This window comes from Zootoca vivipara, chromosome 12, assembly GCF_963506605.1.
Source record: "Zootoca vivipara chromosome 12, rZooViv1.1, whole genome shotgun sequence".
Taxonomy (NCBI): domain Eukaryota; kingdom Metazoa; phylum Chordata; class Lepidosauria; order Squamata; family Lacertidae; genus Zootoca; species Zootoca vivipara.
The window spans coordinates 8772703-8888783 of record NC_083287.1 but is presented as its reverse complement, the minus strand read 5'-3'; the positions used below and the strand labels follow the sequence as shown (position 1 = coordinate 8888783).

Here is a 116081-nt window from a genome sequence, read left to right as displayed (position 1 = left end):
CCGAAGTTCTTATATCTGCAGCAGAGCAGAGCCCTGCCTCATTACGGTTAATATTCTGTAAAACTGAATGGTTAATGTGTACCAATCTGTTGGCAAAACTGGATGGGGGAAGGGCACTCTAAAGCCAGCTCACCTGCCCTCTGTGCAGATCAAATGGTCCCACGTGGAAGCTGCTTAACAGGGCTGGACCTGAAAGGAGGCAGATAGGCTTATTGCCAAGCACTGCAGAGGAATCTACTGTGGCCGCGTGACCTCACACAGAAACAGAAACTTGCAAGTTTCCACACTTTGAATAAGGCAGCTGCTAAAAGAAACGAAACCTAGCTTTATTTACGTTGATAGGTCTAATCCTTAAACGAAACGGAGGTATCTTAAGTATTCGTAATAGTTTCTCCTCCCACTGAAAGCATGGGGTGGGGGAGGTCAACCCTTCAAGCTCTTGTTTACATTTGTGCTTTACATAATTTATTGTAATGCCTGGACTATTTGCCTTTATAGAATCATAGAATGGTGAGTTGGAAGGGCCCCCAAGGGTCATCTAGTACAACCCCCCTGCAGTGTCACAATCCTACCCACAGCCTTCATTTATACATTGTTCCTTCCTTCCTTCCTTCCTTCCTTCCTTCCTTCCTTCCTTCCTTCCTTCCTTCCTTCCTTCCTTCCTTCCTTCTTCTCCTTTCTTTCTTTCTTTCTTTCTTTCTTTCTTTCTTTCTTTCTTTCTTTCTTTCTTTCTTTCTTTCTTTCTTTCTTTCTTTCCTGATGATATACATATCCTCCCACCCAAGCTACCTATTTCACACAAAATGAAAAAAAGGTTAGGTTTAAAGGTCTTATTCAGACCTCAGGCTTCTCTGGGTTCCCCCACCAAACAAAACAAAGAGTAGTGCCTTTTTGGTGGTGGCACCTTCTCCTTGTAAATAATACCCTCCTCACAGAAGCAAGCCTGACACTTGCCTGTCACTGTAACATCCATACAGAGAGGGTTTATTAAGGAGTGGTTTTACCACCCCCTCTCATAAAGAAGTATGAACCACCTCCCTGGCCCAGCCTGCTGTCCCCTCCCTACTGGTTTTTAATCAGTCAAGAGGGGCAAGGGTCTAGAGTGCAAGTGGTCACCCTGACCGATCTGAGCACCTTGTCCACATCCTCGAGCCTTACCAACTGAAACTCGCCCAACACAGCAGGACTAGACTGTGCTCTGGGCACCCCATGAGATTCATCCGCTATCTCAGGGGATTCAAGATCTTGGTGGATACAAGCGATTTTATCCTCAAAATGCTTCGCAGACAAGTCACAGCGAGCTACCACTGATTCCAGCACCTCCTTTGGGCCAGATTGTAAAAGGCCCCGCACTCCCCAGAAGAGCTCTGCTGGATGGCATGAAGATGCAATGGAGGCAGGAAAGATCCAATTGAATGCAACCAAACACTGGTGAGGGGTCATTATTGAGCCTAGCTAGCCAGCGACGGAGCTTCATGCTCCGCCACCGGGGGCGGAGAGCAGGCGCGCTGCCCCAAGTGACGTGGTGTACGTTCTGGGGGCGGGGCACGCGTTTGGGGGGCGGGGCAGGCAGCGGTGATGGTGCCCCTAGTATCCCACTTGTGGGATTCCCATAAGCATCTGATCCAACGGGGCTCTTCTGTAAGCTCCATTGAACTCTGTGGAATGTACGTAATTCTACTCTATTACATGTATTTGAAATTTTATTGATTTCCATTAGCTCAGAGCATTCTCAGCCTCCTGTTACACCAGTGGACAGGATTGAGAGCAGTCCATGTTAGACCTAAGAGCTCCAGGTTATCATAGGGTCAGATTGAGGACAACCTCTTCCATCTCCTTTCCTACAAAAACCGTAGGTGTGCTCGCAGCCTTCCTCTGAGATGTGTTTCTGTTCCAGCTTCTCGCGTGGCTCTCTATACCCGCATTTCTTCCTCTTTCTCTGCAGCTTCCAAAGCAGGGGGGAGGGAACCCCTCCTTACTTCTGTACTTTCAGCTCTACCCTTCTGAAGTACAACTGAGCTTCATTCCAAACAGCTGGTGCAGTTGGCAGCCAAGCAACTCCTCTAGCCTCACCCAAAAAAACAAAAACAAAGGCAACTTAAAGCTGGTCAACTGTGGGGGAAATAAACCAGTCAAACGTGTCTGGGGGTTTCATTTTCATTTGAGGAAAACTGAAACATTGATATGCTTCAAAACTGAAAGCTGAGCAGCTACTACACGTCTTACAATATGTGTTGTGGTTGCAATTTCACAAGAAAACGGGTAATTTGTTTTTCTGACCATTTACACGTCTTTTTAGAGTGGGGAAGTTTTCACTGGTTTGCCAAGTGATTGCACAACAGTTCTGATTCACATTTACAGCAAAAAGAACAGGAACACTAAACAGGGAAACAATCCTATTTTTACTGTCTCTAGGGCAGGCACCCCCAAACTTCGGCCCTCCAGATGTTTTGGACTACAATTCCCATCATCCCTGACCACTGGTCCTCTTAGCTAGGGATCATGGGAGTTGTAGGCCAAAACATCTGGAGGGCCGCAGTTTGGGGATGCCTGCTGTAGGGCCATCCTAACTTTGGAACCTAACTGTCCACAAAGATCCATGGTCACCTTCAGAAGTTTATCTCTTTTATACAACATACAAACCAAATTCCTTCAAACTTAGCCTTCCTCACACTGTTACTCAGTTTTTCAAGGAACTTCATATTCCGAACCGAAGTTGTAGTCACAGTCCTGCTCTGACTTCCTGTTTCTCACAACTGCTAATCTTGCTGCCGCAGAAGGAAAATTGGCAAGTCTTCCTTTTATGGTATGGTATTGAAATAACAGGGGCCCAGGTTGCGCTGTGGGTTAAGCCACTGAGCCTAGGGCTTGCTGATCAGAAGGTCGGCGGTTCGAATCCCTGTGACGGGGTGAGCTCCCGTTGCTCGGTCCCAGCTCCTGCCAACCTAGCAGTTCGAATGCGCGTCAAAATGCAAGTAGATAAATAGGTACTGCTACAGCAGGAAGGCAAACGGCATTTCCGTGTGCTGCTCTGGTTCACCAGAAGCCGCTTTGTCATGCTGGCCACATGACCTGCACACTGTACGCCGGCTCCCTTGGCCAATAATGCGAGATGAGTGCCACAACCCCAGAGTCAGTCACGACTGGACCTAATGGTCAGGGGTCCCTTTACCTTTACCCTTATTGAAATAAAGGAAATTTATTATAGAAAGGAGCTTTATGTAAAAAAAAAAAAGCTCCTTAGGGCTGTCCTAAACTATGGTTACCAGATCTTTTCAATGAATCCAGGGACACTTTTTTTTGAAGCTGAGTAGCAACAAGGAGTCAGTACAGTCATACCTTGGTTTAAGTACGCCTCGGTTTGAGTATTTTCAGTTAAAGTACTCCGCGGACCTGTCTGGAACGGATTACTCCACTTTCCATTACTTTCAATGGAAAAGTTCGCTTCAGGTTAAGTACGCTTCAGTTTAAGTACTCCACGGACCGTCTGGATCCTCGATCCCCTTCCCCCTTTTGTTTTGACAGATCAGGGGAGGCTCGGGAGTCACGGGCGGGCGGCTGTTGCCCAGGAGGGGCCAGCCTGGTAGTGCAGTTGGCTCTGGCTGGCTTCAGGAGATGCTCGCTGCCTTGGCGCATGAAAAATTGCAGGCGCCATGGAAGTGAGCAGCTCCTGAAGCCAGCCAGATCCAACTGCGCTAACAGGCTGGCTCCAGGCTGCTGAGGCTGCCGCTGCCATGTTTCCCGGGGACAGATTTGCAAATATGGGGACATTCCGGGGATGGAATTTGTCCGGGGACAGATTTGCATCCCCGGGGACTGTCCCCGGGAACTGGGGACGTCTGGTAACCCTACCCTAAACTTCTCTCCAGGACTTTTCCATACATGTGATTGGTGTCTAGCAATTTAAGCTTGTTGAAGGGCATGAGCAGAGGAGTGGAACAGTTCTGGAGATGAGTCCCTGGAGCAGATGACAAATCAAGTGTGTGCTCAGCCACCCAGGAGGTGAGACGAACACACACACACACAAACACACAAAGTATAACATAACAATATGCAAAAACTGTAGGAGAATCACAAGACACACCCACAGAGTCCTGGAAAATGCTAACAGTGTCTACTCAAAGATTGTTTCAGTGGTGATGCCCACCAACAGTCCACACTGATGGAGCCAATGAGGGGGGGCATGCATCACAAACAATGCAGGTGCCTACTTAGCACAGTACCTGAGCATCCCTACAGGCAGGAGTTCAGATGCCCTTTTGCTGCTCAAAACTTCTTCAAGCACAACACACACACAAGAGGAATTTGTTATTGGAATATCTCTCCTATTTTGTTTTGTTTATTTAATTATCAAAAGTTCACATACTTTCCCATCAACAATACCTTTAATTCCCATCACCCCCTCCATGATGTTATATGTTTATCCTTTAATGCTGCATATTTTAACTTAAAACACTTCCTATATACATCAGCCTCAATGTCTTTCTACTGTGCTCATATTTCAACTCCTACTCTTGTTTTTGTGCAATTATAATAGTTCTTTAGATATTCTACAAAGGGTTTCCAAGCCTCAAAGGATGTTTCATTGTTTTGATCTCTAATATTTGCTGTTAGTTTGCCAGATTGGCATAATCCATCATTTTAATAAGTCGTTCTTCCTTCATTAGAACGTCATCCTCTGAATTAATCTCTCCTGTTGCCCCTGACCTTTGGTCCTGCTCGCTGAGGATCATGTGAGGTTGTCCTCCAACATCATCCGGAAGGCTTGCTCATGCTCTCAACAAACAAAAGCTATGAATAGAAACAAAGCCAAAAGCAAACTGAAAAATGTCTGAAGATACCCTTTAGTGCAAAATTTCCTGCTTTTCTTGGCTTGCAGAAAGCGCAGTGGGGGGCATTTCACTGCTCAAACTCCTGTGTCCCACATGCCTTGGGCAGGGGTGGGGAGCCTGTTGCAGGAATTTACGTATAGGTGGGGGTGAGGGGTTTGCCCCTCCAGCAGATACCATGCACATGCACCCCACTACCAAAATCAGCACAATCACTTTTGTGACGCCTGTGATTTGTCCCCACAAAACACTTCATCACAGTTTCTTCCTATCTGTTCAAAGGGCCTCTGCTGCACAATACCAAATGTAACAATTCACTGATAAATGCACCTATGTACTGGCTCACAGGGAAAACTTCAGAAATTCATATAGACATGTGAGCTCAGCTACTCAGCAGCCCCTCTGCCTAAGTGACAATCCCTGGCATCCTGATACCTGAGTGCCATTCCAGAAATAACAAACCCAGGTGAAGACGAAAGGGTGTGGCTAACTTGGCTGGGCAACAGGAAAATGTAAATATCTCTTTTGTTTCACTTGATGGGTGTGTGGTGGAGGGCAAGTGGAGGAATGCTCAGATTACTGCCACCAGACCTCCCCTTTCATGATGTAACCATGATGTATTTGTGATGTAGTTTTTTTTGGGGGGTGTATCATGGGGATTAGCAGCTAATAAAAGTTTGGGTTCTCTTTTGTACGTGGCTTCCATCTTGTTTCACCTTGTGGCAGGTGGGAGTCCTGTCGCGACAGTCTTCAATAAAGACCAAGCCTACTGGCTGCTGTTTTGCTCTGGTATTACTGGCTGGTGACCTTGTTTTTTGTCCAAGGGAGCCCTCAGATTTCTCCGTTAACAGCCCTCAGACCAGGAGACCAGTTGTGGTCTCTCAGTCCGCTCTATTTGGCCCTCAGGTCTCTCTCCAGATGTCAGCGTCTGGTTGGATGCAGAGGAATAGTGGGAGGAACCAGCTGGGGAACCCCCAAGGGAAGAAGGCTCAGAGCCTGGCGATTGGTGGTGGGTCCACAATGAGTGGTCAGAGAGAAAAGAGGGAGAAGTATGGGGAGAGGAGGTGTCAGAAGCTGAAGAGATAACAGGGCTTAGTGAGCAGGGAGACTCTGTGGCAGATATAAGTCCAGAATCAGGGGCAGAAGATGAAGGTGGCAAGTCAGAGGACAGAGGTCAAGAGGCAGAGAGACACTACCAGCTACAGTGAAATGTTAGCTGAGGTTCAGAGTATGGCTGGTGGGGAAGCCACATATCAACCCTTTAAGGCATGCCTCCCTAGAAATGCAAAGGTTTGTCTCAGTCCTGCAGTGTTTGTTTAACTAACAAAGCTGAGCTCCTTCATGACAAACAAGCAAAACCGTACTTGAGATAAAGGCAAGCTGTAGCTGATAACAGAGCACCCTAAATGAGCTTACGCAAACTTCCTTATCACTTTCAGCAGGGATATACAGGTATATTATGAGGCATACAAAGGTAAGCCACCCTTCACCAAGCACAGTTCTGCAAATCGCAAACTTTACTGGAATTTATTAAAAACGATTACCAAGCACAAAGTGTCTTTTCCCAGGACAAATGCATGTACAGATGTTATGGTACATCTCGTATGCAGTCAGCCATGTGGCATCAAAACAGACTTGGAAAAATATGTTACATTACAGGTTATCCAGAGAGTACACTTCAATCTAAAGCAGGGGTAGTCAACATTTTTATACCTACTGCCCACTAATGCATCTTTCTTGATGGTAAAACTTTCTTACTGCTCACCAGTGCTTGATGGAAGGATTCAGCTTGTGCCATAGAACCCCTACCACCCACCTAGAATCCTGAAACACCCACTAGTGGGTGATAGGGACCAAGTTGACAACCCCTGATCTAAAGCATTAAGATAATTCCTACATAGCCTGCTGCTGCAGCTGAGATGGAAGCAAATATTATTGCACTGTGTTTAGCTGGAAGAAGAGGAGGAAGGGAGCTTCTTCTTCTTTGGCGATCACTCGTAGTCGAGTAAGATTGTCTTCCATAAACACGGTTTTTACAATGGGTCCGTAAGTGACTGTGGAGGCCAATTCTGGATCCACACGTCCTTCCACAGTGGGGACATTGGTTTCCAGGTGGGAGTTGATCACGGTGTGGATTTGCCAAGCATGCCTTCCTCTTAGCACGTTTATCCCTTGTGTCCTGAGATCAAGTTTTTTCAAAGCCCATGACACCTTTGGTAAAGGCTGTTCTCCAACTGGAGCGCTCGCAGGCCAGTGTTTCCCAGTTGTCAGTGTTTATACTACATTTTTAAAGATTTGCCTTGAGACAGTCTTTAAACCTCTTTTGTTGACCACCAGCATTACGCTTTCCATGTTTAAGTTCGGAATAGAGTAGTTGCTTTGGAAGACGATCATCAGGCATCTGTACAACATGACCAGACCAACAAAGTTGATGTTGAAGAATCATTGCTTCAACCCTGGTGATATTTGGGAGGGAGCAAGCTGGGGGTGGCGCCAGACTACATTTCCCAGCGTGCCTTCTGCTGTGCAATCTACTGGGAATTGTAGTATTTTCCGTCACTCCCTACCTTGCCCATAGACATATTAGAAGATAGGCATATTTTAGAAGATACATAGCTTCCAACCTACGGGAATTATTTTTAAAAGCTGTTCTTATTTTTATCTCAATAAAATTGAGTCCCTGTTAGGGAGAAAGCTGGGATAATAATAGCAGCAGCAGCAGCAGCAGCAGCAGCAGCAGCAGCAGCAGCAGCAGCAGCAACAACAACAACATAAAGCTTTACTCATCAGACCAGTGTGCCAATACTGTAGTGAGTGACGTGCCTGTATGCAATTGAGCTTCGGGTTTGAGCTGAAAGGAAGCAATTTGAGTAAATTGACTGAGGGGTGTTTTATACAGGGGGAAGCAGGGCGGCTGCTGTTTTGTTCGAAAGAAGTGCATCTTAGGTTACTCCCCACCAAGGTATGGGGGAAGGGCCCCCACGTTTAATGTTTTGTTATGCTTTTATATATGTTGGAAGTTGCCCAGAGTGGCTGGGGTAACCCAGTCAGATGGGCGGGGTATAGATAGTATATTATAATTATAATCATGGTGAAATAGGACGTCCCTATTTTCATCGGAGAACGGTTGGGAGGCTACGCTTCCTGCAAAAAAAAAAAGGGCGACAAAAGCACGCAGGAAATATATTGTTTCGTTTTGTTCTTAGTATTATTATTTCATTTTATATCGCACCTAAAACAGAGAGAACAAATCATAGCAAAAAAACAACAGCAGAAAACTACAAAACTGGCAGCCAGAATAACAAGCAGCTGCAAGTGGGTTAAATAACGACGTTCCAAGCAAAGACTTATTAGCGTCAACGGAGATCGCCAAAGCGAGTCCCGTGCATAGCTGCCAAGTTTTCCCTTTTCTCGCGAGGAAGCCTATTCAGCATAAGGGAAAATCCCTTTAAAAAAGGGATAACTTGGCAGCTATGGTCCCGTGGTTGCGCAGTGCGTGGGCCACTCTTCATTTTTGTTTCTCCTTTCGTTAAAAAAACAAACAAAACTCTATATCCTTTCCCTTTCGACGGAAACGCTTCTCTACAGGCGGAAGCAACTTTTCACCCCGGCAACCGGCCAACCTCGATTGACATGCTCGCGGACCAATCGGCTGCGCGCTGGAACCTTCGCGCGAGGCCGTTGAGGCGCGAGTTTGGCGGTTGAGGCGTCCGTTGCTCTGAGGGAGCGCTCGCCTCCGCACGGCTTTCCCCGGAGCTTCTTGGCAAGGGCGGCCCCTTCCTTTCTTCCGTCGGGCCAGCCCTGTCTCACAACCCCGGGGTAGCCGCCCGTCGTAGCCCCTTCGCCGTCGTTTCCCCAGTGGCCCCCGAGTCCCGCCGCCCCCGCCGCCCGCTTCCTCATGGCCTTGATGGCGGGTGTGATCCGCCGGCTGGACGAGGCTGTGGTGAACCGCATCGCGGCTGGAGAAGTCATCCAGAGACCCGCCAACGCCATCAAGGAGATGGTGGAGAACTGGTTGGTTGGTTAGTTTTCATATTTCTACGCCGCCTTTATCTTCCAAGGTGGTGCACATGGTTCCCCCCCCCCTTGTTTCATCCTCACAACAACCCTGTGAGGTAGGTCAGGCTTAAGAAATGGCGACGGGCCCAACGTCACCTAGGGCGCTTGATGGCTGAGCGGGGGATTCGAACCCTGCTCTCCCGCGTCTCAGTTCAACGCTCTTAACCATGACGCCAGACAGGCAACGGTATAAAAGCAGACAGGCAACGGTATAAAAGCCCCAGGATACATGTGTGTATCCATCTGCTTCGTGGCAGGACGAACCTCCTGCACCGAGTCAGATCTCAGGTGTCCAGGGCGGAGCTGCTAGTTGGATTCCTGCGCCTTTGATTATAGGGGTTTGCCCGATTCTGAATCGTGGCAAGAAAGTAGTTAGAGTGGGTTTATCCTTATTACAATGATATCCTATTTGGGAGTGACGCGAGTCTAGACCAAAAAAGGTGTTTATAATCTTGTAAACTGCTTAGGGGTGTTTACAATCAAGTATTTAAATCTTGCTACCGGTAGATAAATAAAGGTATCCTCTGCTGTTCAGCACATATTGTTGACTTAACACTGCCCCCTATCATTCTTAACTTTAAGACATGTATGGGGAACCTGCCATCCCTGACCATTGGTCATGCTGGCTTGGGCTGATGGGAGTCATAGACCAACATTGGGAGGACCACAAGTTCTCCAACTCTGCTTTATGGTATCCCTAAAAGCACAGGCAAGACGTGCTAGTGCAGTCTTAGGGATATTTACTCTGTAGTTCAATGGGGCTTTCATTCAAGTAAGTGTGTTTAGGGTTGTAGCCTTGTAACAGCAAACATTTGCACACACTGAGCGACAACTTCCATTATGCTTATTTAAGATAAGTTTGTATTTCTCATGAAATGTTTAGTGTATTAATGGTAGGAGATTGAGAATGGGAGCCTAGAACTACTAGACTTTGTGCGTCCTAAAATTGTAGAGGAAGAAAGCCCCTAAAGTCATCATAATGAGCTCTAGAGCCTGATTGCTGAGAAATTTTACTTCTATGGGGTAAAATAAAATTCTGTACAGTTGACTGCTTTACAGAAAGCTAAGTAGGCATAAAAAGCAGGCACATAATGTGTTGCTGTCAAGGGAGTAGCTAAAACCACCCCTCAGGCTTATTCAGTAAGAAATGCAATCAAGGATTCCAGCAGGACAATACCCTTTATTAAATTTACTGCAGTAAAGGACAGTTTCATAAGTGATGGGTGCTGTACCGATTGCAGATTTCACACAGACTTTTATACAGCTTACACATGCTAAGTACATAACTAGTTCCACATTGCCCATTCCATGTCAGCCCTGCCATGACATCTTCATGTTCTATCAAGACCTCCTTACAAGTCATCACTAGTACAACAGACTGACCTTAGATCAGAACAGATCAGAACAGCAACAGCAAACAATAAACAGATTACACACAAAGATTAATGTTTAAACTAAAACATACAGCTTCTTTATCCTTGGTTCTAGTCTGCATAGTTGTAATATTGGTGAAAGTCTCTGTCTCTCTCTCTCTCTCTCTCTCGCCATACACACACACACACACATGGTTGCTATATACAGTGGTACCTCGACTTACGAGTGCCTCGACTTCCGAAGTCCGCTGACCCGGAAGTATTTTTGTCGCGCATGTGTTCTGTGCTGAGCATGCGCAAAATGGACGCTTCGACTTCTGAAGGTTTCGACTTCTGAAGAGCGCCACGGAACGGATTGCCTTCGGAAGTCGAGGTACCACTGTATATATATGGTTGCCATATTTCAAACAGTAAAATCCGGACAGGAAACTGGCAAAGTTGTTGAGCTTTTTTGGCATTATTGAATATGACTAAAGCAACAAGAATGCATATTTATACATTGAATCATCTAAAACATTAACATCTTTATTGCTAGGCCCATTTCTTATTCTTATTAGCTGATTTGCTACTACTTGCACTACACAGAGCCTGGTCCACAGTGGATAGATAGATAGATAGATAGATAGATAGATAGATAGATACTTTATTGTCATTGTACTTTAAATAGTACAATGAAATTTAATGCCCTCCCTTAAAAACAAAACAAAAACAAAAATTCAACAACCCTTTCCCCAACACTGCATTAGCTATGCAAGAGCAAATATTCTCAGACATTGCCCAAAGCAAGGTCAGTCAATACTTTCATTACTTCCATTTCCTGTGTTTACTATTCTAGAGACTTTATGGTAACTTGGGGAGCAATAGAGAGGGGTACAAGCCATTTCCCCCTTCACATTGCTTTCCTACAGAGATAAGTGTTTGTGTTGGACTGATTTGGAATAGAAATAGAATTGAAATAGGCTGTGTTGTCTCTGTCACTGAGATTTATTTCTTGTATCTATAGTTTGGATGCCAAAGCTACCAGCATCCAGGTAACAGTGAAGGATGGTGGCTTAAAACTAATTCAAATCCAAGATAATGGTTGTGGAATTAGGGTAAGTAAATCTATTGGTCTTTCTAGAATGTAAACCTCATTTAAAACAATACAAACAATATTTGAGATAATTCTGGCTCATATCTGTCTTCCTTCTGCAGAGAGAAGACTTGGATATTGTGTGTGAGAGATTCACCACAAGTAAACTACAGACTTTTGAGGACCTAGCTAGTATTTCTACATATGGGTTTAGAGGCGAGGTATGTTGTTGACTTAAGTTTAAGAATGTTTATCATAGTGCATAAATTTTTTTGCCATTTCCCCCCTTTGCTCTTCTATTCCATCCAGGTTTATCAGTTCTGTAGAACACAGCTTGTCACCATTCAATAATTATATCTTTCAGTAACTTAAGGTGCACTGAAAGTTGGTTCAAATGTAATCAATGTGACTGTAATGCAGAACCATCCAGAAGGTGGCTGCAAGGGTTCAGTTGAGAACTGCCATTTGGACTGTATTGCACCAAACCTCTATCATAGGGATGGAAAGCCTGGTTTTAGGTAGGCAGTAAAGACAATTGTATTTAAATTGATTTGGGATTTTTTTGGGGGATCGTGATGTTATGCTGTCCTCTGCAGCCCTAAATTGTTGTTTATATTGTTATAGCAACCTTGTACCAGGCATTGCTCAGGAATTCTAAGAAACAAAAAAATCAGTTTTAAAATCAGTCCAGTTGGAAAAGGTTCAGTCTGTCATTTTGAGTCAAAATGATGTCTGATTGTGTCCAAATACAAGGATCTGTTCCTTGATCTCAGGAATCATCGTGCAAAATCTCATTACATCTTATGAGGTATGCAAATGCATAGCAAGCAAACAACTTTCAAAAATATATAGTAGATGAATTGGCTTTACGTTATGGGTTTTATCCTGTTTTCATTGTGTTGATTTTTTTGTATGTTACTTTGTTAAAGTAGGCTGAATAAATAAAACATTTTATTTGTACAGAATTTGTATCCAGCTATGCAGATCATTATAGTGAGGATTACAAATGCAGATAATTAGTTGGGATGTAATTAGTATGTTGTTACTGTGATTACTGAATGCTTATTTTGTACCAGTAAATAACTATGTACATTTGCATGTTACTGTTTGTTACTCAGTTTCTAAAACTTATTTTTTTCTCTTTCAGGCTCTGGCAAGTATAAGTCACGTTGCCCATGTGACTATAACAACTAAGACAGCTGATGGAAAGTGTGCCTACAGGTTGGTATATTCAAATATTTGTTTACTGTATTTATTCAGTCTTCAAATATAAACTTTTAGAAGATAAACAATGTCTCTAAAAACATTAAAAGCTATTCTTGGGAGAGTCTGCTTTGAGGACAAGGCACAAAGTGAAGAACCCTATACTCACTGAAGTGTTTTGTAGAACAGAGGCAGGCACAAGACTTCTTATTGTTTAAGAATAGAAACAACAAACCCCAAGAGAGAAATCAGCATTGTGCAATACATCACTTAGCCACAGGAGGTCACTCATTGCACCATTGATGCAAACAAAACCCTTTTTTAATGAGCGTCAAGTATGAGCAGAATTTTTCTGTTGCTGTTTGTAGAAATCATTTTAAAGATTTGTTATACACTGCGTTCTATATCCAGTGTAGATTATATGCAATTACAGGTTATAGCCATTCTATTCCCTCTCAATAGAATGTACAAATGTAGCAAAATCCCTAGAAAAGTTAAAGGTACTCTTTAGGTAACAGGAATCTGTCTTGTCTTATATTGAGACAAGATGGATGAAGCGATAACATGTTGTGCAATCTGATCCTATGTGTGTTAATTCCCACACTAGTCAACAGTACTTATTCTCAAGTAAGCTCTAAACACAGAGACTGTGTGTGTAAATTCATCTCATTTAGAAAGGAAGTCTAATGACATTTTTTGGGGTGGCTCAAGACAAGAGCATAAATAATAAAACAAAATTTGAATACAGTATCATGACTCAGAGCTACAGAACAATGGTAGAGGATCTGCTTTACTTGTAGAAGGTCCCAGGTTCAAATCCTAGCATCTCTAGGTAGGGCTGGAAAGACTTCCTGTCTAAAACATTGGAGAGCCACCACCGCTCAGTGTAGACAATACTGAAATAGACATACCAGTGACAGATTCTGTCTTCACTTAACTTTTAATGCCATAGAAATTGATGAAAACATTGCAAGTGGTGGTGATAGTTTAATGTCTCTTTCTAAAGCACTGCTGTCTTGAAAGAATCCTATGTGGACCAATCTAATAACTAATTGAAATAGTTGACCATTTGTTTTGCTTTGCTTTTAGGGCAAACTATTCTGATGGAAAATTGAAGGCTGCCCCCAAACCTTGTGCTGGAAACCAGGGAACTCAAATCACAGTGGGTTACTTGCTTTTTGAAATTTTTGCAACACTGCAGCAGATACATTCTTAGCTAATCCTAAACCCTGAAGCAGGAGATCTGTGTATTCCTTTGTGGAACTTTGTGGCACTAACATTATCTTGCTCAGTTGGTTAGAGTGTAGTGCTGATAATGCCAAGGTTGCAGGTTCAATCCCCACAAGGGACAGCTGCATACTCCTGCATTGCAGGGCGTTGGACTAGATGATCCTCAGGATCCCGACATTACAATTCTATGATTCTTGGAATAGCCTTATTCATAATACATGCATATTTGAGTACATAAAAAACTGGAATGTAACTATCTTAGTTACACATTCCTCTTGCATAAAACACTAATTACAGTGGTGCCTCGCTAGACGAATTTAATTCGTTCCACGGGTCTTTTCTTATAATGAAAAATTCGTCTAGCGAATCCCATGGGAATGCATTGAAATTTTTTTGAATTTTTTTTTGCCCATAGGAACACATTAATTGAATTTCAATGCATTCCTATGGGAAACCGCGATTTGCTAGACGGATTTTTCATAAAACGAATTCGTCTAGCGAGGCAACCTCCGCTCGAAAAATCCTTTCGTTAAGCGGAAATTTCGTTAAGCAGGGCATTCGTTAAGCGAGGCACCACTGTATTTACTGCTTTTAAAGCAGAACAGTTGCTTTGTAGCATCTTTCTAGATACATAATGCAACCATATGCACTTATAATAATAGTGATACTGAGGGTTCACTAATGGCATAAGTTTGAAGTGCATTTAATACAGGCAACTTCAATTTGTGCATGTTTGTGGTCCATGCAAATTTGTGCACGTTTGATGCTTTATTTGGGCTTCAACAATCACCTTTTAACTTTACTGAAATATATTGCAGGAACTCTTCTTCACAAGTGGTGTTTAGAAATGTATTTGTATTTCCAGAGAATGGTACTTTTTAATCAAGGGGGCAGGCAAGAGAGAAAGTCGTGTTTTAATTAATTAATTGATTAAAATTCTGCTTTTCCTCCAAGGAGTTTAAGGTGGTTTGTGTAGTTCTCCCTCTCCCCATTTTAGCCCCATAACCTGTGAGGTGGATTAGGCTGGGAGGCACTAAGTTGCTCAGAGTCACTTAGAAAGCTTCATGGCAGAGTAGGGACTTGGGCTCTGATCTCACTGGTCCTAGTCCAGCACTCTTAACAAATACCTTATGACTCCCATAATTTTGTAGCATTATAATTAAAATGGATTTGAATTTATCGTGCTTGTAAGTTGCATGGGAGAGCAAGATTGACCAGAGCATTTGAATTAAAAATAGGGCTTTCCTGTTTGTTAATATTCAGGTGTTCTCCTTCATGATAATGTCCTGCAGCAATAAAAGAATCCTACATTTAGAACTGGGCAGCTGCAGGGAACAGACTAAGGAGCAGGGAATGCAGCTTGTGGGGGCTCCTTCTCCCATCTGTCACGCAGTGAACACTGTGAGCTGACAATGGAAAACATATGTGAAGTGGTGCAGGCAAACCATGTGCACACCCCATGTACTTGGATGCAATTTTCTTTCCTTCTGCCAGCACAAAAGGGCATTGCAGAGTGATCCATGTTTCTGTTTTGAGTTTGCTTTAAACTGCCTGTTTGATTCTCTCTGCAGGTTGAGGATCTATTTTACAATGTAACCACTAGGAGAAAAGCTTTAAACAAGCCTAGTGAAGAATATGCAAAAATTATGGAAGTTGTTAGCAGGTAAATCCATTTTTAAAAGGAGCAGAAGCTCCACCTGCAAACCTTGTTTTATGTTAGATTTGGCATTTTTCTCCTTCTAGCCAGTAATGACATCTTTGATAAATGAGGAACTCAGAATAGCAAGAGGGATGCCTTTTTACTGATGTCAGTATACTGACACAAATACAACTTGACAATCTTTTATACTTGAGAAGAATCTACTGAAGCCAGTTTTACATTCACTTAACATTTGTGGCTGCTAACATTCATATGACAGTTGCAAAAGGCCTCCAGATTTGTTTGTGTGCAAATGTCTGAAAGAGACCGAAAGAAAGTGCAAATTCCATTGTACTTAGCAGCATGATGAGGTTCTTCTGCTCCCAGGGTTGTAAATCCAACAAAAGAAGAAAGCCAAGAGGGCCTTTGCCAAGATGGAAATGTGTGGCTTGGTCTTTTTGTTATGAGTCACATAGCTGACAGCAAATGATTTAGTATTCCCAAGTCAGATCTTGGTTAATTTTAGATGTTACCAGAGCTTTGTGGCTGCCTCCCAACTCCTCCTCTCTCTCTCCCAGTAACGTGATAAAATCAAATGTGTGCTGTGACATAATCACTCAGAGTTTCTTCACGTCATGTTCTGCTGGTTCTGGAGGCATGGAAATTGTGATGTCATGGTAGCCTATTTGTTTTACCACACTTTCACCAGGGGAGGGAAGAGGAGGTGGTTACATAGACAATATGGAAGCCACATGACTGCCGCTGACTAACTAAAAACGCATGTTCAGGTGTGAGAAAGCATAGTGAGTGAATGTGAGTAAAAGCCCTGTCCCCGAGAGGGGTATATAGCAGACAGGGTGATGTTTCATGTGCACTCCTGCCTCTTGTCCATGGATCCAATATTTGTGTGTTTAGGCAGATGCTTGAACAACCCTTATGAAATCAAATGCTGGTTTCTCTTGACTTGAAATGCTAAGAAGTTCAGTTAGTTTCCATACACTTCACTATCAGTTCATAAAGTATGCTAAAAAATCTTTGTCATTCACAGGACAGGGTCTTGTCAGTAGCCATAGTTATAAAACTCTGTTCAGCTATATTCAACAGGATATTAAAGCACCTTTCAACAGGACTTTCAACAGGACTTAAAGACCTCTGTTTTCACTGTTCTTAATGGCTAAAGGCTGTGACTGGCCTTGTGCATGCATTTGCTGATATTAGTTCATGCTGGCTTTAATGTTGTTTTGTACTGTTTTGAAATGTTGTTTTAATTTGGCTTTCAAGTTCAATTGTGGTTTGTTTGGGAATATTGTAGACTGAATTCAGAAACTTTGCTGGAAAAACAGTTATATTTTTTTAAAATACATAAATATAGACTTGTGTATTTTCTCTTCCCAGGTATGCTATTCACAACTCTGGCATCAGTTTTTCAGTTAAAAAGGTGAGTAAACTTTTGCTTCTTCAGTATTGCTAAATAGTGGTTATGGTAATATTATAGTGTCCAAACCATATTCCTTTATATATACATTTTTCTTAAAAAAATATGTAGCATGGTCAGTTAAAGAAATGAAGCTCAATATAGTTTTAAACATAAAGGGTGGTATTAAATGCTAGCCTTACTCAGAGTAGGCCCGTTGATGTTAATGGATATGACTAACTTAGGTTCATTAATTTCTATGTGTCTGCTCTGTGTAGGACTTTTTTTGAATGCAACCCAAAATCTAGAAATTCAGGTACAGGCGCAATGACCAATTAATGCACATCCAAAAGGCATGTGTGCTCAGCACCAGACCCGGAAGTGACCAAAAACTTCACAAAACAAGTCATTAAAACGGCAGAATGGGGGTGTAGCGGGACATAACATGGCAGGTTGTGCTTATAATGCACTCCACCAACACACACAGGGGCCAGGAATGGAACTCCCATGCGAAATGGTCATTAACTGTATTCTGTGGTGATCACAAATTTACCGAGGGCTCTTTTTTAAAAAAACTATGAAATTTCTTATTTCAAACATACCGTATCTGTTAGAATTCTCAAGGCTACACAATTTTGCACACTTACCTGGGATTAAGCTCCGCTGAATACAGTGAGTGATTCTGGTAAATTAATTGGCAATCAATATACAGTGGTACCTTGGGTTTACAAACTAAACGCGTTCCGGAAGTCCGTTCTTAAACCAAAGCGTTCTTAAACCAAGGTGTGCTTTCCCATAGCAGCGGGGGACTCAATTTACAAATGGAACACACTCAACAAGAAGTGGAAGATGTTCTGCTTCCAAGGCAAAGTTCACAAACCAAAACACCTTCCGGGTTTGCAGCGTTCTTAATCCAAGTTGTTCATAAATTAAGCTGTTCTTAAACCAAATTACCACTGTATAAACCAGCAAAACAAAAATAGTAAAACATCCTAACTTTGGAATGCTTAGTTTAAGTAGCAATGGAGATGAGATCAGACCCTTTTCAAAAGTTGAGTTTTTTTGACAAAGTATAACAAATGGCAATTTTATAACTGTGAAGGCTGTCTTGGAGACAAGAGGTAATAGAGGGAGGAGTGATGCTGCAGCTAGCCCCAGCTTCCTGGAAGAAAAGTGGGTGGGTGGGGAGAATTGGAGTAAAAATGGAAAAGCTGACAAGATGGATAGTTATACCTTTCTTTCCTTTTATGAGCTATCCAAACATGGTGGGGTGCAGGAATCCTTGGGGGAAATCCAAAATGAAGGCATGAAAAAAATTCTTTCCTCCGCTGTGGCAGATTTTACAAATCAGGCTACATGGGAGTACAGAAAAAGGGCATTCAAAGCTGGAGTTTTAGACAAAATCAGGCAACATTTATCTAAGCAAGGACACACTCAGAAGACTGGGGGGGGGACTTGTTGAGCTCAGTGGTTCAGAGGTAGTTATAATCTTGGATTACAAGACAAAAAGAATGCATGGTCCTGGGTGGCACAAAAGAAAGTCAGTTGTCTTGTTCCTGCTTAGTAAAAAAGTCTAGTTTTTAGGTAGTGTTGAAAGTACTACTTTTGAAGGACACGCTAAATCGTAGGCTCCCCAGAGGCTTCTTTCTCTCACTGAGGCTTCTTTCATTAGGTTGGACCGAAGGGGTGCCTGTGTCAATGCTTTTCCTTGTCCATTGGCTGGGAATGTAAAGTGCGCTATCTCCTGGTTTGTTAGATCCTTAATATTCCCCCCCCCCAAAAAAAACTCCACACCTTACCAGTTCTCCTTCCTAGACAGAATGGCCTTTTGAACCCAGGTTCTCATGAGGAGATGCACAACAAGATGGCAAAATATTGTTCACTGGCAGTACAATTCAACTGTTTTGATAAATCCAATTTGTTTTGATAAATATAAATTTCCATTCAACATGCCTTTTAGGTTGCCTAAATATCTTCATATAATACATCAGAAACATTAGTAAATGCAAATCTAAATATTCTCTTTTTAGCAAGGTGATACAGTAGCAGATGTTAGAACACTGTCGAATGCTACAACCGTTGACAATATCCGCTCCGTCTTTGGAAATGCTGTTAGCAGGTACACTGATCTCAAAATTCAATTTAACTTAAGAATAAATCTCAAACACTTAATAATAGTAGCAGACAACCCCCCCTCCCCCGATTATGACAACAATTGTCTTGACATTAAATGCTGTGGGATACATTTGAGAGTACATTTTAACAGGCCCAGGAAAATTTCATATGGGAACAGTTCTAGTGTACATCGATTTTTCAGTATACTTCCTAAAGAAGATTGAGGAAAGCATAATCAAGAAAATCTAGAATTTGACACAGGGCAGCAGGAGGAGAGGGAAATGAAGACATAGTAAATGGTGAAGAATATGTTGTTATTTCAGATTGGCCTACCTACTTAGAATTGTAGAATCTTAGAACTGTAGAGTTGGAAGTGACACCGAGGGGCAACTAGTCCAACCCTCTGCAATGCTGGAATCAGCTAGATCATACATGACAAATTGCCATTCATCCTCAGTTTAAAAACCTCCAAGGAAGGAGAGTCCACTACCTATAATGGGAAGTCTGTTCCACTGTTGAACAGCTCTTACTATCGCAAAGTTCTTCCTGATATATAGTCGGAATCTGCTTTCTTGTTACTTAAATCTATTGGGTCAGGTCCTAGCCTCCGGAGCAGGAGAGAAAAAGTTTGCTCCATGTTACAGGTAGGTAGCCGTGTTGGTCTGAGTCGGAACAAAATAAAAAAAAATTCCTTCAGTAGCACCTTAAAGACCAACTAAGTTTTTATTTAGGTATGAGCTTTCGGGTGCATGCACGAAATCTCTGACAAAGTGTGCATGCACACGAAAGCTCATAGCTAAATAAAAACTTAGTTGGTCTTTAAGGTGCTACTGAAGGAATTTTTTTATTTTGTTTGCTCCAAGTGACAGCCCTTTAGATATTTGAAGCTGGCTATCATATCTCCTCTCAGTCACTACTTTACCAGGCTTAACATACCCAACCGTTCCTCATAAGGCTTGTTTTCCAGACCCCCAATTCCTTCATCCAAGTCATTAATAAACATATTGAACAACAACAGGCCTAGGACAGAACCCTGCAGCACCCCATTTGTCACTTTTTTCCAGAATGATGAGGAACAGTTAGGGAGCATTCTTTGGGTTCAGCCAGTCAACCAGCTGCAAAATCACCTGACTGCTATCTGGTCCAGTACACATTTTATCAACTCTCTGCAAGAATATTATGGGGGACTTTTGTCAAAAGCCTTATTGAATTCAAGGTACACTACGTTTACAGCATTCCCCTGATCCATCAAGCTTGTAACTCTATCCAAAGAGAGAGATGCGTCTGGCATGAGTTGTTTTTGGAGAAACCCATGCTTGTTCTTAGTAATCACAGCATCTCTAACAGTCTAGTCTACTTAACAGTATATGTAACAGCCTAGTATTGAGGCCAGGGGGCTGTGTCAAGGACTTCACAGAAAAGACAGCCTTTTAAAGGCTTTTGAACCAAGTTGGAGAAATAGTGATTTGAATAATTAAATATCTCTTAAACCACTGCTTAAACTGGCCTCTCAATGCATTTTCAGTTGTATTTGTAGAAAGAGCCTCTCTCCTGTCATTACAGTGGTACCTCTGGTTGAGAACTTAATTCGTTCCAGGTCCGTTCTTAACCTGAAACTGTTCTTAACCTGAGGTACCACTTTAGCTAATGGGGCCTCCCGCTGCTGCTGTGCTGCCGCAGCACAATTTCTGTTCTCATCCTGAAGCAAAGTTCTTAACCTTGAGGTACTATTTCTGGGTTAGCGGAGTCTGTAACCTGAAGCGTCTGTAACCTGAGGTACCACTGTACTCAGACAACATAGAGCAAATCAGCAGAACTGTTTGCTGCCTGTTGTTTAGGATTCCTGCCAACACTGGCATAAAGGTCAGTGTGAGACTTTCTAAATTTAGAAATGACAGATATAGCAATAGGGCTGAACAGTCAATACTTCCACCATGCTGGCAAAAGCAGTACTGAACAGAAGGCATTGCTTTTCTAATGAAAACTATACAGAATAGCTTTTTCATTGCTGAGTTCTGTTTACACAGCTGTGAATCACCCTCCCTTTTCTGTACAAAACATCTTGATCTGACCTTTGGTTTCTTAAATAATGTTGGTGAAGGCACCTGCAGTAAAAGTTAATGTTAAATCATTTCTAGGCTATGTTGGATAAAGTTGTCTTAGAAGGGAGAGGAAAATCACTCAATATATTAGTGAAGCTGCACTTGAACTATTGTTCCTTCTTTGTCAACATTGTGTTTAGATTACAGGTAGGTAGCCGTGTTGGTCTGGATCGAAGTAAAATAAAAAAATTCCTTCAGTAGCACCTTAAAGACCAACTAAGTTTTTATTTTGGTATGAGCTTTCGTGTGCATGCACACTTCTTCAGATTGTGTTTAGATGTTTAATTACAAGAATAGGGGTTCAGATAATAATCTATAACACCATTCCTCAACCTACTGCTTTCCAAATGTTTGTAGGACTGCCACTCCCAAGTGCTGGCTGGCGCTGATGGGAATTAAAGTCCATCTTCTGGGGGGTACCGGATTGGCAAAGGCTAATCTACAGCATGATTTGTTTAACTGGTTTGTTAACCATGGTTAAAATAAATCACAGTTCCCTGGCTTTGTATTTAACAGTCCAGTGGATATTAAGGTATATGCATTTGCAAAGTAAGGGGGAAGAGCAGAGAGCTTGCTAAGTCTTATGCTTGGTTTAGACCATCATCTGAACCAGGCCATAGAATGTGTACCTATGAAAAGGTAGTGGTGAATCTGGCCACTCTCCATAAATGGCATTACATTGCAGTAAAAGGAGAAAAGTAATTCTGATGAAGTAATTCTGAGGTGGTACAAATGTCCACCATTTAAAGAGGCAATATATATTGGTATCAATTTATTTTTGTACAATGAAATCTTACTCATTCCTGTGTTTGGGCCATTGTAACAACACAGTCTCTAATTAAGAGTAATTTGACAAACTATATGATGAATTTACTTAAATACAGATAATTATCTGTGTGGCATTCTGAAATTTGAATTTGGAAGAGATCAGGCCTTTGTACCCATAGCTGGGAGCAAGTTCCAGTGAACAAAGGGGGGCTGGCTTTTGAGTCAACATGTATAGGATTGCCCTATGAAAGACATAAAATAGCTTTAATAAGTATGTTCCATTGCTCCTTAATTTTTGGTCAGATTAGAGTTACTGAATAAATACATGGATATGAAGTTCATGAAGATTTGATTATGTCCTAGAGAAATGGTTTCTAAGAATACAGAAGGGGGAATTAATTACTTTTTAATTTTATCCAGAGAGTTGATTGAAGTGGGCTGTGAAGATGCAACATTGGCTTTTAAAATGAAGGGTTACGTAACCAATGCAAACTATTCAGTAAAGAAATGCATCTTCTTGCTTTTCATAAACCGTAAGTATCAAAAGTACACATTTCTCTGTGTTCTAGGGTATTGCAGGGGGTTGGATTAGATGATTCTTGGGGTTCCTTACAGTTCTATGATTCTATGAAATTTTCTGTAGTCTTAACAGTAACACTTTCTCTATTAAACAATGGTGGTGAGCCGTGCTTAACGTTGCTGACAGTGAAGTGCTGTCTAGAGAAAGAAGGGGTTGCTTTTGTCTCCTGGCTTTATTTCTTGATTTTATTATGTGTTTTAAAGGGTCAGGGATTACGCCCTAAACTCCCAAATTTTGCTGTTTTACTGCATTGTGCATATTAGTCACATTTGCTCTGCTTTGATAGTAAGGGTCATTTCAGACAGAGGAGCTTGTAAGGGTCAACCAAGCAGAATCGGCATGCCAGGCATTTCCAAGCCACATGGAAGCTGTGCTTTTGCAGCAAGAACTGCTGCTGCTGCTGTCCCAGTGCATCAGGTTCAGCTCAGATGGAAACAGTGAGACTAACCATTTGATGCTGCCAAACTCCTGTACTAAACAATACTGTTTCTTGAGGTGGTGGTAATTCTGTTTCCCCTCTGGTGCCCAGCAGCTGGGGCAAACTGCCATCTGGAAACCCACTCACTTACTTTGTCAGAATTTACGTGTTTTTCTGTATTTGTAAGAAACTGGGACTGGCATAGCTGAGAAACAGTTTCAGACAGGATGTTATAGTGGGGTAGGAAACTCAGGTGGGGGGGAATCACATCTGGGAACGAATGCTCTCTTTTGCTTTCAGATAGTTCATTAAAAAGCCTAGGCTCCAAGGAAGCTTAGTTTGGTCAGAATCAAGTATATACTTCAGAGTTACCGTAATGCTAAATACATAACTTCTGGTAAATGAGCCACCATAGTTGCTAGAGGGCCATGAAAATACGTGTCATGGTCTTTTTAGACTCATCTACCCAAGAGGTGCATTGGTTGTCAGATGTGAAATATATTGGCCTTATTTACAGTTCTCCTACCATATTTGAGTCTGAGTTCACACATAACTGCAAACTGACTTGCCAAAACCAGAATTACATTCAGACAGTGCCACTGTGTAAGGAAGAAACAATGAATTAAGTTGAGTATAGGACTACTGTACTCAAGGTCTTTGTAAGAAATATAAGCCCCTGTTTGACTTGCTTAACTTTCTACTTGATACAAAAAAGTAGACCTAAAATATTGCACCTCTCAGTGCTCCAGCTTTGTCTTCCAATGTAGGTATCCTGCTTGATTAGGGCAGGGCGGTTAATCTATTCTTTACACTTTCACTAGATAATCCTTTGCAGTACAGACATTAGCTGTTAATCCAGAGAAAGTGAAGTGCATTTAAGTGTCATTGAAATAATCGGTTCCAAGGCAATGTGTTTATTTATAAAGTAAACATATGTATGGGAAGGTTATTTTCCTCTGGTGGTCATGAACATGCAAAATTGCAGATACATTCTGAGGACTGTTGATGATAAAGTCACATTTGCTTTTTAAATTGTTACTATATATTTCCAGTTGGTTTAAGTACGCTTCGGTTTGAGTACTTTTAGTTTAAGTACTCCACGGACCCATCTGGAACGAATTAATCCACTTTCCATTACTTTCAATGGGAAAGTTTGCTTCAGGTTAAGTACGCTTCAGGTTAAGTACAGACTTCCGGAACCAATTGTGTACTTAAACCGAGGTACCAATGTATAAATAAAAAAGTGAAGGTCTAGACTGATCAGAGACGGGTGTAAAAGTTGTATTATACAGAAAGTAATGTATACTGTTTACCTGTCTCCCCTGATTTTTATGTTTTTCCTCCCTAGATCGACTGGTTGAGTCAAATGCTTTGCGAAAAGCAATAGAAACTGTATATGCGGCTTATTTACCTAAAAATACACATCCATTTTTATACATAAGGTAAAATGTTTTTTTCTATGTAGGGTCATGTGACCAGGAAAAAAAATAAAAATGCATCTAGGCTGCAATCATATGCACACAAGGAGTAAGCCCCACTAAACACAGTGAGCCTCACTTTTGAGTAAAAATAGTTAAAAAATTCCTTCCAGTAGCACTAAGTAGCACCAACTAAGTTTCTCATTGGTCTCTAAGGTGCTACTGGAAGGAATTTTTTTTTTTGTTTCAACTACGTCAGACCAACACAGCTACCTACCTGTAACGAGTAAAAATGGGTAAGATTTTGTTTAACCTCAGTTAAATAAAATTAGCGTTGCTAAGCAGTGATTGCTATTATTTGTTTTTATTTTTTAAAAAACCCAAGTACAAATCTAGAGTTAAGGTGCAGGCATCCGCAAACTTCAGCCCTCCAGATGTTTTGGACTACAATTCCCATCATCCCTGACCACTGGTCCTCTTAGCTAGGGATCATGGGAGTTGTAGGCCAAAACATCTGGAGGGCCGCAGTTTGGGGATGCCTGGTTAAGAGCAATGAAAACAGTGGAAACAGTTTATCATTACCCAAACATGCATGTACATCAAAAATATTCCTAATGTCATTGCACTATGAGTACTAAGTCATATTTTAGTTTTTTTAATTTCCAGGTGATACAAAAGGTAAATAATCATCAGCTCAATAATAAATAAGAGGCTTGAAATGTTATTATGAGTTTTTAAAACTCAGAAGCAGTACAAACAAGGATCCAATCTCTGAGAAACACAGAGCACCCTAAACTTTGTGGCTGTGGCACTCACTCTAACAAATCTGCTGAATTGCCGTTCTTTTGATTAATTTAGCATGGTGTTCTCAAAATGTCTTGCAGCCTAGAAATAAACCCTCAGAACGTAGATGTGAATGTGCATCCCACAAAGCATGAAGTTCATTTCCTTCATGAAGACAGCATCTTGGAGAGTGTACAGCAACACATAGAGAGCAAATTGTTGGGCTCTAACTCATCAAGGGTATATTTTACACAGGTGAGTGAATCTCTGAGCATGCCACCAAAAAGGAAAAAGCTAACCAGTCTGCTTTGTTGGTGGTTGCGAGAGTGAGTGCTCTGCATTCAGGATTTGGATTTCTTTTGTCCAATGAAATGTTTTGGAAAAGCTGGACTTAACAATACAAAATGTCATTTTTAGGTGTGTTCTTTAATATAGATTAGTGGTTTATACAAAAAAGGGTCCAAGGACAGACCAGTGCTTCACACAAAGAGATAGAGTGGCCTAGAAATCAGTTGAACCGACAGAGGTTTCATGCCAAGCAAATATGGAATATACTGATGGTGGGACATTTGAAAACCACTGATAAAGGGCATTAACATGATTCTATCTGACAGAAAGGGGATAATGGACAGAATCAATGTTAAGTAGCCAGTTGTGATTCACTTTATATGTGCAAATGGGATAAAGATTTCTCTATTCATTTGATCTTCAACTAGAAGGCAGTACTTGTAGAATAATACAATTGTAGATTTGGAAGGGACCCCAAAGGTCATCTAGGCCAATCCCCTCCAATGCTTTTGTTAGAGCCTTGTAAAGAGCAGGCTGTTACGTTTGGCATAATCTGTAATGGCTACTCCACACAGGTAGATTATGTTATAGTTGCAGCTATGTGATGCCCGTGAATTGTGCTTATCTGGCTCTCCAACTAGCTTAGAAGGAGACTTGTACAGTTCCAGTGATACTGAATTGCTTCTCTTTCATCTCTACAAGACATTGCTGCCAGGTGCTACTGCCTCTTCCGCCGATGTTGTTAAATCAGCAAGTTCTTCAACTAATCAAGGGGGAGGCAAGGTCTGTGCCCATCAGATGGTCCGTACTGATTCCCGGGAACAGAAACTGGATGCTTTTCTTCAGCCAGCAAATAAACCCAAGCCTTCTGAACTTTCTGCAGTGACACCCCAGGATAACAACAACAAGCAAAGTTGCAAGGGAACTGGACTACAAGATGCTGAGATGGAAGATTGCAGTGACTTGAATTCAAGAGATCAAGCTGTGGAAATTGCAGAAGGGTCAACAGAAAGCCAGCCAGCACCTCCTGAAGCTCTACCTGCTAGGTATGAGTGATCTCTGTGGAATAGCATTTCTAAGTTAACTACCGTTGATGAGAACTTGGCACCGTCTTCTCCCTCCTCTTTGCTAGGTGATGCTCCTGAATCCGAGCACTTTTCTGTCTTTGATGTTCTTTTTGAAAAAAAGGCTTGCCCCTAGACTGAAATACGAAATGTTTTCTTTTTATTTCTCTTTAACACATTTATCACCTCTTTTTGGAAATAATAGCACTAAATAAAAACCACACAAACTATCCTCTGTAAAACACTTGGAAATGTTAAAACCAATAGCAGAGTGAAACAATAAATACATCTAGTTAATAAAAAGGACCAGCATAATAGGTCACCTTGGCATCCCAGATTAAGACTGGGTCTAGAAGCACTCACTAGCATCTGTTTCTGCCTGTGGCCAAATTTTTCTGGCATAGTTTGGCTCCATAAGACTAGGGCAGATTTTCTGGTAAACGTAGCCTTTGAGTGTGAAATATATTTTTGAATCTGCTTAACCAAATAGCTGTTTAATTACTCCAGAGTTAATCACAGCACTCTGCTTTGACTTGTATAAACGTCAAATACAACAAAATGCATTTCCTTTTCATATTCCAGAAAGAGGCAGCGAACAAAATGTGATGTGGAAATGGAAGAACAGCAAAAACAGGAAATGACTGCTGCTTGCGTTCCAAGAAGGAGAATTGTGAACCTAACTAGCATAGCAACCCTTCAAGAGGAAATTAGTAATCGGGCACATGCAAGTATGCATGTTCTGCTATTGCCGTTGTGTTTCATGTGCAGATTTAGACCCACTAAGAATAATGTAACTTGCATTACAGGATTTATAAAAACTATCTCCTATGACAGGAATGCTCTTTATTTTTATTTTTTTTACTATACTATGAAGTATTAAATTGCACTCAAGGCTAATACTCTGCTAAAAAATCAGCCTGGAAAATCAAAGCTTTATATACTTCAGCTAGAGATGTAGGGATTGGGGGGGGGATTCTGAACAGCACAGAAAGGGTCAGAGTTCATGGAGACTAGGTTGCTGCAATTTGTTGATACTGTTTTGGAAATTGTCACTCATGAAGTAGGCATTGATTGAGAACACTGTTGCCAGCTGCTCATGACCCATTACGTAAGCAGTTCAGAAGAATGGAGCAGAATTCTGCTCTCAGGTCTTGTAAATATTTATTTTGAAGGAAACAAAATAGCTTGCAAATTCTTTATGTGGGTGGCTTCCTTTCAGCTGCTGCTTGTATTGTTCAGGGCAAAATTCTTCTGTAATAGAAGCAGCTAAAGTTTAACTGGCGTTAAATTAATTAATAGTTGTATTATGAAGTGGAAGTACTATGGATCCAGTACTCTTTCCTTCATTTTAGTACCTGGACACAGGTAGTTAACACCAATAGGCTACCTATAGTCTGGCAGCTAGGTCTGGAAAAATATGGACTGGCACCCAGTGTTCTAATTTGCCAGCTCAGCTGGTTGGAGGCCACTGAGTTTTAAAGAAAGCTTAAATGGATTAATACATTGGTTAAAATGAAGTTTTTGGATTTAAACAATCTTATAAGCTGCTTGAAAGTCAGTTCCTGGTTTGTGGAATGGGCTTCTTGAGATTTTTGGCAGGGTAGCAAGTTCAATACTCTCAGTAACTGTGTTAACTATTTGGAGTACTTTGGACTATATTGGCTTGAATTCCAAAAGAGGTCTGATATAACTGCTTTGTAAATTGCCAAAATATTTATTGGAGGAGACTACTAACTTCTAACACTTGAAAATTAGTGCACACGGGAGCATGTAAGTTTGCAGGAGGAAGCATATTTCAAGGAATTTCACAGAAGGAAAGTACATGCAACTTTACAAACAGCATGGGCAGTGATTAAACCTCTTTCCAAAATGCATTTTTTCTGAGTAAAAAGGATTAGACTGCAATTGGGTTACGTATAATACTTTACATATTTTAGTAAATTGAATAGTTGAGTTCTTAAAGGGAAAGATATTCTTCTGTTGTACTAAACACAAGTGATTTGGGTTATTTCAGATCTTCAAGAGATGCTACATGATCATTCCTTTGTTGGATGTGTTAACCCTCAGTGGGCATTGGTGCAGTATCAGACAAAACTGTATCTGCTCAGTACCACAAAACTCAGGTAACAGAACAAACTTAAATATATTGTTTTAGTCAAAACAAATAGTATTCAGTAGCTTGAGATAGGAAGAAAATAATAATCAGTGAGTCCATTATTCCAAATGGAGTGGTGTGGGCTGTGCTGTAGTTTTTAACATTTTAGTACTTTTGAGTCACTGCCCAAAAATAACAGGAACACATGGACAGCTGCAGCCGTGGAGGAACAGTGAGTGAAATCATAGGTAATTAGGACCCTGAAGATAATTGTCTGGATTCTAGTCATCAGAGGAAAAAGAGTTGATGAACCTTTCAGAAAGGCTGGAGAGAGAGAAACTATATATATAGGAAGTAGAAAACAGAGAGGGTAATATGATTGGAATCTGTTCCTAGAAAACCAAAGAGTGGTTGATGTCAAAGGCAGCTGTGGGTGCAGCTGGGTTATGTTGGCCTCACCCTGTTCTGTAGTTTGAGGTCATTGCATCTGCTGACCTAAGAGATGGTAAGATAACTTTATAATGTATATTGTGAACTGCTTTGAGTTTTATAAATGGAAATGGGTATGGCAGTTTTTAAAGTGATAAACTTTCTAACTTTATTTGTAACATAATTGTGTTTGCCTTTTATGATTACTTATATATATCTTGCTTTCTTATACCATCTCCCCTTTATTAATACTTTTAATGTTCTTACGTTTCACAAGGATTGTAGTCAGTGATGTGTTCTTGCCCTTTAATTAATATTGGAATACATAGGAAGCTGCTTTCTACAGAAGCATTAGTACATCTAGTTCGGTATTGCCTGCATTGAGTGGCAGCAGCTCACCAGACTTGTCAGTCTTTCCCAGCTCCTGCCTGGAGATGCCAGGAATTTAACCTGAGATCTTCTGTATGAAAAGCAGCTGCTCTGCCACTGAGCTACAGCCTTTCCCCCTGCATCTGTTCCACTACTGGGAAGCTTATCTGTTTTATTACAACAATACTGGATATTTTATCTTAACTGCTGTGCTCTAGAAAAATACATACTTCCCACTTGTAGCTAAAACCCAAAGATTTTAGTTGCCATTGGAATTCCATATTAAGGCTTCCTATTCATTGACAGTATTACAGAGTGGACCATGAGCAAATAGCAAACTCTTTGTTTTTCCTTTCTCAAAGTCAAGAAATGTTCTATCAGATCCTTATCTATGACTTCGGAAACTTTGGAGTTTTAAGATTGTCAGTAAGTATACACTTAAGTTATCTTATATATAACTTACTAAGATATTGGGTAGAGCAATCCTACCCAATATCTGGTGGTGGTGCAGGGAGGTTTGTGGTGCAGCCACTTCTGCATCCAGAGCCCTAATATAGTCCTTATTTCATACCAAAACATTTTAGCTGTCAGTGATTTCAAAGATTATCATGGGGCAACAAAATTATTTTGATTAGCCAATGGAAAAAATCCTAACTAAATTGAATGGCTTGGGCTGTTGACACGTTTGCCCCTGAGCGCCCTCTCCCACTTGGTACAGCCTGCTTGGCTCTGTGATACACTTCAGAGCTTAGGGCGAGGAAGCAAGTTGGGAGATGGTTTGAAGGCAAGTGAAAGAAAACTCCAAAGGAATGCAACTGAACACTGGTGAGGGCTCATCATTGAGCCTACTTAGTGGCAGTGAAGGCAGCAATACTTTGCTGCTTTCATTGCATCCTTAATATGCTGTCCAGCAGAGCCTTTCCAGGTAGTGTGGGGTCTTTTACAGTCTGATCCGAAGGAGGTGACAGAACCTAAAATAGCTTGCTGTGACTTTGTTTACAAAGCATTTTGAGGATAAAATCACTTTCATCCGCGAGGACCTTGACTTCATTGTTACAGCAGATGAATCTCAAAAGGTGTCCAGGGCACCGTCTAGTCCTGTTGCATTGAATGAGTATCAGTTAGTAAGGCTTGAGGACGTGGACAAGGTGCTTGGATTGTTCACTTGCGCTCTGGACTCTTGCCTGCTCTTAGCTGATAAAAGCTAGCAAGGAAGGGACAGCTGGCTGGGCCAGGGAGCTGATCAATGCTTCCATTCAAGAGGGGGTGGGTTCCTGCCTGATTGAAGGAGGCACTGGTTAAACCACTCCCTGTATTTGGAAAATTAATTACTGGCCAGTTGCCAGTCTCCTCTACTTGGGCAAGGTTCTTGAGCACATGGTCACGGACCAGATCCAAGTGCTTTGTCTGAGTTAGGGGTTGTTGGCTCCACTTTGCTGTGGTTCCAGTCCTACTTGGGTAGACGTGTCCAGAGGGTGGTGCTTTGAGGAGCCCTGTGGAGCCTTCACTGTAAGGTTCCCCACGGTTTGATTTTATCCCCTTTGCTATTTACAGTAACAATGAAACTTCTTTACATCTGCAGGCAGTGGATGTGCTGGACTGTTGTCTTGCCTCAGTAATGGACTAGATGAGAGCCAACAAACTGAAGCTCAATCCAAACAAACTAAAACACTGTTAGTAGGTGGTTCCCTAGACCGGATGGATGGGAGGTGGCATCCTCGATAGGGTTACAGTCCTTTTAAAGAAGCAGATACTTCTCCATCCCCCAAGCTGTATGTAATTGTGGAAAAGTCAGTTGGGTGCATGAATGACAGGTAATGATTTGTGCTATTTTATTTTATTTTGGCAAATGTAGGAACCAGCTCCACTCTATGATTTAGCTATGCTAGCCTTGGAGAATGATGAAAGTGGTTGGACAGAAGATGATGGTCCAAAGGAAGGCCTTGCTGAATACATTGTTGACTTTCTAACGAAGAAGAGTGCCATGCTGAAAGACTATTTCTCTCTTGAAATTGATGAAGTAACTGCCTTTTTTTAATCCTAGGGTGGTTTAGTCGTTAGCTGCTATACTGTGCATTTTACAATATCCATTGAGTACAGAGCAAGAATGAATTATCAGATGATCTTAAGAAGATAGGAACAAGTACTGTAATGCACCTACAAGCAACAGCTTCACTCATTTCATGCAAACCAAAAAGTATTCCGTTAAATATTGCTTCCTATTATGTCTGAACCAGGAAACTATGCCTTAATGCTAGGATAATAGTGGTTGAATCTTAACTACTGTTTCCCAGTATGGAGGTAACACAGAGCTATTGTTCTGTAAATTCTTCCACATGTCTTCACTTGCAGTATATTGGCTGGACATGCGAAAATAAGACTTGATCGTATCTGATTATTCATATGAGTAATGATCACCTGAATGCTGTCAATAGAGAAACTATATAAATAGCAGTTTTGGGCCACTGGGGAGGAGTGGGGATACAAAAGCTACAGGAAAGCAATAAATTTATTATTACCAAACAGAAAGGCAGAAAGTAGTAGTATGTCACACCAGCTGAGTCAAAATCTTTTTTTTATGTATGAATTTTGTTTCACCTTGTTAAAGGATACAGATAAATAAAACGGGATACTATGCTAGTTCCAAAGAACAGAAAATACAAAAAATGTCACAAGCAGACAGCAGGTAGATTTTGCCAGGTTCCTTGGCTTAGGAACCAAATATTTATGTGTACATAGGAGAATGACCATTAAAATAATGGAGAAACGTTCTGTTTACAGATGGGAAATCTTACAGGACTACCACTTCTGATAGATAATTACGTCCCTCCACTGGAAGGGCTGCCTATGTTTGTCCTTCGTTTGGCCACAGAGGTATGTCAATATTCAGCACATATAATTATTTCATTTTGACTAATGCAGTTGGGTCAGTCTTAGGTACTTGCTTAGTAACATTCCTTTTTCTCACAGAAACTCATTTTTTGTTCAGTCTAAAATGAAACTCAAGTGCTTATACAAGCTGCAAAAAAAAGTTAACAGTTCAGCATTAAATAGATTTTCTGTCCTGATCAGTTGAGCCAATACTAGTCGCCTACAAGAGTGCTGCGGAAAACCTCCCCCGATGTGACTGGTCTTTGCCTGCCCTGTAACATTTATAATTTGATGTATAACTTTTGACCACCATATTGTGAGTCTACCCATCCATCTGCAACAGATGCCAGGAAGGTGGTACAAGACCACCACCACAAATCCTTTAAAATATTATGTGCCATGTGAGAATCAGATACCATGGTGTTCCTTTATTTGTGGTGGCTTGTCAGCTTAGGTCAGTGTTCTCTATTAAAAACCCCTCACAAGAATGCTGTACTTTATAAAGGTACTAGAAATTTACAATAAGAAAACAGATAAAGATTGGGATTGAGTTATATAAATGCTGCATATAGTGTATGCTCCCTCTTCAATGTAAATATCTTAATCTTTGCAAATCTTAAGACTACAGTTTGGATATTTGAGCACTTAACTTTCCCCCGGAAAGGAGAGCAACTCAATATTTTAGCACACATAAGACACTACTTGGTTGCTGCCAGAATACCATTTTTGTCCCTTAACAAACTACTGTTAAAACTGAAAGCTGTTAAAAAGATAGGATGAAATCCAATTACAGAAGCAAAACAGGTTTCTGAGTGTGTAAATGAACACCCCCCTCCAACTCCACATTGGGTTTTCCTATGTAGAAATAGCTGCAACTGGATATGTATCTGCTGTAGGCTTACTTTATTTATTGAAGTTACATTTTCTTTTCCAGGTAAACTGGGATGAAGAAAAGGAATGTTTTGATACTTTGAGTAAAGAATGTGCCATGTTCTACTCCATTAGAAAACAGTATATAATGGAAGAATCTGATCTTACTACTCAACAGGTACAGTCTTCATTTGTTATTTTTCACTGTAGCAAAACTAAATTTTGAAATCTTACATTTAGGGATGGGAATGGAAAGAGTGAGTTGAAGGCAAGAGGAGTTGAAGAGAGAACTACCTTCCTCATGAAACCAAAGCTACTTAGGCCAACTGAGTGGCACAAGTACAGCCTTTGTGGCAGCCACCTTTACCCCTCAATGGGGGAATTTTTAGAAAATGTGGGTAACGGATAGATGCTGAATCTCTCACTGCCAATCCTGGGGAGAGCACTATGAGCTCTGAGGGCACCTTGTATGGAGATATATAAATGCTGCTACCAAACCCTGTTAACTTTTAGGTTAATAAAAGTTGGATCAGGTTAATAAAAGTAGCATCTCTAATAGGTAAAGATCCTTACATGGCAGAGCTTTGCCCTAAGTCTAAGGCCGAGGGAGCTGGCGTTTGTCCGCAGACAGCATTGACTAAACTGCTTCTGGCGCAACGGGACACCGTGATGAGTGCCAGAGCACATGGAAATTTACCTTCCCACTGCAGTGGTACCTATTATCTACTCGGGCTGCTATGCTTTCAAACTGCTAGGTTAGCAGAAGCTGGGACAGAGCAACGGGAGCTCAATCCGTCACGCCAACCTTCTGATTGGCAAGCCCAAGAGGCTCAGTGGTTTAGACCACAGCACCACCTTCTCCCTTTTAGAAAGGACAGCAAGCACTGTGAATGCCACAGATTTCAGTCTATATTCATCCTTAGTTATAAGCCAAGTGCTACCTGAGGGGGTGGAGATCCTTCACTGACACAGTCATTGCTGTCAGCAGAATGTTCAAACAAGGGTTCCAAACAGAAAAGTATGGATGTCATCAGAAAGAGTGACGCTCAGAAGTGGAACAGCTGTTGCCAGAATGGTGGCACATAAGAATGAATAATCCTTTCAGAAGAATTAAGCCTCATGTTAACAATGCATGACTCTGACCATTACTTCTTTTGGTAGAAATTTCGCAAGCTGAATGAGCAGGAGATAGGGAAACAAATAAATACATAGAACTCTAAAAGGAGGTAATGCATTAGCCACAGAATTATTGAACACAACATTAGTAATTACTAAACCTAAGTCAAACTGCTTTATTTAAACTTCTTTGCAGGCTGAAGACTCTGGAGCTGGTATGAGATCATGGAAATGGACAGTAGAACATGTGCTTTATAAAGTTCTTCGGACATACCTTTTGCCTCCTAAAAACTTCACAGAAGATGGCAGCGTTTTGCAACTTGCTAATTTACCAGACTTGTACAAAGTGTTTGAAAGATGCTGAACGCAGATATATGTAGATCAGTACCTATTACACAGCTTTCCCTGCAGTGGTGCTAAGCAGCAAGCTGTTATCACTGAGAATTGAAGAAGTGACTGAATTGCAGACCAGGAAGTGTTCAGCTTTACAAGATGTCAAAATACGCAACTTTTGTACAGGATGACTAGCAAATACCAAAGTTTCCACCTGTGGCTGAAAAGTGGACAAGGTAGCCAGGTCAGAGATCTGTAGACAAAGGTACGGAGCCCTCTTCACTTTATCTTATGAACTAATAATGAATTAGGTAGGTCCATTTGGGGATGGATTGGATAAATATAAAAATCTGACAACAGTATCCTTAAATGCTAGTCATCCAGGACTATAAGAGGTTACCATATTCAAATTGAGGAACTAGCATCTTTGCTTCTGAATGCAAGAAACAAGGTGAGGCAGCAGTAAATGCTCAAAGCACCTATCTATATAGGGGCTAGATAACAGCAGTCTAATGTTTCTGTGACTCCAGGCTCCTGGGAAAACAAACTGGTCAATTAATCTAGGTGAGCCCAAGAACAATGTAACAAGCCCTAGACATTTGGCAAATCTGCAACTGTTGATTGAACACACTTAAGCCTCTGTTATAAAAAGGTTAGCCACGGTCAATTGCAAAGTAAGGTAGCTAACCTGTGTTACAATTTCATAATGCAGTGAAGCTGTTTGTGTCACACATTTGTTTTTAAGTTAACATTGCAAATACTTAACACAATGAAAAGTTGCTAACTAAAGTAAAAACATACCCAGACACATTCAATGTTCATTTTGTTAAGCAAATTGTCCATTTAATGTTTGTATCCTTCACCACATTTTTCCTACCCACCCAGTGTTCCACTCCACGCTTCAGCAGCTGCCAACACCAGGTTTACAATGTACAGCAAAACGTAAGTCACCACTCTTACATAAAGAGTAGTTACGAATAGTATTTTAGGAAGTCTAACTCAGGTTGTGCATCACCCATGCAATAAAGCAAATTTTATACAGTCATTTCTATTTTATATAAATTTAAATATTTTACAAAAGTGTTTTCCATCAAAATGTATAAAGTTTAGCAAACATAGAACCCCCAAAGGTATCTTAAAATAAATGTTATGATTCCAAAGGTTATCTTAATCATTGAAGTCTACATTGCACCATATAGAAGGCACTTGTGCCATGTGATGTCTTCAGCACATAATTGGTTAATTTGTAATGCAGTATTCACTTGAATTCATGCAGTTGTCTCCAAGCACCAAGCATTATTAAAGCAGTGGAAGAAAGTTTCAATGAATACATTTGATTTCACAATTGTGAAATAACAGCATTGGGCTCCAGCAGACTCTAGAATTAAGCTGCAAAACTCATTCGCATAAAAGTTCAAAGTTTTTTTTCATCCACTCGTTACAAAATATTTGCCACTTAATTATGAAACTAAAACTCATTGAACAACTCAATGTTCAAAGTTTATGCCAAAGAAAGTCTGTATTAAAACAAGCTAGGGACAAGTTTTCAAGGAGCAGTGCAATTTTTTAAACTAACTTTCTATTGTTGAGATAGGAGTGCAGTTCTGTTTGCCTTCATTTTCTCCAACCGTTTTACTAAGTGGCTGTTGGTCATCTCCATCTCTTCTATCCTATCCAATGCTGTTCTTAACTGAAAAGAAAAAGCCAATACTTTGTAAGTGCAACAGTTTTGAGAGGACTAAAGAATTTTAAAGCAAGCCAATATAGTTTCAAAAAACAAAGGAAAAGCGAAAACTTTAGTGGAGCTTTGGTGCAGTTTAAAAACATGTTTACACAATGAAAGTCCCGATGCCATGTAGTTACTCGAAAACAACCCCTTCTACAAACAGAATTTCCACTCTGCCAGTTTGACTAAATTAGGTAATTTGAATCCAGAAAAGGGTAGGTGGGTAAACTGGATCTAAAGCAATTATGTAGAACCTGAAAGGATATCTTAACCGCAAGGAGGGGCATAGAGGTAAGTGCAGAACCTTCCATTTGCCTCATCACTTCTCCAAACTATGATTGATTATGGTATCAAACCCCAGCAGAGAGGAAAATAATAATAATAATAATAATAATAATAATAATAATAATAATAATAATAATAATAATAATAATTTATTCATAACCCAGCCACTCTGGGTGGCTTCCAACAGAAATATTAAAATACAATAATTTATTAAACATTAAAAGCTTCCCTAAACAGGGCTGCCTTCAGATGTCCTGTAAAAGTCTGGTAGTTGTTTTTCTCTTTGACATCTGGTGGGAGGGGTAAGTCCCCTAAGAAGGGAAAGGGAGCACAGGCACTTTCTCTATTAACATTGGGACACATTCCCCCAATTTCTCAATTCATTAGAGCACACACAGGTTTAAAAAAGTAATCTGTTGTGATTTTCAGTCTATAGTATTTTTTCCACCAGAGAACCTCCTAGCTATTGTTTGCTAACAAGCCATCGTACATGAGTATGCAGTAATGACATACTGATTTTGAAGCACATTTACTGATTTTGAAGCACATTCATCTTCTGATTTGTAAATGATTGGACATCTCCCATGCTAAGAAACCTCAATCCCTCAGTGCCAAATGAGCAAAGCCCTAGAAATCACTCTCTCATACTGGTAGTTAAAAGGACAGAAATCTGCTGTTCCAGCCATCTCATCCTGTAAGGTACTCTAGAATGTTGCTGCAGCCTTTATTGACCATGAAACAGCACAATCTCTGCTTCTCACACAACTAGTCAAATTGGAACACGGTGGAGGGATGGTTGCAAGCTGACACAGTACCTCATTGAGCCAGATGCACTGGTCATGGCAGGCGTTGGGAGGGGGGTTGTTAATCCAAGTCTGGAGGAGAGCTTCCCCTCAATTGTAGTGGTAAGCCCAAGTTTCTGGCTGCTTATCTGGGCATTTACTTACTAGCAAACGAGACGAGGGTACAAGAGGACAATTTCTAAACCAAGTCAATAAATCACGGCCAAAGCAGGCAAAAATGAAAGATTCAAATTGTTGTCAGACAATTAATTAAAGCTGTTTGCAAATATTAGAGGTGGAGAAATAAATAATCAGGCTCCCTTCCCATCTTGACTATATTATGTGAGGCAGAGAGAATAGAAGCTGAGCAGGTAGGAGCAGAACTGGGTGGAGTATCCTAAAAGTTTTTGATGACTGACTTGTAGAGCCAGTGGAAGGGGCAACCCATCTCTGGAAACCCATAATTCCAGTTCCAGTGCTACAGCAAGCTGCTCTCCTGACATCTCCCCACAAGGAGGAATTGAGTCCTACTTCCTACAGAACATAGGGAAGTATACTGCAACAGCAGAAGATCTCTCTATATAGTTCCTCAGTAACCTCGGTAACTTTTTTTTAATGTAACAGTCCAAAAAATCCCACATGACAATCTGTGCTCACCATTCCCGTAGAGACAGTCAACAGGAACAAAATTTTAAAGACTTAGATATAAAAATAGCCTCATCCCATCTTAAATGTCATTGCCTCCTATATTTAAATTCTAAGAACTTTTTTACACTGTGTGAAAGAGACAATTACCTCTCGCTGAAGTTTTCTCTTTTCTGCTTTGAGTTCATCTTCTACCTTTTCTGCATTCTCAGCAGCAGTTTTATATCTTACTACTTGTCCTTCAAGTCTTACAACCTAAAAGACCAAACAGGTTTAAAGCAATGATTCACTCATGTTCCTGTATACAGGGAATGCCCCCTTTATCTGTGACCTAAAAGGGCATGAAACTTGTCACCTTTACTGCCTTCCTTGAGGCAGCCAACTCACATTGTTGTATTCAAACTATCATGTCTCAGCTTCATCAGCCGACTTTTGAACAAGCCTACTTGACATCTTCATGCGAGTGAACAAGGCAGGAAGTCTTCAGTTAAACTATGGCTCCCTATTGGGTCAAACATGCCAGAATATTAAGCCAACAGCTTAATATCTTGGCTTGTTCACAGTGAAGTAATGATGGTCTGAATGTGGTCAATATTTGCTGAATAGAATAATGCTTCAAGAATCTTACAGGATACCAATGAATTTATGTGAACGGTGAGACTAGGCTCAACTCTACCAAGCACTTTTATAATAATAATTTTATTATTTGTACCCCACCCATCCATGTGGCTTGTCCCAGCCACTCTGAGCAACTTCCCACAAATATAAAAGCATCAAACATTTTTTAAAAATCACTTTTACAAGGCTGTAAAAGCATTATTTTTAAAATGTGTATCTGTTCCCCACAAATTTTCACGTGCACTATATAGCTGTGTTTTCATTTTGTTAGCTTAGAATACAAGTGGCTATTTTCTTGCAAAGTTCACACCCACCAACTCATTTATATACCAAATAGCTCTGGTCCTCTGAAAGGATGACACTCAAGTTCAGGGACAAATTCTCTATAGGAGCATGAAGCCCTCAGGATAATTTGCCACATTGGCTCTACTGTATTATGACGTGGAGACATTGTTTCTGCAGTCCATTATATAAGAGGATAATACATGTATGTGGTATCAATAAAAGTTTAGGAAATATGTATAACGAAAAGGTACCTACATTTTGTTCCAGAGTAGTTATGTCTTGTTCAGCTTTTGAAAGCTTAAACTTGAATTCACTTATTTGTCTGTTGGCATCTCCTAGACACAAGAAAATTAAGCATTTAATGTCTGTCAACTGAACATTTAAATCAAATGTCAGTGAAGATTATATTTTTCTGCTTTGGCTAAAAAAGGAAAGGAAATGTTGGGTGTACCTGTACAATTTGTTATTTGATGAAAGGATAGCACATAGTACATAAAATAGACGACTTTGAGGAGTGAATTTCCTGTGGGTTTTTATCCCTCAAAATCTAAGGAGCTCAAGAGTTGTAGCCATTCATTTTATTGAAATAAAACACAGCATCCCTGGTTAATGGGCTCTTCGTTTTTAGCATTGTGATGGGTTGGCGATTAGAAAATATAGTCAACTGGTTACATAATGATCAAGAATATTTAAAATATTAGATGTTTCCTATGGTGATGGGTTTGTCCTTGCTTGCTGAAGGGGGCTTGTGGGTGGAGTATAAACAGTCTTACGGAGGTTTGAGGGTAAACTTCTTTAAGACCTGATCTGAGAAAAGTTGTAACAGGCTACCCTTTTGTAGAAATTACTCTGGAGACTTTCTTTCCTAAATCATACCTCATCCAGCATGTGCTGTAAGTCCTGCTAAAGGATGATACTTTCAGAGAGAATGAATGGGGATGGTAGTAAAATAAATTTTACTGAGAGTAGACCCACCTTAGTTGTGTTCATCAATTTCAATAGGTCTGCTCTGAGTAAAATGTAGTTAAAAGCCACCCAAGGAGCCCTCATTGGTACTAGTTCTTAAATGAAATATTCCCTCAACTGTAGTCTTCTGTTAAACCTCCTGAACCACTGTAGATCTTCGCGCTTTAAACCCTATCTCATTTAAGGTATATCATATATCATATCATATCAGGTCCAAGTGCATTGTGGGGAGTGTGCACTAAAGTAAAATGAAAAGGGATGTTTCCTAACATGGTGAAATGATTTTGAATACAAATAAACATTTTCAAATTCAAATGGCTAGATTACACTCCAAATCTACTAAAAGTACTTAGCACTGTATAATTTCACTAGGGTCCAAAGTTTACTTCATTCAACAATTCATAGAATTGTGTTTTCATAAAATTCAACCACCTGCAATACAGAAATCTTTTGCCCCCTTGGAGCTTGAACCCACGATGCTAAGATTAAGTCTCATGTTTCACCAACTGAGCTGTACCTACTATATATGAAGAGATGGGTACAGATGACAATATACGCAACAGACATGAAAGATCTCTCTCTCTCTCTCTCTCTCTCACACACACACACACACACACACACATACATACACACCGTATGTACACATTGTAGGAAATTCACTGCCTTCTGTGGGTTTAGGGTGTCCATATATGAACAACTGCAATCTTCATATTCCTAATGTAGATAAAATGTACAGTCATACCTCGGGTTTAAGTATGCCTCGGTTTGAGTATTTTCAGTTTAAGTACTCCGCGGACCTGTCTGGAACGGATTAATCCACTTTCCATTACTTTCAATGGGAAAGTTCGCTTCAGGTTAAGTACATACTTCTGGAACCAATTACACTCATACCTCGGGTTAAGTACGCTTCAGGTTGAGTACTCCGCAGACCCGTCTGGAACAGATTAATCCACTTTCCATTATTTTCAATGGGAATGTTTGCTTCAGGTTCAGCACAGACTTCCGGAACCAATTGGGTTTGTAAACCGAGGTACCACTGTAATGTGTGATGCAGGCTTGACTTAAAAGCCATTGGAAGATGAAATTCAACTTGCATATCTCAACTGTTCAGTAATTCATTACTGACTAATAATCTCATTCTACAAAATACGTTTATATTTGCTTCTGTCTACTACATTTTGTTGAACAAAAATCCAAAAATTTTGTGGAAAATGAGGAGAGATTCTTGGTCCCACTCTTGAGCAATGGGTTCCCTGCTTGAGCCATGGGGCCACAAGCTCTGCAAACCTCTAGACCAGGGGTTGTCAACCAGGTCCCTACTGCCCACTAGTGGGCGTTTCAGGATTCTAGGTGGGCGATAGGGGGTTCTACAGCAAAAGCTGAATCCTCCTTCCATCGAGCACTGGTGGGTGGTAAGGAAATTTGACCATCAAGAAAGATGCATTAGTGGGCGGTAGGTATAAAAAGGTTGACTACCCTTTCTCTAGATGTTTCTGAAATGCTGTTCTGCACACATGCAGATCCCATATGTGTAACTGCAGAGAAACCACAAAGACTAACAGGGATTGAACTATGCTACAAACAATCTAAGTGTTCCTACTCTCATTAAATTTTCTCAAAATCTGTGTAGCAGCTTAAGCAAGAACATTAATCCAACAAATTCCAGGAATTTAAACCAAGGTCGCCTTATGCTTCTATCTACTGTTATTTTACTGTATTCTATATATTCTATGGGACATGGGTGGCGCTGTGGTCTAAGCCACAGAGCCTAGAGCAGGGGTCCCCAGACTTACCGCGCGGCGGGCTGGTGCCCGCCGCGCCGACCGCACGGTGGGCTGGAGGGTAGGGGAGTGCGCGCGCAGCGGGCCGGAGGGCGGGGGAGTGCGCGCCCGTGCGCATGCGCACACGCACACGGGCGGTAAAAAAATCACCGAAAATCGCTTGTGCGCATGCGTATGGGCCTCCCCCGACCCGGAAGTGCACCAGAAATGACCTCTTCCGGGTCGGGAGAGGCCCGTACACATGCGCACAAGCGATTTTTGGCGATTTTTTGGCGATTTTTTAGATTGTCGCTGCGCCGCGCGCCGTGAGAGCGGGCGGCGGCAGCGGGCGGCGGGGGTCGTCGCGGGCCGGATTGGAAGGCCGATTGGGCCGCATCCGGCCCGGGGGCCGTAGTTTGGGGACCCCTGGCCTAGAGCTTGCCGATCAGAAGGTCGGCGGTTCGAATCCCTGTGACGGGGTGAGCTCCCGTTGCTTGGTCCCTGCTCCTGCCCACCACCTAGCAGTTCGAAAGCACATCAAAGTGCAAGTAGATAAATAGGTACCGCTCCAGCGGGAAGGTAAACGGTGTTTCCGTGTGCTGCTCTGGTTCGCCAGAAGCTGCTTAGTCATGCTGGCCACATGACCCGGAAGCTGTCTGCAGACAAACGCCGGCTCCCTCGGCCAGTAAAGTGAGATGAGCGTCGCAACCCCAAAGTCTTTTGCAACTGGACCTAACTGTCAGGGGTCACTTTACCTTTACCTATATACTATATTTTGCTATTTATGTGGGAAGTGGCAACAGAAAAACATTCAGGCATGAATGTTCCTACCATGTGCTCTTCAAAAGTAGAAATGCCATACGGAATTGAAGGATGAAAATATACATACTCTGCATTTCAATAAACTGCAAATCTGAACCGTTTTCCAATCCCGTTAAATTAGTATTCGTGCCATAATTTCCAGAGGATTTCTGCCGTTCTTCCTCCAACTGTAATTTCATTTTTTTAATCTGAAATGAAAATATAGCATTCTGTGTGTAGTTCAATATTATATCTATTTATACCTGATAAGGTGTATTACAGTACTGGCATTTACAACCATTTTTCTTTTTATGGCCATTGTATGCTGCTCCCAGAAGCAGTTCATAGTAACTATTTTCAACCTAAAATAATGGCACAGTATGTGTCGGAACAAGGTTATTAGAATGCTACTGCTATTCCAAGAGAATAGCAACTTAGTTGTGGATATGTATGAAGGGTGGACTTCTTTAAATAATAATAGTATCACAGGTTTCCACCAGTAGCACCTTAAGTGACCAACATTCAGCAACAAGGAAATATTGAGAACAGTTTTACAATGGGGTGGAAGGAGAGAATCCTAGTGATAGACAAATGCTACAAGCACTTCTAATTTCAGGGTTGTTGTTTGCTTAAGTATATATTTTCTAGTTTAAGTATCAGGGTTTGGGGTACATAGTTCTCATGACATTAAGATTGTAACATTAATTTATTCTTTGGAGCATGAGGCAAAGCTATGGAAGTAGATGCAATCCCTGAAGTCTGCAAGAAACATTAAGCAATTCAATGTAGTGAAGTTTTTCAGTAGCAAGCAGTGTTGCTCAAGCACAGCAAGGGCCTGGTACTGTTTTCTAACTTCCCCCAAATTGAAAAGAGTCTTGAGTCTGAGCTATTCAATCACTTTTCGGTTGCAGGAAGGGGAGAGAGACTTTACCTGTGACAATAACTCTTCCTTTTCTTCTGCTAGCTTTCGTAGCCTAACATCTAAAAGAAACAAATAATTCAGTTAGAAAATTCCAATTCCTTCCATTGGAAGCTTAGCAAAACAAAAAAGGTTAAAAGGAAGAACTCTCTTGGATGAACAGAATTTCATTTGAAATTTCATCAAGAAACAGCAAGATCTGTAAGAAGAACTTCAAACAGTGTAAAATTGTGTATTAAGTTCTAAATTGAATGATACTTATTTGGAACTAAGAGACTTGCTTTCAAGAATGAAGGATTGGGCATACTACAATTGAATAGCAAATAAACTAACAATTCCATATTTGGTACTTTTCACATGCCTGCTGAAAGTATGGCAATGACTCTTTTTTAAGACATAGTGCTGTAATGTCCACTAACAAATATTCGATGGAGTATAACTGTTGCTTTTTGCACACAATTTGAATTCTGACACTTCCATATGATACTGCTTTATTTATCTTCTTAGTAAGCTATATAGGTGCATTACAATGCATCTATAAATACCATGATATCTCTGAACAGATTCCAAGACTGCTGCAACTACAGTATGTAATTCACACAGAACTAATAGTTCCATCTATTCAAAGACAAGTAAAACTCTGACTGTGGAAGGGGGCCTAAGTTACTCCTCCTTATCTATACATATTGAAAATGAAATTCAACATTCTGAAGAAAGTGGTTCTCTGTAAATTTACCTAGTGGTCCTTCTCCTGCGGATTCCAAGACCTGAGCAGCTTCTTGCGATACAACTGTTATTGAACCAACTACTGGTTCATGGTTGACATCACCATTTGGAGTGCCATCTGGGATGATAACTAATCCATGCTTCTGGAAAAACACAAGATTAACAGTCTCTAAGAGAAAGCTTACGTTTATTGGTGAACGCTTTGTTCAATAGAAGAAGCACCACTGCTCCTGTTCATGCTTTAGCTTCAGTGGAAAAGTGGCATGCTCAAGTAATGCTATGTCCCTCTCCAACACACTGACTATGGCTTCATCCAGCAGTCAACATTGCCAAGTGCTGCTACAGCTAACGTACCTCTCCTGTCTTCATTGTTTCCTTCAGGTCAGCCAGCTCATCTCTGAGCTCATCCCGCTCAATCCTAATGCAGTCAAAGTACTCTTTCTGTCTCTCTAGGGCCTGGGTGCAGGCAGGTAGCAGAAAGGAACAGCATAGAGAGAGAATGTGCGATAGGTAAGAAAGATTTCTTGCAAATAAAAGATAATTAGCTGAACAAAAAGTGAGGCAAAAAGGAGAAAAGAAAGTCGTGCACAGTCCTGTGTTTGCCACAGAAGTTCATGCTTGGCATAAATATCCACCACCACCCCGACATTACAAAAGACCTGGGAAATGCTAAAAAAATCTCAGCGATTCCATGTTACGTGCTAAACTATAAATACAATTCATGTCTATTTTCATAAAGTAACCTTAGGCTTTCTGCCTAGTGCTTGTGCCAAGCTGAATGAGTCCAACAATCCCATAGTTCCAAAAAACATTTGGATTTTGAAAGATCAGTGATAAAGCATGTTTAATTTTTGCAACCTATTCAAGCATAACACTTTGTGCAAGCAAACACAGCCAATTGTGTTGTAGGAGGATACAGTGAGCTGTACTGATTTTTTTTTTTTAAAAAAAGGATCTGGGACTTTTGGTAGCAGTCCTAGAAAACCCTATCCGTTACACTAGAGATGGGGCACTTGTGGCCCTCCAGCTCTTGCTGGATGCCTAAACAGCATGCTCAATGATCAAGGATGGAGGAAATCCAAGAACACCTAAAGGGCCATGGGCACCCATTCCTGCAATACAATACAACTTTTTCAACAGGAAACGAGCAGTGGCTTTTTATGGGAAGATATTGATATATGAAAGAAATGAACCTGTATTGTGCCTGCTCAGAGGTTAAGTTTCCTCTAGAGGGGAAAAATGGGCACTAGGCCTTCCCTCACCATGAGGAGAAGTTAATACCCAAATGAGAGATTTTTTCAGGTACTTGAATGCAGAATTTCCTATAAATTTGGGAGATCAGGATCCTGTTTGTTAGTAATCTACTTTGGATCCATTTATGGAATCTCATTTTAAAATATTTTTACATGTAGAAAAGGTAGTTCACAAGATCTGATCCATGGAAACAATCCTAGAGAGAAAATAGTGTCCAACAGACTCTAAATCTGTTTAGAGTCTGTTTAGACCCTAGCAAAATAAAAAAATTCCTTCAGTAGCACCTTAAAGGCCAACTAAGTTTATATTTTGGTATGAGCTTTCGTGTGCATGCACACTTGTTTAGACCCTGGCAGCTTTCGATTATGCTATAGGCCAGTTTTTCTACTAAAGTCGTACCTTGGTTCTCGAGCGCCTTGGTATTCATATGTTTTGGCTCCTGAATACCGAAAACCTGGAAGTAAGTGTTCGGTTTGCAAACGTTTTTGGAAGCCGAATGTCCGATACGGCTTCCGCTTGAGTGCAGGAAGCTCCTGCAGCCAACTGGAAGCTGTGCCTTGGTTTTGGAATGCTTTCGGGAGCCAAATGGGCTCCCGTAACGGATTAAGTTTGAGAACTTGGGTTACACTGTACTAACAAGTTCTAACACTTCTCAAATTTATAGTGTCAGTCTCAGAATCTCTAATACCACACAATCGTATACACCCATTTTGCATATTACTTGCATGAAGGGGTATCATGGATGTCTGCAGGGGAAGCAGGTGCTGTGAACCATGCAGATGCACAGCACCTTTTCCTACACATGACGCCTTCTTATATGATTCGTATGTGAATGGGGTACAGTTTAAATGAAATCAGTGGGTATTAAGTTACAAGTCCAATTGACTTCAATGACCTTTAACTTCTTCTGGACTAATACCTATGTGTGTGCCCAACCAAGCAAAATTGTTTTTATGCCCTATCTGAATGCTTTAGGTTTTTCTGAGGCTGTCTCAAAGCTCTATTTTTAATCAGTGCAACGAAAGGTCTAGAACAGGCCTATCATCCAAATCCAAAATAACTGTACTAGAATCTAGCTATAACACTGGAATTAAATCACTGCAGTGCTTGACTATGTTTATCTTTATGTTCTAAATCTGCTAATTCATGAAGTTTTAGGTTCAAGCTGCAGGTCTTATTTATTTACTCTCAAATATTCAGCATGAAATACTTTTATCTGCAACACCCAATTCAACACTGGAACCATCAACAATCCTGTTGCCAACTTATACCAGTCTATTCCTAATCACTCTTCACCTCAGTATTCATCTCATACCCCAATTTTTTTATCTTTCCAATTAACTGTTTCCTGGAGGTCAAACACCTCTTTGGTTATAGATTCTATTCTCTGTTGCATGCGTTGGTTCTCCTGCAGTAAACACAGGGGAAAGAATAAAAGAAAGGAAAAGACAAGTAAAGGAAATTACAAGGAGATACGAGGAAGTCAGTAAGGCAAGTCAATGAAACACAGAAGATGAAGGTTTTGTGAATAATAGTTTGGCTAAGAGGTTCTCTCCGCTTTGTTAAATAAAACAATGAATAAGATCTATATTACATCGAAGTACACCATACAGCTCACATTGATTACATTGGAACCACAAGTTTAGGCATAAATCTATGTTGCCATTCAGCTTTAAAGCAACTACTAAGCCCAACAAACCAAATTTAATTTTACTCAAACATTACTGAAAGGACTTCTGCTTAAATACTAAAACTATATTTGCTACCTAGTTCACAACAGCATAGCATAGCATACCTAAACAAAAATACTGTTTAAGCAACAGATGGACAGTACCAACTCATAGGGCTGAAAAGCTCATTGACAAAAGTCATTGATGAGCCAGACATTCAACGTGCTCCCAAACAGGGCACATGTGACACATTGCTTTTTGTCTGATGGTGTCATGACTTCTTTTGATCCCAGCACACTGCTCTAGCTCTTTATAAACCGGCATCCAAGTGCCAGAAACAGCACATGCTGCAGTCTTTCCTGAATGAAAGCATTTTAGACAACAGAAAAAGCAGATTTTATCTTGAATGCAAGTTATTTGCCAAGTATGAACATGTACCTCTATTAGTTCATCTCTCTGGCGAAGACCCTCTTTAAGTTCATCCATCTTATGCTGCAGAACGGTGCACATATGTTTCTGCCTTTCCAATTCCTGTATTAAGGAAATATAAATTAAGCAGCTGAAAAGTCCAAGCATATTATATATTAGTTAATGAAATAATGATAGGAACATTAATAGTATAATTATTTGCTATTTAATTGGGCTTATTCACAAAAATGGACTTAGCTTATATGAGTATAGATTTGTTTTAGCTGCTCTGTCTGTTCTCCAACACTACTCTCTAAGGGGTGGGCTGACTCCTGAAATAGGTGGGCTATTTCCCAAAAGTGGAAATCACAGGAGATACCAACGATTGAGGAGTGGCAAACAAAGATGATGGACTATGCTGAACTGGCAAATTTTACCTGCGGGATCCGAAACCAGGGAGAGACAAAGTTCCAGAGGGAATGGAGTAAATTTATTGACTATGTAGAGAAGAACTGTAGAAGTTTGAAGACACTAATTCTACGATGTGAACTTGTTAACTTCTACAAAAAGGAACTGCAAGATGAGACGAGCAATAAAGCTGAATGGCGGGAGGGAGGGAAGTCACAAGCTCGGCAGAGCGAAAGGATTGAGAAGGGCGAATTTAAGATGAAATGTAATTTGTTTTGTTTATTTGGAAAATTTAATAAACACTAAACCACTGAGCCTAGGGCTTGCTGATCAGAAGGTCGGCGGTTCGAATCCCTGTGATGGGGTGAGCTCCCGTTGCATGGTCCCAGCTCCTGCCAACCTAGCAGTTCGAAAGCACATCAAAATGCAAGTAGATAAATAGGAACCGCTATAGCGGGAAGGTAAACAGTGTTTCCATGTGCTGCTCTGGTTTGCCAGAAGCAGCTTTGTCATGCTGGCCACATGACCTGGAAGCTATACGCCGGCTCCCTCGGCCAATAATGCGAGATGAGCGCGCAACCCCAGAGTCGGTCACGACTGGACCTAATGGTCAGGGGTCCCTTTACCTTTTATTTAAAAAGAAGAAGAAAAGAAATAGGTGGGCTATTTTTAAATTTTATTTATTATTGGTGAATATTCTGGATCCAGAATTTTAAAAAGCAAGAGTACACACTCAGAATCTCTTTGCAGTAGAATGATCCCAAGCTTAAGAACTTAAGTGGTGCCCTGCTGGCTCAGATTAAGGCTCATGTAGGTCCCACAGTGGCCAGCCAGATCTCTTTGGAAAACCACAAATAGGCCATTTGTGACCCTACTACCTACTTGTTCCCAGTAATCAGACAGAACAACTATCAATGAAGATGTTTCATTTTGAATTATTATAGTTAATAGCCATTAACCTCTGCCTGGCATTTGTTTAATCCTTTTTGAAGCCAGAGCATCATGATTTTCTAAATTCCAATTCTTAAGAGGAAACAAGGAAGCAACTTGCCTATAGCTATGTCCACAGGCATTCTCCATTATGCTTCCTAACCAAAGGAAAGCAAAGCAAAAGCAGTGCAGTTAAGATAACTGACCAGTACAACTTATGCCTACCCTTAACTGGGAGCCTAATAACTTTCAGGAGCTAGATCAGGCATCCCCAAACTCGGACCTCTAGATGTCTTGGGACCACAACTCCCATCATCCCTGACCACTCGCACTGTTAGCTAGGGATGATGGAAGTTGTAGTCCCAAAACATCTGGAGGGCTGAGTTTGGGGATACCTGAGCTAGATGGTTTACTGGCAGATCTCAGTCTACCTCAGTCACCTCTACAGTCAAGACACCGCACTAAACAAATGGCTTGGATGCCTCTTCAAGAAGATGCTCTAGTGAGCCTGTGAAGTCTTCATCAACCTGTTGCCCTCATGATGTTTTGGAACACAGCTCCCATCTAGTCTAAAACATTTGGTGGGTATCTGGTTAGAGAAGTTTGAAGAAAGCATGATAATCAAGTTATGCACTTAGCTGCAAGTAAATCTCTTTACTGATGCAGTTACTGTGTCTTAAGCCTCTGCTTGCAGCTAAGGACCAGAGCAACTTTCAACTTTGCAGACAACTGGTTGCTGCCTTTTGAAAAGAACCTCTCATTCTGAAAACTATTGGTCAATGTAGCCAATTAGTTTAACAGAGGCCAGACTGCTGGTAATTCAAAGGAATAGAAAGTAACTAACCTAAGATTAAACAAGCAATGACCTGGATTACCCCAGGATAAGTTATTGCCTAAATAAGCCTGAAAATGGTTGAATGCAAACCAATCTATTTGTAAACTGCAGAAAAACATTCAATGGTCTTAAAAATCATTACATTTTCCTACTTGTGAGCCCATCAACAAAATTAACCTTGTAAAGTTTTCATCTTCATTAAAATTACAGAGACCAAGTTGTTTAACAAATTACAGGCGTGCAGAAACATACTCTTAAGCTTCTTAATATTTAGCTATTAATGCAAATTCGTTATTAGTAATACAGAAAATACAAATACCTTTGTCTTATCTTCATTTTCTCTGTAATATTCTGCTAACTGCTCCTCTCTTTCCTCAATGACATCCTTTAGAGTATCCACTTGATAGATTAAGTTATTTTTCTCATTATCCAGTTGGGCATTAGAAACCATTGCTTTTTTAAATTTCTCCTCAACTTCAGCAAGTGACTCCTAGATACATAATGTAAGATCTTATTAAACTTAATTTTACTCAACTTACCATATTAAACATTAGAAATACATAATACAATTTCCCTAAAATAGCAAACAGACTTATGTTTTATATTTCACGGACTCAACTATCTTTAACAGAACCCAATAATAAATCTGCAGAAGTCAAATAAATAGGTACCTATAGAAAAATGTTAATCACATAACTTATTTTTCTCTTATTCTTCTAGCAGAATGCCAGTAAGCCAAGCAATTGTTTTACACATGAAAGCCTTTAAAAAAGCATTTACAGAGAGGTAGTTGTGTTAATCTGCTCAGAAAACAGCAAAAGTCTTGTGGCACTTTAGACTAACAATGCACTTCGGCGTAAACCTTTATGGGCTAGAGCAGGGGTCCCCAGACTTACCGGGCTTCGGGCCGGTGCCCGCCGCGCTGATCGCGCGGAGGGTAGGGGAGTGCGCGCGCAGCGGGCCGGAGGGCGGGGGAGTGCGCGCCCGTGCGCATGCGCACACGGTCGGAAAAATATTGCCGAAAATCGCTTGTGCGCATGCGTATGGGCCCCCCCGACCCGGAAGTGCATCGGAAATGACCGCTTCTGGGTCGGGAGAGGCCCATACACATGCGCACAAAGGATTTTCGGCGATTTTTTCATTCAAGATGAAACGGTAACTTTAAAAAAAAGGAGTTGCTGCTAACATACTTTGGATGGCCTAGTACACAGAAGTACATAAATTTGTAAATTAAAAGACAATAGTATTTAAACAACCATCTCCAAAACTACCTGTCAAGAACCTGTGAATTTACACCGTTGATGGCAGTGAAGGAGGAGTAACGTCTAAAGATGACAGATCAGGCAAACAAACTCAAGCATTTTGACAGACTACGTTAAACGACTTCAAAGGGAAAATGGAGGCTGGATAAAAAAGCAGGAGCAGATCTACTCAAGTCCCAGATAGCATGTAGTATCTTGGAGGGGGAGATTGGGTGTTAAGCTTTCCTAGCTTCAGAGCTGTATCTTTCCAGCTACATTGCTATAAAATACGTGGGTTTGGGGGTAAGAGCATGGGAAGACTGGGGGGGCATTATTTACAACCCTGAGGCCTAAACAGCATTACAGGGCTCCTTTTGCAGGATGGTTGGAGCCCTGAACAGGAGTAACCCACTCGGGGGGTTGAGTTTGCACTTCAACATTATGCTACAGGTCTCACTGGTCATCTAACTATAAATAAGAAGTTTTTAAGGCATTAACAATGTAATTTATGGGTGAAGCACAATTATGCCCATCTGCTAGTGAAATGAAACTTGTCATTTCTCGCATCCAGCCCCTGCAGACCCAAATCTGCTTGAGGGTTTCCCAATCCACTGGGGCAGATTTTGGGGACACATGTGGTGTTGGAGGAAGGAGAGAATGGAGAAGCACAATTACACTACACTGGATCTTGACTTGTACCTTTATATGAAATATTGTAAAATCCCAAAAATGCAATAAACATCAGCTTTAAAGCAGTCTCAATATAATCAGTTCATGTCTACCTTTATTCACTCTCCAAAAAATGGGGAGGGGTGAATACTAGCATACACTCGGGGAAATAAACTTCTAAATCAGTCAGTTTTTGAAAATGGTATTTCCTTCTAAAACATACAATTATTTCATTTTTACATGCATGCTTTCCTGTGAAGTACAGAACATTAAACTATATTGTGGTGCATTGCAATATTACCTCCACTTCAAAACCGACTTCTACAAAAGTGCCAAATGAAATGCAGAATAGGACAAGCCCTGCCCCAAAGCATTTTTGCTCTAAACAGACAAGCAGACAGTGTGGGAAAGCATGAACAATTATGGCTAAAAGCATCATGTTAGTTCTCTGAACTTTCCTCTTTTGCAAGGTGTGTACACACCATAATTATTTAATGGGTGTATCTATTCAGGGATGACATATTTTTACGTGTGATTAGCTAGAAAGTGGATGGGAAAGGAAGAGAAGAATGCAGATGGGAGGCAAGTAAGGTAGAAAAACTTGCAAAAATACAGTGGAAGGAACTGGCCTGAGTTGGCAAATCAGTGTCATAATTTATTTCAAAACACACAACTATGTCTCAAAATTGGTACTACTTTTTATACCAACATGGTCAATTTATAGTTTCAGTTCCAATAGGTTTTTCAGAAGCTTACTACAATTTTGTGACATTTTGGTTGGTCCTAATAAAGGTATTGCCAACTGTACATTTTCAGCCCCCCCCCTTACAAATGAATATAGTTACATTTGCTTTTTATAGATATGATTTATATAGCACCAAACAATGAAGCCAGTACAGACAAGGGTAAGGTGTAAAAGAAGATAATTATATCACCAAAATTAAAAGATAAAAGCAAACAAGTGGATATGCTAGCTATTATATTTTCACCTCTTTGGAACCCAACCATTGACTATCAGTTACTCTGCATGAGAGATCATGAAAAACCTTAAACTGCAATAGGATTTATATTATAGGCAAAATTTCCAGTTACCTGCACTTTTGGTTGAAGTTTCCACAATGGTCCACTTTGGACATCACAGTAAACCACAATTAATGGTTTGTTGTGAATGCAGAAATCACTTCTACTTTACTACTCCCCTAGTGCATATAGGAACAACAAGCCACGATGCCTGGCTCAGTGTTACATCCAAATGGGTGGAATGGGAGACTAAGTTTGTTTTGCCTAGACACACCACAAACAGCCAAGGACAAATCCTGGCTTTATATCATGGCATGTTTTGACCTAAACTACAGCCCTTGGTTCAGATGTAATGCTAATTCAGGATTTATGGTTTGTTGCTCCTGCTAGGGAAGGAACAGAGCTGAAGCCAGCAGTGTGTTCATGATAAAATTGTGATATGTAAATGTTGCCATTTATTGTCAAGCCATACAGTAGCTCCTGCAGTAGAGAGATTCCAATATCTAAAGTGGTAACTGGGATGATTAGTGAAAATGGAAAACATTTTTACACAAAGTAGTTGTTAAGGTTCACAGAACCAGGGAAAGGGCTCACATTCTATACCAGCTTGTAGAAATATCTTTAACTTGAGCCAATTGGCTAGGTTACCCAAAATTCTTTGGGAGTATAGTAAGCTTTCTAAGAAGACATTTAGGTTTGACCTTTGTATGTTTTCTAGTGAAAAGGAATTCCATAACTGAGAGGAGCCTCTATAAATGTTTGAATAGGAATTGCCTCTGCAATTTTTAATCCAAGCTGGTAATCCACGTGAGGCAAAAAGATATATAGGATCATTCCAAAGTTTTCTGTGTTTGCTTAAATGGATCACACCAAAGTTTTCTGTGTTTGCTTTTAGCATGCCAAAAATAAAATAATAAATTGTACTTTTATGTTTTTACAGTCTATGAAAGTGGGAGTTTAAATAATTATTTCTTGGAATAAATTTCGGGTCCAATATTATTATTATTTTGAAACTCAGCTGCGCCCCCCCCCCAGTCCCTAATCATACTATTGGTAATATCCAGTTGCTAATTAAAAAAATAAAATGGAACTGCAAACAATACAAAAGCATCTGCTAAACTTCCTATATTATTTACTTTAGTGGAACAGAAAGTTCACTGCCTTTTTCACATACACATTAAACACTTAAACATACGGGGGGGATCATTGGCAGATACATATATATATTAAAATATGAACCAATTTTTAGTTTGTACGTTAGGCAAGATCTTTTAAAAAGTGAGGTGTTAGTAAAGCTCTGTTAGTGAAACTGGCAAAAACTTAATTGCTGACATATTACCATAGAGAATGCATGCTTGGGAGAAACCCTGCTATACCTTTAGTTCTTTAAGTCCCTGCATGTATCTCCCTTCTACATCTTGTATCTGGTCCTTAAGATCATAGATATCCTGCAGGACATAGGAATGAACCATTGCATAAGAACATTGCAAAGAACTTACTATTGAACTCTGTGATTAAAGCCCAGGAATTTAGATTAGTGTGTGTTTCACTTGAACAAATTAAATTACTGCTGTATTCTTAATTTTCTAACTTGACTGACATATGTGGATTTTTAATTCAGTGGTTTCTACAAAGCTAAAAAATGGAGGAAATAATGTATAATGTTTGTAAATTGAAATGTTTTATTACCCAAATCTCACACCCTCGAAGTATCATACCATCTAATTTCAAACATAAAAGGCACCACAATCTTATCTTGGATACTATACTGAAAAGATATACCCATCAATATGAACTAAAATCTTTACAGCTAAACAATTACAGCCATTTCTAAACAGTACAAATAATTCCCTACTTCTTTCAGACTGCTAAGGGATGGTTAAGAATAAGAAGCCTGATCAATAGGTGATGTTTTAAATGCTGAACTCCTACATTTAGCACTAATTACACAGATGAAACCTCCAGAAGTCTGAGCAATGTGCCGGACATGCTCCTTGCCTCCCCCTCTTCTCTTCCCATGTAACCAAGAGTAAGACTGCTGCGGAGTTTAGTTTCTTTTTCAAACAGCATTGGCATAGTGTTATGTATAAACAAAAGTGCCTGGTATGTTATTAATTTTATATCCCACACAGTCCTGCAGCAAGCATTTTGTAATCAAAGGAAAATTTAAAAACCCAAACCCCTGATTGCTTTTAAAAAGGTGCTTTGATTCTGTTTTGTAGTCTTATTCAATGTCTATTTCTTCCTCTCCAAATGAAGGAGGATAACCTTTTATTTTTAGCCTATGAAAGTCTGCTCACCCGCAATTCACTTAAGGAGGTATCAGGATCCACTAGACTGCTAGTATCTCCACTTCCTCGTCTAGATGAGTTTCCACTCAAAGGAGTTGCTGAATTGCGAGACGCTGGCTAAAGAAAGAAAAACATGGCATAAAAGCTCCCATACATTTCAAGAGCTTTCCCCAACACACTATGAAGTTCAGATTTCAACATTCAAGTGTCTCTCCACTTACACACATTCGAGTTGTGTGTGACCGTGTCTATGTGTGGGGCCAGGAAATAATTAAATAAATCAAATTAAACTCTGAAAAGATGCAAAAAATGGCAAAACCGGCCTCCAAAGAAGAGGAAAAGTGCAAAAATGGCGTGAAAAGAGCAGGAAAACAGCTAGCAATCCCAAAAGCCTTTACAACTGCAAGCCGGATACTTTGAGGTACTGCTTTATCCTCTTGTCGTTGTTTCTACATCATCCTCCAGTGATGAGGAAGATTGAGTCATCACTGCCACCATTCATGCCAGTCTGAGAAGTGATGTTCGTTTTTTCAAGGGTTTCCAGAGGTTTAGGAGTTTACAGGTGTTTTAGATGGCATTCCCCACTATATACGATTTCACATATAGGTGTGGTACATGGGAATGTAACCCCTGTGTAAATGGGGAGATGCCTGTACTAAAAACTTCCAAACGAGTTTATCAGTCTTTTCAAGGAAATATATTCTCTAAGTTCCCATATAGTTCAGTCTATCCAAATGTCCTTTTTCATCAAACAGCTCTTACAGGAGCAGAACTTATTTTAAAATTATCTTCTTACAAATGGGTTATAGATCTGGCACAACATTATTTGTAATCTTCTCCAGTCTGGTGCCCTCTAGATATTTTGGACTGCGTATCCAATCAGACCCAATGATCACAGCTGATGTAGATGATACACCATATCCTGTCAAACAAATACTTGAAAAAATATAATGAAGACAATCAGCAACACACAGGAGGTTGGAGAATCTCCAGATATCCTACCATGTTTTTTTGAATTGGCATCAATATGCAGACTTTGGTATGTTTTAAAGTTGTTCAAATATCTTTAAACACTCACCCTTGTATACAAGTCAGAATATGGCCTGTCACTCTTTTCTTCCAGCTGAAAAAAAGAAAAGTGTTAATAATATTAAATTTGAATCATTTCTTTGAATTAGAAATCTGAGTAACTGGGACCCCTTTTTCATCCATGTCAATACAAAGCTGAAACAGTATTACACAATGAAAGTTTCCTTCTTCCTTTTCCTCCACCTGACTATTGCATTTGCATTTAACAAAACTTCAGAATCAACAGCTCCGCACAAGGTAGTATCAGTCCTACAAATTAACACAATGCCTTATTGACAATAAGTTGCTTCTTAGGCTAGCCTTTTGTCAAGCCAAGCACACAAAGTAAATTCAATGAATATAATTTCAGTAATGGTTGTGTGGTTGTTGTTTTTTTTGAAAAAAGTCTATTGACTACCGGAAATTCACTAAGTAATATATTTTAAACATGTAAGCTTTACTAATTTATGAACATTTTTCTCCATTTCTGCTTTCCAAAATAAAAGTTTAGTAGTAAATGGGTTAAGAAAAGTTTTTCATTATTTGCAATTGCTACCAGGACAGACAACATAAACAATGCTATTTCATTAGTAATCTGTTGTACGAATTATGAACAGGAAGCATAATTTATGAAAAACTAGGGCTCACTGATCAGAAAGTCGGCAGTTCGAATCCCCACGATGAGGTGAGCTCCCATTGCTCGGTCCCTGCTGTTGCCCACCTAGCAGTTCGAAAGCTGTACGCCCCCCCCCCCCCGGCCAGTAAAGCAAGATGAGCGCCACAACCCCAGAGTCATCTGCGGCTGGACCTAATGGTCAGGGGTCCCTTTACCTTTACCTTTATATATGGTTTTAATTCATGGTACTCTAGTTCAGGGATTGCTGCTAACCCAGCACCCAGAGACACAATGGCACCTGCAAAGGCCTTCCACAAAGGCCTCTGACTCTGAGTTTTCGTTTTAAAAAGATTTTAACCCTCTCAGAAAGTTATGAAGCAAAACATCATGATTTAGCTCCATAAATTTTCTTCACATGTTCAAATATTTATTATCATTATCAAAAGTTCATTCTTTCCCTGCTTTCTAAAGGAGCCCAGGGCAGCAAACACTATCTGGAAAGTTAACTAACTATCAAGGCTAGCAGGTATTAATGGCAGGCTGCAAGAATATGCAATTTTCTTGTAATGCTGAGCTGGTCAGGTTTGAATGTCTTTCTCCACGTCTAGCATGCTATGATGCATTTTGAATGACTGTAGCGACTGCACCTCCAGTTTCTATAGCCAGCAGAATGTTAACAGTATCTCAAAGTATTTATCCAATTTCTTGAATCTCTAGGTACTGGAAACAGGGAACCAAGCTACTAGCTAGCAACTGTAACCAACCACTCAATGTCACTTCATCTCTAAAAATGGTGTTTGCAATCAAACTTTCAGTTGTGGCACAAAATCTCAAAAAGAATTAGAATGTGACTTATAGCTTTTGTAAATAGCTTTCCAGTGAGCTTACGCAGTCTAATGAAAACAAAGAAAGTGAGGTTTTCTTTTTACAGTGGTGGACATCTGGGTGACGTCATTACGGCTGAAGGAGTGGCTGAGGATAACCAACCAAATGAAATTATCTGTATATACTTATCACTAAATTTGCAGCTAATTCCCAAAATTAGATATACATTACATTCTGAACAAATGAAAATATATTTGCCTTTGTAAACCATCATTTAGCACAAGAGTTTGAATCATTCGCCCAAAAGCCAGTGTACCTATTATAGCTGCCTTGGGTATTTTATGAAAAGACAGACCAGGATTTAAGCAGGGATGGCCCTACAACTCCCATCATTCCTGACCATTGCCATTGCCGACTGGGAATGATGGGAGCTGCAGCGTAACATCTGGGGAACCATTGTTCCACATCCATGATCTGAAGGACCACACACACACAAGCCCTCTTAAGCCTCCCACTTCAATGCTTTCCAAAAATCTGTCACTGAAGTGGCCATTTCATGAATTTTGACTGCTACCAGAAAAGCAGGAGAGGGGAGGGCGAGGGAGGAGGGGGGAGAAGGATGGGAGAGAGAAAGTGAAAGAGAATCAGAAGCACAGTGCACAAAGCTCTCTTGATCCTAGCCAGGATTTATGTATGAGCAATAGCAGATACTAGGCCATGACTGGCGAATGATTTATCATTATCTCACTTTATCGCAGGTATCATGAATCTAAGTGCTATATGCCTGTCATTTTCTTTGGGGGGAGGTACTAGCAGACTTCTCTTGCACCATCTGGTTTGCTATGCCAGCTTGATTAAATTAGTGAGAGGATCTGGTTTTTCACTTTCTCAGGCAGTATCAGTCTTCTCCCAGCTCCTTTAAGAGGTAGTTTATAAACAAGAGGAAGAACTGGAATTCTTGAGATCAGAAGCAGATCAGAGAATGTCCTTTCTCATTCTAGTCCTTCCCTTCTCATGTACAAATTGGCCCTACCAACCTAGACTTAATCATCATTAAGGAATTAAACACTGAGCTCAACCACAATCAATGCTAATCAGGTTTCATTAACAGCAATCAGAGTATCAAGTGCCAAAGTAAAAAACACTTGAGTAAATTATCAGAGTGTTGTGTCAACATTTGCCCTATATATATTATTTTATTTATTCTAAGTACTTTTATGACACCTTTCAGAGCAAAGCCTTCCTAAGGCATCTTAGAAAAGATAACTAGTTTTAAAAACGTTAACAGGATAATTTGGCTTCATGTACATAGTAGGGGTTCACTGCTGTAGCTGTATCTAGGCATGATGGAGGGGTGCCTAAGTGCTGCTTCCCCTTCCTTTGATGGCAGTTGGTATAGGAGGAGGAAGGCTCAGCTGAAGTCACACCTGAGAAGCATAGCCTTAAAGTGATGCCTTTGTCAATTTTTGGCTATGATTCATGTTGTGTACCTTCTTCCCTACAGAAACCTGTCAAGGGGAGGGGCATGTACCATAATAAATGAAAACCAGGTTGCATAGAAGTTGGAATTTACAGAAATCTCTTTAGAGATATTTTTTGTGATCCAAATGCAAATGAACTTACAAGCAGGAATGCTATAGTTCAAACTTTTTCTGTTTTTAAACCATGCAGTCATTTATAGGGTTGTAATGAATATCATGCATGTCTGTTACATAGCATCGGACAACTTGTTATTGGAATTTGAATATACCGGTATATAATTATATTCAAATTCCAATAGTGCCATTAAAAAATTAAAGTGCCATTAAAAATTATAGTACTATTTACAAATGTATGTAATTAAGACAATCTATAATTAAGAACAGTTTTGCATGCAAATTTAGACCTTGGTATACAGATATTAAAGTTAAACACTCTGCAACATGATCAAGTTAAATGGAGTTTCTTTTTAAAAGACGAAGACCATGCAAGTTGGATTCTATATTTTAAATAAGTCTTATATATGTAATATTCTGCACAGCTAGCAACATTTTATACTAAAATCAGCAAGCATTACTAGAATATTAGTACATTTACAAAAGAAAAAGGACAGTCATTAGTAAACCTACAGTGATAACATCAGCACATTATCAAACACTCACACTGTTCATGTCTGGAATGCTGACATCATCCAACTCAGAAACAATGCTTCCCCTACGATTAGAGCGGCTAAAATAATCAGCTGCAGTTTCACTATGATCAGAAAAATCAGTTGACTTTGATGACAAACACAACAGATGGAGAGAGAAATGGTAGAATAATACATCTCAGATACATGAAATAAAATGTGGGTATGTTAATCTTATTTGCCAAAATTGTTTTAGATGAGATTTTTCTTTGAAGAGTGAGATCTCTCTCCTTTCTGACTGGGAAAACCTTAAGGAAATTTATATTTTATTTTTATGGTTTTCAAATTCTGTTCTGTGGAACCCAGGGGTTTCACACTGAAAAACAGCTTAATCACAATCACCAACCTTCTCACAATGCCATGCATTCACATATATTTGTTTCTCATGAGATTAACTCCTTATGTAGTTTCAAGCAGATGACAACCTGAGGACATCTGGGACGAGAACATGATGGAATTTGATGGTACTATCACATGTATGAATTAATTTCAATCTCATCAGCTTCAGAGTTTTAAAGGATAAGAGGAGAATGGTATCATTACTGAATCTGGACAGGGTCATAAGTCATCTTTCTCATACACCCTAATAGCTTTTATCCTTTCTTTGGCATCAAACCTATGCCCTTACAAACCTAACCAACTCACATTGCACCTGCTCCAGCATCTATTGGTCCTCCCTACTGGTCTTCAAAACACCTTCCTAGCCTAGCGTAAGGGTGGAAGAAGAATATAGTTCTCATTGGAGCAATACATTTAAAGCTAGTATCTCATTGTCACATTCAGGGGCATTTTAAGAATGCTGCTGAGTATCAAGCTAGTGTTTTTGTAAGTATAATTAACAGCAAGATATTTAACTCACACATTTTACCTTCACTACAAAAAGTCTCTTGTTAGAGAACTAATTATAAGACACATTACAAAAAATGCAGGTTTTGAATCATGTGTTTCCACTACACAGGAAGAGTATATAGAATAACTATCCAGTATATCAAGAGAGTTCCAATTTATTATGGGCAATGCCACTGCCATATCAGACACAGTTTTATACCCTAGCCAAAAACCACCAGCTCACAATTAGAAAAGCTCTCTCCAAAATATTTAAAGTGTTAGACTGTGAAAAGAAAATTAAATTTAAATAAAATTGTGTGGAATATCATATTTTTGACTAATATATTAAACAGTATAAAAAATCTTAGGGAGAATAACATTAGGACTGTGTATAGATGGGACTTCACACCTCTCATATTAAATATACAACTATTCAAGAAATATGCCCGCACTGCACAGAATTCACTTCTGTTTGGATGGAGGTCTTGGTCACTAATTAGTAAACAATCTACTACACTCAATGATATCCAACTGATTTGTCTTCAGAGTTGACTCTTTAATATTAATAGACTTCAGTAACTAAAATCTATTAATTTCAAAGGGTCTGCTTTGAGTACAACAATTGGATATAAGCTATTATATCCAGTCATCTTTGAGACAGGATATTTAAATGACCAGAAATCTACAACTCAGCAAAACGTAACCAACTTATTGCTGTTTAAATAAAAATCATTTACAAATGGAAGAGAACTGAACCACTTCTTAAAGCCTGAGTAGAGAGAATTTGGAATACTCTAGGTAAAACTGATGCCTTTAGTGACATTTATATGAGGTTGTGAAGGAGTAGTCAGTATTAATAATTTTTACTTCAACTTTAATCAGTTTATCCAGTACTGAGAAAGGCATTTTAACCAAAATATTCCCTTGGGAAATTTATTACTTTAAGACAGGCATCCCCAAACTGCGGCCCTCCAGATGTTTTGGCCTACAACTCCCATGATCCTAGCTAACAGGACCAGTGGTCAGGGATGATGGGAATTGTAGTCCAAAACATCTGGAGGGCGGATGTTTGGGGATGCCTGCTTTAAGATATAGAAGGAAAGTAAATTCATTTATTAATGAACACAGGAGTAACTAGTGTGAAACCTCAGATGTTGTGAAACTACAGTTCCCATTATCCCTGACCACAGGCATTGGTGGCTGAGGCTGTGGTATTTATAGTTAAACAGCATCTGAAGGGTACCACATTGGCCAGCCACAAGCTGATTATTTTCATTCATGCCTCATTTCCCATAAAATATCTCAAGGTCATTTCACAACAACCCTCTACGTTTTTGTAAACCACTTTGAGGGTTTTGCTTTGTTTTTGTTGTTTAAATTTTAATAACTTTTAATAAAAATAAAAATAAAAACCATTACAGAGATGGGGTTCCAGCCTGGGTTCAATAGGATTCTGCAGGTTTTAGAACAGTGGTGGGGAACCCCCAGCCAACAGGCCTAATTAGGGCTACCAAGTCTCCCTATTCGGCCCATGACACCTATGGCATGCCTTGGCCCAAACAGCAGCATGCAATTCAGCCTTAAGAGATAATAAAACAGAACATGACTACTTCCAGCTCATATGAGCACACAACGTGAAGAGTGACACCTAGCTTACTCAACTCACTCTAGGACAGGCATCCCCAAACTTTGGCCCTCCAGATGTTTGGGACTAAAGTTCCCATCTTCCCCGACCACTGGTCCTGTTAGCTAGGGATCATGGGAGTTGTAGGCCAAAACATCTGGAAGGCTGCAGTTTGTGGATGCCTGATCTAGGACCTGTGATACTTCATGCAACAGAGTTCATAACAGCAGAACAAAAAGCACAACCAGACAGCCCTGCTCACCACACTATCCCTCCTGCCTCGAACAGCACGATCAGAGGATGCAATGCTCCCTGCTTCATCATCTGTAAACTATAAGGTTCAAAGACAAGTAATTAACTACGGTAACTTATTGTTGGATAAACATTTTTTGGATTAAGTAACATTCGATGTTAATGACTCATATCATAGGGCACACTAAAAATGTGCAAACCGATGGAACATGCTGAAAGAGGAAAAAAAAGTATTTTAATGCTGCCTTGAGGACACCACTATTGATAGTGAAATGCTCATCTTTGGGACAAGTGGGAAGGCATGTGGAGGGTAGCAAAAGGATCCAAGGGGGAGTGAAGCAGTCCAACGCTGTGCAAACACATTAGGTCCCCAGCAGAATGACAGTCAGTGGGAGCTGAACTACACAATTTTCGGGTAAAGCACAAGTTTTGTGCACAGAATCTTCACTGATGGGAATACAGCATATGAAAAATATTTGCTTAGAACACAAATAAAAAGTGGAAGGGTTAATTTGGGGACATGTTTTGCTAATTTTGTTCCCTACGTCTATGGCCCAAGTCACTGAGAATTAAGTACAATAAGTCATAAAGATTAAAACTAATTCACATTTTAAATGTAAGTAATCTGCCTTTTGGGTGTCAAATCCAAAGCAGAATTCATAAAGCTCTCAGAATCATGAACTCCAAAGATCATCAAGCTTGACACTGTAATTTGAAATGACCAAAATACTGGAAGGCCCCAGTGATTCACTTCTGCCTGACAAAGTGGAAAGTCATAGATAGTGTAAATTGTGGACAATTAAACACTTTGGTCATAATCTTTCCCTGCACAGATGCCACATCCAGGCATAGATAGATTCCAATTAGATATAATGGGAAGCCAGAGCATTAGAAGGATTATGAAGCCCTATCATGCTTTCCATATTCTCATCTGGTCCTCCCAAGGGGTGGGGAACCACTGGTTATTGAGCCTACTAAGACCCACCAGGCCTCCTCACTTTGGCCATGCCACAGCCACCTCTACTACACTTGACATCATGTATTACATCAGTTGTGGGGCAGGTAAGTTATGATATTGGGGGGGGGGGTTGCAGGTACATGCTGATTGTCAGGGCTTCAAAAGTACAGCCGAGCTTTCTGCAAGCATCATCAATCGGCTGTTTGTCAGTGACTGAAGACAGTTCTGCACCAGCAACTATCAGCTGATTGTTGGTGCCTTCAAAGTGCAGTCCAGAAAATAAGCTTGGGTCAGATTCACTAAGCCAAACTTCGAATCCATTTCTCTGCAAAGAGTAGCATTTCCCCCTCTGTAGACTTCAGAAGGGGCTGTCTCTCTGTAAGTCTGATCAGCAGGTATAGCAGCCCCTTCAAATTTTGACATCAGTTACCTGACATCATTATATCAAAGGTGGTGGTCCCACTCACCTGTCAAAGCTGGCCTACAGAGGAGTGGGACTGGCAGGATCTAGTTTCTTATTCCTGTTCTACATTGACAAAGGGGCAGTGCTTAATGGAAAGGCTGAAACACTCTTTCTGGTCACCATAGATCTCCTAGCAAACAGACTCAAGTACTAAGAGGATACAGGTAGAAGAAGACATGGTAGGCTGTGTCTGCTTCAACTGTTGTACAGAAACACATTAAACTGTGCTCCCCCCCCCTAGCATTATGGTAATTCTGAGAGGCATCCTGCTGAGGTATATGAATTTTTCATATTCCACATTCAAAGACATAATATACAGAACTAAATAACAACATAAAATCACTGAATGGCAGTCAGAAAAATGCTTATATTTCTGATTAACCTTTTAATATCTTGCTTCTGTCAAGTCAAACTCCACAACCCATGCATTTATGAGTAAGGTGATTCACACAAATGGTTAAAGAGAAGAGCATTAGTCAACGTTGAAAAACTCTAATGCGTGCAGAAAACTTCTCACCACTGGACTACTTCGTGCTGAACTTGCTCTTGAAGAGTAACAACTGTATTCTGAAGGCTAAAAACAAGGTTGCAAAGGGAAGGAAAATATTTGGTTTTTCAGCTACTTATCTTCACAGAAAAGTATTTTGTAAAAACCAAAAGAAAGCCCTGCAGACTTACTGTATGATAACTATATGGGTTATAGAATCCATCACCACTTAACGATGCCTAAAGAACAGAGAAAATTGTGTTTGCATTTACAGTATTGCAGAATGAAGAGTATTCATGTGGCCTGTAAGCATTGCTGCTATGCAGACAAACATCACCATTAGCAGAAGTACACATGCTTCTTTCACTAAAAACTGAAGCATAATGTTATTAAATTCTAACCCTCCAGGCACATTTAAAATACTGCTTGGAATATATACTATATGGTAGCAATAATATTTACATGTTCTTTGACATATACAATGGAATAGGTTATTTCTTTCGACTTCCATTTATCAAGGGCTCTTGCCAGCCCAAAGCTATAAAGTTCTAAGCCAGTGGTCCCCAACCTGCAGCCCATGGGCTGGAAGCAGCTCACAGAGGCAGTTTAACTGGCGCACGAGCAGCCCCCGAACCAAGCCACCTGCTAGGCGAGTCCCCGCGCACTGAGCTAAACCAGCGCAGCGCAGGGACTCTCTTCAGTGGCTCCAGTAATTGCTTCTGCGCATACCCAGATGCCAGTAATCGCTTCTGCGCATGCCCAGACGCTGAAAATTGCTTCTACGCAGATGCGCTTTCCGGCGTCTGGGCACGCGCAGAAGCAATTTCCGGCGCAGGCGGACATGCACAATGCGCTTTCCAGCGTCGCACTGTGCCAGTCCAGCCCACAGAGGATCTCTGCGGGAGTGATCCGGCCCATGCCCGTTGAGCCTTGCCGATTCCTGTTCTAAGCACTGCAAACATAGGAATTGGTTGTTGTAGTTTTAAGCAATAAATCATCCATGTAGTTGAGTTTTTATTCCAGTTAATCCACTTTAAGAGATGCAATTGTTCTAACCTAACCCACCATTGTAAAACAGCACAAATACATAAAGCATCTTATCCACTTGCTGAAAACCTCTGAAGATTCTGCATCCAAAAGCAGCTTTTTCTAGAAAGTTTGTGAATTTAATACACAAGCTCAAGCACTAGCAATGTGTTTATTACCCATGCAATGCTAACAGGTTTACCAATAAACCAGAAGCTTGCCTGATTTTTAAGAAGCACAAACAGTGTAGATTTCATGCTACACTGCAGAAAAATAGCAATTATAACCAGGGCAGCTTAATTTTCTCTAACACCTTCCTATTAACTTCAGTTTACTACTTGCTTCCAGAAAGGCAGGCAGTACGGCAGAGGTCATTGCTTGTTTTAAGCAATATACTCCACATGGTTTGGATGCAGCCACATGGAGCAAGTGGATGTAAGTTGACAGAAGCAAATTTTCTGGCAATGATTTGCAGAAATAATTTTTTCAGCATATCGCTCCCATTCCAGTCAACTACCTTAGCCCATACAATATTTTCCTCAGTTGTTTGGGCCTCTCCTTTCTTCATCACCCTGTTTCTCATGTTGTACATTCTTATTACTTTCCCTACTCCTCTGACAGCAACCAGGTACAGAAATCTAGCAAATGAAGCATTTTCCATTTATTTTCATCCCCAGAAAGCCTTCACTTCATTTATGAATAACAGGTTTCCTTTATAGGCACTGGAGAGGTCCAGTTAAAAAACCTGTGGCAATTCTACTAGTTGTATAATATTTTCATCAGATACTTATTTTTTCAGTCTATTTTCTCCTCTCTCTTTTTTTTTTTGGCTACCCTGCATTCCTAACTGTTAACTTGCTTAATCCTGAAACTTCCTGGTGAGCTTTACAGTCCTTGGTCTTTTGACCTTATCCATACAGTTTCGCAAAGGCCTGTGTGAAAAATATTAACCTGATTGATCTTGAGTTTCAGCTCAAAAGCAGGATTGATGCTGACAATTATCCACAGCAGACAGACTGTTAGTAAATGCTCCACATAACAGATAATTACTAGGGAAGGCTTGTTCAGTTTCAGTCACAATATTTTTTCCAAAATATACATTGAACCTTCTAAAATAAATTCTTGGTGAATAGAGCTCTTTGCTTTGTACTTTATAAGATACAAATTTGCACAGTGTCTAGAGTTAACTTGTTTGATGATCGCAAATGAACTGAAGTTGCTGGTATATAAGCACTGATCATAGATGAGAGCTCTGTGTATTTGCAGGACAACTACTATCCTGTACGATTTGCCACTGAAAGAAAGGCATGACCTGAGATTTGAAAACCTACACTGCACACAAGCTTTGCCTTCCTTCAATATGATTTTCAGATATTCTCCATCTTAATATTCTTGCATGCTTAACCTAATGTTTTCTGCAATAGAACACACAATGTTTTCAAGCCAAAGGACCCACAGAATGCAAGCTTAAGACAACCATGCAGATCTGCATACAAACCAAACTGGCACTTCTTATCAAACCAGTGTTTACATCTGGAGACACCTATAGAGGAGAGCATTATTTTTAGATTTACAGAACCTTATTAATTCCTAAATGTAGACTATTCTATCACACACTACTAACCCTGTAATTCTTAGTTGTTGCCAAAGGATCACTGTATAGAGAAGATGACTGTGACAAAAATAAGACATCGTATTACATTTAATACCATACAAATGAAACATACTGTTCATAAAATGCATGTTAGTATTTTAATAAAGTGACAACATAAAGTGAAAGGGGATTCAAAACTAGCAGGATGTCATCAGACCAAACATTCAATTTAATTAATTTTCAGCACAAATAGCTTTAGAATGGTTACCCAGAGTTCCAAAATCTGTCAACTGCACTGTGGCAACATATACATAAGTTAAAAACAGTTACATCAGAAAAGGTTTAGTGGACGCAAGCCAGAATTCAACCGCCTAGCATTACTTCTAACCCATAATTTGATTCTCATAGCAGTTATGTATGTAAAATATACGAAGAGTCGGACATGACTGAATGACTAAAAAAAAACAACAAAAAATGTAAAACAAAAGAGAGCAGTTGATTTGGAAATCACACAAGTCCTCAAAATTGAGTTGTTAATCCAAACACCAAAAATCAAGCAGGGCTTTTCTGTTAGACTAGAGCATGGCAGCTAACATTGCAATAACTCTTGTCTAAATAAGATTGTTTAGTAAAATAAAATAAGTCACACAAACCCGAGGATGGTAGGTAGAAAGTGGTTTGCTATGCCTAAGGCTGCTGTAGTTTCGTTGGTCATGGTAAAATCCACTCTGTCAAAAATATATTACAAAGTTGTAAAAAAGTATTCAAATTCAAACATGTAAGGAAAGATTGATGTTTACTGCAGTATTCAAGTCATATGACAAGTTGTGGTGCTCTGAAGCACCAATATATATTCAATTTTGCATGAGCAAGCAGCTGTTTATATATCAATGTGCTCTATGTCACACAATGATCCTCATACTGTACATAGTTTTTAGGCCCAAATGCAGCTAAATGTATACATTAGACTCTACTATTTTTATCCCTTTTTTAAAGAGTGGACAAGAATGGTATCCACTGGTGTCCCCTCCATGAAAGTTGAGCATCTGACAGAAAAATGGAGAAGCTGGCAATTTCCCCTTCCCCTAATGCTCAACCACCATACCCCTCTAAATGTGTTCTGGAGGGGTTTGGGAACTTGTCAAAAACTGCCTCCCTCTTCATTTGCTGATGGACGTCTTATTTTTTAAAATTATTATTAAATTTCAATACTGCCCTTCATCAAACGATCACAGGGCAGTTTGCAATATATCAACAAACAAACAAAAACCTATAGCAACAAACAAAAACAGTACCCACTCTCCACAGTTTAAAAGGCCATAAAGGTAAAGTTACCCCTGAACGTTAGGTCCAGTCGCGGACAACTCTGGGGTTGCGTGCTCACCTCACTCTATAGGCAGAGGGAGCCGGTGTTTGTCCACAGACAACTTCCGGGTCATGTGGCCAGCATGACTAAGCCGTTTCTGGTGAACCAGAACAGCGCACAGAAATGTCGTTTACCTTCCCGCCGGAGCGGTACCTATTTATCTACTTGCACTTTGATGTGCTTTCGAACTGCTAGGTGGGCAGGAGCTGGGACCGAACAACGGGAGCTCACCCCATTGTGGGGATTCGAACCGCCAACCTTCCGATAGGCAAGCCCTAGGCTCAATGGTTTAGACCACAGTGCCACCCGCGTCCCTCCTTAAATGGCCAGACTGTTTAAATAGCCAAAGGCCTTGGGAAAAGAGGAATGTTTTTGCTTTACACCTAAAGGTATGTAATAAAGGGACCAGGAGAGCCTCCCTGAGAAGAGCATTCCATAAACAGGAAGCCATTGCAGAAAAGGCCCATTTTTGTGTTGCCCGTCCTCTGGACCTTTCGTGATGATGATCACACTAAACCATGGTTTAGTACAATGCATGAATGTGGGCAGAAAGTACTGAGAACATCATTTAATTAGAATGAAAGTAGAACTACTTATTGCAAGGTTCTTATAAGACTAAATAGCAACTTATGCCTGCTTCATGAGAAGCCAAGCTTTATAATCAGTGACCATCCATAAAACAAGTTGTCCTAAAAGTCTACAAACTTGTTTGTCCTAAAAGTCCACAAACATAAGTGTTCTCAAACTTTGTACAAATGTTTTCTTAGAAATCCAGACATTTAAACTGTGTTGCAATAATTCATTTAAGTGGTTTCATATGTCTACTTCAATTCAAATATCTAACCTTATATAGGCTGTTCCTCAATGAAATCTGAAGCACTCATTACTGGGAGGCTTAACAGATTCCTGTGCCCACTGAGAACAGATACAGAACTAGAAACAAAACTTTTTCATGAGGGTCAATAATTCAAAACATTTCAGAAAAACCTCAAACAGAAAAAATCCAAGTGGAGAGAAGTTAGCTTAGTACAGGCATCCCCAAAGTGCGGCCCTCCAGATGTTTTGGCCTACAACTCCCATGATCCCTAGCTAACAGGACCAGTGGTCAGGGATGGTGGGAATTGTAGTCCAAAACATCTGGATGGCCAAAGTTTGGGGATGCCTGGCTTAGTAGGTAAACTTCTTTACCATTCCCGATGTCAACCACCCTGTTGCTTCAGGCTTTTCATGCTTCCATTGCATAATGCTGGAAGAGTCTGCACAGTAAGCAAGATCTCTTTTTAACATAGATGAAGTACCTTATACAACCAATATACCAAATATGTGGGGGAATAATGTATAGAGAAACCATGAAGAGGTAAAATTATAGCAATCCCTAATTGAAAACACTAACCAAAAGATCTTTATTAGAGCTAGAAGACTTCTTCCCACCATAAGAGTCTCCATGAGCATGGCTCTGTTGAGTAAAGATTTAGAAAGTTACCATCAAAGGAGCAGTAGTATCCACAGAAACAATTCTAAACCACCCATGTGATAGTTCAAAAACAATGTAAAATGAAACTTTATTAACCACTGATCTATCCAATGAGAAAAAAAGAAAAGGAAATTAAACAAAATGGTCTGGCAGAAACAGCACATAGATTAGACTTGTACTCTGCAACATACTGAATTTACTTATTTTACCATTTTTGCATTGCTCAGAACTTTGCTTTGACATGCATTTATATGATTCAGCACAGGGTGTAAACACAGAAATCACAGATGACATTAGTTTTCATTCTTTTTAATGATATGCAGAAAGCCATTGGCAGAAGTGATACAAGTTTGAACACAAACGCAAGAGCTGAAACAAAAGAACCTCTCACAAATACAAACCATTAAGCATAATTAAAATTAGTATGCAGAGATAAAGATGTGTTCCTATTTCTATTATCCTTCACACACTGCTATTTGACAGATGTTCTATACATAATGCAATCTGCAATAGGCCTCCAAAAATGTGATGAAATTTAGACAAAAATGTGTGGTTTCGTGTAACACTGGCTTTAAGCTAGTGGAAGTGCTACTACTTGCAAAGGGCTCTCTAGTAGAAGAATTGCAAAAATGGGGTGTCTTGCCCTGTACAAATGGAAGTGTTTCAGCTAGCCTAAAGCCATCTCACGTTTTTGTCTCTCATTTCTCTTCTCCCGCCCAGGGCTCACGTAAATGCTCAAGTTAAATGTCTTGAACTTCTAAGACCAAATATTTTATTAAAATTGAAATATTGAGGGGGGTCCTCCAACATTGTACTAGAGTTTTCCTTTCTCTGCTCCCCTCCCCTCTGTAGTTCCCAGCAACCTCTTCATGTCATCTGGAAGGTTGGGATCCTCTGAAAGTGATTGGGGTGGGGTGGGGCTTCAGGGGGAGACAAGGCGGGGGGAGATTTGTTTGTGACAGCAGAAGTCTGCTGCACAAGTGACTGGCAGTGGCAACAATCAGATAACACCCTTTGCCACCAGTATTCATCATCAGTATGCACAAAGTGCTATGTGAACAAACCACAGCATGCTCATCAATACTACGCACCACAAGATCTCTTCGCCTGGAAGTACTTGCTCTGCTCCTGTGTGACCCAGTGGCATCCAAGGAGGTGCTCTTAAGAACCAAATTGTAAAAGACAAGTATGTGTGCAGTTTTCTTTCCTTAGCTATTGATAACTTAGTCATTTAACATTGACTATATTAATTTTCAATTGACAAAAGGGAAACATTTGTTCAACTTTGACATTCAGGTTCTAACCCTTAGAATACTAGCATTCAATGTTCTTCTGACCAGAGGATTCAGTTTCTGTTCCCATCCAGAGTTACAAATCTACATAGGGATACAGACCCAATGTTGAGTTTATGATGGCAGCCCAGGTAAGCACCAATGCAGATATAACACTTCACCACATTTAAAGCAAGTTACCTTGATTGAAGAATCCACCGAAATCAATGGGCTTAAGTTAGTCGTGACTAACTCAAGTCCTTCCATTTCAATGGGCCTACTCAGACTATGATTTAGTAAGATACCACCAGCTTTCTTTGCAGCTTTAAAATATTCTGTATCAATTCCATAAAAATTAAAATTTTGGTTGAAATGAGAAATCAAAGAAACAATCTGCATGAGCATAACAGAATGCTTTATGAACTTGATCTAAGGCAAAATAGGAGTACTAACCCTGTGGCTACCAGTAGTTCGAGTGGACACCAAGTCACCAGCACCCTAATTACAAAATTAAATAAAAAATGAAGTGCTACATTTAAAAATGAACAAAAATGAAAAAAGAAAGGAAGGAAGAAAAACAGATCTGATAGGTTAGTACAAACCAGGTATGACCGCCGGCTGGACCTGTGTGAATCCCTAGCCTTCTCTGAATCTTCCTAAGAAAGGAAACACCAGATGATGCTACTTAAGAAAAGGAGGAAAAGAAAGAAGACCAAAAACAACACAGCTAAAAAAAATTCACAAAAATTACCCAGAAACAACAGAAAGTACTGATTTACTGTTCACATCAGACACCCATTCTTCCTAATTTTCAATGTGTTATTAGTTCACCTAAATATCTCAGATTACTCAATAAATTACGGTAACAAAACAGTTATCATTAGGGTTGCAACCAGTTTTTTTTTAATACGAAAACCAAGCATGTAAATATTTATGAAGCAAAATGTTTAATTTGTTTATAGATGGTGTACATGTAAGTCACAGCAGGCATCTTGGAAGAGGTATTCTTATAAGACAGAGCTTTCCAAACTGTGTGCCGTGACATGTTAGTGCGTCGGCAGCAGTGTGTAGGTGTGTTGCACAAACGCTCTCCGCATTCCTCCCAGGGCTGGAAAGAAGGGGTTATTTTAACCTTCAGTTTGCTAGTAAAATTGAATTACTGTGTCATGAAATGATGCATGAAATGAAGTGTGTCACCAACATAAAAAGTTTGGAAAGTTCTGTTCTAAGAGAATGGAAATATTATTTAAGATTATGTTTGCCATTTGTGTAAGCACCAGTTTTAATATTTTTTAAATAAAGGTTTGTTGTCCAATTCTCAATCCCATTTTTACCCATTTAAACACCAATTAATCCAACTGATTTATCCATAAAACGATTTGATCCATCTTGCATGATAGTCTTAATTGCTGGTTTGCAATAGTCACCTATGCAACTAGAAAAGGTGAACATATACTTTGGACATTTGGCAGTCTGCAGTTAACCAGGAGATGGGCCTCCATATGTTGTTGGATTCACTCTTCCAAACCAACACAGTCAATGGTTGTGACTATAGTTCAAAAACATCTGGGACACTCACCATCCCTTCAGTAAGCCATTGCAAGTACTCCGCCATTTCCCTTAGAGAAATAGCTGAAGACTGCTTTTTGCACAATAATGTGTTTATTTTTTACATTTTTATCTGGCTAATTCTCCAAAGATATTAGGGTAGTGTCCATGGTTCTCCATCCTTTCACCTCCCACCCTCCCCCTTTATCATCAACCCATTGTGATATAGGTTGCATTGACATACAGTGACTCGCTTAAGGTCACCTGGTGAGTGAGAATTTGAACCTGGGTCTCCACAGTCCTGGTTAGTGTTAACTATTGCAGCATACTTCCTCCAAATTATTACATATAATTATATAATACATGCATCAACAAGATTGTATGGTTGTTCAACAGCAATAAAAGCAAAATTCCCAATCACAGCAACAACATTGTTCAATTCAAAACCCTACAAATATCATAATGTGCCAAAAACAGATTTCTATAGTACTATAACCACAGAAGGAACACCACAAGACACATTCTATCAATGGATTAGTTTTTAAAAACCCTCTTACAGGTTATAGGGGAAATTAGACTTTTTAAAAAATTAAGCCTCTAAATTGTGTCAGTGTGTATGCTTATACAGATATATACCAGCTTTCCCCCATAATAGCACAATGAAACAAGTGTCTTCCTAGTGCACTTATTACATGATAATGGTAGCAGTTCTGAACTTAATATCACTTAGCCTTTATAAAGACTTTCTCTTTCAGATTAATACTTAAATAGCTTCTGTAGCTATCTATGCACTACAGTGGTACCTCGCAAGATGAAATTAATTCGTTCCACGAGTCGTTTCGTGTTGCAATAATTTCTTCTTGCAAAGCGCGGTTTCCCATAGGAATGCATTGAAATTTAATTCATGCGTTCCTATGGGGGGAAAAGAAGTGCCCCCCCCAAGGAGTCGACTCACCCGCCACGGCCAGAAGTCTTCAAGGCTCTGGGGAGGGGGAAGCAGGAGGAGGGCCAGGGGTCTCCTCCTGCTGCAGCCTCTCCTCCTTCAGGCGCTGACGCTGTTCCAAGGGCCGCCTGGCGAGGGCCGCCTGGCGAGCCCTGCTGCTACTCCTGCCAGATCCCGCCAGCCCACTGGGGAGGAGCCGCGGATCCTGCCAGCCCACCGGGAAGGAGCCGCGGAGGCCGGCATGGCCGCCGAGGAGGGCAAGGCCGGAGCCGCAGAGGCCGCCATGAGCGCCGTGCCACCGCAGGAGGCAGAAGTGGCGGCCGTGGACGTCACTGGCGGAGTCCTAAAGGTAAGCGGCAGCAGCTTCCCTTTCCGTCACAAGGCTGCTTCGTCTTGCGAAGCACAGCCATAGATGGTTTCGTTTTGCGAGTCGTCCAAAAAATTGCAAAACGCTTTCATTTTGCGATTTTTTCGTTGCGCCAGGCGTTCGTCTTGCGGGGTACCACTGTACTTTATTTTGGGACACAGGAACAGCCAAAAATGTTTGTATGAATTACATATTTGCAAACACTTTTGTCCAGTGAAGAGCAACAAGTATTACTGACAGATATCTGCCATCTACATGGAGAAAACATCTTACAATTCAACATGGTACAATTTGGAAAACAATATGAATTGAGAGTGAAAGTAAGGGGAAAGCTTGTCTATGCCCAAACTTGCTCAGGAGAGTTCCCAACCCCCAACAAAGACTGTTTAGGGTGCAGGACACTGAGTGCAGGACACAGAGAATCTTTTTGCAGAAGAGGTCTTTGGCCTGCACAATCTTTGGATCTAGCCCATAATATCCAGAAAAATGGATTTTGTATTTCAGGTACTGAGAAAATGTGTTTTTCCAAAAAAATATCATTCATTCTAAGTTTAACTCAGTTGGTAGAACATGAGACTCTTAATCTCAGGGATGTGATTTTGAGCCCCATGTTAGGCAAAAAGATTCCTGCATTGCAGAGGCTTGAACTAGTTGACCTTCGTGGTCCCTTCCAGCTCTACAATTCTATAATTCTACTTATTGATACATTTTGGGAAGAATCCTCAAATGAAGAAAGGCCAAGGAAATGTTGGGACCTCATTGTCTTTTTAATTCATATAAAATGGACAGTGTTATTAGTGATATGAAATTATTTCCCTTAGGTTTCCATTTATTCAGTACTGGAATGATAAAAATAACTAAGGACACAACCAAGCCAAAGTTAAATATTTGTAAATCCCACAGTTGGGAGACACGTCATTTTGATACTCGAATTTCACACACTGTACAAAATATTAGTAAATAAACACATCAATCATGTTAGTTTTCCAAGTGCAAAATACCACACAACAGGCAATCCTGGCCTACCATCCACCTTTGGATATGTCCCCATTTTCTATCATAAGAACGTCGAGAAAGCTACAAAAAGGTAAAGAACATCTTATTTCTTCGCAAGAATAAACATTTCCAAAAAGAAAATTTGCGCATTACATATATTTTATTTTGTTTCTACCATAACTGTTTATTTTATTTATATTTTGGATTTTAAAAAATACCTGTTTTTTGCATTTGTCTTTTACTGACAATGTTATGTCCCCCCCCCTTTTTATAGAATGCTTACAGGTTCTACTTACAATCAAGCAGAACAGAATACAGTGGTACCTCTAGTTGCGGACTCTAGTTGCTGTTCGCAACCCGAAAATCCGCAACATGAAGCGAATGCAACTAGAGGTATGACTGTAGAATAGAACAGAATAGAGCTTAAAACCACCAAAGAAGCCCTTAATCAGGGCCTAACTTTTATTTTACGTTCGTTTTTGCATAGATTCTTTATCTAAATGTGATGGTAGAATTGTCACTATTTTCACCCAAAATTGTTTAAAATCACCAATGTAATTAATTATATCGTAATCAATTATCTAAAGAAACACTGCCTATACTTCACATGTTTCTTCACTCAAGTTCTGAAAGCTCATTACACAAAAGTATTTGCAACCGAGGACTCTGTTGCCTTTTTGGTGTCCTCTTCCAACAAGTGTTATAAGTACAGTAGAGACTTTTCTCTATAAATCACATGAGATTTACTGAACAGTATATTTTGCAATAAAAGTTCCCTTTGAAATCATTTACGTTAAGTTTTTAAGTTGAAGACAGTCAAAATGTTTAGGGACAATATTTATTAAAGCTTTTTGCTTGTGTGCAGATTCCCCCATTTTGCCAAATTATAACTGAAATTAAAACTGTTCACTATCCGTTATTCATCCAGAGTCACTTTCATTCACTAAGAATACATTCTGCAATTTATCTGAAGAAATCTGGCCTCACTTCAAGCACATGCCATGATACAGTGCTGAATACAGAAATATAAAAATATTTTAAAATCATCTGAGGCAGGAACAAATATAGACAATTGTAGAAGTTAGCCAAACCAAACCAAAAACAAAAATTGCAGTTGATGGCCACATTCCCTTTTCCCTGGAAAACTGGCAAATGTAAGTTAAGCTGCATGGCTGATAATGCAACATACATGTTTTATTCTTAAATGTAAAGATTCTGAAACCTAAAGCAGAACTCTTTAATTTCCCACAGTACAATGAAGTCAGAAATATGGTTGTATGATGAAAACCTGGCCAAAATAAAGTAATGCCTCTGCCTGAATTTTGCTGATTCCATATGCCCACTGCAGTACTGTATCACACCCAAGCCTACGAAATGGGGGAAGAGGAGCCTGAACAGTCATCTGCTCATGGAAAATTTGGATTCAAAGCAGCTTGACTTTGCCACTTTTCTTGCTATTCTGCAACAGCATAACTCCCAAGAACTTAAGAGACTCAACATTGTTTCAGTTTTGACAGAAACACCATCATATTTTTAAAGCTGATCTTAGAGGCTTGTTGCAAGTCTGGTTTATGTGTTAAGTTTTCCAACTCCTAGGCATTAGTTGTCAATATTCCTAGTCCATCGAAAACATTTCCAAGTAGTACTCAAGACACCAAATTTCATGTTCACTGGCCATTCAGTCTGACACATATACAACATCTTATGTTTTCCTTTATAAGTGCAACACAACCTTAATATTCAAGCTGAGCTTGAGGTCTGAATGATGTTCTACCAACTGAAAAGAAAATCACCCCAGCTTTCAGAGTGATGCTCATGATGTCTAACAATGTCAAAGTAAGGGATTACTTAATGTTATTTACTCTGATACACTGTTCTTAATTTAAGATTACCATAATTTTGTTCTATATTTAATTGCTCCATTACCTCTTTCTGTTGTCGTTCCAATTCTCTCATGCGTATATCCCTTGCTTCCGCTCGTGCTGCACGTTTGGCTGCAAGCCGTGCTTCTGCCTGTTAAATTGAAAGAAATTTCATTTAAAAATGAAGTAGTCAAATTTGATTCAATAATACTTTTATTAAATGTGAGCAGACTACATTTTAAGTGACTAATGGTCAAATATATCATTTTCAAAATAATATACAGTACTTGGTGATACAGAACTGCAAACACAGTTTAAGAAATAACTTTACAAGAATGAATGTAAGGTGCACCTACTAAGCAAAATGTGAATGTGTGAATTCTTGTTTTCAAGATGCTTACAGTAAGATAGTAGTTTTACTAACCTCTCTAGCAATATGACCCAAAGCTTCATCTTCTGCAGAAAACCTATCTTTCACAGGAGTTCTTTTCCTTCCTGATCCAGGAGTTCCCATGATTAAATATGCTCTCAGTAATTTTCTTGCAAGATTTGGTTAGATCCAAGTGCTCAGATCTGAAATAAAGTGAAAATATTATCAGGATCAATGTTTAAAATACATACATATTTTCATACCTTGAAATTAGTTGCCAATAATTAGTTTATTCTGCTTATTGGTAGTAATCATGGAAAAATGAAAAAATCACCACAATGTTTCACGATCTTATTTTCATGACAAGATTTATGAATGGATTGGCTGCATTCACTTTGCAATAATTAGGAAATGAAGAAAAATCAAGATATATATGGGGTGTTGGGGGGGGGGAACAAGACTGATACACTTGGACAAGTCTCTTCTTCACTAGCAGACACTCAATATTTTACTTATCTAGCCCATGCCATTTCTCTGCCTGACTCAATTCCTCCTCCATAAATATTTTCTTATTTTTTTAACTTATTAATTGCAATTTTCTGCCTTTTTACTTCGATGTCCGAGACTGATTAAATGTTGTCACATATAAACTGTCCTAAATCACACTGAATTAAAAATAAAATAAAATCCTTCCAGTAGCACCTTAGAGACCAACTAAGTTTGTCATAGGTATGAGCTTTCGTGTGCATGCACACTTCACTGAAACAGAAGTCACCAGACCCTATGTATAGTCAGAGGGTGGGGAGGGGTATTACTCAGAAGGGTGGTGGGAATGGGTGATTGGCTGATAGGAGTGGTAAACCTGTAGATGACTGTTAACGACTGTTAATGACTGCAATTGGTCTTGCAGGAAAAAGCAAGGGGGTAGGTGCTAAAGAAAGCTTTATCATGTATAATGAGATAAGAATCCAGTGTCCTTATTCAGACCAGGTCTGTCCATGGTTTTAAGCTTGATAATGAGTTGCAATTCAGCAACTTCTCTTTCCAGTCTGTTTCTGAAATTTTTCTGTTTTTTTTAAATTTATATTTAAATTTATATTTTTATTTTTGTTTTGACTGCGTCAGACCCACACAGCTATCTACCTGTAACTCACACTGAATTCAATATTTATTTCAAGTCTGCAAGCCTAATACCAGAAAGTACATGAGATGGACAACTAACATTTGCCATGTTCCAAAGAAAGCAAACAAATAGCAACATGGAAATTTCTCTGAAACAACTGTATTTTAGGACCAACATCTATGTGTTATGCTCAGATAATGTTCAATGATTAAAATTACCATTACTTTTTAATTAAGCTGTAGCAGAAATTAAATAAAGCTCAACAATATTCTGTACTAAAATGATCTAGAGTTCACTGGGAAACAACAAAACTAAAAATGTTTTGTTTTGGAAGCACACCTATTGATACAAGGGGGCATACCTACTGATGGAAGAAAAGCATTACTAGTCTTGACATCAGAACCAATACTTCCAATATATGACACATACAGGGCAGTATCCTTTCTTCCACCATATTCTTCCATCCCCCTCATGAATACCCTGCTCCAAATGAACACTTTTGTCCCACTGCTACACTCTCCTGCTTAACTGCAGGAGCGCATTTCTAATTTTAAAGTATTAAATCAATCATTAACAATTAAATAATTAATAGACACTTATTACATTTATATGCCTCCTTTATCTTCCAAGGATCTCAAGGTGGTTACATGGTTCTCCTCCTTCCCATTTCATCCTCACACAACCCTGTGAGGCAGGTTAGCCTAAGAAATGGTGACTGGTCCAAGTCATTCAGTGAGCTTCACGTGAGTGGGGAAACCTAGTCTCTCGGGTCCTGGTCTAACACTCTATTAAACCACACTAATAATAATAATAATTTATTATTTATACCCTGCCCATCTGGCTGGGTTTCCCCAGCCACTCTGGGCGGCTTCCAACAGACATTAAAATACAATAATCTATTAAACATTAAAAGCTTCCCTAAACAGGGCTGCCTTCAGATGTCTCCTAAAAGTCTGGTAGTTGTTTATCTCTTTGACACCTGGTGGGAGGGCGTTCCACAGGGTGGGTGTCACTACTGAGAAGGCCCTCTGCCTGGTTCCCTGTAGCTTGGCTTCTCGTAGTGAGGGAACTGCCAGAAGGCTCTCGGCGCTGGACCTCAGTGTCCGGGCAGAACAATGGGGTGGAGGCGCTCCTTCAGGTATACTGGACCGAGGCCGTTTAGGGCTTTAAAGGTCAGCACCTATACTTTGAATTGTGCTTGGAAACATAGTACTGGGAGCCAATGTAGGTCTTTCAAGGCCGGTGTTATGTGGTCTCGGTGGCTGCTCCCAGTCACTAGTCTAGCCGCCACATCCTGGATTAATTGCAGTTTCCAGGTCACCTTCAAAGGTAGCCCCACGTAAAGCGCATTGAAGTAGTCCAAGCGGGAGATAACCAGAGCATGCACCACTCTGGCAAGACAGTCTGCGGGCATCTAGGGTCTCAGCCTACTTATCAGATGGAGCTGGTAAACAGCTGCCCTGGACACAGAATTGACCTGCGCCTCCATGGACAGCTGTGAGTCCAAAATGACTTCCAGGCTGCGCACCTGGTCCTTCAGGGGCACAGTTACCCCAGGAGTCCTCCACACCTGCCCGCCTCCTATCCCCCAAGAACAGTACTTCTGTCTAGTCAGGATTCAACCTCAATCTGTTAGCCACCATCCGTCCTCCAACCGCCTCCAGGCACTCACACAGGACCTTCACCGCCTTCACTGGTTCTGATTTGAAAGAGAGGTAGAGCTGGGTATCATCCGCATACTGATGAACACCCAGCCCAAACCCCCTGATGATCTCTCCCAGTGGCTGCATGTAGATGTTAAAAAGCATGGGGGAGAGGACAGAACCCTGAGGCACCCCACAGGTGAGAGCCCAGGGGTCTGAACACTCATCCCCCACCACCACTTTCTGAACATGGCCCAGGAGAAAGGAGCGGAACCACTGTATAACAGTGCCCTCAGCTCCCAACCCCTCTAGGCGGTCCAGAAGGATGTTATGGTCGATGGTGTCAAAAGCCGCTGAGAGATCCAGCAGGACTAGAAAACAGCTCTCACCTTTGTCCCTAGCCCGCCAGAGATCATCAACCAGTGCGACCAAGGCAGTTTCAGTCCCATGATGAGGCCTGAATCCAGACTGGAAGGGATCCAAATGGTCCGCTTCTTCCAGGCGTGCCTGGAGTTGTTCAGCAACCACTTACTGCCTTAGAAGGCAGTAAGTTACACAGAGCTTATTGAGAAATGCTTAAAAAGATATTTTCAGTCAAATTTCAGAAGATATTAAAGGCAGCTCCTAGTGAATTAGGCTGCAATCCTAATCCCATTTACCTGGGAATAAGCCTCATCTTCAAGGATAGACCCACATACAGCATGCTGTAGTAATCTGGGAAATTACCAGTGAATTGGTTACTGAAACCAAGCTAACCTGGTTGAAAGATGGCTGTAGGTGGCAAAGGCTGGCACTACTTGAGCCACCAGTGGCAGGTTAGACTCAAGGAACACCACTCAGAATACACACCTGCTCCTTCAAGAGGAGTGCTATTCTATCCAGAACAGGCCACCTCCCTAATTCCCAGACATTAGAAACTAAAGACACACAGCTTCAGTTTCCTGGCCCTCACCCAGCCCAGTCCAGCATTTGCACAGCCACTCCTGATTCAGATGAATAGAGAGACCGAGCTGGGTATCATTTGCATATTGGCTGACACTTACTCCAGATGACATCCCCTCAGTCACTACATACAGATGTTAAATGGTATAGGAGACAATGTATTGAGGACAGGTGGTCGGTTTTCTTAGCCATGGCACACATAATCACTAAAAGACTGACGAACTACATATTCCACAACAGCATCTGACAAAGTCTGTATTTCTAGCATGCAATAACAACAATTTTTTTATTATTTATATGGGTTGCCCTAGCCGCGGTGGGCGGCTCTGGGTTGCCCTAGCCACGCTGGGCGGCTCCCAGCAAAATATTACTTGAAGATAAAATCAAATATCTAGGTTGCCACTTCTTCCACCTTTAATACCGCTATGACCCACAGTCATTACTGAAGTCTTAGCTGTATGAGATCATAACACAAATGCTATCTCATAGCACAAAACAATTGTTTTATCAACTTCTTCAGAGACAAAGCATCTATTATTTGTGGGAAGGGAAAGATGAGAATGAAAGATGAGAATGAAAGTAAGAGATCAACAGCAGTCAAACTATGATTTGCATGAAATACCAGGATCAAACTCTGCAAGCTCATGCAAAATGTATCTTAACCCAAAGGGTTTCCAGCTTTTTGAGTCCATGGCTCCCTTAACTAACTAAATTCTTTCTGCGGCACCCCTGTGGGGCTCAGGAGCCCAGTTATGTCACCCCTTGTCAGTAAAGCCGGCAGCCTCTCACCCCTGTTTGAACACCCTCCCTTGTGGAGTGTTCCCTCAGCCTTCTATCTGCTCCCCTCTCCTTGGGAGTCCTCTGGGCAGCCACAACTGCCACCCCTGATCTCTGAGCTGCCCCACCCACCCCAGAGAGATTCCTCCTCACACTGCCCCACAAAGGCGTGGGAAACCCCCCTTGCCCAGCTCGAGACACCATTCACCTGAGGAGCTTGTAGCCAGGGCTGCTGCAACAAACAGCTGTGCAAGCCTTTGGGAGGCAGAGATGAGATAATGCATCAGAGGGAGGGAAGAAAAGAGGGACAGAAGACAGTGCTGCCCATAGCACCCCAGGGTACCATGGCACGCTGGTTGGAAACAACTGTCTTAACCATTCAGATACTGAGGCAAATTATGCTGTCTCAAACTAGGATTAAGCAGCAGGACATCACTACTTGCAAGAGACGGGAGTGTGTAAGCCCAAGGCTCGTTCACATCTGAACACATGGCTTCTACAAATTAGCACACAAATTAAATATATCAACTCAGTTTCATTTTTTTCTCAACTTCAACTTCCAAAAATGCTGGCTTTGTGAAGATCTTGTAACCACCCAAAGGCAGAGAGCAAAGGATATATCACTCTCAACCTCATCTAGTACCATCTGCTCTGATGCCTGAGCCTGTGCCAACAGAATGTGTATCAAGTGCATACAACACATTGAAGTATATTGGTTAAGAATGTACTATAAATATACAAGACATAACTTTGCTTTTTTTTAAAGGCACATATGGTCTTTAAAATCCACCTAGACAGGAATAAAGTGATATAGTACGTGCAGCTTCTCCTTCAAAGAAGCTTGGGACCAAATTATGTTACCATACAGCTACACGTAACACTGATTCAACACAATCTTGTCCTTTGAAATGTTTCCTCTGCCAAAGGGCCAGAACTGAACCAATGTTGCGTGCCACTATAAATGCAGTTTGGGCTTTAAACAGCATAACCACAATATGAGGATTTCAATGTTAGAAACAGTTTTTAAAATAAATTACAACAACAGGAATAGGGTTGGTCCTAAAAATATGCCTCCTGAGTGTCAAATGTCAGGGTAAAGAGATGCATCTTCAGCATATGGTGCTAGTCACACCTCTGCGGGAAGGGAAATTCCACAACATAGGATCTGCTACAAAGAATGAAGATGCTGGAACTTCAAAAAGCCCTCTACTCATTATCTAAATACCTGAGGGGGTCTTTACAGAAGGTGGCCTTTTAGGTATTTGAGGCCTAAGTGGTTTAGGGCTGTAAACACTAATGTGAGCACCTTAAACCAGGCCCAACTCACTTGCAATGACTGATTTCTATGTAAGATCATGAGATCAGCTGCCTTTGGACCTCCCTCAACTGTCACCTATCTGCTGACTGTTATAAAAACTAGCCTGCTTTGTTCCTTCTTCCCCCTTTCCTCACCTATCATGTATTTTAGATTATAAACTGAGAGCTAGGACTGTCTTACTGCTGATCTTGTAAGTCACGCTGGAAACCTTTTTTTGAATAAAGACTGGGGCAGAAAATAAAAAGGTAAAAGAAAAAAACAGGCACTACCCAGAATAGACGCAGGTGGAGCTATGGTCTAAACCACAGAGCCTAGGGCTTGCTGATCGGAAGGTCGGTGGTTCGAATCCCTGCGATGGGGTGAGCTCCCATTGTTCGGTCCCTACTCCTGCCAACCTAGCAGTTCGAAAGCATGTCAAGGTGCAAGTAGATAAATAGGTACCACCAGAAGTTTGCCAGAAGTGGCTTAGTCATGTTGGCCACATGACCCGGAAGCTGTCTGCAGACAAACGCCGGCTCCCTCGGCCAGTAAAGCGAGATGAGCGCCGCAACCCCAGAGTCAACCGCAACTGGTCAGGGGTCATTTTCCCTACCCAGAATAGTATCAGCCAGCAGGGAACAGCCACTCAGCTCCCTTAAAAAAAAAAAAGATATACCGGTATAATATCTGAGTCCTCAGGCAGATGGCTTTAGGGAAGAAAAGTGTAACTAAAAACAGATTTTCACAGCAGTGAGATATATCAACAAGTGAGTCAGACCACAAGTCCATCTAGTCAAGAGGGGGGAAGCTTTTCCAACCAAAGAATCACATTCCATCAGAGATAACCTTTTAGGGGCTGCATGCCAGGGGTGGGTTGTGCTAGAGGCAAAAGCAGATGAGACAATTAATGTGGCCCATTTTTTATAGGCTACATTCCAGCCACACAAAAGCAGTTTCTACATCACCACCCCAATCTCTCCAATCCCCAAGCTTTATCACAATTCAAGAACACATTCCAGTCAGGCAAACACACTCAAGGAGGGCATGTAATGGGACTGGTGAGAGTTGTAGGGAGGAATCGCACAGGCCATATAGAGGTGGGCTGCACCTATCCCCAATACAGCTCAATATTATCTGCTCTGTTTAGCAATGTCTCTCCAAATCCTGGTATTTCCCAGCCCTGGTACTTTTTAAGAGGAGATGACAGGAGCTGTACTTGAGGCGTTAAGTTTGCAGTGTATACTGTCTAAGAATGCTGCAAAATGATGTTTGGAAATTCAGAAAGGTTACTGAATAATTTAAAAAAATCTGATTTTTGGCTGATTAACATTCCATGGCTTTTAAAATGTATTTCTGGGAAGGTTACTGATTTGCTTTTTTTAAAATGTATTTTGTATTTTCATTTTATATTCTTCTGATGTGAACCACCCTGAGATCTTTGGATGAAGAGTGGTATACAAATTTAAATTAAGTAATTGATGATGATGATGATGATGATGATGATGATGATGATGATGGAAAGAAAAAGAAAAATACAAAAAGCACTTCTGTATTGATACCAATATTATATAAATAGGCTATAAACTTGTTGTTGCCTATATCTGGTTTCGCCTGCCTCCAATGTTTCCCTCTCTGCCAGAATGGATGAATGCTGAGATGTTTGTGAAACATCTAGTGTCTCTAAATTAGAATGTTGATGTAACTTACATAAGGGAAAGATCAATAGATATGGATATAGCTTTAGAGTAAGTATTTCCACTGCTGTAGCATTTTCATTCTTGTAACATTTATTTCCTTTCTTGGTGCAATGTAATGAGCTGTTAATTACTTTTAAACTCCTAGAAGTGGAATAGCTAAACCTTTTTGGCCTTAAGACCACACTGATGGTTGACCAACTCTCTAAAGACTGCATGGGCATGTTCAGAATGATCAATGCACACTTCCCATCCCACACTCACATACATAGACAGGTAGGTACACATTCATAGTGCAGTAACAGACAGAGAAAAGAGCATTTTCCCCCTTTCCATCACAACACTGAACTAAGAGAGGAACTTCTCTTTCCTCCACATACCTTGTAAAGGAGTGCCTTCTCCCCCTGGTGCAGTGTCACTGCAACAAGGGCTTCGAGCTCAGAAAATAGGAAGCTAAGCTCCAAAGGATTCTTGCAACAGCACAGCACCAGAGGGAGAAAAAGCTCCTTTGCAAGGCAGATTGAAGCAGAAGCACCCAATTCTTTTGAGGGCTGGCAGCCCCACTGTATATCACAGTGAAATAGGAGCAGAAAGGGGCACAGAGTTGAAGGAAGAAGGGAACAAAAGCAAAGTCCTCACAATACTTGAGAAAAGGGGAGAAAATTCAATGGCACTTCAAGGGGAGAAGGCATAGGCTAATTAAGCCTGAAAAGGCAATGGGACAGAATGAATGTTATGTACTGTACTATACCAATTTTACTAACCAGTCAAATCTTTGGTTAGTTACAAATGATTACAGAAAGTGTTGCACCACATCTCTTCTTCTACCCAATTGAACAAAGTTTGATTGGCAGATAGTTTGGGGGGGCAGAGAAGAGTGGGATAGACTCCTCATCCCCTGTGAATCCCAATTATGAACAATATGGCTAGTTGGCAAATGAATGACCATGAGCTCAATGGCTAGTGCTCCAGGCTGCCTTTTCACCAGGCCAAGGTCTAGGCCAGCTGCAATTCTCCCACCCCAAGGACACAATCTAAAGCAGGCATGTCCAAAGTCCGTTTCGGGAGCCTAATCCGGCCTGCCAGTCGATTTAATCTGGTCCCCCTGGCAGTATATGTCCTGGGGTAAAATCCTTAAAAAATCTCAACAACTTTGGAGTAAAATTATAAAGCTCAACAACTTCAATCCTAAAATAAGCTCAACAACTATGGTCGGCCCTCACGTGTTCACTTCATCAAATCTGGCCCTCTTTGAAAAAAGTTTGGATACCCCTGATCTAAAGTCACTGTAGATCTAAAGTCACTGTACAGTGGTGCCTCGCTAGACGAATTTAATTTGTTCCATGGGTCTTTTCTTATAACAAAAAAATTAATCTAGCGAATCCCATAGGAATGCATTGAATTTTTTTTGGAATTTTTTTGCCCATAGGAACACATTAATTGAATTTCAATGCATTCCTATGGGAAACCGCGATTCGCTAGACGAAAACGAATTCGTCTAGCGAGGCAACCTCCGCTAGAAAAAACCTTTCGTTAAGCGAAAATTTCGTTAAGCAGGGCATTCGTTAAGCGAGGCACCACTGTAGTACTTATAGTAATGGAAGGTAGTCTCTACATTATTAGAGGTCAGGTCTCTATATTCTATTCCAGCCTTCCAGCTGCAGGGCTGTAAGTTTTAATTCTAAACTTTCACTAGGCCTTTTAACTCTCTCCTGCAGTATCTATGAAGGCCATTAATAATACAACTTTAAAGCTCCAACATTTCTAGCTATTGGTCTTACATGCCACTGACACAATGCAAGCTTTAACCAAGTTCTCAACTGGGTCACTGCTGTTGCACCCGGCTCTCTGCCCACTCTGCCTAACATTAAAAAGGCATGCAGGTAGAGATGAGAAATAATAATAAGTGCACAGCCAGATGAACTTTCATCCAAGTGCCAAAAGTCAGGGGTGTGAGAAGGGATTAAATAGCCACAATGGCCCAATGAGAACTGGTGAACTGGCTGCCCCAAAGCAATATTTTGTGCCATAGGAATGGAATCAGCAACTGAATTGTCTTTTATAAGATAACTTTGGCATCCTTCTATGTAATAAGATGGGTTAGAAATCTTATAGTTCCATTTTTTAAAACTCTAAAGGTTCGGCATTTTAACTTGTATTATGTGGCTATTTTGTCACTTATTTGAAGTGACAAAATAGCCACATAATACAAGTTAAAATGTCAAACCTTTAGAGTTTGGCAGAAAAACTTAAGTTTTATGCCTCCTGATTATTAGTATTTTTTTTTTACCATGTAACAAAAATGAACATATACTCTTCCTCATCTTGCATTCTGTGGTACATTAAATGAATATTCTCAAAGTCTAGCCATAGTCCACCATTAGAGACATTGCTTTTCATTCTATAACTTACTGAAATATTTTTAAATAACCATAGCACCAATATTAATTTATTGGGCTTCTCCCTGAATCATAGGCCTGTAACAGTAGCATAGCATCCTGTTACTTTGTATACACTAACTAGAGAAAAAGTCATAATGAAAATCAAATCATTCGCTTGCAGTGCTGCCAAAGATTGTTCTACAACTGGAAACTACCACAACTCCAGTCATCTTTCATGACTCACAATGAGCTGACTCAATATGCTCAGAAGTTCTTGACTTTAGAACACTCTGTGACTTAAAGTGGAAAAAAATTCAGTCTCCGTGTTATCTCAAGTCTCATTAGATAAGAAAAATACCACCACCTATTTCAGTAAGTTTGTGTTTACATCACAAATTTCATTCAAATATCATACAGCTGAAGTTACTGGAACTATCTGTGGAATTATTTTGTACCAGACAGAGTATTATTCCTGAGGAAAACTTCCCAAGCTGGTTTTTTTTTAAAAAAAAGGAACTATAATTAATACACAGACTGAGAACATAGAGTAACCAGAAGAGTGATGTTTTTGGTATCTATTCTGTACCATGATCCACACAACAATTCTTAAACCACAGATAGACACATTTTTATAAAAGTTAACTCTTTAGTCCTATTATAAGGTTCAAGGTACAGCATGGTGAAAATTACGGAAATTTGCAGATTTTAGCAAGACAGGAATTAAATTTCCAGGATAAAAATTAGCATCTAATTAAATTAATATGGCAGTTCACAGTGCTTAACATAATTATGTGCTGGACATCTACTTCGCTGGCTGTATGTGTGGTAACAAGTGCTTTTCTGGGTAACCTTGAGCACTTCCAGAAAAAAAAGCACTGCTGGTAACCATGAAGCACTTTGGATCATTGATGAACATACCACAAATAATTCCGTTTCAACTGAATAGTTATAGCTATTTCCCCTCTTATTATACAAATTCATATATCACTTAATATAAAACTACCAAAGTAATATACAGCTTAAGAATACAATTTATCATAAAAGCAATGTACAAATAAAATAAATATTGATCAATGAAACATATAGCTGGAGTCATACTTCAGAAAAGCCTATGTGAACAAAAAGTCCTCTTTGAGCAATAGCACAAATTTTCCCAAGGAAAAGGGTACTTGACTCTTTTCCCCCATAGCAAAAGAATAATGTAGAAAAAGAAGACAACAGTAGACAGTGCCTTCCTCACACTCTTGAGGAAAATAATTTTAATGCTTCCCCACTTTCCCCCTTCTTTAATAGCAGGCCTCAATAAACAGAGGAACAAGAGAGATATGACTACATACCAGTACAATGTAAAGAGTGGGATAAATACACAATGTGAGGGCAGGAGACACCTCTGCCCAGCTCTTTACAAGAGTTTCAGGGCACTTGATGCCATTCTGACATCACACAAGCACACCCTTGATACTCTCAACTCATTAATCTGAAAGAAATAGTTCTCCACTCACTGTCAGTATTAGAGACTGCAGCTCCCATTTCAACTATCAGCACATTCATCTTACTGAAATCTTGTATTTGTAGAACATGTATGTGTACCTAGTGTATAAACTGTAGGCCCTGTGTTACAACAAAACCCATCTACTCAAAGGGTGGAAAAAATCCCAGTCCCTTTCCCACAACAGAGTAGAACTGGGGATTAAAAACAATTGAAGGGTAATTAATCTTCGTTAAGTGATCTTGAATATACGCCCTGACAAGGTATTTAAACAATGCATAAAAGGGTAATGAACATGGATTAACTGACAAGTCCATACTTCAATATTACCACTGTGCCAGCACACTTAAAAGTACTTTCTAAAATGTTAAGAGACAGAATCAGTTACTTATGTCCTACTGAAATCAATGTGAAACTTTAGCTGGGACTCAAGCGCAACTAACCTACTCTGCATCCAACCCATTGAGATTATTGGGATTTGCCTCTGCATAACCAGTTTAAGATCGCAAAAGTGAGGAAATTTCCCTTTGTAAAACTGTGTCCACAGATCTAAAGAACTCTTACATCTCAATCCTAGACATCTTTACGGAGTGTAATTTAGATGCTATACTCAGCAGGAGCTGGGATCTATTTTTTGCCTATGGGAGGTTAAAGATCTACAACAGAGACCCAGAAATTTCATTCACCACGATGGAGGGGGCGGCTCCTCCCTTGCCTACAAGGACAGCTGAGGCTGCACCACCTGGAAGGGACACCCAGATTCATCTAGTCCACCCCCTGCCATGCAGGAACCTTTTGCCCAACGTGGGGCTCGAACCTACCACAATAATATTAAGAGTCTCATCCAGCGCTTCTCAAACCTGGGTCGCTGGCTGTTGTTGGACTACAACTCCCATCATCCTAGCTAGCAGCACCAGCGGTCAGGGGTGATGCGAATTGTAGTCCAACCACAGCCAGGGGACCCATGGGTGAGATTCTTCGGGCGGCTTCGAAGCCCACGTTAGGCGAAAGGTTTCTACGTGAAAGGGGGTCGGACTAGATGACCCTGGGTGTCCTTTTCCAACCAGAGACCGCAACGAATCAGCCTCACGGCCTCGCCTCGTCAGGAACGCCGGGAGTTCCCTGCGCGACGGCCAGCCTTCTTCCCTTCCTCGCCCCGCCGCCTTCCGGCATGCCCAGGGCCACCGTCGGGATCCCCACCCATCCCTTCGGGCAACGGAGCCCGCCCGGCCGCCCCAAAGCTGCCTGATTCCCTCACCAGAAGCCGCCTCCGTCCGGAAGGGTCAGCGAGGGCGACGACGGGCCGCCAAGCCAAGCCAAGCCGGCAAGGGCGGGGCAGTCGAGGAGGGCCCGCAGCTCCCGAAAGCGGAGAGGCGCGGGACGGGGCGCCCGCCGGAGCTCAGCTCAGCCTGAGGGAGTCTTTGGGCGCGCGACGCCGACTCGGAACGGCGGTTGCCGGGTGGCGGTTGGGCTCCTTCGCCTCGCGCCGGCGGTTGGGTTCGAATGGCCCTCAGGATTCCGAGGAGGGCGCGAGCGACCGCTCTCTTAAGCCCCGCCCCCTCGCGGCTGTTCTTCTTCTTCTTCTTCCTATTGGTTTTGTTTTTTGTTACGGCCGCCGTCGCCGCGCGCTCGGATTGTCACCGCCGGCGACCCGACAGCTCGGGCAGCTGCAAGCGCGGAGGGCTTTCGCCACACACAGGCGGCGACGCGCATGCGTTACTCCCTGAGCAGATCAGGAGTAGGAGGAGTCTCAGGAGGCAAACGCGTGCGCAGAAGTGGCGGCGGCGAGAGGCGTGGTTTGCTGCTGCTTTGTAGGACGCGGCCGGAGATTGATTGCGGCTCCGCGGGAGGGAGGCAAGAGCTTTGCTGCCCGCTGGTTACGGCGAGCCTTACGGCAGGGTCACACGCAGCAGCTGGCACACATATCACCATCATGATTCTTACTATCCCATGTATTTATACCCCATCTTTTATACTGGTGAGGAATCGAGGCGGCTCACAGATAAAATAAGAACAGCTAAAACATGGGTAGGATCATTAAAAAAAAGAATCAAACATTTATAGGTGTAGTTACAGGTAGGTAGCCGTGTTGGTCTGAGTCGAAGCAAAATAAAAAAATTCCTTCAGTAGCACCTCAAAGACCAACCAAGTTTATATTTTGGTATGAGCTTTCGTGTGCATGCGTATCTGAAGAAGTGTGCATGCACACGAAAGCTCATACTAAAATATAAACTTGGTTGGTCTTTGAGGTGCTACTGAAGGAATTTTTTTATTTATAGGTGTAGTTACAGGTAGGTAGCCGTGTTGGTCTGACGCAGTCAAAACAAAATAAAAAAAATCCTTCCAGTAGCAGCTTAGAGACCAACTAAGTTAGCCATAGGTATGAGCTTTCGTATGATTTGAACCTGTGGCAACAATTTTGGAAAATAAACTTAAAATTCACTGTTAGTTATGCACTAAAATATAATTATTTAAAAATGATCCACAGGTGGTAGTTGACACCAAGCAAACTAGCCAAAATGTCTATATCTAAAGATGACCTATGCTGGAAGTGCAAAGAAACAACCAGCACATTTTATCATTCATGTTAGTCTTGTAGAATAATAAAAGAATTTTGGGAGATGGTATATACGGTAACAAACTTAAGAAAATGTTTAGAAGAACGTCTCCCAAAAACTCAGAAGCCCTCCTTCTGGGAATAATAACAACAGAAGTCCCCCAAAAATGTACATGACCACAGCTGCCTGTGAGGAAACCAAAGTGAGAGAAGGGACTCATTCAAGAATGGATTAAACATATTCAGCCAGCCGAAATGCAAATTTAGCATCTAATTAGGAATGCTATCTTGCAAATAATTCTTAGCATTTAATCCAGGGGTGAGGGACCTCAGGCTCCAGGGCCAAGCGCAGCCTGCTTGGAACGAAGTACTAAGCAACCGTACAAATGTAACATTTAAATATGTTGCTTATGTCATTGTCATTAGAGCTAGTCTCACATATCAGATCACCCAAGGTGAGAGATGGAACCAGAGTGGGGGAAAGTATAATAAGCAGTGCTCTTTTTCTGGGGGTATGCAGGGGTATCAGGGGACGCAGGTGGCGCTGTGGGTTAAACCAGTGGTCCTCAACCCCCGGGCCATGGACCGGTACCGGTCCATGGATTAATTGGTACCGGGCCACCCACGGAACATTACAATTAAAATTATTAAATCAAAACAATCTAAATAAAATATAAGCAATCAACGTCCCCCCCTCAGCGGGCCGCAGTAAAATTATCAAACGTTGACTGGTCCGCGGCAATAAAAAGGTTGGGGAGCCCTGGGTTAAACCACTGAGCCTAGGGCTTGCCGATCGGAAGGTTGGCAGTTCAAATCCCTGCGATGGGGTGAGCTCCCGCCGCTCGGTCCCAGACTCCCAGCTCCTGCCAACCTAGCAGTTCGAAAGCACGTCAAAGTGCAAGTAGATAAATAGGTACCGCAACAGCGGGAAGGTCAGATCGTGAAGCTGAGGCTCCAATACTTTGGCCACCTCATGAGAAGAGAAGACTCCCTGGAAAAGACGCTGATGCTGGGAAAGATGGAGGGCACTAGGAGAAGGGGACGACAGAGGATGAGATGGCTGGACAGTGTTCTCGAAGCTACGAACATGAGTTTGACCAAACTGCGGGAGGCAGTAGAAGACAGGAGTGCTCTGGTCCATGGGGTCACGAAGAGTTGGACACGACTAAACGACTAAACAACAACAACAACACAGCGGGAAGGTAAACGGCGTTTCCATGTGCTGCTCTGGTTCGCCAGAAGCGGCTTTGTCATGCTGACCACATGACCTGGAAGCTGTACACCGGCTCCCTCGGCAAATAACGCGAAATGAGCGCCGCAACCCCAGAGTCGGTCACGACTGGACCTAATGGTCAGGGGGCCCTTTACCTTTTACCTTTTATGCAGAGGTATGCATACACCTAAACATTTTGTGAATCTTTGTACTTTTGTCCATTTACTGTATTTATTTTCCCCAATTTGAACTATAAAATGGTGAATTTCTTGAGTCAAAATGAGGGTGCCCCTAAGCATTTTTTCAAGAAAAAAAGCACGGGTAATAAGGCAGGGGTGGAAGAAATGCTTCAACCTGAGGGGAAGCTGCCAAGGGCCAAAGCGGGTGAAACAACTGAAGTAACGCTTACCTTTGCACAGTCACAGTCCACGCAAAAGTCAAGAGCTTTAAGGAATGAGAGACAGTCATCACAGCTCAAGGAGGCACTCCAACCACAAGGAGTTGCGTGGAATGAGGCTGGTGAGGGGAGAAGGGGTGTGGCCGAGGGAGAATTCCTAGGGTCAGATCCAGAGGCTGGGAGGGGTGCATTCAGCTCCAAGCTGGAGGTTCCCTACTGCTGGTATGTCTCAGAGTCATTTTGGTGGAAGCACATGGCAGTGTTTAGCACAGGGGGATGTGTGTGTAAAAGGGAGGCCATTGGGGTCTTGGGACTGGAAACCCAGCAAGCAGATTTTACGGTAAATCATTTGGATGCGTGATGTACCTGTTTTGTATTTTAATGTTGTTATGTATGTGAAACTAATTGTCTTTTGCAAGCTCCAAGGTGGCATAAGAGCATATAAATAAATATGCTCTCACCAGCAGAAACTGAGCCAATAAATGGCATCACTCAGCCAATATGCGTCTTTGCCAGAAACGTGATATTTAAAGCCGGCAGCCAGCCTGTCATCCTCACAATTTGGTGGTATGATATTTCTTCCAATTCCCTGGAAGTGAATAAAGATCCAAGAACATAGGATTACCCTGTTAAACTCCAGGTGACCTAGGAAATACCAGGACAAATCGCCAAGCTGTATCATTTGCTCATCTATACCACAAGATGGACGGAGTCAAAACAGCTGGACAGAGAAGCAGGTCTGTAAGTGTTTCTGTTTATAGAAGCTTATCTATGTTTAACAGAGTGGTCTGATTATGAAAGTATTTGGCCCAGGCATTATAACCCCTGCATCTTTCTCATTGACTTTATTTTTCCCATTTGATGGTGGTGGATGGTGTTGTGAGATGGCATTCATTGTCCCCTTCTTCCTGGATCCCTTTATGCAGGGCAGTTGGTGGCAGATGGCCTGGTGGCAGGGGTAAAATGTTTAGACACAGACAACCACAGTTCTAAAGCACGCCAGTGCAAGTAGATAAATAGGTACCACTGCAGTGGGAAGGTAAACGGCGTTTCCATGCGCTCAGGCACTCATCACAGTCCTTCATGCGCCAGTAGCGGTTTAGTCCTGCTGGCCACATGACTCGGAAAACTGTCCGTGGACAAACGCTGGCTCTCTCAGCCTGAAAGCAAGATGAGTGCCACAAACCCATAGTCCCCTTTGACTGGACTTAACCATCTAGGGGTCCTTTACTGTACCTTATTTTTATATTGGATACCGCATGCAATTTTCTGAAAGCAAGAGTTTGCTGTGCAATCTGCAGAATTTTCTGCCGCCAGACCCTAGTTAGCAGGGCCTTTAGTGAGCAGAGGGAAGTTGGTCACAGGGGATAACAGCAAATTTTATTCAATGCTGGGGAATGTTCCTTGCATTTAGTCCCATAGGGAGCATGAACCATTCAAAGAAAATAGGCAGTCACTGATTACAAGAGCTCTGTTTTTAAACATCAAAGTCTAATAGAACTATTGGCCGCCTGTTTTAATACTATAAGCTGCCTAGATATTTTTTGTTGTTTTGGGGCGCTGTACATTTTCTTGTTTGTTAATGTTATACAATTTAAACCCTGTTTTTCAGCCAAAAAAGGCTAGGAGTGGCTTGCAAATCACTACAGGCAAGACTGTTCCTGCCCTCAGGCTTACAATTTAAAAGATTTAAAAGATGTGACACAAAAGGAAGATTGATTGGGAGGAAGGAGTGAACTCAAGTGCCAACTCTTAGTTTCAAGGTCTTCTAATGATCAGTTGGAAAGGAAACAGCTGAAGGAGAGTCAGAACCAAAAGGTGCTGGTCTCAGTTGCACCCCTGAAGTAGCTCTGCATCCCTCCCCTTTCATAGCTGGATGGAAGGGCTGCTCATATTGTAAACATGATGGCACTTTGAGCTTCTGTTAGGAATTTCACAACCATTTTTACTTGTGGTAAAGGAAAGAGCAAGCTGCTACTTTGCTCATCGTGCAATATTATCAGTGCACATTGTTTACAACACCACTTGCTTTTCTGTGGAAAGAGACTGCAATCTCACAAATCTAGAAGTAATGACTCATCCACAGTATTAAGCAAGAGGAACAGCTGCATCACTAAACCAAAGAGCCCTTTCAAGTTTAAGTGGTTAAAGCAAGGGAATCTGCACCAAAGATCTGGTTATTTTTATGTTTCAGGTATATTTCAGGGAGGTGTAAAGACCAGCCCAGAAAACTTTGAGGCTTTGATTATTGCTGAGAAGGTCTCTCTTTTTTTCTGAGTTGGTTTAAAGCAGGCATGGCCAAACTTGGCCTGCCAGATGTTTTGGGACTACAATTCCCAAGATCCCCGACCACTGGTCCTGTTAGCTAGGGATCATGGGAGTTGTAGTCCCAAAACATCTGGAGGGCCAAGTTTGGCCATGCCTGGCTTAAAGCATGAATTCTTCAAGGATGCAAAGTATGGTATCTCTGGGGACTTACAGCAAAATCACAGAGGTAATGTCTTTAGTTAAGTTTGTACCTATCTCCAATGAACTGGCATAGCTTGCCAAATTGTGTTTGTTCCATATTATATGTGGCACATGTTCTTTTTTAATGACACAGCAAAAATGTTCCTCAATTCAGAGCACACAGGAGGGGTGTGTGTGTGTGTGTGTGTGTGTGTAAGAATTAAAAGAACATTTGTTTAAGTCCCTGGGAAGCAATACACAGTAACTTAAGAATCCCTAATACAGTGATATTGTCTTATGCAGTATATTAAAGCTGTTTAGTTGAGATGTGTGTGTGTGTTTTTAATGCTGTCTAGACAATATGGGAATATTGAGGCTGGAAATTAAAGCAAATTAACAAGAGTTTATTAAATCAGAGAAATGTAAAGAAAACAAAAGGGTGTTTTCATTTCCTATAGTTGATTTAATTAGGTGGTACTCAACTGAGTCATACTCTGAGTAGAGACACTCAAATCAGTGGACTACCAATGAGTATGACTAATGTTGGATGATGACTAATGTTGGAAATGATCCATTGGGATTTTAATTTGCTGTAAGACAGCCTTAAGAATGTATGTGTATCAACAAATAAACATGCACAATACAACAATTGTGTGACTGTGAAATCTATGGGCACAATTCAAAAGTTGCAAACACATTTGGGAAATGGGAAGTAGAGTTAGGAAATGCCTGTGAGGTAAGGTCTATGGGGCATAGTTCAAAGTTCAAATATCATAGGGATTTCTCTGTTCACTGAAGAGAGATAGGAATGTCCCTCAAAGACAGAGTGCTTCACAGATGGACTGAAAGCACACCCACACCATACATGTTAAAGCACATGGTTTCAACCAGATAATTCTGGGAACTGTAGTTTATGCTTTACAGTACTATAAATCCCAGCACCCTTGACAAGCTATAGTTTCCAGAATTCTTTGGGGAAAGAATGTAAATGTATTGTGCGGATGTTACTATGGAAACCCACCTTGTTTTGTTTTACATTACAGCCTAAGGGAAGCAATTGTTTTAGACCAGGGTTTCCCAAACTTGTGTCTCCAACTGTTTTGGGACTACAATCCCCATCATCCCTGACCACTGGTCCTGATAGCTACGGATGATGGGAGTTGTAGTCAAAAAACAACTGGAGACCCAAGTTTGGGAAACCCTGTTTTAGACTCTCCAGGACAGAGACTTGCCACTGTATTTTCACCTTACACAGCATACAAACGTGGTATCTGAAGAAGTGTGCATGCACACGAAAGCTCATACCAAAGTAAAAACTTAGTTGGTCTTTAAGGTGCCACTGAAGGAATTTTTTTTATTTTGTTTCGACTACGTCAGACCAACACGGCTACCTACCTGTAACATAGTCATATGTGGTGTTATAGGCCTGGATCTAAAAAACCAGCAACTGATTCTGCAGGCCGAGACTTGAACAGCATAGATCCCATGCCACATAGCAAGTCATTTCTGAAAATGACAGGTTTCAAAAGCAATTTTAATAGGGCATGGGACCTTGCTCAAAGAAAACAAAGGTGGGGGAACCCCACTTGGTGTGAACAACCCCTGTGGTGTTCCCAAAGAATCTAGATTGGATCCAATTCCATTTTGTTTTCTATTTATACATTTACAGGTGAAATATTATTCCTGGTTACATTTTACAGGGTTGGGCATCATTTGTTTTTATCCTCAAGAAAGAGCAACAGTGGTTGTATCACTACTACTGTATAAGTAGTTTACAACTGCTGCTATTGTTTTTGAAGGGTAAGCAAATTGTTTTATTCCCTTCTCTTCCTAAAGTATAGCTGCAGCTCTTCACATTCAGATTTTCTATAGGCAAATTGTAAGTCATTGGGGTTTTTTTTTGCGGGGGAAGGGGTTATTTGGAATGGAATATTTACAGTGGTGCATTTATTTTCAAAAAGCCGATTCATAAATGCTAGGGCTATCCTGACCCTTTCTTTCTTTCTTTCTTTCTTTCTTTCTTTCTTTCTTTCTTTCTTTCTTTCTTTCTTTCTTTCTTTCTTTCTTTCTTATATGCAGCTTGGCTGCATTTGGCAATGGAGTGCATTCATTTTGATGGTTTTATGGAAGCTTGCTCAATGTGGCTCAAGACAGGGCTGGCCCTGATGAATCCTAGTTTGTTGAGATACCTGTGTCCTTTACAATCAGTAACAATCTGGCTTAACTTTTAATGGACTTTTGAATGAAATCCTAAATCCACTTAATAGGGAATAAGCCTATGGGACAAACTAAGACCAACTTTTGAATAAACATGACACTGTAAGACACACAGGCAGATAGAAACCAGCATTGATAGAGGGGAAGTTGCTTGTCTTGTTAATGAATGAGTAGCTGGGTGCTTTTTAGAAGCGCTGACTGTGTGCAAGTATCTCACAAACAAGGCTAGACTATTTTATGCAGTCTCACAGTCAACCAACAAATTCTTTTCCCCCAGTAGCTGCTGTAACCCAATCAATGATGCTGATGCACAAGCAGAACTCGCGCTGCTGGCAATGAACAAAAAAGCCATGCTCTTCTATTATTCCAAACACAATGGATAGGGGAATCAATGTTAGTTGTTCTAGCAAGTATAGAAAGATCAATGGGCTAGCTTTTTCTTTACTCTTAATAAGTACTGAAAAGAGAATACCAATTGCAACCACCACAGAAGTGACTTCTACACATTCCCCTTGAGATATTTGACCTGGATTGATAGTTGGAGCAAACTCATCATATTAAATGTTGTGCTACGATAATTTTGAAAGTTGTATGCAGATAGAGATGTGTGACAACCCTTTGCTCTACGTTTTTTGTGTTTCTGCCCTCCGTTATCTCCTTCTCCTTCCCCTCCTCCTCTTCAGTCCGGCTGAACTCAACGTGACTTACGTAAGTGTATACATTTATAGGACTGTACTGTCAGTAGCGTAAGAGCATAATTCTAATCATGTCTTTTCAGAAGTCATATTTAATTTGATGGGGTTTACTCCAGGTAAATGGATTCAGGATTCATCCTAAATTACTTACCATTGATATTCCTCCTTCCTCAATATGACACATCATGCTGATACTATCTGTGATATTGTGCATCATAAGCCATTACATATGAACATTCAAAGGAAACTCCTAAAAAAGAGAAATGATCTCAAGGGATACGCTTGCCTTGCTTCTCTCAAGCACCAATTTTCTAGTTCACCTCGCCTTCTGGGCTGCATGTTGCTGCTTGCCACTTTGGTGAGCATCCCTTCCTTTCTCACACTGTGAATGTTTGACATTCACTCTAATCAGACTCCCCGAAGGAAGGGTGGCGGTTTCACTTGCTCATCAGGTACAAAGCTATGGGGACATGATGTGACTGGGATATATGAATCTCAAAATTATTTTGGAACAAATTGTTTGCCCATTGTGCAGAACAGGAGGAAAAGGCCCCAAAGGCCAGATATTTTTGTTCCACGAATTCCCACAATGCAGTCTGAGGCGCTCCACATACCATATATTCAAGGTACATACCCCTCCCCCCCCGCACCCTTGAAAAAAAGAATCCTGGGAACTGTAGTTTACCCCTAACAGGACAGCACCTGTAACAAAATACAGTTCCCAAGATGCTTTGGAAGGGAGATGTGCTGTAAATGTAAGGTGTATGTACTCCAAAGGGGTGTGTGTGATTGCCCCATCATTTCCATTCAGGTAACAAAGTTTTTAGAGGCTTGGGATGCTATTGTACATGTGTACAGTGGAACCTCGGTTTACGGCTACCTCTGTTGATGAATGCCTCCGTTTACGAATGACAGGGACCTGGAAGTGTTTACATCTGGGTTCCGCGGCGCTCGGATGTGCAGAAGCGATCTCCTCAGCTCGTGCATGCACAGAAGCGATCTGCGCAGCGTGTGCGTGCACAGAAGTGCTCTATCAGCACTTCGTGCATGCGCAGAAGCATGCCTTCGGTGAGCGAACGCCTCTGCGGAACAGATTGCGTTCACAAACCGAGGTACCACTGTATAGGCTTCTTAGCATCATAGGAAAGCAAGGAGGGCTTTGCTCCAGTGAGCTTCTACAGAAACCTCCAGTGCCCATTCCTAGGCTGTGCAATGATGTGACATGGGTTCCCCTTGTTCCCCTCATGATTCCTGCTCTCCTCATGGTGATATTCTCTGGTCTGCTTTGAGGTTTCTAAGACACAGTGCACACTAGTTTGGGGCAGACCCTACCTCAGGATGCTAATCCTATAGCATTGGGGGCCAGGATACTGGAGGCCCTGCTCCTTGCAGCTGTTGCAGCAGAGAAAGTGCTTCCCTTGCAGAGGATGAATGTGGTGGATAACAGAACATGGACACTTTCCTCTGTCTCAGTTCCTATCTACCCTGACACCGGAATGTTGTTATTTGGGCTGTTGGGGGGGGGGGGGAGTTGCTTGTCTTAGCCTAGCAGTGGTTAGCAGGACCAAGCCCTCTAGAAATCTCAACTGTGGAGGTCATCTAGCTGGAATTTCCAGGTGATTATTAAGCAACTTAGTTTAGGGCCAGATATTTGAACTGTCACCATCCCTGACTACTGCACAAGTTGCCTGGGACTGATGGGATTCAGAGTCCAACATCTGGAGGGTCACCACTTCCACTGCTGCCCCAGGGTATAGGACAGTGATGGGCAACCTTTTGAGCTTGGTGTGTCAAAAATTGCCAAAAAACCTTGGGTGGTGTGTCACTTTGAGAAAAAAACCATAATTTCGCAATATTTATAGTTTAAATAACAAAAATGTATAATTGTAATATATAACTGTATTTAATAAACCAATAACTAATTACTTAACCAAACCAAACCAAACACCCCTTATTTATCACAAAGTGCCCAGAGTTGTTGAGCTTTTTGGAGGTTTTTTTTGGGGGGGGGTGCAAAAGTTGCTTTGCTTTTTTGGGGGGGTGCCCCAAAGCTGCTGCGCTTTTTGGGGTGGAAAGAGAACAGAAATAAATGACGAATAATACCTTCGCTGGAACTAACACGCAGCACCAACATAGTCTGCCAAAGCGCCAAAAAACCCAGCATAGAACAGGTTAAAAAACGAACGCTGTTACACCCATAATCTGCCAAAGCGCCAGAAAAAAAGCACAGAAAGGGTTAAAAAACCAATCTCTGGCTACCAGCAGCAACAACAAAAAAGGATCCGGGTTTTAACAGCAGAGACAAGCTCTAGCAGAGACAAGCTGTAGGAGGAGCAGGAGAACAAATGGGGAAAAAACAACAGCGTGAATGGGCCGATGGAGCGCGTGCCAGCAGTGAGGGCTCTGCGTGTCACGTCTGACACGCGTGTCATAGGTTCGCCATCACTGGTATAGGACATGGGCCATTTAACCTCTGGTGATGTTAGATTTACATTGCAATTCTACCTGCCGTTCTTCTTCTTTAACCATTTTATCTGTTGTTTTTTGTGTTAATAATTTTGTTGTTTGGGTATTGTTAGCCACCCTTGGAACTATTCGCATTGAAAATCTTTCAAGTATAGCTGCAATTCTAACCCCATTTACCTTGGAGTAAGCCCAACTGAATTCAGCAGGACTTAATTCTGAGAAGACATGGTTAGGACTGTGCTGTAAGTAAGTAAAAGGAGAACTCCAGGACTGTGTGAGAATAATTTAAAAGGAAAGGATTGCACAAGGCAGGATAGTTTGATTGACATAAACTTTATTGCAAGTGATGATGCAAGAACTTCATTTTCACATCAGGGCTCTTTGCAAGCTGACTGGCTGAAGACAGAATGCCTTATTGGTTGTTAAACTGGATCTTGCTCATAGATGCAACCCCCATTCTTTTTCATTCCAGCTGCAGCAGCAGCAAGGGCAGGAAATATCTCATCAGGGATAATTATGGAATTAACCAGCAACAATTATGATGGTCTTTTTCTGGAAGGGCTGCAGTACATTTAGGCACAACCTCCGGACCCAGTTAGATGCACCAGGCCTCCCTATTTGACGCACAATGTGGGTTGTCCCAAACCACAACATGTCACATGACCTCAGGTGCCAACTTCAACAGGAAGAAACAGGAGTGCACTCTTGAGTGTGCCCTTGTTTCTTCCCTGCCAGCCACTGCTGGAATCCGATGCATTTTTAAAATCCAAGGCCTTTTCCTGTCACCCTGAACTGCTGAAGAAAACGGTGCAGAATTCAAGCAGTGAAATATACAAGCAGGAAAGAATCAGCAGAATGGACTAGCTGTGCCTTCAATGCTTCCTTTGCAGATGCAGGCTTAAATCTGAATCACTTGACATCATACAAGGGCAGCTGATTGAAAGGTGAGCAGCCCTATCCACCTGTCGAGAGTGGCCGTTGGATAGTGTGATGGACTGGTTGGGTGCAGAGGAATGGAGAGAGGAACCAACTGGGGAACCGACCAAGGGCAGAAGGCTCAGAGCCCAGGGAGTGGTGGTGAGACAACAGTGAGTGGGCAGAGGGAGAAGACTGGGCAGAGGTAACAGCGCTTAAGTGAGCTGGGAGAGTTGGTGGCAAAGAGAAGACCAGAATCAGGGGCAGAGGGTGAAGCAGGTCAAGAGGCAGAGACGAGTCAGGCTGTGAAAAGTCACGAGTGTCTCCCCCTCCTGCTGTAACAAGCTCACCTCCCCACTTGTCTCTCAGAACCAGAAGAGAGCTGGAACAGGTAGAGCAATGGCAGGCTACATGCAGGCATGGCCCCCAAATGCTTGGAAAAAGCCCTGGGGAGGAGGGGACTTAAGACAGCTGTGGGGAAGTGGGGACTTTCAGTCTTGGCAACTGTTTTCACAAGGCAAGACTTAGGTACTGTACTGGGGATGAGCTGCTGTGCTCATTAGGCCTGACATTCCATCAAGTATATGAAGACTGTCTTCTTGCTAACAAAGAGTTAACTCCGACTCTGAATGGTGTGATTTACTGCTGGCTCACTTTGACAGGGTGGTCCAGTTATGGATGTAGCTAATCAAGAGGGCGAAGTTGTACAGGCGCAGCCTTCCATGACTTTGTTGGATGTATGCCTTTGAGACACCTCTTAAAAATACATGAAACACCCTCTCGCAAACAGTTGCTTTAACAATAGAGGAGATAATTGCCTATCCATCATTTCCCCTCTTCTAGCTTGGCATAAGAAGCTACTTTGCTGCACTTAGTGACAATTCCTAAATAGTCATTACATGCTGCATAGTTACAGTCTCACTTAAAATGATAGGGCTTCTTGGGCCCTGAACGTTCATTACTGCTTTCCGTATTTTAAAACTTGCAAGAAGTGATTTGCATTGCCAATCCCTCAACCTTCAGAAATAAGCAAGATTAAAGTGTTGCCTTTGAATATTTCTGACATTTCCTAGCTGCAAAACCATAGTGGTTGTTTTCCTTTTTTTTAAAGATGAAAGATTACTAGTTTCCATTCTTTAAATAACAACCTATTTCAGAAAGCCCAACCCTGAGAACATTTCAGAGTCTGAGCTTTGGGGAGGGTTCCCAGTTCTGCTCAGTGGGAGAACACATGCCTTGAATGCACAAGGAGTCCCAAATCAATCCCTGGCATGCCCAGTTCAAAGATCTCAGGTATCAGGGCTGGGAAATATACCAGTACCTTCCCTGAGCTGGCAGTTCCAGGCAAAGTGGTTGGTCAGATTTAGTGCAAGATAGTTTTGTATGTTTCAAAAGGGGTGTCCACATGTTACATTCTATGGATGTACCATCTGTGTGCCTATGTACAAAAATAGCTGAGCTGCACACTTGTGCCGTTATTCTCATGTAGCATTCAATCAGTGTACAGTCTGTGTACCCGTGTACCCAGTAGATGAGCTGTTTCAAATCCTTCACACAAACACTTTCACATGTGCATAGAAAGCTTGTTCCTGTGTCCATTGTAACATATGAACAAACCTTACATGGCAGTGAAGTCCTTTGCATGGCAGTGAGAAGGAAGTCCCATTAAACTCAGTGGGTACCGGATGAAAGCCTTATAGTGCTCTATATGTTCCTACTCAGAAGTAAGCCCCACTGACTCAGAAGCAAGCCCCACAGCTCAACAACATCTGGAGGGCCTCATCCCTGCCATAAACACACGGGGCCAAGAAGTCTGTGCTGTTTTTAGGATCCATATAATTCTCTTCCTTGAACTGTTTGTGGGTTTTTTTTTGTCTGAGGATGGCGATCCAGATCCTTGTTTCTCTTTGATGGGCAGCACAAGTAAACAAATTTAGATTTTGTCAATTCACTGCTGTCAAAAACTTAAATAGAAAAAAATAAACAAACCAAAAGCCACAGTAGGGTAACACTAAAATACTGCATTCCGATGTGGCAGAAAGTTCCGGGCAGCTGTTACAGACTTTTATTTGCAGGACAGAACACTTGGAAGTATGTTTGTAATTCCTTTGGAGCAGTTATGCACCCACTGAGACCACTTTTCCTCAGGAATTACCACTTTGTGCACTCACCTAGCTGTATGTGTGTATGCCTGTGTCTTTATATATTCTCATTGACATGCAAATTATTATTGTTATTGTTATTAAGTCAACCAGGATTGATCTCTCTCTCTCTCTCTCTCTCTCTCTCTCTCTCTCTCTCTCTCTCTCTCTCTCTCTCCTGGTCGATAATAATGCTATCAAGTCATTAATTACATTTGTTAGTTGTCTAACATCGAGCAGTCTCTAAGTCACTTACAACCAAATATTTTAAAATTACATTTCTCTAATCAATCACCATCATCATCTTATTTGTACCCTGCCCATTTGGCTGGGTTTCCCAAGCCACTCTGGGTGGCTTACAGCATAAATCAAAACATAATAAAACATCAAACAATAAAAACTTCCCAGTACAGGGCTGCCTTCAGATGTCTTCTAAAAGTTGTATAGTCTGGCATCTGAAGGGTGTTTCACAGAGAGGGTGCAACTACCAAAAAGGTCCTCTGGCTGGTTCCCTGTAACTTTGCTTCTCGCAGTGAGGGAACCAGCAGAGGACCCTCAACGTTGGACCTCAGTGTCCAGTGGGGATGGAGACACTCCTTCAGGTATACTGGGCTAAGGCCATTTAGGGCTTTAAAGGTCAGCACCAACACTTTGAATTGTGCTCAGAAGCATACTGGAAGCCAATGAAGATCCTTTAGGACTGGTGTTATATGGTCCTGGTGGCCACTCCCGGTCACCAGTCTAGCTCCAAGTCACCTTGAAAGGTAGCCCTACATAGACCACATCACAGTAGTCCAATTGGGAGATAACCAGAGCATGGACCACTCTGGTGAGACAGTCTGCGGGAAGGTAGGGTCTCAGCCTGCGTACCAGGTGGAGCTGGTAGACAGCTGCCCTGGACACAGAATTGACTTGCGCCTCCATGGACAGCTGTGAGTCCAAAATGATTCCCAGGCTGCGCACCTCTGCATTGTCAAAAACTACCCAGAAATGTATTTTGCAGCCCAATCTGATGATGCTTTCATAGGTGGTGGTGAGGGTGATTAAAGATGGCCCACATTGTGTGTATGAGTTTGGCCTCTTCCATGTGCCCATCCTACCTTTAAAAACCATTTCCCTGTCAAGTAAAGCTGTGGACAAGAAAGTTTGTCACCCCTCGTTTAAAAGTTAGTAGTGCAGATTGCGCTCAGCACCTGCCAGGCTGGATTCAAGCCATGCTTGCTTTGAAAATTGTACATTTATTTAATGAGATTTATTAACCACCCTTCACCCAGGGTGGGTTTAAGCAATAAAATAAGCAATTACAAGACAAACAGAATATCTACAACCATAAAACAAGGACCAAAACAATGTATAAAACCATTAAAAGCAATGCCATATATAAAAACAATACAAGCATTTAAAGACAATTCCACACGTTAAAAATTGTACATGCCCACACCCCTGTTAGAGCTGTTGTGTTACAAGGTTGAGTCCTTTGCAGGGGGGGGGAGGCATCGTTTAGTGAGTTTCTGTGTTTCTGATGTTGCAATATTATTCCACAAAGAGCAGGTTTTGCTGCTGCTGCTGAACTACTAACTATTCTGTATTTTGCAACAAGTCATGCATTTAAATACACGGCTTCCTAATCTCTGATCCAGATCATCCACTGTGCTACTTTACTAGTGTAGCTGCACAGATGGAAACCAATCAGATTTTCTCCCAGACAGCTGGCAGAAAGCTATAAAATGGGGTGGGGTTTTCTCTCTCTGGGGTCTTCTGATGCCAGCAACGTGAGGAAGGAGAGGAGGAGAGGATGTGGCTTGCTGTACACTGTCCCAGAGCTATTTTGGGCCTGTCAGTCATCTCCTGGGAGCTGTGGCAGCTTGGCATATATTACAGTATGTTGGAGAACTGGTTAGCAGCAGAAGCCAGGAAACAGAAGGGCTGAAAGGATTGTATGGGAAATGGGCTGGGGCCATGCCGTGCTGATTGGCAGAAACTCAAGGGTGAAGGGATTAGGCTAGTAATCTTGCTTTTCTTCTTCTTCAGGGAGATGTATTTCTAAACATTTGTGTCATCCGTGCAGGAGACCATTGTGAGGATTTTGAGGGCGAATTGTCTTCAATTTCGGAAGATTTTTTTTTTAAAAAAATGTAGACATATGCGAATTGTCTTCAATTTCGGAAGATTTTTTTTTAAAAAAAATGTAGACATATGCGAATTGTCTTCAATTTCGGAAGATTTTTTTTTAAAAAAATGAAGACATATGCAATGCTAAGGGGTGGGGAATGAAAATGTCATTTACAACTCTTTAAATAACTAAAATTGGGACTCGGAATAAAATGTTGCAGTACCAAGCTCTCCTATTCACTTTGCCAGCCATGCCCACTTCTACAGTGCTCCATTCCGTCAACTCTCCCACACCCAGGTTCCTATCCCCCTTCCCACAGATAGGCAGCATGTTGTGTCCACTGAGCAGGCTCAGTCCTCAGTGCAATGTTTTTGGGGTTCCCCTTTAGACCCCCCCAAATATTTTGTGTACTTCTGCTGATTTCCCCCTCATGCATGGGTGGTGCTGTTTTGACTACATAAACAAAGGGCCAACACTTGCCCAGGAACTCTGGCAACAGAGGGAATAAGAGGGACCTGCAACAAAGGGTTGCAGCATGAAATGCTCTTCTTCAGCATGGTCTAGACCATTCCCCTTCCTTCCTGGTTTCCCTCCCCTGTCACCTGATCAATTAGCATTCCGTACCCACTGAGCATGCTCAGTCCTATGTCCTCCCCCAGTACATTTTCAAAAAATAATAATCTGTACTTCTGCAAAGCTTTCCCCGACCATGCTGATACCGCCCCCTTGTGTATGGATGATGTCATTTTGCCTGCATAAATATCTACTCAGTTAATTAAATTATCTACTAATTCACATAATGATTTTATATAATCTGGGAGGGATGCATTTGAGGGGAAATCCTCCACATTTGTCTCCACAAGTGGACTCTCCCCTCATGAATTTTGGTAAAAAATATCTGTTGACAAAGGTTGTCCTAAGGTAAAATTTTACCACGAGAAACTCTGGGGTTTGGGATTGTTCTCCCCGTCCCTCCATGATTATTGGTTGATAAACTATAAACTATAAAAATGATTTTTAAAAAAAGGTTTTCAATTGGAAGAATCCAAATTGGAAACACTGCTATTGAATTCGAGTTCAAAAAATCTTTCAAAGATGTATAATCTGTTGCTGGAGTGGCAAACAAAAGATGAGTTAACGAAATCAGCAATGGTCGAATGGGCCAAAGATGTTGGACATAATATAATGATGGAGGATTGGGAAAGATTGTGGAAAAAATCTATTAAATTTACTGCATGTAATGTATTGAAAGAAAATGTTATGAAAATGATGTATAGATGGTATTTAACCCCAGTAAAATTAGCCAAAATGTATCACACATATAACAATAAGTGTTGGAAATGTAATGCAGTGGAAGGAACCTTTTACCATATGTGGTGGACTTGTCCCAGGATAAAGGACTTCTGGAAAATTTTTTTATAATGAATTGAAAAAAGTGTTGAAAAACAATTTTATAAAGAAACCAGAGGCCTTTCTATTGGGACTAGTCGGGAGTGAAATACCGAAAAAAGATACTACATTTTTCTTATATGCCACAACAGCAGCGAGAATCTTGATAGCGAAATATTGGAAGACGAAAGAAATACCGACGGAGGAAGAATGGCAGATGAAGATGATGGAATACATGGAATTAGCCGACCTGACCGGGAGACTTCGAGACCAGCGAGAAAAAACGGTGGAAGAAGATTGGAAGAGTTTTAAAGACTATTTGAAAAAGAATAATATAGAAATAGAATAACAAGAAAGGGTTCCTGATAGATACAGGGAGCTGTAGCTTACGAAAATAGATTTGTGTTGAAGGAAAATTGTAATATCTATTAAGGTTATGGATGGAGTAAGGTATAAATATATGGAATCAAAGTTAAAAAGGAATATGAAGTAGAAATTGCTAACAGATTAATATGTTATGAATCGCAGTAAGGAGGAACCGAGGAAGTCAAACACAATGATTAGAGACGAAGTTGAGATCATGAAAATTTTTGTTTGTGTGTGTATTTTGTTTTGTTTGTGCTTAATTAAAAAATAAAAAAAATGGAAAAAAAAGATAAACTATAACTGTGCCAAATTTCATCATTCTAGCTTGTCTGGAAGATTAGCAAGATACTATTCCCTCCTCTAGTAGCAAATGAATATTCTTAGACAAGTGGCAATTGCAGGGAATTCTCAGCAGGCTTGGAATCAGGAGGCAGGGAGCAGTCTAATTCTTTTTCTCCCTGCCACAGTTCTCCATGCCCTGCCCCCGCAAAACCACCCCAAAAAAACAGGACTCTGTAGCTGCTATTTGCATTTCAAGGAAAGGTCCCACGGGCACTAATGGAGGCTTCCTTTGAATGCAAATAGTAGCTTCTTGGGGGACTGTGGCAGTGGTGTAGCGTGGGTTGCCAGCGTCCGCGACTGTGCAGAGAAGTGGATGAGTGGGATGGAGAAAGGCAGTTGAATGCACATGCACACTCTGTCCAACAGCATTCTTGTCCCCCAAGAGACCACAGCCGCAGAGATAAAGAGTCCTTCTGTCATCTAGAGAGGTCACTTCCTGGTTTGCATGGAGAAGCAGTTTTCAACGGAGCCCAATGACCTAAGTGTGCAGAGGCAGCACCAGGCGTTGAAATGTGAAGCCCTTAACAATTTTGTGCCCAGGGCAACCATCCCTGTGGCTCTCCCATGCTATGCCACTGGACTGTAGTAGGACCAATAAACAACTCAGGAATCCGGACCAGAAGATAAGCAGACCAGAAAATAAGTCAAGACCAGAAGATAAGCCAGGAAGCCGGCTCAAATAATCAGTCAGGATCACACCCAGAGCTTAGGCAGACTTTGGCTGTGTACACATTACCATTTAATCTGACTCCAGTGTGCCACTCCCACTGATGGTGTTTCAAGACTTGTATGCATGACACTGGCCACAATCCGTATCTGTCTCACATTTCCTTCAGAAATACTGCATTTTCCTTCAGAGCAGCTTGCATTTGATTTTAAAAGCTGAAATGCACACACGAGACAGCTGTTGCACATGTGCAGATGATGGCTTGTTGAACAGGAAGTGTGTGTGTGCACATGCATGAACAGGGAAACCAAACAGATAAATTGCATCAAGTGAAGACATCCCAATCCCATCTCCACTATGTGCCTCAAGGGCCAAAAAGGGAGGTGCTATTATCACCACCAATCAGCTATAATATGTTGTTGTTTAGTCGTTTAGTTGTGTCCGACTCTTTGTGACCCCATGGACCAAAGCACACCAGGCACTCCTGTCTTCCACTGTCTCCCACAGTTTGGTCAGACTTATGTTGGTCGCTTCAAGAACAGTGTCCAACCATCTCGTCCTCTGTTGTCCCCTTCTCCTTGTGCCCTCAATCGTTCCCAGCATCAGGGTCTTTTCCAGGGAGTCTTCTCTTCTCATGAGGTGGCCAAAGTATTGGAGCCTCAGCTTCACGATCTGTCCTTCCACTCAGGCCTGATTTCCTTCAGGATGAATAGGTTTGATATTCTTGCAGTCCATGGGCCTCTCAAGAGTCTCCTCCAGCACCATAATTCAAAAGCATCAATTCTTCAGCAATCAGCCTTCGTTATGATCCAGCTCTCACTTCCATGCATCACTACTGGGAAAACCATAGCTTTAACTATACGGACCTTCGTTGGCATGGTGGTCCCTGCTTTTTAATATGCTGTCTAGGTTTGTCAGTGCTTTTCTCCCAAGAAGCAGGCGTCTTTTAATTTTGTGACTGCTGTCACCATCTGCAGTAATCAAGGAGCCCAAAAAGGTAAAATCTTTTACTGCCTCCATTTCTTCCCCTTCTATTTGCCAGGAGGTGACGGGACCAGTGGCCATGATCTTGGTTTTTTTGATGTAGAGCTTCAGACCATATTTTGCGCTCTCCTCTTTCACCCTCATTAAAAGGTTCTTTAATTCCTCCTCACTTTCTGCCATCAAGGTTGTGTCATCTGCATATCTGAGGTTGTTGATATTTCTTCCGGCAATCTTAATTCCAGTTTGGGATTCATCCAGTCCAGCCTTTCGCATGATGAATTCTGCTTATAAGTTAAATAAGCAGGGAGACAATATACAGCCTTGTCGTACTTCTTTCCCAATTTTGAACCAATCAGTTATTCCATATCCAGTTCTAACTGTAGCTTCTTGTCCCACATAGAGATTTCTCAGGAGACAGATGAGGTGATCAGGCACTCCCATTTCTTTAAGAACTTGCCATAGCTATAATATAATACTTCTTAATTATGATAATTCATTGTGCCACTGGCCAGATTTTGACCCCAAAGATTTCTGCCCCCAAAAGACAACACCCAAGATCAGTGATGGGCAACCTTTTGAGCTTGGTGTGTCAAAATTCGCCAAAAAAACGAGCATAACTTGGGTGGTGGGTCACATAATTTCGTGCTATTTATAGTTTAAATAACAAATTGTAATATATAACTGTATTTAATAAACCAAAAACTAATTATTTAACCCAACCCAATCAAAAAACCCTTCTTTATCACAAAGTGCCCAGAGTTGTTGAGCTTTTTGGGGGGAGCTGCTGACCAAGGTTTTGGAGGTTTTTTTGGGGTGTGTGTGTGCAAAAGTTGCTTTGCTTTTTGGGGGGATGCCCCAAAGCTGCTGCACTTTTTTTGGGGGGGGGGAGAGAAATAAATGATGAATAATACCTTCGCTGGAACTAACACGCAGCACCGACATAGTCTGCCAAAGCGCCAGAAAAAAACAGCACAGAAAGGGTTAAAAACCAATCTCCAGGTTTTAACAGTGGAGACAAGCTCTAGCGGAGACAAGCTGTAGGAGGACTGGGAGAACAAATGGGGGGGGAATGGGCCAATGGGGTGCGTGCCAGCAGTGAGGGTTCTGCGTGTCACGTCTGACACGCGTGTCATAGGTTCGCCATCACTGCCCAATATATTATGCCCAAGTGGTTCAGCTTGCAGAAGAGAGGCTCCCCCCTCATTGCTGCATCGCAATCTCATGCAACATGATCTGACTCTTTCTTTCGCCCCACAAACTTCAGAAAGGCCAGTGTTGCTCAGTCCATTCCCCCAAAGGACACAGTACCCTGTCAAAATCCCAAAGAAACCAACTTCCAATTTCCATAATGAAAGATATGGAAATTTCCCAGAGTGGGACACATTTAAAATACCCCCCACTACAGGTGAGCAGAAGCCTTCTAGACTCCTTCCCACACAGAAATACCCAGTAGTCAGCCCAGATGGGTGAAGTCGGCACATTAAGAATCTGCTACCTGCAGGTCAGCTGTTCAGACAGATTTCTCCAGCTCCTGACACATGGCCTGTTTATTTTAGACAGCAAAATGGCTAAGGTCATCCCTGGACATTTAGTATAAATGGAATGACTAGGAATAGCTCGTCGTTACGGGCTTTAAATATGGTGTGCTCCAAACAGTATGCATTAGGGATTATGGAAGGTAACAGTTGACCCTTTAACAACAGAATTCAAGTAGCGCTTGCCAGTAGTAACACACTTTCATAAATGTTTATCTACCGTAGTTCAGTGAATTATCTGTTGATCGGTAAACTGCCTCCCACTATAACACACATGGGGAACCTTTGACCCGCCACATGTTCCTACAATAAACTACAATTCCCATCACCCCTGGCTGTTGGCTATGCTTTCTGGAGCTGAGAAGTATAGTTTAGCAACATCAGGCTGGGGGTGGGTGTGATGAAAATTTCTCCACACCTGCACTATAACATCGTTTCTAGACACCCTGTTCATGGAGCATTCATCCTGATTTGTTTGCAGGGAGATAATGTCAAATCAAGCAAATGCCAGTACTGTATTGTTATTCTATCAAAAAATTCTGGTTTTGGGGAGGGGTGAAGCATAAAAGTTTCAAACTAACTTAGTGGGAGAAGGAGAGCCAAGAGCAGAGACTCATCCAGAGACACAGAAGGCAGCCTCTGCTCAAGGCAGGTTCTTCTGCCGCATCTTTGCATAAGGAACGCTCAAGGCAATGAATCCCACAAAGCTTTGTCTGCTGTTGCTGCTGCCGCAAGTGGTGAACCACCAAACTGCAATGTATAAGAACATTGACAGCTGCAATGAGCCAAAAAGGAAGTGGTGTGCACTCCTTGCAGAAACGATAAAGCCACGCAGCCTTACTGTTTGTGTTATTTCCCCCTGAGCTGCAACTTGTTTTATTCCACTCGGCCAGCCAGTGGTGACCAGTGAAAACTAAAATTAGAATTCTGCCCAAGGGATACAGAAGTACAATGTTATCTTAATATTTTCCATTATGCTACGGCACCAGGATGAATCATCTAAACTGGATAGCCAATTGGCAACCCAGGACTAAATCAAGCTCTCTGGCCCTTAGCATAGTTCCCTTCCCTGCTGTTATGGACCTCAGGCATTTGCTGCCAAAGGAGCTGAAACAGAGAGTGATCTTCAACTTCTGCCCAGCAGACACTTTGGCAAAACCTTCCCATTAATAATTCTTATCAAAATTTAGGTGATCCAGCTTGAAGCCAGTCTCTCCACTGAGCAATAGGTCAAACGTTGAAGGAATGTCTCCTAAAGCCTTTCTAGCTATCCAGCCTAGTGGGAGGTTGCTTGATAGCAGATAGGCAGGAAATAAATATCTGATGTCAGTATGAGAGATTATGAAGTGGATAAAGCTGTAATTAGAGCCCCCAAGCGAAAGCAAGGAAAAGCAGCGCTGCAATGAACCTTGCAGAAGGGCTGAACACCAGCAACTTAAGTGGAAATTCTCAATCTGTCAAGCTTGTTTTTAGCCAAACCATTTTGAGATCTTAAGCAACAATCACAAGTGACACAAACTTTTCACTCAATCTGCTTTACATTTTGATTCCCACCCCTTTCAATGCACTATTTATTTATTTTTGCAAGTTGCAAAACTAGATACACAGGCAATTTTAAAATAATGTTCTGTTTCCTCACTGCACTTTGTAGTTTAATCTGGCCTTCTTACTTTGCAGTGGTGTTGGCATCTCAGCTCTTTCAATAGATTGCCATGCCCTGAAGTAAGATAAACTTACTTTATCAGTGTCAAAGGTTTATGACATCATAAGCATATATTTGACACGTGTGATACTTTCTGTTTAAATGGTGTTTTCTCCCAATACTTCTGTAGTGTACCCTGTTTTAACCTTTGATTATTTCTTTTCCTTATTTTAGGGCTGCCTTCCCAGTACTTCAGACTGGGGCAGATCTTCCAGATGTTGGTGCAGTAAAGCGCCCATCTGTGTGGAGAGCCAGTGTGGTGTAGTGGTTAAGAGTGTTGGACTAGGACCTGATAGAGCAGGGTTCGAATCCTACTCAGCCATGAAGCTCACTGGGTGACCTTGGGCCAGTCACCATCTCTTAGCCTAACCTACCTCACAGAGTTGTTGTGAGGATGAACCTGGGAGGAGAACCGTATACACCACCTTGAGCTCCTTGGAAGAAAAAAGTGGCATATAAATGTAGTAACAAAAATTAAAATAAAACCACCCCTAACTATTGGCCACCCTGGATGGGGTTGATGGAACTGGAGTCCAGCAACATCTTCTATTAGGTGTCCTATGTGGTAAACCGTGCTGTGGTCTCTGGATGTAGGGTGGTACAGTATATAAATTTAATAAATAACAACATCTATAGGGACACAGGCTCCTAATCCCTGCTACATACCTTAATTATGCTTTAGTTATGGGCACGAAGGTATTTCACCAGGAAACGGCAAGACCTTTCTACAATATTTTAAGGCCTGGACTTTTGACACATTCAGAGTAAGTAGGACCTGCTGTAACTACATGTTTCAGTACGTAGTGTTCCTGTTCACGTGCCTAGCTAGCCACACCCTTTTCTAGTATGCTTCATACATACCCCCCCCCACGTTTGCTTGTTTGGGGCTGTTTTTTGGTCCTCCCCTGGAATTAGGATTCCCCCCCCCATACCCTTTCTTTTTTTACTTCTACAAATGTTGGGGTTCCCTCAAGCTCGCTGATACCTCCTGCTTGCGTGGTGCTGGTCCCACAGTGGTGACTTAAGATGAACACTCTGAGAATTATATATTATATATTTTGTGATTTTATATTTTGATTTTATTCTGTGAACCACCCTGAGACCTCCGGGTAAAGGCAAAGGTAATATTTTTTTAAATATTGCATTAGCGTGTATATTATTTTTCTGCAGTCGATATGACCATGATGGTCATAGAATGGTAGAGTTGGAAGGTACCTAAGAGCATAGCTGCCAAGTTCTCCCTTTTTTAAAGGGAAATTCCATTATGGTGAATAGGCTTCCTCGCGAGAAAAGGGAAAACTTGGCAGCTATGCCTAAGAGTCACCTAGTCTAACCCTCTGCAATGCAGGAATCCTGCCTTTATTTATTATATGAAGGATCATATGCTGCAGCAAGCATACCAAGAAGCTGGGTCTTTCTAATTTACAAAAGACTCCCATCGATGAGATGATTTTGTAAAAATAAAAAATTACAAAGACAGAGGAGCCAAAGCTGAATCTTTGCTGCAAACACCAATGTTCTACTCACACATTGCCATCTAGTGGTCATTGTCACTAACAGCACCAGTTAGTGGTCACCCATAACCTTGAGCAGGCGTCCCCAAACTCGGCCCTCCAGATGTTTTGGGACTACAGTTCCCATCATCCCTGACCAATGGTCCTGTTAGCTAGGGATGATGGGAGTTGTAGACCTAAAACATCTGGAGGGCCGAGTTTGGGGGTGCCTGCCCTTGAGCATACAAAAAGAAAAAATACCCTTTAATGGTAGAAACCAAAACAAAGCTACTCACTTTTAAGGGCCTGATCAGAACCTAACACAGGCATAGGCAAACTCGGCCCTCCAGATGTCTTGGGACTACAGCTCCCATTATCCCTAGCTAACAGGATCAGTGGTCAGGGATGATGGGAATTTTAGTCCAAAACATCTGGAGGGCCGAAGTTTGGGGATGCCTGCTCTACAGAGACACAAAAATGCCAGGAGAAATGTAAGCAGCTGCCTGATTCAAAGTCAGAATTTTGCTCCATCTAGTTCAGAATTGGCTACACTGACTGGAAAGTTATCCTGGGTTTCAGGCAGCAGTTTATCCCAACCTTACTTGTGAGGTCCTGGGAACTGAACCAAAGATCTTTTATACAGAAGGCAGATGATCTGCCACTGGACTACATTCTTCCCAAAGCTATGAACCTTTCACAAATGGCCAGTCCCAAAACTAGATGGAGAAATGCACCCCCATTTAGTTTTTATAATTGCTATAATTTAATAGAATTAGATAAGGGTGTCTTGTAAAATTGTCCCCAAAAGGAAACAGGCTCATATATTGAAATGTGTGGCCTCCATACCTGAGGACCCCTTTTAAAGGAAGGTTATCTTTCAGATTGATTTCTTAGCGTGAAGAATGTTGTATTTGGGAATGCTGCTCGTTCTTTTTAGCTTGCTCATATTTGTGTTGGACAGGTTGCTGGAGGATGAGTTGCTGTCAAATCTGTACATTTCCCATGGGTCATTGTAATTGTGCATCTGAAAAGCTATACTGAGAATTGCATGAATAATACATGCCACTTTCCCAGGGAGTGAGTCTCTTGACTCAGAAAGCTATCACCCATTATTTCAGCATCAGATTAAGGCTGGCAGGCAGCCTTCTATAGATTGTTTTTAAAAGCTACTTGCTAGAAAAATGACTGAAGAAGTGTTTCTTGTGGTGTTATTCTAAAGAAAATTTCATTTGCAGCTTAGCCATTCACCTAGAGATGACATTAAAACTTTGCATGTTTTAAGCTTTTGAACCTGAATGAAATGAATAATGTACAGAAAGCTCCAGTGATGAGGATGGAAAAGAAAAACAACACCATGAAGTCTAATCCAGTGTTTCTCAACCAGTGTGCCTCCAGATGTTTTGGGACTACAACTCCCATCATCCCTAGCTAGCAAGACCAGTGGTCAGGAATGATGGGAGTTGTAGTCCCAAAACATCTGGAGGCACACTGGTTGAGAAACACTGATCTAATCGGTCAAGCGGTTTCGGTGAAAAGTGGAGACACGCAAACATGGTCGGTTTACATTTTTATATATATAGAAAAAGAAAAAGATGCTTCAGGTTGTTTGACAATCTTACTTTATTTTAAAAAACAAAACTGGTCTCTGTTATTTAAAGCCATTTACACAGTTTAGGCTATGTATGACAATATTTCTGTTTCCTTACTGCCACTTAACTGTAAATATTTAAGGCAGGCATCCCCAAACTTCGGCCCTCCAGATGTTTTGGACTACAATTCCCATCTTCCCTGACCACTGGTCCTGTTAGCTAGGGATCATGGGAGTTGTAGGCCAAAACATCTGGAGGGCCGCAATTTTTAAGGCATGGATGGGGATTCTGTGGCTGGCTCTCCAGATGTTGTTAGTTAAACCCGCAACTCCCACCAGTCCCTCCCAGAATGACCCACACCAAATGCGTTCTCACTATTCCGTATGAAGGCGGCACAAACTCCTTTCTCTTCCCATGCCATGTGCCACCGCAGTCATACCTCGCTCTAAGTACGCTTCGGTTTGAGTACTTTCAGTTTAAGTACTCCGTGGACCTGTCTGGAATGGATTAATCCACTTTCCATTACTTTCAATGGGAAAATTCAGGTTAAGTTCGCTTCAGGTTAAGTACAGACTTCCGGAACCAATTGTGTACTTAAACCTAGGTACCACTGTATTCACAAACCGCTTTGTCCTGCAATATGGCAGGCGCCGAGCATCCCTCCCCATGCATCAGGCGAAAGAAAGCGGGCGTAAGGAAAAGTCCGGATCAGGCCCCATTCCAC

The 116081-nt window shown here is 41.2% G+C and overlaps 2 protein-coding genes across 18 annotated transcripts; one reads left to right on the top strand and one right to left on the bottom strand.

The window, feature by feature from the left end:
• The first annotated feature begins 8501 nt into the window (after positions 1-8501).
• Positions 8502-34469, top strand: MLH1 (mutL homolog 1). Of its 3 annotated transcripts, none has more exons than XM_035128784.2 (19): positions 8502-8843; positions 11265-11355; positions 11456-11554; positions 12481-12554; positions 13626-13698; positions 15338-15429; positions 16801-16843; positions 18850-18938; positions 22225-22337; positions 24151-24244; positions 25105-25258; positions 25994-26337; positions 26938-27083; positions 28370-28478; positions 29611-29674; positions 31104-31268; positions 32030-32122; positions 33054-33167; positions 34302-34469. In XM_035128784.2, the coding sequence occupies exons 1-19, from the start codon at positions 8728-8730 to the stop codon at positions 34467-34469; spliced, it is 2241 nt and encodes a 746-aa protein (XP_034984675.1). In that variant the 5' UTR covers positions 8502-8727. The 3 variants fall into 3 exon arrangements, with proteins under 3 accessions (XP_034984675.1, XP_034984677.1, XP_034984681.1); XM_035128786.2 differs by having other exon boundaries at positions 8536-8851; XM_035128790.2 differs by lacking the exons at positions 8502-8843; positions 11265-11355; positions 11456-11554; positions 12481-12554; positions 15338-15429 and having other exon boundaries at positions 13679-13698.
• A 1520-nt stretch (positions 34470-35989) lies between these two features.
• LRRFIP2 (LRR binding FLII interacting protein 2) lies at positions 35990-89853 on the bottom strand. 15 transcript variants are annotated; one of them, XM_035128791.2, is made up of 28 exons: positions 89387-89851; positions 76837-76985; positions 76477-76563; positions 74581-74631; positions 71299-71352; positions 71150-71194; positions 70517-70585; positions 69345-69407; positions 67239-67313; positions 66616-66663; positions 66490-66534; positions 64157-64204; positions 63996-64052; positions 62068-62136; positions 59328-59441; positions 55756-55800; positions 54687-54794; positions 53763-53834; positions 49776-49946; positions 47314-47406; positions 46521-46613; positions 44306-44407; positions 43962-44094; positions 43238-43287; positions 42395-42515; positions 39035-39114; positions 38027-38131; positions 35990-36128 (listed from the first exon to the last, which is right to left on the bottom strand). In XM_035128791.2, the coding sequence occupies exons 2-28, from the start codon at positions 76924-76926 to the stop codon at positions 36018-36020; spliced, it is 2199 nt and encodes a 732-aa protein (XP_034984682.1). In that variant the 5' UTR covers positions 76927-76985; positions 89387-89851; the 3' UTR covers positions 35990-36017. The 15 variants fall into 15 exon arrangements, with proteins under 15 accessions (XP_034984682.1, XP_060136578.1, XP_034984688.1 ...); XM_060280595.1 differs by lacking the exon at positions 53763-53834 and having other exon boundaries at positions 89387-89853; XM_035128797.2 differs by lacking the exon at positions 44306-44407.
• Between the last annotated feature and the right edge of the window lie 26228 nt (positions 89854-116081).

Bases quoted from the DNA above. Each gene is read 5' to 3' on its own strand.
- MLH1 (XM_035128784.2), top strand. From the start codon at position 8,728: ATGGCCTTGATGGCGGGTGTGATCCGCCGGCTGGACGAGGCTGTGGTG. The intron at 18,939-22,224 runs GTACACTGATCT...AATTTTATCCAG, and splicing joins TTTGGAAATGCTGTTAGCAG to AGAGTTGATTGAAGTGGGCT. The intron at 27,084-28,369 runs GTATGCATGTTC...GGGTTATTTCAG, and splicing joins TAGTAATCGGGCACATGCAA to ATCTTCAAGAGATGCTACAT.
- LRRFIP2 (XM_035128791.2), bottom strand. From the start codon at position 76,926: ATGGGAACTCCTGGATCAGGAAGGAAAAGAACTCCTGTGAAAGATAGG. The intron at 54,795-55,755 runs GTGAGTGTTTAA...TTCTTTCTTTAG, and splicing joins ATTCTGACTTGTATACAAGG to CCAGCGTCTCGCAATTCAGC. The intron at 46,614-47,313 runs GTACATGTTCAT...TGTTTACTGCAG, and splicing joins AGAGAGATGAACTAATAGAG to GAGAACCAACGCATGCAACA.